This window comes from Amphibalanus amphitrite, unplaced genomic scaffold (assembly GCF_019059575.1).
Source record: "Amphibalanus amphitrite isolate SeventyFive unplaced genomic scaffold, NRLGWU_Aamphi_draft 000602F_arrow, whole genome shotgun sequence".
NCBI classification, from domain to species: domain Eukaryota; kingdom Metazoa; phylum Arthropoda; class Thecostraca; order Balanomorpha; family Balanidae; genus Amphibalanus; species Amphibalanus amphitrite.
The window spans coordinates 257,721-401,047 of NW_024882096.1; the positions used below are offsets into that span (position 1 = coordinate 257,721).

A 143,327-nucleotide genomic window follows, 5' to 3' on the forward strand; every position below is an offset into this window, starting at 1 on the left:
TGAGGATGATGAGCTGGCGGCTTTGGTTTGATGGTTTTGGAATGGCTGGTGTTTAGTGAAACCTATTGTTCGTATGAATATGGCTACTAAATAATACACCGATGGGTGAATTATAAGCGCCAGGTTTCTTTATTATTGCAGTCCTCGTTTGTAAAAAGAACTATCGACGATGGGCAACCATTGTAGACTTCGCTGGCCCTTCTCTGGCGTCGTTTGCCATTTCTTTCCCAATGTTTCCCCTGGAATTGCCTCACCCCCACGATATCTAACCCCGCTGTCACCTGCTTCTTCCAGTTACCGGGAGGGTCCCGGTAACGCACTGCGCTGCACCTACGAGGGTACGCTCAAGGATCTCCTGGTCGGCTACAAACCCAGGCAGCCCAAGCGCATCTACTACCAGCAGCTCTCGATCCGCATCAACGAGCTGGAGAACAAACGGCAGGTCAAGGTGAGTTGGAGTTCAGCGAGAGGCTGGCTAAAGGACAAAGAGATGGACTAACTACATAAATTCATTATTCAATGATAAACAGTTAAAAGTTTACGCCTACGACGTTAGCTAAGTGGGCTGGGTTTTGAGTTTGCCCGTCTTACCATTTGTCCATCTAACCGTCGTGTCCATTTCCCTCGCAGTGTATCTGGGTCGGTCCTCGTCTCAAGGAGGAGAAGGAGCTCGTGCTGTACCCGAACAAGGACGGCACGGTGGCAGACCTTCTCGAGGAGGCGGCCAAACAGGTGCAGCTCGCTGACGGCGGCTCCGGTCAGCTGCGACTCCTGGAGATCGTCGGACACAAGATAGTCAGTGTGGTGAAGGAGTTTACACATCTGGATACGCTGCCGGTCGGCTCGGCCAAGGTGGGTGCAATGGCGGGAGTTTGGGGGGCTGATGTTGAAAGCTGGTGGAAGGGGGTATATGCAGCTGTGAGGGAACGTGAAATACGTTCGAAATAAAGTCTGTTCCATACCGAGCTGAGTTTGATTTTTTGTGGCAGTTATCTGCTTCGTTCAATTCGTCTAATATACTAATATCTCAGCAACCGGACAAGCAAACGGGATGGAACCAACAACCACGTGACGATAATTTAACAGGTTGTAACGTTATGCCCCGTCGCGACGCGAAGTGAGCGGCAAAGTCGCTTGTATAATAGCTATGTGTATAGAAATCACGCCCTGCTTTGAGCGGGGCTTCGACCGCCCGAGCTTGATATGGAACAGACTATAGTAGAGTTTTAGTTATGTGCAGCGGAGGAGGCAGTGAAGGGCGCGGTGCGTTTTGGGACTAAAGGCTGACCGCTTTTGCTGCTTTTTTTTTTTACTTCCTTGGACCCTTCCCCTTGTATGGCTGGCCTCTTGGCACTACAGTCTCCCCAGTCAATTCATCGTTGACAGTCTCCCTACATATATTCTTCCTCTCTTGGTGACCTCCCCTATGAATTTCTCTTCCAACCATGTAGTTATCTCCTCGCTGTAACCATCTAGTCTTCCCTCTCCGTTTCAGGTGTACCGGGTGGAGGAGACGCCGCGAGACGAACTCAAACTGGAGGAGGACGAGCTGCTCGTGCCGTGCGCCCACTTCCAGAAGGAGATCTTCTCCACGTTCGGTGTGCCCTTCCTACTCCGAGTCAAAGACGTAAGTGGTCTGTTTTATAGTTGTTAGAGTACTGAGAGATGAAGTGATCCGACGGATGATCCTTGCTGGTTGTAATGCTGCGGTCTGCCAATTACCTGACCTGACCCTTCCGCAGGGAGAGCTGTTTTCAGCAGTCAAAGAGCGGATACAGAAGAAACTCGAGGTTCCAGACAAAGAGTTTGAAAAGTATCGGTTCGCACTAGTGTCTCAGGCGACGCACAAGTTTGTGCCAGAGGAGGCCGACTGGCACCTCGGTCTACAGGATATTCGGCCCAAGATTGGCTCAGGTGAGCACCGGTTTCCGACACTCGCATGCTTACAGTCATACCACGGATTTACTGCCCGGTTATCGGCTCAGCATAGATGGCTGACTAAAGTAGCCGCTGGGCAACAGCAATTGGGCAGCCGTTGCTGTTCACGTGAGAAAGAAACGTTGCCAAGTTTGTTTGCTGACTTTCAGTTCTTAGTCGTATGCCATATGCTCCTCTTACTTTGCACGTCTTTTAATTCGTATTCGACGCACCTTACATGAATACGTTCCAGTTGAATAAACCCTCAGCCGGTACTTTATAACAGGAACGGCTATGGCTGTTTGAACAGCTGAACCGTCGCTGCACATTTGATTTTGATGTTTGAGCCACCAACGCGTTCGGTCGACCGCCTCCTGACGCCAGGCCGGGCACAAGTCGGCGAACGTCGGCGGAATTAACCGGGCTTGGGACTGATTAAGCCAGATAGCGGGTTCTCTGCTAATGCGGTGCGGTAATCACGACAGGTACTGGCTGAATGAACAAAGCTGAACATAGCTGCGGCGTTTCGTGGCATTTCATTTTAATACGTGACTGGTTTAGTTCGTTTGGTTTATGGCTCAGCAGCTGAGCCTGAAACCAAAAACGAGCTGAAGATGAAGCGTAGCTGGCTAGCAGTCGACACTGTCTTCCTGGCGATTTGGGCAATGCCATCGATAGGTTACACTTTTGTAGGAGTTTGGATTGGCGCAAAATGACCTTAGTAACCGCAGGTTGTTTGAAAATTAGACAAACACTATAGCTGGCTAGCAGTGGACACTGCTTCCTTGGTGATTTGGGAAATACTTTCGATAGTACACTTTTTAGGATTTTGGTATGGACGCAAAATGACCTTAGTGGTCGGCGCGCCCTAAAGCCCCAATTAAGTAACTAACTTTTAGGAGTTTGGGTGAAGGGGTAGACATGGATTGAGGCACGGGTGGGGAATTGTGCTGGACTGGGGGTGCTCGAGCTCTCCCAATTCCACGCCAGCTTGGCTTTGGAGCCGCGGCCGGGCGGCGCGGGTCAAGGTCACCGCTAGGCGGCGGCGGATTTGCTGCGCCCGAGCACCCCCAGCTGGTCACAATTCTCCACCTATGGATTGAGGGTTCGTGTAGCTAGAGCCACGGGGAATGGCGAGAGCCGGCTGGTATCGGTCACTCCGGGCACTGCTGGCAGGATTGAGGATCGGAAAGCTGACCGTTCTCCAGGAGATGTAAGAATATTGTGTGAGTGCTTGCTTTGGTTTCGCGTTCTGACTTCGCTTCTCCAATTACAGGTCTTTCTGGTACAGAAACAAATGAAATACTATCAGGCACATGTTAGGCGCCTGCTACCAGTTGCTAATCGATCGTGCTTGCTGCCTGTTACCAAGACGTCGTTTTGACTGTTCTCCCCGCCATTTTCAGGCTCCTCGACTCTCTCCTGGCTGGGTCTGGAGCACATGAACAAGACGCCAAAGCGCTCCCGATACAACTACCTGGAGAAGGCCATCAAGATCTACAATTGAGCTTGAGAAGGCGGCGGAGCCGACAAACGCTAGTTGGGCGGGCCGCCAATAGGTGGCGCCACCGTGTACAGTGTTGATTGGCGGCCGGGCTCGGGCCCGTCGCCCCTGTCGAGCTGTGATTACCCCCTAGCTAGGGACGCGCGCGTGCGTCCGCAACAGCAGCGGGCCAGAGCGCTACTGAGCTGCTGAGAGAGAAAGAGCGAGTCGAGAGAGTCGAGAGAAAGAGCGCGCGAGCGAGCGATCTGAGCTGCCAAGCGGCCCGTGGCGCGTGCGGGCCGCGCACGGCCGAGTCTCACGGGCAGGGGGCGCCGCGCGGGCCGGCGCGTCAGCCGGCGCCGGCCGAGACCGTTTGTTTTTACCTCCTATTGCCCGCGGACTCTCCGCGCGCTACCTGATCGTGATCGTGTCTGCCGATAATGATTTCTCTTTGACCGCCGGCCGAGCGCCGACAGCGCCGCCACACGGCCGCCAGACGAAACGACAGTTGCTCGCAGTGCCACAGTGTGGCGCTGGCCGAGTCCCTTGCGATTTGAGTTCATTCCAACAAATTCTGAGGCAGCCGAGGTTGAAAAGTAAAACACCAAGTGCTATGTTTTAATAATAAATTATGACAAATGAATGGTATTTTGTGTTTATCGTCGTGACCTGGTGATGCAGGGGGTGCTGAATACCTTAGCAGTTGGCAGTCTCAGGGCCTGAAAACTATGATCTTTTTCGGAGTCGTACTCACTTATGCTAGTGAGTTAACTGTTTCATTTCACCGCAATATCAGAACTCAGAAAGTGGCTTATACTGCCACGAGTAGTTACTGCTAGATATTCAGATTGAATTAACCAATCCGTGTACCCAAAAATCCGCTCCAATCATAGTTGCGGCACTCGGCCGCCAGGGGCGCTGTCACGCGAACGGCCTTGACCGCTCGCGTGTCAGCGGCAGTTCGGTCCCGTTATTGATAGCTTGGGAGCGCCTGTCGCCTGGAGCTCTGAACGTTGATTTAGACGATCGTGTTGCTCCGTGTCGGTAACGTGTTGGGTGTATTATCACGCGCACTTATTGAAGGGGGTGAGGGTCGGATAAATAGGTATCCGTAAAAGAGGCGGATATCTATGGAAAGTCAGTACCCCCATAATTTTTACAATTTTCATGGCGTTGCATGCCCTGAGCCCAACGACATTTGAACCGCGACATCTTCCTAAAGGTCATTGCTGGCCAGAATACCAGACACTTCTGCGGTAACAATTGAATGCCTTGACCGATTAAATGAGTAGATTTGACCAGCCCACGATTTTAAGTATTCACTGCTGAAAATGTAATTTTGGGTACTTGGCCTAGCTCTGACCTGTGCCTGGGCACATTTGATCCAAAAATCGAAAGTAGGTATCTCGTGGCGAGCTTCGTATTGCGACGTAGCTCCCGTCTCTGTGACCGTTGGTTAAAAAGTTACCAGCTGAGGGCTTTTATGCTCCCCCCCCCCCCCAAGCTGGGTGGCTGGCGAGGGACTTCAGCGGGTCCCGTAGCTCAGTTGGTAGAGCGTTGGACTCCGCGTGGTGAGAGCACGCGTTCCCGTTTACAACAGTCCGGGTTCGAAGCGCGACGGGCGCTTGACATTTATGGGCCTCCTGACAGGTATGGTTGCGGTTGGTGGCAGGCCGTAGCCAGGCGAAGTCAGTGAGGGGACCGGCCGTGTGCGGCTATGTGCGCACGTTAAACTTTGGACTCTAAATTCTGCCATAGAACCGGAATTGCGCGATCGGAGGGTAGAAGGCAGGTTCAACGCAACAAGCTTCGTTTAGTGGGTGCTCTGTCCTTGTGAATCCTTCCTTTCAAAATGTTCGGACTTCGGACTAAAGCTATTAAAAAGAAAAAATGCAGGGATATCTCTCATAAACAGCCTGGGGCCAGTGAAGGGTATAATGACTATGTACTGGCCGGCAGGGTCAGTCAGTATAGGAACGTACGGTATTTAGCCGGCTTGTCAGGTGTTCTGACGGTCAAAGAAATCAGGGAGTGGAAGAACGGCCAGAAAGGCGAGTAGTGGGCAACGACTCAAAACTGTGTGGTCGGTTCTCTGCTCGATGCGGTGATCTCACTCCATTCTTCATGAGTGTCAGTGGACCAACGTCTATTCAAGCAGCAGCCGGGTACGTTTCTACTTCTCGCTCTGCTGTCTGATGGCTGTTTCTCTCCGCACTGCGATGAATCGGGCGGAATGTACTAGTGCTATGCTCTTCATAAAATTTAGCTGCTCGTGACTAGGGAGACAGGCTATGAAATAGTCTTGAAAAGTATCGAATGATGTCGGAGAAATTGTGAGGTTCCGATCGATTGTTTGGCGCTGTGATGGTAAAAAGAAAATAACTATAAAAACTGAAATTAGGATACGGGGCTCACACATACAAGCGGCACATCAAAACATCGTTTAGCACGGCATTGTGTATTTAGTATTGCTCAAAGGATCGAATCAGCAACACTTTTCGGTCGAATCTGAAGACATTCCAAAGATCTCATTTCAGCAGATCAGCTGACTGTAAATTTCCTGATGCCGTTGTTGCCGCGCAGCTCTCCGCCTGGGTCGGTCGACTCCGATGTTCAGTCCTGCCTGTGGTGTGTCTGCCCGGTGAAACGAAGAGCCGGAACCAGCCGCTCCTCTATCCCCGGCGCGCGCTGTAGTAGCGCACGTTGGCGCGACGGAAACCGCCGCCGAAAGCGCCGCCCCGGCCGCCGCCGCGGTAGTAATTATCGTCGTAACCGTCGTAACCGTCGAAACCGTCGTAACCGTCGAAACTGTCGTATCCGTCGTTACCGAAGGCCTGGCTGACGCCGACGCAGACGGCGATTACGACGCCCAGCAGGAGGAAGGCGGAGAGCTGTGGGGCAGAGAGAGAGGGGAGGGTTAGAGGGGGTAGCGAGAGGCAGGGTGAGGTCAGGGGACTGAAATACAGGGTGTCGGGTTGGGGGCTGGGGGGGGGGGGCAGGCCAATCAAGGGTGTTGGTCAGGGGACTGAGTAAGAGGGAGATCGGTCAGAGGGGTGCTTAGGTGAGGGGACGGTCAGTCACGGGCTCTCAAGGAGCAGAAATGTAGACTAGACAGAGCTGGGGGACTGAGGGGAGAAGAGGGAGGTTCGGGGGTCGATCAAGAGGGTGGATAGGTCAGTCAAAGATATTGGTTAGGGAACTGAAATATAAAGCCGTCAGATATGTTTGGACGTAGACTGACTGGAGGTCAACTCACAGGGGGGGAGGAGGTGGGAGGGCAGAAAAGCCCGACTGAGGTCAACCGATATGGCAAAATGTTAAGGCTGATATGTAATTATTTAACGGATATTCCCGTTTAATTTCGAGCCCCTCCAACTCCAGCAGTTGTCGATTGACGACAACCATGCATGATTGCATGAGTCATGAAGTTGCGAGACACTGTTGAGAACCAAACGGTAATTGTAGGGAACAAACGGTTCCGAGCGACTATTGTTGCATGACAATAGTTGTAAAGGATCACGCGATGTTGGTAAACGATCACGATATGGACCTTTTCAGGCTTTGCCCTTGGCTCGGTTGCCATGCTGATTGACTGCGCCGATCTTCTGATTATTGCTCGATCATTTTATGCTTAGATTATAGGAAAAAGCCAAAATCGTGTCCATGGCGGTGGGCTAAGATGACAGCAACAATCAGTGGTCTAGTCGATGTTTTCTTTACGGGCTCTAAGGGTAAAAGACTGAGAAAAGGTTTTTGAAATGCCTTTTTGCCCGAATCTTCCCACCGACAATGCACCGAACGGGTCGGATGGAGGGCACCAGACCCGGTATTCCCACTAACACCGTACCTAAGTGATGGGAATAATTACGACGGACTGTTGGAATGATTCTAAATCTGTTCAAAATGCCGCAGTTGAGCTCAACAAATTAATGTTAACACAGTGCAAGTTTAGGTTTTAGGCATCTGAGATTGTCTAGTTGTAGCGCTAGCAGGTCTGACAATTATTAGCGAGTGGTGAATGACGAACTTAACGAACCCTGAACTTTGGAACAAGTCCGGATTTTTCGGAAGGATGTTTTGGATCAACAAAAAAAGCATACGTTGCTGCGTAGCTGTGCCTAAGAATTAATAAATGAGACGTGCAAATGGTATCCCATATGTCGAAACAGCTCTAGCACAATGAATGGACACCGTATAAGTTAAACCTTAACTTCATACAATAATTATTCGGTATAACTTACCAGCTTCATGATGGTTGTTGTATGTCGGAGCCAGCCGAGGACAATGTCCTATGGTGGCTGATACCCGACTTTATACCCTCTCTGACCCTGCTCGGATCGTCAGCTTTGCGGAAAGAGCCGCCAACCGCACAAAAACAAGGAAATAGGAAACAGAAACACTTTAACCAGGCATGACAGCGATGAATGATGAATGCCCTTTTTAAGAGCGTTTTTACATTGTTTAATTGAGGCATGAACATAATTGCAGATGACTAAGCGGCATTGAATTAAATGTATTATTGCTACGGGCCAGTCTTGTAATGCATGATAAGCATCTGTTCATTTCACGTGCGCGAGGGCTTATTCTATTAGCCCGCACTCGGGTGAGGGAGCAAGAGGGTGCAAACGTCTAATATTTTATCGGCAATATTTAGAAATGACCGTGTTACCATGCGTCTCTTCCACGCACGTACATAAAGCTACAGCCCTAGGTCACTTGAGGTCAGGTCACCTGTTCGCGTTAAGTAACCTTTTACGTAAACAGGCTTAGCTTCACCGACTGATCGGCTGTTTTGAAGCTTACAAATAATTTGGAGTCATTTGGTGTTTGAAACGTATTTCTTGGATTTGTTTATATAGGTAACAGAAATTCAGATCGGTTTTGAAATCTTCCCTATCTGTATCATTGAAATAATTTATAACTTGAAGTCTACAAGCATTATCGTAGATGCCAGTTTTCTGATGATGAAATGGTAGCTTGATGATGATGATAAAATGGGGCGATGGAATATCGTGTCATGCCACAGTGTTCTAAATCGCAACAGTGATCTGATCGTGATCTTCATCGCGATTCGCGATCGTATCGCGTTGAGTCGGGCCGGGGGGGGGGGGTAGGGGAAGGGCGCTCCTCCAACCGGTTCCCTAGTCAAAGAGCGACAGACAAGTGGTATACAATTGTAGAATCCGCTTAACCCGCGCCCTGGTGTGGGTCTGAGCCACCTTCGCCCTGGTGGGGGGGGGCCAAAATGACCCCCCCCCCGTCTAACTCGAAAACGAAGAGGGCTAGGAAGACGCGGAAAAAAGCAAACGAAAGCCCATAACAAGTACGTTCGAAAGTATTTCGGTCATTTTTTCGCTAAGGTCAATATTGAGGTCGCTAGAGGTCATCATAGGTCAAATTTCAGTGTTTTCGGTGTTGCCGGACATATTCCGCTGTAGCTCGGAAACTAGAAGAGCTAGAGAGCCGCGGAAAAAAGCAATCGATAGCTCTTTTCAAGCTCTTTCGCCAAGGTTCGTCAGATTTGACCTCAGCTCAACGGTTTGGCCTACAGAGGTCATGCAAGGTCAACTTGGCAAATTTCGTTGAAAATGTTTTTAACTATAGCATGCATTCACGAGAAAATAGAGAAACGATTCATGCACCATCGTGCTTGGCTCGTCGAGACGCGTCGAATGATATATAGTTTGACCTCGAAAGGTCATTTTGAAAATTTGACCTCAGGTCAAGGTCATGACCTTACCGAAATAGGTCATGCTGCATATCATTCGATCCGCATTGACGAGACAAACACGATAAACGTCGAACGGAGTCTCTATCTCTATTCAATAACAAGTAAGTGCAGAAAAACCGCTGGTGACCTCTGGTGACCAGGGAGATGACCTAGCGTGACCTCAGCGAGGTCACAAGCAAATGGTTTCACATGGGCTGTGATTTGCTGACCCAAGACACTTCAATAACGAAATATAGGAACAATCACGCCCGATTTAGCTGAAAAACAACTACTTTTCGATTCTCCCATTGACTTATAATGGGGAGCAGCGATGACCTGACCTGACCTTAGGTCACATTTATAAAAAATCCGAGATAGCCATTTTGTAGAGCTGGGTGACATCTTCAAGTACTGTAAATTTTACATCGATCGGATAAAAGCTGTGCCTTTGAGAGAGCTTTGAACTTTTTTAGAGGTGGTGTCAGTTTTGGTGACCTTGTGACCTGACCTGACCTGACCCGAACCCCCAAAAAAAGGACATGATGTAAAAATGTTGAATAAACAGCTATACAAAGTTTCAGGGCGCTAACTCAAGTGGTTTCTGAGTTATCGCTGAAAAACCACAGGGGGGGGCCAAAATGGCCCCCCCCCCCCACCAGGGCGAAGGTTAACTCGCCCCTGCTTGGGAGTATTTGAACACCCCCCCGCACACCCTATCATACATCAATTCTAAACATGTTGTAAAAATTTCAGACCAAGCTCATTGAAGGTCAGGTCACCAGGTCACTTGAAGTTCCTCACTTCATAAAAAGTGTCAATGTCTGTCATGGCTACACTGAGTGACCGATCGCTTTGAAACTTAAGCGATTGCTAAAAGCAATAGTATGTACAAAATGTATATCTCAGAATTTTGATATCGATGACCTAAGGTCAGGTCAGTATTGCGACCTCCCCTTTATAAGTCAATGGGGGAAAATTGAAATGCGCCTCTTTTGGACGATAGACATTATAAACACTCCCAAACACTGAATTACAAGTGGTTTAGACACACTGAACACGAAAATGGTATCTGTGACCCCAGACCCCTGTTTATGCCCTTCAGGTCATCTCAGGTCACGAATGGTATCTATCTAATCTAATCTAACCGTTTTTCGTGAATAACTTTTGATAGAGGCATGCTGGAACGACGAAAACGCTTTGAATGTGTTCAGCTCGGCGATACGGATCGACTGATATACAGCATGACCCTTTCCGGTCAGGTCATGACCTTGACCTGAGGTCAAATTTTCAAGTTAACCTTTCAAGGTTAAATTATAGTTTTTTATGCGTCTTGGCGGGATGAACACGCTACCGGAAAAAGTAAGCTCGTGCAAGGCTTGAGTCAAAAGTTATTACAGAAAAACTGTTTTTAAAAAATCGGCTTTTTTGGCAGTTTTTGTCCCCTGCAGGCAAAACCGTTGACGCTAAGTCAAATCTGAGAGAATTATTCAGAAAGGGCGTTAATAGGGCTATCGAATACGTTTTTCCTCGGCGCTTTAGCTCTATTGGTTCCCGAGTTATGCGCTGGCTTCTGGGAAATTGTCGACATTTGACCTGAAATTGGTGAAATTTTGCCTTCAATGACCTCTGATGACCTGTCCTTTGACCTGACCAAAAAAGTGACTGGAGGGATTTCGTCACTATTTTTTGCGTTCTTTCGAAGGCCGCGCATCGCTACGTGACCCAAGGGCCGAGTTAGAGGGGGTGTTAAACACCCGTCCCCCCAGCAGGGGGTGGAAATCCAGGACCCCCAGCGGGGCGCAGGTTAGTAAGTCCACATTGGCGACATGGCGTTTTGGATGTATTAAAGTGACCATCCCACCTTAACCCGGCAGTTGCCGGGGTATTTCGCCACCCACCGTTTGCTGGGGGGGGGGGGGGGGCGTTAAACGCCCCCAGCCGATAACTCGAGGACCAATAGGCACAGCGAAACGCACGAGGCGGCAAACGAAAGAACGCGACGAGACGCTTCAGATGAGTGCTTTAAAGTTGAATTTTGAGGTCACAGGTCGGGTCAAAGTCAGGTCAAACACCTGAAATCGGGCTTTCAGTAGCAGGAACTTCAGGACTTCGCAATGGGTGCCTCTCGTCATAAACTCTGTCAAAACGGTGCACAATCCATCCATCCAAGAACTGCAAGAATGTCAGCTCGATGTAGGGGTCAGTCAAGCATAGGTCAGGGTCAAGGTCAGGTCAACCGGTAGGCACATATCCCCGAAAATCAAAACTGATATTCGCAGCCTGTGACACATGCTTTATGGGTAGTTTGGGGCGTAGAACACGATGGTGACATTCATTTTATCATATATGTACGTGTTTGGCTAAAAAAAAGTTCAATTTAAGAAATGATGTATCATGGTCGTGAAGTAGTCGCGAGAAATTGCCAAGGTTCAGTTAAAGATTTTGGAAAATGCGGAACGATAATCAATAATCGAAGATAGCCATTTGATTGTTCATGGTATTGGCAGTCTAATGGCGTTTACGGCATGTCTGTATGTCTATTTTGTGATTTTATATGATTTTTTGAACATATGCCGTTTTTGGTCGAAAACTTAGAAATCATAACGTCACTAAAACCCCCGATATCTCAAAAATTTTCTGACCGGTTTTTTGAAACTTTGCCACAATAAACTTCAATCAATTCCCTAAAGGTACCCAAAATTTGGCGCGCCTGCGGCGCGCCGTTTTTATGCTATGGCCCGGTGAAAAAAGTGGGGGCGTTTAACGCCCCCCCCCCCCAGTAACTCGCGGGGTAACATTAGTTTTGAGTTGCGATAGCCAAAATGGGGTCCTTGGCTTGCACTTACCGGTTTGAGCACTCACAAGATCGAAAAATGCCTCAAATCGAAAATATCTAATTTCAAAAATGCAGCACTTTGATTCAGAGGGGCTAATGCATTATAATGTCCCCTTTTAATGTGTGACGTCAGCATTAGCGTCGCCACGGGGGGGCAAGCGGGGCAGCTTGCCCCCCCAACCTCGGACCGGGCACCCCCTGAGATCGATACAGATCCGATGAGATTTTGGAGTCGGGGAAAATGGGGGTACCTTTCTGAGAATGCCTGTGAGGTCAGACTCTGTTGGAGCGTGCTGTTTAAACCAAAGTCAGAGTCGCAGTCGCCAAAATCTTCAAGACTCCGACTCCAGACTCGGAAATGTCAATGCCATGATTCATGCCATGTTCCTAGTTGGTTCTTTATTACATTTTGTAGCTGATTTTCATAAGTTTTGGAGTGCTGACACATAATTTTCGTTCAAAGCGTGACACGAAATCTTCGGGGCCTTTCTCAACTCTCGTCAAATGTCTGCGACAGGCACAAGTACCGTTCAAGTGCCGCAGGGCTCATGAGCCTGCTTTTCACACAGGATTCTAGGGCCCAAACCGGCCTCTGAGAGTCCCACTGGTGTCCATGTTCTCTAGAGGGCCCTATACAGGGATCTTTGCGGACATTATACATACGTAGACCTCTGAAGGGCCACACGAATCTTTGAGGATGCCTTCGAAAATTTCTGAAAACATCAACTGGCCTATGATAGTTCAGCCGAACTTTTGAGGCGACAGACTTTACTAACCCCAACCCGGCATCTGAGGGGTCACAACTCACGTGTCCCTCTGAGGGCCGCAACACATGTTTCTTATGTCCCTACCAACGTAGGGTCCTTAACCCTCGCGGGCCCGGGGGGGGGGCGTTTTTCGCCCCCCCTGGCGAATATTTGCGATAGCTCCCGAACGCTTAGGGATAGGAAAGCGAAACTTTCAGTACCTTTTCTCCCATCAATTTGGCATCTTCTGAAGTAAAAAATTTGGACCTAGCCCCCTTGATGACGTCACAAGGTCCATTTTTCTAGAACCCTGCACGGCAAACTTCGGCGTCACAGACGCAAACTTCAAATAGCTGCTAAAAATAGAGTTTTAGAGATAAAGACAAACTACGAGCACGGTTGTGTAGCGTTTGACCTAGAGAAAAATAGAAAAATAGTTTTGGTGACCTGAGGTCAGAGGTCAGGTCAACGACCCCGAAATGTAATTTTAGTTTTTCGCAAATAACTTCGGCAAAAATGGTCCTAGAGCTACGGCAATGGTACCATCGCATTCGCCTTGTCAAGCCGCGTCGAATGATATATATTTTGTTCGGAAAAGGTCAAGTTTTATGTTGACCTCATGTGACCTCGAATGACCTCTGGTTGACCTTGACACATGAAAGGTCGTTTATGATGGATTTGTACCCGCTGATCACGAATCTGGCATCTATTTTCCTCTAAGCCTTCATTTAGAGCTTCCGGATGGCAAAATTGTCTTATTTATTATTACTAACTTGAATTAGTGAAATAGCCTCTAGCAGGGATACTCTTCAGTGACCTTGACCTTTGAGCAGCCTTGTATCGTAAGAGGAACCACAAATAGGGAACTGATAAGCCTCAAAACATTTCAAAATATCTTGAAAGTTAGCACGCAAGATGTGCGAAAAAGTGCCAAGTTTGAGGTCAATTTTGAGCGTGACCTTGACCTTGACCTTTAATTTTGAGCACATTTTCGGAATCCTCAGATTCTCTTCTTTCGTTTGACACCCGATTTTGCCGGTTTGATGCCGCCTGCCGTCCTCTAGAAGGCTTACTTTGAGATCACTACACATGTGCCGGTTTTTGCCTTTGACCTTGACCTCTGACCTTGAAAATTGACCTGAGGTCAAAAATTTTAGGTGCTTTAGAATCGTCTCGTAAGGACCTTTCGTTTGGTATCGCTTTTATTTCCGTAGCTCCCTTATTTACGGAGTTAGACAGGGGGGGCGAAAAACGCCCCCCCCCCCGGGCTGCGGTGGTTGGGATTACCCCCCGGGCCCGGCCGGGTTAAGGATTCGACACAGACCCCGACGGTTCACACTGTTATTCGAGGGCTCCAGGCTCACCCTGGGCCTAGTCTCTTAGCGCCCGCCGCCCACACTGGCTTCTGAAAGCCCGTGTGCCCTAAAGGGCTTTCCGGGCCCACCTTAGGCTCGGAAAGCCCTAAAGCACCACATACACGTAAATATTTGGGGTGACCCACGCCGATCTCCGGGATCCTAAGCAGGCTTCTGAGAGTCCACACTGACCCTGAGTGGCCTGAAATGGCCTGGAAGTCGCAATCCTATCTCTAAGGGATCCCTTGCCGCTATGCCGTGCGTAACTTTTGGTTCCGTTAAATATTTTCGGTCGCGTTTGCAGCGCTTCCCTTCACTCGAAAAACCAGAAACTTTTTGTTCACACTCGAGTGAACAAAACACTTCTTCTCACTGCAGCAAGGATGAATGATGTACTTCCGATTCACACTTCCGACATTCTCTCTCAGTCTCCGCCGAATGCCCAATTCTTAGCTACAATCGGCGGCTGGGATAAGCCCTATGCATTTCACGTAAAACCTCGGCATGCATGCGTGAATGGAGGTTTTAGCGAGGTGATCCGATTCAAATGGAGCGTTTTTCACCTTCTTCTGGGTAATGATCATGAGCGACGAGAGTCTGCACAGGGGCCCTCTGCAGTGCGTCGGCAATCGCAGCCACTATAATTCTAACAGTCGTTTTTGTCCAGAAATTTCAATTTTTTTTTGTAAAAAAATACATGCTATAGCTAGACGGAAAACTTTGTCACCATCGGATTCCTCGCACCATTGCGCGTCGAATGATATGTAAAACGAGTGAGTAACGGCTGGGGAAAGGCAAGATTTAACACAAAACTTGATTTTGCCCCCCCAACCGAAAATGTCTGGCGACGCCTATGGACGTCAGCGCAGATCTAACGATTTTAAATATTTTACTAAAACGTTTGGAAGCACACGGTGGTATATGCTGCTTTGCGCGCAACAAGTGCCGCACTTTCAAATAAAGTCGCTAGGAGCAGCGGAGATCCCAAAAAGTAAACAAAAGAAGTCTAATATCTTGGAAACCGGCGAATATTTTTCGATGAAAGTTTGGCAAATATTCGTTTTCGCTCTTTCTGAACCAAGCGACATTACTTTCATGCCAATTTATTAACTTTTTGAAGGTGGGAGGGTCCCTTTAAGCACATTTGATGCAGATTGGCCTCGGGTGCAGAGTTGGTGCAGATTTGTTGAAATTAGATGCATTCGCCAGATAGCCCGTCGTGAAAACGGCTGATATTTGTTGAATACATATACAATTGATTTATCGATCGGTTTAGCGGCAGCGCCTCATTGGTCCATGATAAACGCTCACTGTTGTCAGCTCGACCTCTTATGAGATCAGTGACAGTATCACTGGAGTCAGCTCAAGCGAGACTATTGGGTCAGACCAGACGTAACCCATGTCCGAACTCCGAAGTGCTCGAATTGGATTGCATCACATTCTTTGCGGATTCCTTTTTTGCTACGGGCACATTAGTTGAACATTTTCAAAAAGGTCATTTGCACTTTTTCTGCGATATTGTATTCGAGAATTGGAATTTTTAATTATGCTTAATGCTTATATAAAGTCCAATCAACTAACTGGGTGTTGTACCTATTTTTATAAAGCGACTTTTGGTGGGCGTGCTACGAGGGGAAAATCGACCATCCGTGCACGGCTGGGGTTGTGCATGGGCTATTAGCGTTAAGGTTGCTACGTGAGTCCGGGCGGAGCTATAGTTCGGTGTTTTGGCATTGGCTGGCCTCGACCCCTGGCCCCTTCCTGGGCTCTTCTGAAAGACGCCCTAGAAAGAACAGAGGGAGACAAAAAAAAACAAAAAAAAAATTGCTGCGCGCACTCCGTCGCTCGGCGTCCTAACGGAAAAGGCCGCTTGGGCAGCGTTGCCTAGAGTCCAAACATAAGTCGTATGTCGGACATACTTACGTGCAGTTGTGGTAGCCGTTGTGGTTCCAGTGCCTGCGCCCACGCTGTGAGTTGCTAAAATACATGCATGGTAGAAATCAACGCTGTTACAATATATCACCCACGATCTAACATCTATTTATCTGCGCCTGTCGTGTTTGCGCGACATCTGGTGGCACTATGCGACCTGTAGTTCTCCCCGGCGCACCTAGGTGGCACGGCCCGTTCCGTGTTGAGGCACGACCTGGCGCTGGCGGAGGTGGGAGGTGACTAGGGCGCAACTTCCCGCTAATATAATTTGCACGGTTCCATCGTGAAATGACCATTGTTACTGAGCTGGCGTCATTTTTGACGGCAACCTCCGATCTGATGTCTGACACAGATAAAGTCAGTGGCGGATCCAGGGGGGGGGGGGGGGGCAGAATGGGCATTTGCCCCCCAAGCGGCATAATTTTAACATTACGCCTATGGACGATGCATGGAAAGAATCGATAAATTGTTATGGTTTGCCCCCCCCCCAAAAAAAAACTCTGAGCTGGATCCGCCTCTGGATAAAGTGGCTTTAAATAACCAAGCGTACGAATGACCATGTAGTTACGGAGCGAGCGAAGCGAGCGTAGTCTTTCCTTAGACGGAAATTTCTGAGTATGAGCGGCCGGCCGGCCGTGGTCACGCTTTTGCGAGGCTTATATCTCAGCAACCACTTGACCGATTTACATGCGGTAATTTTTGTAGGGTAGCTTCATTCCTTCTACCAAGTATTGCACTATTCCCGATGCATGTGGCCGTGGGTGACCCCTTATGCACGTGCCACGTGCAAAACCAAGAGGTGTCACTTTTGTAATTGTTGCAATATCTCGGTAACTACTGGGCCGATTGCGCTGAGAGTTGGCATGTAGGTAGGCACCCACTAGGCAATGCATATCCATGTGCCAGAGTTGGGGTGCTGCTGCACGTGCGCACGTGCAGGGGTCGTTTCCAGATCTCGAGAACGGCTGGACCGATTGCGCTCAAATTTGGTACACGGTTACGGAGCAGTTAGTAGGGTGCCGTGCACAAGTCAGTTGGGACCCATTTTGCACGTGCGCACGTGCAGGGTGCCGCTTCCAGATCTCGAGAACGGCTGGGCCGATTGTGCTCAAATTTGGCACATCGCTAGAGACCGGTTAGTAAGGTGCCGTGCACAAGTCAGTTGGAGGTACCCCTTGCAATTTCGCACGTGCAAGGCCCACCCTCTCGCTCGCTCCGTTAGTCGCCACAAAAGGCGTTATACTGGTTGTATGTAGTGTGTAATATGAGTTTTATGACTGATGATGATGCTAATTACTTGGGGGGGGGAGGGGCGGAGAGTTTTATAATTAATTTTGAATTTAACATCCTTATGAGTTAAAAAAAATTAAAAGCTGCCTAGCATTAATATTACTTAAATAGCGTTGCTGCTTTTTTTATTGAGCGAGCGAAGCGAGCGTAGTCTTCCCTTAGATTAACGGAAATTTCTGAGTATGAGCGGCCGGCCGGCCTGCCGGCCGGCCGTGGTCACGCTTTTGCGAGGCTTATATCTCAGCAACCACTTGACCAATTTACACGCGGTAATTTTTGTAGGGTAGCTTCATTCCTTCTACCATGTATTGGACTATTCCCGATGCATGTGGGTGACCCCTTATGCACGTGCCACGTGCAAAACGAAGAGGTGTCACTTTTGTAATTGTTGCAATATCTCCGTAACTACTTGGCCGATTGCGCTGAAAGTTGGCATGTAGGTAGGCACCCACTAGGCAATGCATATCCATGTGCCAGAGTTGGGGTGCTGCTGCACGTGCGCACGTGCAGGGGTCGATTCCAGATCTCGAGAACGGCTGGACCGATGGCGCTTAAATTTGGTACATGGTTAGGGACCGGTTAGAAGGGTGCCGTGCAAAAGTCAGTTGGGACCCATTTTGCACGTGCGCACGTGCAGGGTGCCGCTTCCAGATCTCGAGAACGGCTGGGCCGATTGTGCTCAAATTCGGCACATCGCTAGAGACCGGTTAGTAGGGTGCCGTGCAAAAGTCAACTGGAGGTACCCCCTCGAAATTTCGCAAGTGCAAGGCTCACCCTCTCGCTCGCTCCGTTAGTCGCCCCAAAAGGCGTTATACTGGTACGTATTTGAAGGGAAGTAAATAGTCCCCACAACGTATTTTAGTCGTGTTTACTAATGCTTAGGATAAAATTTTGAAATAAATGCAAACAATGCCTACAATTGTTTTGGCCTAAGAATGTAAAAACCACGAATGCTGAATATAGAAGTAACATTTTTTGTCTCCTCGCTCCTTCCCTTGTAAATAAAAACAAATTGATTTCCCGAGACTTTAGCAATGAGTTTTTGACCCTCGGGTCAAATAGGGTATCGACTTGTTTTACGCAGCTCGCAGTCCAACACTCTTGCGCTTAAGTAGCGCTAAAACTTGCTTCCATTATTTCTGGCCGTCATTTAAAAAGGAAAAGAATGTCCTCGTTTGCATCTGCCAATTGAATTTAAGATATACGTCATTCCAATTTGATGATGCCATCTTCATGACTTTAGAAGATGTTATGCAAACGAGGGTGAGGAAAAATGGCTCTCCGGTTAGCTGTTGTTGTTGCTGGATTAGGGCGCATAGCCTGACGAAGTCACCACTAAACTGCGAGTTTAGCAGCAAACGGCGATTGATTTCCTTCGATACAACGGCGGGGTACACCACCATGTGTAACTGAAAGTGACTGGGGTGACTGACACCTCTGCTTATATACTGATACATGTGCCGGTGGCTGCGCGCTCGCATTTCTGCGTCCAAACTGGAAGGGAAAACATCCTCCATTTGAATTTCTTGATAATCGATTGCAAAGCATTGTGGCAATGTATTTCCTCGCATCATTAATGAATGTTAAATTCTTTTTGTTTTGCTCAGATCTTAAAAAAGATTGTGAAAGCCATCCGGCATACATGCACTGCACTGCAGTTGTTGCAAAATCACTCCAAAGTGTTTTACGTCTATCTAACAACATTGATACTAATTAATTCCTACGAAGTTAAACAATGAGCGGGACACGTCGTGTGCCTGTTTGGCTGACCTTTCCGGGTGGGGGTCAGGGCCCATCTTGTCAGCTGATGTTTGACAATGGTTTGATGACTCAGAGAGCGTCACCAGCTCAGGTGGGCGTACCAAGAGGGGAAAATCGACCCACCGTGCACGGTTGGGGCTGTCATGGGCTATTGTTATGAAGCTGTGGCCATTTTTGACGGCAACTGTTTTCTGGTTAGATCCATTTGTACCAGAAGTCATTATTGTTTGCAAAATAGTGCATATTGCATATGGCTTTTATATTTGAAAGTCGTAAAATGTAAACGATATTTATTGCTATTGAATAGGCAATGATAATTGATAAGCACACTGAAGCTGTCAGGAAAATGCGATTATTATTGGCAAATATGATTTAGTTATCTAGAACATATGGTCAAAGGAGAAATTTTATATTTCTTCCAATAAATCAAATATTCCCGATCGGACGTTCAGGAAGGCCAAAGTCTGTGCTTTCTGGGCTCTTCGGAACGCGGACTAGATGTCACTTTGTCTTTCTACCATTGAATTTTACATTATAAGCTCGTCGACTAGTAGAAGATATGTAAAAGATCACTAACGTTAAAAATGTAAATTTGGTTAAATATTAGGTACAATAACAGAAGTCCGTCAGTCGCTAGCTGAATTTAAAGGTAACGTCAAGAAAAGTACGCAAAAAATAAACTGTTTAATGATAATGGAGTGATGTTTGAACTTTGAATACATTTTCATTTTAACATCTTTTGTCATTTTCTTCTATTATGTTTACTGTATGTTCAACTATCTTGCACAAATTTGCGTTGTGCAATGATTGACTTTTGTGTCTCCTATCACATCAAAATTGTTTGCAAGAAATTTTCTTTACAAAAGCAGACGTCGCACATGAGCGAGTAGTGAGACGTACTACTTATATATCTATGTGACATTAACGCAAATATCAAAATTGTATTGCATTCGCCTATTTAAAGTTATTTATCGGTTTCACTAATGGTTGTCGGCGAATTCAGCGTCTTTTCCATTTCAATCATTTTGTCGTTAATCATAAATGAAGGACATGGGTCGTCGGTTACATATGATGTGTATGACTTTGATTTGCGGGAAAATAATTGTAGAGTTCCTCGTTTCCGACGAAGAAAGCCAATCCGTCGTGACCAGGTAGATCCGGTAGAGACCTTTTTGGCCGGTGTTTCCCAATAATTATATAAGGTAGGTTGATGTCATTTCTCGCTAACTGTTTACGTTTTACGAACACTCTCGAGTACTACTATGATAACGGTGAAAGTATTTTGCGTCACACGCGCAGTGGAAGGGTTGCGAGTACTACGCCCAGTGGAAGGGGGGGAAGGCGAATGTCGCCCCCCCTAAGATCTCAGCTCCCACTGGAGCTAGAAAGACGAAATTTAGAGGGTAGGTGAAGGCCCTGGGGAACTCTGTTGTGTATGAATTTCATGACCCTAGGTCAATATCTTCAAGGTCAAATGAGGTCAAATGTGGTCAAATCTGCCTTATGAGCGACTTTTTTGCGTTTACACGCCGATAACTCAAAAAGTTACCGGCCGATTTTCTTTTTTCTTTCACTATACGAAAGAACATACATTTGTGAGTATGTATAGTTAATTTCTAGTTAATCCAACAATAAATATGGCAGCTAGAAGCCTGCTAAGGGTAAGATGTCGCCGGCTGAAGCGGGATCGGCCGACGCGGGAAACGCGGCAATCACAATTTTGTGTTTACACACTCATAACTCAAGTTGTTACTGGCCGTTTTTCAAAATTCTTTGACCATGAGGTTGCCTGTACATTTCTTAGTCTTCTCACAAAATTTGACGCGAATCGAATATAATCAGCGGTAAGGGGAGCGATGTAAAGACGGAACTGTCCCGCCCCGGCACAGTCTACAATTCAGGCGGCGCGTAACGGCTAGCGCCGGCCGCCGCGCCGCCGCGCCGCCGCGGCGGCAGGATGTTTGACTTTACACCACTATTACAAGAAAAGTTGTGACCCGATTTTCTTATTTCTTGCACGAGAAGATCCGCAGCTCAATTTTGGGCAGGTAGCCAAAATTTCACATTAATATCATGTTTGCGGCGCGAGTTATTGGCGAAAAACAGGAGGGGTGGGCGGAATCCGCCCCCCCCCCCCTTCCACTGCGCGTGTTAACCCGGCGGCCGCTGGGCCTCCGCGCCACCCGCCGGCCGCTGGGGGGGGGGGGCATAAAGTTGCCCCCCCCTTTACTTCTGCGACGATATCGTCGCAACGCGAAGAGATAGAGAAGCGAAACTTTGCACACATCTTCCTGAATACCTAGCCGAGGTTGTGTCCAAATTTGGTGTCGATCCCATTTGAAATGACGTCACAGTGACGTCATAAGTGAAATTATAGATTTGCGACTCTCATATTCCTCACGATACATCACATATATGGGACCGAATATAAAGGGCCGATTATTGGTCAGAAACTAGATGGAAGTGTAGTAAGATGTTTTAGGATGACAGCAGGTGCTGTCTAGTTCATTTACAGTCGAGTTTCATGCTCAGCGTCACCAGAAACGGTCCATATCGGAAAACGACAAAACTTTATGACGTCACTGTGACGTCATCTTAGGTGCTACAACCACCAAACTTTCCTCAAACATTGCCTAGGTATTCATTTGAAGCTATGCCAAGTTTTACGTTCGTAGCTCATCAGGTTTCGGAGATATTTCACAAAACGTAAAGGGGGGGGCAACTTTATGCCCCCCCCCAGCGGCTCGTCGGTTAAAGGAAGGGTGCCACCTTTTGGACACAACGCAGTTTTTACAAGATTAGCCTCACATGAACCTAAAAACCGGCTTCACTTACCTATGCTCGAGACGGTCAGCATTGAATCCGCACGTGAAGTTATCATTTGCGAGTTTTGCTGCCAGCATTCGGGCAGGCAAAAATCTTCAGCACTATTTCCTCGTCGTGTTAAGGGTATTTTATAAAACATGAAATCAGCAAAGGTATGTATAAAAGTTATACTTTTGAAGCATGCTTTATCATTTTGAAAGGGTATATTTTTTCTTTATGGTATACACTTAAGTTTTAAAATTTTAATTGGGAAGTTTTTCTAGTAAGTTGCATGAAGGGTGAAGGGTTCCATAGATCTCTTAAGCATTGTAAAGGAAAAACCTTTACTCGACTTATTTGATGTTCTTTAACTGTTGGCAAATATGGCCAACAGTTACCTACTTGGTTACCTACAACTTAGTTCAAATCATGTTATCTTCTTCCTTTTTATTTGTTCATCTTTTTGTCTCAGTTGTGCCATCAATGCAAATGGCAGAATGATATGTTGCCATGACAACAGGATATGCCAGCCGTCCTAGCTGCCACATCAAACGACCTTGACTTGTAGTGGTGATATAAACAACGATCTTTTTTTTGGCCAATGTATTAAATGCAATGTTTCGGTTTTTTGTATATTGTGGACGCGCTAACCACGTCTAAAAATTCAAATAAGTAAAATAGATTCATAGAACAAAAATTTCGGAAGGTGGCACCCTTCCTTTAAATGCATATGCAATCGAATATGTTTGGCATTGTCGACTACGTACGACTAGTCTTCCTATAATATGTACATATCCTTTCATAGTATCAATAGTATGTATAACAGTGTCAGAAAAGTGGCCGGTTTCTCAATTTTTTTGAACTTGGAAGATTTGTTCTGTGAGATTTTTCACTGCTAATAATCACTTTTTTTTTGTTCCGTCACTGACTAAATATCAACTGCAACTGGGCATCACAGGACTGAAAGGGAAACTTACTAAAGAAACATGTTAATTGAAAATTTGACATTGTGCTTTGTTCTGTTTTCAGATCTCCAAAGCAGCAAACAAGCATCCCGCAAGTACTAATGAAACAGATAAGAAGCAGTTGCTCCACAATTTCACCATGCAATCATCATAATTGAATCAGTTAAAATGTCAGTCATTCATTACTTTCCAAAGTTGAAGTGCTTACAAGATAGAAGTATTGACAAACCATGTCAAACTATCCAGCAAGTTTTAAAACAAGCGTGAAGGAATGAATCCAGTATACGTGCCTTGAATGTATGCTATTGAGTGTGTTTGTGAAATAAATAAATGTTTCCATTCCATCACATTTCTCACCTGGTTTGTCTACGAATGAGAATCAGATGTTTACGAAAGAGAATCAGCCCGTGACAGGATGATACCTACCATCCAATTCAACCATGATCACCTGCATGTCACGTGCACGGAATGAGGTTAGATGCTTTTTACGATAAATCAATATTATCACGAACAATCACCCATACCAATACCTACGACTTGAATGGCAAGTCCTCAGTCTCAGCCTCACCACAATGTCTTTGCACAATGCACAATCCACACCACGTTTATGGATACACTGCCATTCCTTTTGCGTATTCTTTCATCAAATCAGTAACTACCGATTTCCTGCTTTCTCGTCCACTATTGGGCAGAAAACGATTTTTATGCAGGAAACACTGATATAAAAAAAAACATTACTTTTGACCGTGATGCGCATTATTTGTCGAATTTCCCAAAAGACGGTCGCTTTCGCCCATTCAGTGAGGCTGCCATATCCTCATAACGGCATTTATCCGTCGCCGCCCTCGCGCTTGCAAAAAACATTGTCACAGTGTGTAACGGGGCTGTATTTTGTCCGTTTTTTGGAGAGGTGGAACAGCCCAGTACGGAGAGCACACAGCATTAGCACCGCCTAAAGCAAGATAAACGAACAAGGCACAGGAGGCGTTGGGGTGGCGGCGGGCGAACAACGACTTTTTTGCTGGCTCTGCGTCGCCTGTCGCTGCGTCAACTGCGGTTGCGGCGGCGCCGCCGCGCCGGCTCAGCCGCCGCAGGTTGACAAGCGCTTAAGTTGGCGACGACCGATAAAAGTCTTTATACGCTGTTGGCGCATAAATTGCCATTTATCCGTCGCCGCCCTCGCGCTTGCAAAAAACATTGTCACAGTGTGTAACGGGGCTGTATTTTGTCCGTTTTTTGGAGAGGTGGAACAGCCCAACCACCCCACCGAACCGCGAGGCGCGCGACGGGGAGAGGTAGTAACGTGACGGTACACGCCGCGGAGGGCAGGTACGACGGCCCCGCGGCCGGCACTCGGGGTAGCCGCCGTGTCGGGGCCGACGCGGCCTGCTGTTAAATACACGAGTGTGGGGCACAGCCGGGCGAAAAAAAAAACACGCACCCGACGTGGGCATCGGAACAACGAAGCGAACCGGCTCACAAGCCGAAGTGATACGAAACACAACGAGACACGTCCACCACACAGCATGATTGAGTGAGTGCTAACGGCGCCCGTGCGCTGCGATATGCCTTAAACTATGCAACGAACAATTGGGAGACCGCGCCGCGCGACCGCGATAGGCGGTAGAGATGATGGCACATGGTGCAGAGGGCAGGCACGACGGCCCCGCGGCCGGCACTCAGGGTAGCCGCCGTGTCGGGGCCGACGCGGCTGGTGTCTGGAATTGGATTGTACACGAGCCCGGGGCACAGCCGGACAGAGAGGTACGCTCACGCGACTAGGGTCGCATACCATCAGATGGAGCGGGTATGTACACATCGCGGCATAACATAACATGACATCACATAACCTGAAATGCGACGATACACATCCACCACATCGTACACCTGAATTGAGTGAGCACGAACGGCGCCCGTGCGCCGCGATATGACGTGAACGACGCACACCACCGTGATGAAATGAGGGGCGCAGAGTTAGCGGCACGTCATCATCATCATCATCATCATAACCAAGTTTATTAAACAAAAAATACGGGCTGAACTTGTACAAAATATAAGACAGGCGCAAAGGCAAAAGCTTAACTCAAAGCGCCTTGTCTGAATGTCATACATAAACAAATGTAAACACGTAGAACGGTCCGCGCGGCCCCGCGGCCGGCGCCCATTAGGGCAGCCGCCGTATCGGGGACGCCAGCCGGAAGGACGTACGGTTCGCCAACGAGCCCGTTCGCTGCCGTGCGGTAGCCCGCGGCCGGGCCCCCAGGGGGCCCGCCGTGTCGGGGCCGCACGGGCGGGGAACCGTCGCCCGGCCCAGGGCAGAGACGAGCAGGTGAGACCGCGGCCGGCCGCCCCCAGGCGGCGCCGTGTCGGCCCACCTGTCGCCGCGCAGGCGGCCGGGGTTCGCAGTCCGGGCTGGGCGACGTCAGTGCGAACTTGAGCCGAGCTGCAGCAGGGACCCACACCGGCGGAGGTACCGCCGCAAGGCAGATGAAGACCAGCGCCAATGACGCGACGCCGAGCGCCCGCGGCCGGGACCATATTCTGTCCCGCCGTGTCGGGGCTCGCCACCCGTGATGAGGCATCGAACTTTTGGATTGATGGTGTAAGAGCAAGTATTGCAGATCCGTACGTCTCCTGCCAGGAGAGCCCACGGCCAGCGGATACACCGGCTCCGCCGAGTAGTGAGCTCCGCGTAAGACACGCTGAGAGTAAAAGCTGGCGACACCAAGCGCGCGCGGCCGGGACCAATTCCGACGCGCCGCGGCGGGGCCCGCGACCCGTGATGCGGTATCGAACGTCTGGATGAATTGTGCGACAGCAAAGCTCGCAGGTTGCTCGCGTCATACCACGAGAACCCACGGCCGGAAGACACCACGATCCTAAGACGTCATGAGAGTACTGACTGAGCACCCGCGGCCGGGACCGTGCCATCCCGCCGTGTCGGGGCCCGCAGACCGTGATAGGATGTCGTATATGAGCCGCGCGCCAGGTGGAGCAGTGAGACAGTTTGATGCCGGAGTCGGGCCAGCCGGAGTGATGCCGGAGTTGGGATGCCGGAGTATCACCTAGCGGGAGCCGGAAGAGACGATCACAATCGTGTAACGCGACTCCAAGGCATGTCATGGCAGGCCTGTACTGGGCACCAGGGTACGCTCCGAGCGTTACAAACATTCTGAGAGTGAGACAGAAATCCTCTACCATCATCGCGGAATAAACCAATTAACAAGAAACAAGGAGCTCAAAACAGAACTGATTGGTCAAGTGTCACATAAAAAGCGGGCGATTTAGATGAGGATGTCAGTAAGCGACCGCGGAGGGGGAGCTGTTAGTATTGCCTACGACGCTCAGCGACGATGAAACCGTGCCATCCAAATTATTGGATGGCAACCGAGTCGCCCACAGAAAGAGGAATCGGCTGGAAAGAACGACGGTGTCGTGTCGCGGTATGGAAGTCAAAGAGGTGGTGTGGCGATCAGAGAGGAGGTAGGTAGCGGGGCCAGCGTAGGCACAGTGTGCATCTCCGGCAGCGGCAGCTGCTCCGTAGGGGGCGGCAACGGCAGCGGTAGCATGACACGATGAGGTAGCGCTTGTCGCTGCATCGCAATGTCCGCCATCCAGCAGCACCCGCCGACCTCCTCGTGGACCAGGTGACGCCGGCTGTTTACCCGCGCGCTGAGCACCGTTTGGGTAGGCACCGTCTCCGTAGTGGGAGGCGGCTGAGGCAATTGCCGAAGCTGCGCCCCGCTCCGTGCAGCAGTACCCCGCAACCAGCCCCGTCCGCGAAGTGTGACCAAGCGCGGCGGGGCCGGCCTGAGCCCGCCGTCGACGCAGACCGGTAGAGGGTTTCTCGGCATGCCCGATGTGCCATGAAACAAAGGTAAACATAAACGTCAGTGAAGACAAATGCATGATACACAGCGATAGGTATTCCCCGCGGTGCCATCATCGCCGCCAGGGGCACTAGCGAAGGAAATACTTTGAGAAATGCAGTGAGGGCGGTACGACACTAGGAACTCGTGGGAGCATCGTAAACCGACATACTATGCCAAAAGCAGAGTGAATAAAAGCACATTATCATGTGAGGTGGACAGATGCAGGGTGGTCATTTGGAATAGATGTAAAGGCAATTGGAAACATCAGCGCTGTTGGAAGCGAACAGGGTAAAAGCAAAACCAAACGCACCCATCGAACCACACGGTGTGACATTGTATCTGTATCGCAGTCAGTCCTCAGCGTCAAAAGCCGGCTAAGAGGAGATGCCCAAAGTATACACCTTCGCGGACCGCCGACCAGCTGAGCTGGATCATGCTCACGGGCCACACCAAAGACAGTAACGCGCACGGCGGAAGCGGCAGCCAGAAACAGTTGTTATATCGTACCAACGATAGGGGCCGGACCGACCACCCACGGCGTGATACTTATGAGCTAGCTGACCGCAGCCCCGCCGGTACAAGCTGTTAGGAAGCCTTTACGCAAGAAGCCGATCGTGGTGTGAGAGAAGCTGACCGAGCTCGACCGGCAACACCTATTAGTGAATATGTGTCCGGAATTCGTAACTCGCCGCTAGAATTATTTTCGGTCGCAGTAAAGTTGACAATGTCTCCAACTTGCGAACAAAACTCGGGTGGTTGTCCCCGCGCGGTATGTCCGAATTCCACACCCTTGTCCTCACATAGGTACAAGGTCCTACAGCGCCGAGAACCCGAGCAACTAGCAATCCTGTTCGTCGCTAATAGCGCTATCCCCGCGAGAGACAATCCAGGCAAGCTCACCTCCTCCATCTTCCCCGTCCGCGGCTGGAAACGGGCAAGCGGCGGTTCGGCTATCGCGCTGCAGCTCTGCTGAACAGCCTGCCACCTCACCTGTCGCAGCTGCCTCCCGCCGTGAGTGAATGTGCAAATGTTCTGAATGCTTAGATAAGCAACCGCGGATATGGATTCTGAGCAGTAATCGCCACGCACGTTGTATGTGGATCGCTCTGAAATGTAAATACGATGCAATACAAACAATACAATATCATCCGCACTGTATGGGCTTATCGCTGCCAACCGGCAGAGACGAGCTCACCGCTGCTCCGCCGTGATGTCGATTATCTCACCAGGACGGTAGACTCCATTGGAATGAATCTGTTCAGCTGCATGTAGACGAATGAAGAAATAAAGAGTGAACACGCACGGTTGCGGGACCCGAACATACGCAACCCGCCCCGGAAACTCGAAGGCGAGACCAAACCCCGCCATTCCGGAAGATATCAGGGCGGGAACAGCCTCCGCCATACCGGGAATATACCAGGGTGGGAACAGCCTCCACCATTCCGGGAATAGACCAGAGCGGGAACATTCTCCGCCATTCCGGGAAAATACCACGGCGGGGGGGCCACCTCCGCCAGTCCGGAAATATACCGCGGCGGGAACAGCCTCCGCCATTCCGGGAATATACCGCGGCGGGAACAGCCTCCGCCAAGCCGGGAATATACCGCGGCGGGAACAGCCTCCGCCTATCCGGGAATATACCACGGCTGGCACAGCCTCCGCCATTCCGGGAATATACCGCGGCGGGAACAGCCTCCGCCAATCCGGGAATATACCAGGGCGGGAACAACTTCCGCCATTCCGGGAATATATCAGGGCGGGAACAGCCTCCGCCATTCCGGGAAGAAACCACGGCGGGGACAGCCTCCGCCATACCGGGAATACACCAGGGCGGGAACAACTTCCGCCATTCCGGGAATATATCAGGGCGGGAACAGCCTCCGCCATCTTGGAAATATACCGTGGAGGGAACAGCCTCCGCCATGCCGGGAATAGACCAGAGCGGGAACATCCTCCGCCATCCTGGAAAAATATCACGGCGGGGGCCACCTCCGCCGGTCCGGAAATATAACACTGCTGGCACACCCTCCGTCATTCCGGGAATATACCAGGTTAGGAGCAACCTCCGCCATTCAGGAAATATATCACGGCAGGAGATATCTCCGCCATTCCAGGAACTTACCGGATCGGGTACAGCCACCACCATAAGACAATAAAGTCTTACAACACACGCAAGTTTGCGGCGAGATATCGACGCATCCAGCGTGCAACGCCGGGCCGCCCAGAAAGCAAAGCTATCGCCCCCCAACAGCAGCATGCTGAAACGAAAATGAAGAAAAGGCAAGGAGGGACGTAACCAACGGCATGTGGACGGAACGGAGCAGTGCCGTACCCGTTACTAGTCCGGGAACGTACGGCTAAACCCGGTAACTGCCATAATGAGAGTCGGTGCCAAACTCTTGGATGCCGGCCACCAATAAGCCGCAGAGGCGCCTGCAGGTACAACATCCGCAAGCCCGGCGGGTATAACGTCAGCCAGTTCGGCGGGCACAACGTCCACCAGCCCCCGTGAGTCCACCCACCTCCGGTGACAGCAGGAAAATCATCTGCAGGCTTAAATAAAGAACACGTCGCGGGGGCTATGGCGGGTATGATGTCCGCCGGTAATTGGCCGGGAACAACTGCTGTTGGTATGGGCAGAAAGAGAGAAAGGAAGAACGTTTCTCGCCCCTCACGGTAATAACGTAATACACACCCTTACCCCATCCAAGCGAAATACGCAAGCGATCCTGTACCGGGAATCGAACCCGTGTCGCCCGGGTGAGAAGCGAGCGCTCTACACTTGAGCCACGACGCCCATACGATCCGTCCTTCCGGGGCGGGATGACGCTCTGCGACAACACTGGGTAGGGGAGGGGAGCGAAACAAAGAAGGGGGGACGCGGCCCTACCCAGGCCCGGGCCTGGGTCAGAGCAGCGTGCCTCGCATGTCATACACCGAAATGGGGGCAAAATGGAACTCGACGAGTATGCATGAACGGCCGGTGGCGACCGACGCCGTAGAGCGGTAAAATGGCGACAAAAAGCACGCAACCAGGGCCCAGGCGATGGTAAACCGAGACAACGCGTCTAGGTCTATACTGCCATCAGCAGAGAGTATGTCCCAGATATCGGAACGTAATCACCCACCTGGATGCCAGCAATGTTTCACAAGGCGTGCTGCCGCAGTGAGACTCCAGTAGAAGACATAAGACCAATAACTACAGCGAACAACGACTTTTTTGCTGGCTCTGCGTCGCCTGTCGCTGCGTCAACTGCGGTTGCGGCGGCGCCGCCGCGCCGGCTCAGCCGCCGCAGGTTGACAAGCGCTTAAGTTGGCGACGACCGATAAAAGTCTTTATACGCTGTTGGCGCATAAATTGCCATTTCAATGGCAGTGCATTTCTCAGTTTACCATATTCTTGTTCCGTGACACGGAACAAAAGTAAGGGTAGAATAAAGGTTGAAGTAGGCTTGCAATCGGTTCAAGTTAGGTATGGCATCATAGATTGTTCAATTCTGATTGTTTCTATGTCAAATTTTTATATTTTTATGGACGTTTTCATATAGTTTTATTGAAACGCCGTCACCATGTTTCGTCACGGAACAACTCACTTAATTTGGAACGTTTAAGCAATCTCGACTTGTATTTATAAAAAATTGGGTACCGTTAGAATCGTTGAGAGACGGCGCTTTTCATAGCATAAAATTATTGCCCAGTTGATGCCGATTGCAGGTATAATACCGACATATGCTGATATCACTTTTACATGAAGTAATGTTTGTCTAGGGCATAAAATCCCTTTGCTTATAAGTATATTATTTGAAATAAAGCAGCCAGATTGAGGTCGAATATTCATTTATTTTAGAGTCTTTTTAAATATGATATGCTATTCTGAAGTTTTCATCAATTTGAATCATTTTTATCAAATTGAAAACCAGTAAAGAGGAAATCCCTTTCCTCTAATTTCCCTCGCCGAGTCATCCTCCGCGCCATTTCTCAAGGCTCGAGGTGCGAGGCGTCCGTTTCAGTTTGGGCAAGCGCGTGGGCAATTATCTATTATTGATTATAATCATTTGTGGCATGGTTTTTGGGGGTTGTCTTGCACAAGACCTTTTTTCTTTAAGTGCTGGCATGTTTTTGTGTCTTTGTGGTTCGTTATTTGTTGGTTATTTGCTTCAAGCTGGATTGCGTCAAATTTGTCAAACTTGCATTAGATAGGTATAGGTAGGTACAAGGCCATTTATACTGATAATATCTAGGTAGGTAGGTACCAGTCCACGTGGCTATGTTTTGATTTTGCTTAAAGGTATTTCAAATAGTATTTCAATATACTTAGCAGTTTTTGTTTCATGTGAAAATGTGTCATTTGAAAAGCATATTCTGGATGTTGTGTATATTTTTATACCCCATTCATTTTTCTCACTGCATTCACAATTTTAAGAATAATTTGTATATTTTCCATTATGAATGATTTTGAGCATCAGTGGTCATCCATTACCTGCATGTCCAGATTTGCTAACTAATTATAAATAAGTCTAACACTTGGGCTGTAAGGCCACAACCTGCTATGTTCCTTGAACCTTTATTTTATATGTAGAAGCTGCTGTTTCTGACTGAGACTCTGGCAAATATCTTGTATACTTAAAGCATACCTAGAACAATACGCATGGCCCTACAGTGCCTTACTTTATGATTTTTGTTCCGTGAGCAGCTAAACATTTTGTTCCGCGAACTTAGATCCCCAAACCACTTTTCTGACACTGATGTATAATGTATATTGTATATGCTTCTTACATAATCAAGTGCGTTGTATTCCAGAATTGCCTTTTCTATTCTAGAACTTCTAACTGCTTTAGCTGGCAGATGCCTTGTCCTTAAGGTCACATAAGGCCGTTTATTATTGCTGTCTTTGGAAAGAAATCATGTGCAAAAACCAACGGCGGATGACTCCTAAGAAAGTTCATTTTATACATATATGTGGATTGTGGAATACTTATTTTACTAGGAGAGGAATTAGTTGTTATCCCTATCCCTGTTGTTCCCGGGAAAACTATTTTTAAATTATGTTATTTTTAAATCCATTTGTTGTAGATGAACGTCTGTTGATCTGTTTTATCATGTTTTGACATGATATTTGAATTTTATGCTAAGCAATATCCTTACTGTTTTCTATTCATCAATTTAAAGTTTAAACAACACACTAAATCAGTTTTCATGGAGGGGTGACCGACCCTTGTGGTTCTCATCATTTTTGTTGATTGAGAAGCTCGATTCTAGGGAAACGGTGGCAAATTTCTGACATCGGAGTTCCTTGAACAAAACCTGCCCTCTATTATTTTACATCCAAACTCATTACATGTGACATTGTCACTTCACCTTTCGAGATGAGGTGTTCATAAAACACGCCTCACCATAGGTGGGTTTTGGAATCAACTTTAAAGTTGACCTTTGGTGAATATAATGACCTGACCTAAATTGTCAAGGTAAATCTCAATATCAGTCCCCTCATTTCTAGAGGTCGGCTCTATGGAGCTACATGCGTGCGTTTTTTATATCAGATCTTATCTGACACGACACCGCCATGACCTCTGCTGGTGTCATATTTTACTCAAATGCACGTTACAGGGTTCGTAAATAAGAAGTTACACGTATTTTTATAATGATCTGATGACACGTGATCCTGATCTGAGTATATAGATAAATATGATGCCAAATAGACATGGCAAAAACAGCATTAACATTTTCCGCGAATGTCCCGCAATTCACTTGTCTGTGTACCTTTTGACATAAAATCCCAGATGACACATTTGCTCGGTGTCAGGCCAACTATTTCTTTTGCTGTCTGATGATGTCAAAAAAGTTAGCCGATTTGTAGAAACAGTTTATTTTCAAAGATTACTGATGATATGGTGATCATTAAAGGGACCCTCCCACCTTCAAAAAAGTTAATGAATTGGCATGAAAGTGATGTCGCTCGGTTCAGGAAGAGCAAAAACGAATATCTACCAAATTTCATCGAAAAATATTCACCGGTTTTCAAGATATTAGACTTTTACTTTTGTTTACTTTTTGGGATCTCCGCTGTTCCTAGCGACTTTATTTGAAAGTGCGGCATTTGTTGCGCGCAAAGCAGCATATACCACCGCGTGCTACAAAACGTTTTAGTCAATCATTTAACGGACGTTCGAAAGCCTGATGACGTCATCAGATTCCCGTAATGGTTAAGAGATAGGGACCACGCTGGTCCCACCCTGCAAGCAAAGGGAAGAAATTTCTTGAACACCATAAAGCTGGGGGGGTTGCGACCAGGATAAATGGTGGTTTCTGAGCCTGGCCGCAAACTTGGCTATCTCAACTCAAAACTAATGTTAAGGTGGGAGGGTCCCTTTAAAGTACATGGTAACCATCTTTTGTTAGGTGCATCTCATCTACATAGATTACATAGATACGATTGATGCATCAGTTGATACGGCAAGCTGAAAAACTGCGCTTACCGATCAATGGAATGCTATGAATTGGCCCAGCATTGTCTTGCTGCGTTATGCTTAGGCGAGCACAATAGCCCAGAGCGGGTAAATTGTATAGCTCGTTAGTAGAACTTCCACCACGGTGTCTTAAAACGACAGCACCTGCAGTGTCTAAAAAGGACAGCACCTGCTAGCTGCTACGTATATTGACAAACATCGTTCGTGCTATAGATTATTACATCGTCCCTCTGTGTGGTGCAAAGTATATTTGTATGTTCGGTGCATCCGCTCAGCCGCGCTAGTCGGTATATTTCTACGTTGGATGGTGTCTTCTGGCATCTCAGTCGTCTATCAAGAGCCGCTGTCTCCCCTCCGCCGCCGGCAAAGCCTCTCTTGTTGGTGCCTCCCTCCTTCCATGGACGGGGTCGGGCTCAGTGCTTGGCAGGAGCAGCGTACCAGTCGTCGTAACTATAGCCGTCGTCGTAACCGTAATCGTAAGCGGAAGTTACGCCCACGAAGATGGCGACCAGCACCGCCATCAGCATCGCAGAGATCTGGGGAGGAAACGATTAAAGATCAGAGATACGTGCTCTGGGGAGTTGCAGATCAAAGATCAAAGAGATCTGGGGAACAAGTGATCATAGACCAACAAATCTGGAGAGCCAGAGATCGGAGATCAGGGATCTGGAGAGTTGGAGATCGGAGATCAGAGATATTTGGAGTTGAAGATCGGAAATCAGCTCTGGGGACGAAGACACCATATATCACAGAACTGGGGATCTAGAGATTAAAGATGTGGGATCGGGTCTATAGCATTCAGCCTTTGAATTAACGCCATAGGTAAGCAACGGTAAGGTAGGTATATCGAACATTTCAACTATTAATTTGCCAATTTAATTTCACAGCAAAAGGCACGGAGGCGATTTGTATCACAATCATGAATCAGCAATCACAGTTACAATATGAAAACATTTTGTGTGTGTGTGTGTACGCCAAGGAACTTTCCCCAATTTACCTTACCCGGCGGAAGCAACAAACAATGGATTGAAACAATTTTTTATCAAAAGCAAATCGGCAACATTCAACCCATGACACAAAAAGATAATTGCTGCTCGCTAACAGTCGGCACCGAACATAATTGCTTATTGTTTCGCGTGTTACTAGCCGAAACTTACCGAATACTCCATCGTGTTTAGTTGGTGACTGCTCGCAGTATAATAGCGAGCGACTCAGTGCTAACATCGTTTTATACCTTCTTTCCTGCTACGCCCTAATTGGTTATCCGCTAAGAAAGTCCGTCGGCATAACATTACCGCGAAGAGGAAAACTGAAAGTACGTCAACAGTAAACATCGTCCTACACGCAAAAGCATGGCATGACTGATTCATCGTAGCATTTAAGTGCGTAGGTTTTATGATTAACTTGTACGTCGTGGCGTGGTAGGATTTTACAGATGTCATTTGTAGGTAAACAATGATATGACATCACACTCGTGTGCGCAGCTTTGTTTCAAGTCGTCAGTTAGTGGCAATTAGCTCATTTACCGAGCCTGGAATGGATGCTTTCCCCATAAACACTACTATTTTTACTTAACGTCCAGCTGACTGCATCGCATATTTACATACTCGTATTATCTATATAAACTATCATGTGATAACGATGAGAAAAATTTCATGCCACTAGATCAGCTGAAGAGAAAATGGAAGAGGGGGGGGGGGGAGGCGGGGGCGAATCAACAATTATTTTGTTTAAGCGCCCTACTCTCGCGCAAACGTTGTAATTTTGTGGGTATTCCTTCGATAGCTAAATGGTTTCGCAGTTCTCGAATTTCACATTGCCTCGTCTATGCAAAGAAGAGAGAGAGAGAAAGAGAGAGAGAGAGAGAGAGAGAGAGAGAGAGAGAGAGAGAGAGAAGAGAGAGAGAGAGGGAGGGAGGGAGGGAGAGAGAAGAGAGAGAGAGAGAGAGAGAGAGAGAGAGAGAGAGAGAGAGAGAGAGAGAGAGAGAGAGAGAGAGAGAGAGAGAGAGAGAGAGAGAGAGAGAGAGAGACGCGACGATTGCGTGATGAGAGGCTGCCAGGACCGACGCACAAAGATTTCTTTCTGTAACCGTGGGTCTTTCCCTGCAAGACCCGTTGTACGTGGTCTGTTGAACAATAGCATGTTTATGCTCGAACTTGTTGGCATTACCAAGAAGTGTGTTCCATAGCAGATGTATTATGAATTGAGTTACTACTTCCTTTGTATGCCTTGTTGCGTGCGCTCCCAAAGTTTCATGCGCGATTTTATAACGCTGTTGCGATATATTTCAACAAATCTTATCATTCTATGGGGCTGCCATCGGGACTGTGTGGTATATTCCCAACACCCAAAAAACATGTCTTTTCAGTAAAGTACACGCACGTAATACTTTACCGTCTTCCTAATATGATTGTTGAAACAATGAAGCATCAAACCGGGCTTATGCGTGGATTTTACCGCAATGAACGCAGTGAGTTGTTGAAATTTTGTGACATTGCATGTTTCGCAATTATCTGCAAGGAAAACACAACCAAAGAGCATCATCAAATCCAACGGCGTAGCGCCTTCTCCGCATCTTAGTACAGCTTCCAGGCGACGCATTCCTCGCCTTTTCCTCGTCAATTCTCGACTATTTGCGTATATTTTCTGTTAGGAAAATCGTCGCAATGCGTCTGTGTCAGTATATAACGTAGAGAGATGGTCGAGTGAGCAGTTAATTGTTTCAGAGCTACTGCCGTTGAAGCATCATGAATTTCTCGGTGAGTGTCACTGGCCGTGACCGTGATCAGCGCCCATCTAGGCGATTTGTCCTGTGCCTCTGAGACGTCTGTTCAGTGTAGAAATAAGGTCTCTCCATTGCTTAGATAAGAGCTCAGGTCTTCCGAGCCCCGAGCGGTTTTGTCCAATATCCCTGAGGCCTATGGGGTTTGTCAAGTATCTCATATAACTCTTTGCAATATTTTTGAGGGGGAAGACCCCTCACAGACTTGCGCTTATAATGGCGGACCCAATGGTGTAGGTACCGACACCGTACCGCTTATTGATGCACAGTATCCTATGTGACGGCCTGACGGGTAATGTCTCTTTACCATATATTGATGCTCCGTGTGTCCCTTCACCGTACACTGACGGTCCCCGTGCCTCTCTCCGGTCAGCTCCGCACCGATGCGCGGTACTTTCAAGAGAGCCCGTACCGTGTCCCGTTTGGTATACAGTGACGCACCATATACTGTTACTGACACCCCCGTGCCCCCCTCCGCGGTCAGATCTACGCCCTGCTGGTGGTGCTGGTGATCGCCGTCTGTGTCGGCGTCAGCTCCGTCTCGGCCGACTACGGAGACGACGGATACTACGGCGGATACGGATACGGAAGATATTACGGACGGGGATACCGGAGGAGCTACTATCGCCGCGGACGCTACTACGGATAAGCGGCCGTATTACGGATGAGGACCCGTATCGATGGGATTGTTCTACAGTCTACACTGAGGTGTCTCCGAGCACATGAAACTCTGGGAAGAGACCCTGGCATTCAGTTGTCACCAGCGACCACCGTGCAATAATATCAGAGCACAGTGTGCAGTGTGTGATTGGAAACATGGCAACGGCATGCAATACCTTCCCGCCACGGGTTTCAGAGTTAATACGGCGCGGAGTTTCAGCAGTGTGTCATTGGCGAGCCTGAGCTGTATATTTATATGAATATATTTTAACCGGAAGCTGTAGCGTTTGTGTATGCCACTGAGCTTAGATGCAGATTGCAGATGGTTGATGGTGTCGCGTATAGCGCAGCTAATTACCTACTTCTTCGAGACGTAGGATGATTACGAGCGAGCGAGCGCAGCGAGCGAAGCGAAGTCTTTTCAATATAACGGAAAAATCTCAGTATGAGCGGCCCGGCCCGGCCCGGCCTGTAACGCTTTTGAGAGGCTTATATCTCAGCAACCGCTGGACCGAATGGCCTGCGGTCTTTTTTGCTGGATAGCCCCATCCCTTCTACCTCGTAATTGACTACTTTTGATGCATCTCAGTGACCGCCGTGGCACGTGCCACGTGAAAAGTCTGTTCATTTTCAAGCAGTTTTGCAAAAGTAATGATTTTGAGAGGCCCATATCTCAGCAGCGGCTTGAGCGATTGTCTTGCGGTCATTTTTATAGGGTAGCTGCATCCCTTCTACCAAAGGTCGGATACTCTTCATTTATGTGAGTGACCCCCCAGTGCACGTGCAAAATACAACAATAAGAGGTGCCAAATTTGTTCCCATTTCAGTAACTCGGTAATTACTTGGGCGACTTCGCTGAAACTTGGCATACAGGTAGGCACCCACCAGGCAATGCATTCCCATGTGTTGCGGTTAGGGTGCTACTGCACGTGCGCACGTGCAGGGGGCGTTTCCAGCTCTCGAGAACGGCTGGGCCGATTGCGCTCAAATTTGGTACATGGTTGGGGACCGGTTAGTAGGGTGCCATGCAAAAGTCATTTTGGACCCCGTTTGCACGTGCGCACGTGCAGGATGCCGCTTCCAGATCTCAGGAACGTCTGGGCCGATTGCGTTGAAATTTGGTACACCGCTAGCGACCGGTTAGAAGGGTGCTTTGCACAAGCCCGTTGGAAGTACCCTCTCGCCCTTCCGCACGTGCAAGGTTCACTATCTCGCTCGCTCGTTCTTCGCCCAAAAGGCGTTTTAGTAACATTAACGTTTTAGTAACTTAGCAACATTATTCGAGACAAGATTCGAGAGGCAAAGTCAACAAAGGCAACTGGCAAAGTTACCAGCCATTAGCTATTTATCAAGGTTGACAAACGATAAGGCTAAAGTCTTATTTTGAATCGATGAATACCACTATTAGTAAAGTAATATTGAATACCACTACCTTTTCTGCAGAAGCTGCACTTTTCCTCGAAAATATTGGTCGTTGGTTTGATACGTCATTTACGACATGATACGACACTGGTTTGATACGATTTACGCTCATTACCGGGGCTGGTGAATTTTTCAACAACCCACAAGAACCCGTAACGTCCCAATTGGAGAACACATGATGTTTATGTAAGCATATGCGACTGTAGTACGTAAATTGTTCCAAAATACGCTAAACGGCTAAAGCGCTCCAATTTACCCAAAGATCGGACTCTCGCGGAAAATATTCCGTATTAAGCAAGGCTTTTAAAACTACGAGATAAAAAATGCAAGCCAGCTAAACAAAAAAAAAACAACAGATTATTAGCAGATCAAGGAATATGACTTACACTCGACGTCACTTATTGGTGAAAAGGCTTGCAGAAAACTAATATTCTTACACTTGCATGTCAGAAAAATAGATATGAGACTATGGCATTTTTCAGTCAGATCCGTTCCGGTTCTTGAAATTTCTACGATAGATACAAATGCACATTGCGATGATTTTATACGGGATATTTACAAAAAAAAATATTGAGTCTACGAGATATCTACTACTTAAAAGTCCCACCTGCCTTATGCGGTGAGGGCTAATATGTGTCAAGTATAATCACACATAGTTAAGCTTTGGAACAGTTGCGTCAACTGAAACCTCAAAGTTGTTGAACAGATAAGTATTATATGAAATATATTTTTACATTCACACTATTATTGGGTCGCCAAGGCCATTTTATTTTCAGACCCGTTTGACCCGGTCGGGCCCGAGGGCAATCCCAAACACCGCAGCCCGAGAGTGGGCGTCCCCCGCCCCCTCCCGTCTTACTCCGTAAATAAGGGAGCTGTACCAAACGAAAGGTCGTTACGTTTTCGTATACTAAATTCCAAGATGTTTTGAAATGTGTTTAAGCTTATCAGGCCCTATTTGCGGTTCATCTTACGATGCAAGGCTGCTCCAAGGCCAAGGTCACGGAAGAGTATCCTTGCTAGAGGCTGTTCCACTTATTCAGGTCAGTGTCATAAAAGTTAAGACAATTGTGCCATCCTGAGGCTCTAAATGAATGCTAAGAACAAAACGGATGCCATATTCGTGATCAGCAAGTCAAGTCAAGCATATAGGCGACCTTTCATGTGTCCAGGTCAACGAAAGATCCTTCGAGGTCACATGAGGTCAACATAAAACTTGGCCTTTTCCAAACAAAATATATGTTATTCGACGCGACGTGACAAGACAAATGCGTTGGTACCAGTGTCGTAGCTCTAGGACCATTTCTGTGGAAGCTATTTGCGAAAAAGTAAAATCCCGACTCGGGTTCATTGATCTGACCTTTGACCTCAGGTCACCAAAATTATTTTTGGTATTTTCCCTTGGTCAAATGCTACACAACCGTGCCGCCAGTAATTTGTCTTTATCTCTAAAACTCCATTTTTGGCATCTATTTGAAGTTCACGTCTGTGACGCCGAAGTTTGCCGTGCTGGGGTCTAGAAAAATCGACCCTGTGACGTCACCAAGGGGGCTAGGTCCAAACTTTTTACTCCAGAAGATGTTAAATTGATGAGGGAAAAGGTAGGTACTGAAATTTTAGCGCTTCTATCCCAAGTGTTCGGAAGCTATCGCAAATATTCGCCAAGGGGGGCGAGAAACGCCCAGGCCCGCGAGGGTTAACTCGTGAGCTGCAGTTCTTTCCAAATGGCTAATTATCACCGTTTTCCATTCTGTAGCACCTTACATACGCTAGCAAACCACAGTGATAGTTTTTCCAGTTTATTTGGTCAGGTGGTCGAGCGTTTCACGGCACCAAAAAAATGCCTTATCGTTCGATATAGCACGCTCTGAGTTCGCTCCCGGTGGTGTGGGAGTCAGTGACAGCCATGGAGTGTCCAGTGGGCAGCCTGAGTGGGTCGACATCAGTCCAGCTGAGGTCGGCGTCTATCCCCTGCGGCGGTAGTAGCTGCGGCGGTAGCTGCGACGGTATCCGCGGTACCCGCCGTAGTACCCGTCGTCTCCGTAGTCGGCCGAGACGGAGCTGACGCCGACACAGACGGCGATCACCAGCACCACCAGCAGGGCGTAGATCTGACCGAGGAGGGGGGGGGGGGGTGTCAGTATACGGTACGGGGCGTCATTGTATACCAAACGGGACACGGTACAGCCGCTCTTGAAAGTACCGCGCATCGGTGCGATGGATCCATCCAGCCTTACCGAGGAGAGGCTGCTAAATTTGAGAGCCAGTTGACCTCCTCAGTCCTCATCCATCCTCCCGGTCATTTTGTTCGGTTGCTCTCAATTTCAGCAGCACTTCCTCGGTCGGGCTTGGTGGATCCACCGCACCGATGCGCGGCACTTTCGAAATTGACTGTGCAGTCTCTCTTGAAAGTACCACGAATCGGTGCGGAGCTGACCGAATGGCGACACGTTAGGCGGCACGGGCGGACATCGATAGCAGCGCCTCTATCGGTCACTAGGGAAAGCTGGGCTGTAGGCGACGATATACCGGCTGAGTTGTCACACGTTGAATAGGTTTATAGCCATCCGTCTTGTGAAAAGGTTGAACTTTTGCCTTTAATATTTCTACAGGCAATTTTAGAAGTGTCTTCACATGGATTACAAAACCGTTTAGATTATTGTATTCACATCAAGCCTTCCCTATTGTTCTTGATGATGCGGGACTTATTTCTAATTAGTGTTTCTAGCTTAGTAAAAGAGCATACTGTGCAAACGATGAAAAAAGCATAAATGGAAGATTTTAAATGCAATTTTCTCTAACAATTATTGGTAAATTCTCTACATATCAAGGAAAAGGTGCATGCTATTTGATAATTTAAAGTTCTTGGGGCTAGTTGTTTTCTTCTTTTCTTACGTCGCCCCAATGGCCGCGAATACACTTGTGATAACGCCTATCGACGGGGACCGTTAGTGTACGGTAATGGCACATAAATCGTTACTAGATGGTACGGGATCCGGTACCTCACTATACGGTGCAGACCACGGTATGGGATGCGGTATGTCAGTGGACGGTACGGCACACGGTACAGAGCACCACACGGTACAAACATTGACCCTTGCTACACGACACGGCACAGGAAGCCACACGGTACAAGATGTTCATTTACAGGGTTTCCTAGCCTTAGGCACAAAAACCTTAGGGATTGACCTTAATGCCCCCCCCCAAAAAAAAAACAGCAACTTGACCTTATGTTTTGACCTTAGATATTGACCTAAGGTGTTGGCCATAGGTCTTGAGTCTTGACTTTTAAGGCCTTTACCTAAAATCTTTATCTTAGACCTTGACCTTAGGTCTTGATCTTAGGCTTTGCCCTTTGGTCTTGACCTCGGGCCTTGACCTTAGGGCTTGATCTTAGGGCTTGACCTTAAAGGTAGGACTTGATTGACTTTGAACGTAGGTTCGAGCCAAGCTGGGCAGAACACCAATAACCGCACTGTTCTCCTATACACGTTGAATCCGTTGTGTACAATGTCCGAGCGCGACTACTTACAGAGAAGTTCATGATGTGAGGATATTGAAGAGCTGCACTGGACAACTATCGCTCTGGACCCGGACCAGCCTTATATACATATGAACCGGACATTACCTGGGCAATTTCGGAGACAAAACGGACGCCCATCAGCACAATCTGCGGAAAACGTAAAACCAGTAACCGTCGGCCGGCCGGCGGCCGGTCGTAAACACAGGGAGGGTGCCACGGCGTTCGGCGAAATTGGACGGAATCGATCGGTGAATGGCAGTGTGAAAACAGAAGAGGCAATTGGGATGGGCTACGGTTGGGCGTTAATGTTACTGCATTCTGCGGCAGTGAATATTCTTTCCACAGAGACAAATGCCATTCTCAAGTCTTTTTTATATGAAGGAATCTAAGAATGCTTAGAAGGATGATCATACAGCTACATTCCGTTCTGATGAAGGTCATGCTTAGGTGTTTCCTAATGACAGTCGCGCCTGCTATTAACCCGCGCCCCGTAGGGGGGGGGGGCCGAAACGGCCCCCCCCCCTGTCCTTTTCGGTCGATATCTCCTAAACGGCTGGAGATATCGCCACCAAACTTTCAGGACCCCTCCGGGCATCAATTTTACACATTGTGACCAAAAATTTTTCCAGAGGCTATGATAGGTTGGCCACAAATGACGTCAGAGTGACGTCATGTTCTGTCATTTTCGACCGAAAAAAGACCTTCGCGAGAAGACCTGTCAGGACTACAGCTTTGAAGATACAGAAAAATGATCAAGACATAAAAGGTGTAGAATTGACAGGGCTACAAAACTGCTATCTCGGATTTTTGAAATTTTTGAGTTTTGACCCCCAAAAATCAAAAAAGCATTTTTTTGGATATATTCGCTAAAAAATCCAAAAAGTTTTTTGAGTTTCGAAAAACCGGAATATATGTGATAGTGCCTACCGTCTTCTATCTACATACCAAATTTCAGATCGATACCTCGTTTTTTGGCCAAGTTATAGCGAAAAAACTGTTCAAAATTGATGACGTCAAATTTTCAAACTCAATTTTTGGCAATTCTAGAACTCGTAGAGCAAAACGAAGACCACCATTAGACTCCCCGTGACGAGCTGCATCGAATCGGTACCCATTTTATGCAAAAATATCAACTTTGAAATTTGACCTAATTTGACCTGACCTTGACCTGACCTTCACAAAAACGTGACCTAGTCTGGCCCCAAGGGCTGCCTAACCCACATAATCGCATTTGTCATGTAAAATGGACCATAAAACATGTATCACACGACACATTCATATTGTGACCCCCGGTGACCTGACCTCGCTGTGACCTGACCTGGTATCAGTGACCTCAGATAGCAAAGTATGTGTTTGACGAACAATGTACCATCGATGGTTTTCAATAAATTACCAATTTACTCGCTTTCACAGCACATTTCTTGAATTGCCTGTGAACGGTGAAAATCTGACCTTTGACCTGACCTGTGACGTCATCGGTTTGACCTAGGTCAATGAGATTTGGTCACAAGGTAGTTCCCGGGTGGGGCTATCGAACGCCGTTTGAATTTTGAAAATCGGCCGGTAACTTTCCGAGATCTTAGGGGGGGGGGCCGAAACGGCCCCCCCCCCCCCCTACGGGTGGTAGGGTCCGCCGGTAGCCCTACGGGGCGCGGGTTAACTACTTAGTTTAGTTTATGGCAAAAGTTGCACTCATAGTTGCACACCGCACGGCGTTCATGTTTTTCTTAAATTTAAATGTGTCTGCCATAAGCCATTAGTTTGTCTTATTTGCAAAAAGCCTCCTATTTCGCTCGTACCAACAGTTTTTTCCTTGTCATTTGACTGAGAACCAACCGGTTAGATCGGACCTTATTGAAAAGTTAATTCAATGAATTCCACAGGAATGAATTATCTCAGGAACACTATAACATGATACAAATAATTAGTCATTTATTAAGGAATGACATGGTTATTATAGAAAGCAGAGAACATATGGCCTAATGCACAAACATACTCTTGCAGCTTCGTTGTAAAAAGATAAAATTAAATAAAGTATACCTATATAACATATAAGTATTATATCCTGTGAAGGTTTTCTTCTAGTGAACCGAAGCAGGAATAGTGAAGAGTGAATTCTGGATAATTTATAGTGTACAAATTAATTATGTTCAATGTCCTAGCCAGTATGAACGGATTTATTTGTCCGCGCTGAATATTTAACCAACAAAAGTCGGGCCCATTTCGTCTTATTGTCGTCAGTTCCCGCTGGGCGCCCATTGTTGAGCGCCAAAATATCGCATTCATTTTGTATCATTTACTGCGACTGGAGCCACTTTCCTAAGTCCACAGAACGGGGAAGGTGAAAAGAACACTAGTTCTGCCTTGGACAGACCCACTCCATTGTCGCATCTTTCAGGCAAAGCTGAATACTACATCGATAAGCAATGTTTCCGATCTACCACCTTCCTTGTTTAATAGCGCCCATCGAATCGTAAACCAGTCAACCACAGAGCAGAACCCTGCCGGTGTAAGTGGCTTGGACTGGAGCCGTCGGTGCTAAATTTTGTTCTTGTTTTATCCAAATAGATAAATAAATAATTGCATTACTCCATTTAAGAACTAGCTAACTAGAGAGAACTAGAGATAGGCCCACCTTCATGCTAGTATACTAGGAAACCTTCGACATTAATTTGCTAAATGTACGTCTTTGCTGTTGAAATTAATATTGGTATTACGAAATTCGTCACAACATTCAAGAAAAATAACAATGAATCTCTACCATGCAAAAATGTAATGAAAAGCGTCATACATGCTAGCGATATTAACCTAGTGATGAGCATTTTCACCGGCGAAAAAGATGGCATCAAATGGGACTTTGGGAGGCGATTCCGCGTTACAGGGTGAGGATATGGGAAAATGGACTGGAAATCTGTGGTGAGGGCGGGCACCTCTTACGAAAACCGGCAAGTGAAAAAAAGGTGACAGTCTACCTTTAAGGAGCCACAAATGTTAGTCCTCTGGCTGGGAGCTAGCGATGTTGAATTTCGTTCTTATTTGCTTCGAAAATTAATTTCATGCTCAATTGAATCATCATTCGACGAGCATTCCGTTCTCCATTATTGGCTGGCGAGGAGCTACTCTCCTCTGTCAGTGACCAGTGTGAGGTCAAGTGAGCCTCTGTCAGGTCGTGTCCTTGGGGTCAGCCACAGCTGATAGGATCGCCGTCTAAACATTACCTCTCATGTGCACGGAGAGTATGTTTGGTTTCTGTCAAAAAGAAAGAATGAGAAATATAGCACACATCGACCGATATTTGGTGAAGAAAGCGTAGGTAGACGCATGAGACCTTTGGAACTGTGTAGGTTCTTATCATAAATCGCGCTATGTACGAATAGATGAAGCTATTACCGAGGTAGCATATTTTCGGTTACCGAGCCATCGGCTATCGACTGACATCCCTCCCCACACGAAATCCGGAGGGTGACATAAAGCCGGACACAGGGTCGCGGGGCGTTGACCTACGGCCTGATTTTTCTCAGAAACAGCGCATGCGCAACACTAGCAAACTGTCGCACATGGCATCCCAAGAACATTCGCCTCATTTACGTCATGAGGCGAATGTTCTTGGGATGCCATGTGCGACAGTTTGCTAGTGTTGCGCATGCGCTGTTTCTGAGAAAAATCCGCTTCGTTTTGCTTCCATTCGCTTTCGTTCTCGCCGCCTTTTCCAAGTGTATACATATATGTGTGTAAGCTCGCTGTTCTCGACAGGGATCCCTCTTAAAGGTTGAGGCCCACTCGAGACACAGCCACAAACACACATACACATTAGCGATATAACGTAACGTAATATAACGTAATTAAAGAAAGGGCTTTTTTACTGTGTACTTTGGCTGGAAGCACAGGTTTTTGCCCTCTTGGTTAGGCACCAGGTTTTTTCTAGTTAGGACTTTTCCTGGTAAAGTTCACCCCACAACAACACACACCAAACAACAGCACACAAATCAGCAGCAAGTCACAGCAGCAAGTTCTATGTAAGTAACCAAATTTATTGTCTCGCCCATCAGGCACCTTTCGGCCTTCCCTTTGCCTTGCAACCCACCGGACGCCACATGAGCCGGTTTAACGTAGTCTTTTGCCTTTCTCTTAGTTCTTGGGCCGGAATCAAATAGCCGGCATTAACGTAACGTAAACGAAAGACCTGGCCAATTGCCAGCTAGTAACTTTCCCCTTCCCCCGGCTATAGCCACTTGGCTTGCCGGGAGGACAAAAAAAAAAAAAAAAAAAATTACGTCATTGCTTGTCAGAGCGCCGCCACGTGTCCAACTCTTGACACCCGTGAACTTCAGATTTCTGCCGACAACGTCCTATAAAAGACACATGTTTTTACAGCTCGACACTAAGATACGAGTGTTTGTCGTTTGACATGCAGACTGAAGATTGGAGAAAAAAGCTAAAACAGGCAAACCATGTCCCGTGTGGTTCAGTTGGTAGTTCTTCTTATGTCTGTTGTGTACTGCCATGCGGCGCTTGGATTCGGAGAGGCCATAATTCATCCAGGTAATACGATACCTTGACTTTGCAAATGGTCAATGGTCATTAAGTACCAAAAAATATTTGTCTCTAAATAAGATACCTGATAGGCATCTCTGATGCCACGATATCTGAATCTGTGAATTCTTATAGATAACGTCACTTTACATTCGTCAAAGCGTTACTTCTTCCCTTTCTCAGGTCACGAAAATGAATGCTACATTTCCGCGCTGTCCCAGCCGTATTTGAAGGAAGGAGGAAAGGATTATCCGAAGAGCATGTGTGGAGAGTATACTTGTTTCAGACTGGGCGACGGCAAGCTGTACTATCAGTTTGCATAGGCGTCGCCAGAGATTTTCATACTTTTGTGTTAACCCTCGCATGTGTAGGGGGGGGGGTCGGATGGACCCCACCCTCCATGGTTTTTCGCGAATAACTCGCGTAAAAAAAGGCCGATCGCGACGAAACTTTCAGTACTCTTACATTGATTAATTTTACACCTACCCTGAAAATTTCATGACCCTGATCCAAATGACCTTTGACCTGTGACCTCTTTTCCGAGACCATGTTTCGCCGGAATCGCGATTCTGCGTATGTCGGCTCGCATTAGCCGCGCGTTTAAAAGCTTTTCGTGGTTTCAAACGTTCAAACATGTGATGTGATGTTGCTTCCATGCATTAGGGTGGGTGTCAAGGTCACCTGAAGGTCAGGTCAGGTCATTGACCTTTGGTGACCTCGGGTGACCTCGGTTCACTTTTTCGAGCTGTACATGTTTCTAGGCTAGTTTTTGGAGCTGAATTCGAATTTAGCAACCATTTGAACATTTACGAAGTAGTTTTGGTGCCTTCGTAACATGTTACGAAGCTGTCAGAGGCGGTTGACACTTACTACGAATACCCGTCACGACGCCTACTGGTTGACCTGACCTGACCTGACCCGACCTGGTCTAAATGCTTAAAGACATCATCTGTGATCAAAACTAACACGATATTCGTGATCAGCACCCCGAAAAACCCCTTAACAGCCACACTTTACGACTTTCTAACAGGTCCCGATTTTCCCGACTTTGGGTCATTGACCTGACCTGGAAGGTCAACCAATGACCTAGGACCTTAAAATTGGGTATCATCGGCTTCCTCTCGTCACGGGCAACACGCTCGTTTTTTCCGCGAAGCTCTAGCTCGATCAGGGGCCAAACGGCGAGGGGGGGGGTCCAACCGACCCCCCCCCCCCCTACACATTAGAAGCTGGCAAACGCCGCACACATGCGAGGGTTAAATCTTGCCTTTCCCCAGTCGTTACTCACTCGTTTTACATATCATTCGACGCGGAATGGTGCGAGGAATCCGATGGTGACACAGGTTTCCTTCTAGCTATGACATGTATTTTTTTACGAAAAAAATTCGAAATTTTGAAATTTCATGACAAAAACGACTGGTAGAATTATTACGAGCGAGCGAGCGCAGCGAGCGAAGTGAGTCTTTTCAATATAACGGAAAAATCTCAGTATGAGCGGCCCGGCCCGGCCCGGCCCGGCCTGTAACGCTTTTGAGAGGCTTATATCTCAGCAACCGCTGGACCGATTGGCCTGCGGTCTTTTTTGTTGGGTAGCCCCATCCCTTCTACCCCGTAATTGACTACTTTTGATACATCTCAGTGACCGTCGTGGCACGTGCCACGTGAAAAGTCAAGGGTGTTCAAGCTGTTTTGCAAAAGTAGTGATTTTGAGAGGCTCATATCTCAGCAGCCGCTTGGGCGATTGACTTGCGGTAATTTTTGTAGGGTAGCAGCATCCCTTCTACCCAAAATAGGATACTCTCGATGCATGTGGGTCACCCCCAGTGCACGTGCAAAATACAACAATAAGAGGTGTCAAATTTGTTCCCATTTCAGTAACTCGGTAATTACTGGGGCGATTTCGCTGAAACTTGGCATACAGGTAGGCACCCACCAGGCAATGCATTCCCATGTGTTGCGGTTAGGGTGCTACTGCACGTGCGCACGTGCAGGGGGCGTTTCCAGATCTCAAGAGCGGCTGGGCCGATTGCGCTCAAATTTGGTACACGGTTGGGGACCAGTTAGTAGGGTGCCGTGCAAAAGTCATTTTGGACCCCGTTTGCACGTGCGCACGTGCAGAATGCCGCTTCCAGATCTCAGGAACGGCTGGGCCGATTGCGTTCAAATTTGGCACACCGCTAGCGACCGGTTAGAAGGGTGCTTAGCGCAAGCCCGTTGGAAGCACTCTCTCGCCCTTCCGCACGTGCAGGGCTCACTATCTCGCTCGCTCGTTCTTCGCCCAAAAGGCGTTTTACTGGTAGTATATAGTGGCTGCGATTTCCGACGTACTGCAGAGGGCCCCTGTGCAGACGCTCGACGCTCATGATCATTACCCAGAAAAAGGTGAAAAACGCTCCATTTAATCGAATCACCCTGCTAAAACCTCTATTCACGCATGCATGCAGAGGTTTTACGTGAAATGCATGGGACTTATCCCAGCCGCCGATCGTAGCTAAGTTGGGCATTCAGCGGAGAGTGAGTGTCGGAAGTGTGAATCGGAAGTAATTCATCTTTGCTCCAGTGAGAGGAAGTGTTTTGTTCACTCGAGTGTGAACAAAAGTTTCTCGTTTTTTTTGCGAACAAAAACCGTTAAACGGAACCAAAAGTTACGCACGGCATAGCGGCAAGGCATCCCTTAGAGATAGGTTTCGGACTTCCAGGCCATTTCAGGCCACTCAGGGTCAGTGCCGACTCTCAGAAGCATGCTTAGGATCCCTGAGATCGGCGTGGGTCACCTCAAATATTTACGTGTACATGGTGCTTTAGGGCTTTCCGAGCCCACGGTGGGGCCCTCAGAAGCCACTGTGGGCGGCGGGCGCTAAGAGACTAGGCCCAGGGTGAGCCTGGAGCCCTCGGATAACAGTGTGAACCCTCGGGGTCTGTGTCAAATCCCTAAGGACCCTACGCAGGGACATAATAAACATGTGTTGCGGACCTCAGAGGGACACGTGAGCTGTGACCCCTCAGATGCCGGCTTGGGGTTAGCAAAGTCTGTCGCCTCAAAAGTTTGGCTGAACTATCAGGGTAAGGTTCTCAGAAATGTTCGAAGGCTCAAAGATCCCTGTATGGGCCCTCAGAGAACATGGACACCAGTGGGACTTTCAGAGGCCGGCTTGGGCCCTCTGTAAGTTTCTTTAGGGCTCAGTGGAACTCCTTAGGAGCCATTGTTTAAAGCAAGCTCATGAGCCCTGCGACACTTGTACGGTACTTAAGCCTGTCGCAGACAATTGACGAGAGTTGAGAAAGGCCCCGAAGATTTCGTTTCACGCTTTGAACGAAAATTGTGTCAGCACTCCAAAACTTATGAAAATCAGCTGTAAAATGTAATAAAGAACGAACTAGGAACATGGAATGAATCACAGCATTGACATATCCGAGTCTGGACTCGGAGTCTTGAAGATTTTGGCGACTGCGAGCCAGACTCTGGTTTGAACTGCACGCTCCAACCGAGTCTGACCTCACAGGCATTCTCAGAAAGGTACCCCCATTTTTTTCCGACTCCAAAATCTTATCGGATCTGTATCGATCTCAGGGGGTGCCCGGTCCGAGGTTGGGGGGGGGGCAAGCTGCCCCGCTTGCCCCCCCCCCCGTGGCGACGCTAATGTCAGTTTGAATCGTTAGTATTCTGGTCTTACCTCGCTATGAACACAAGGCTTAAAAACTGTGAAGTAATTAAAGACCAATGAAATGAAGAATCTTATTAATTTTCTTAATTGCATCTAGTATTTCACATGACTGCCAGGGAAACATCACTCTTTTAATATGTTGCAAACAACAATGACGTTGATCAATTGAAATAGAAAGTGTATCTACATATTTAACGACTTTATAATGGAAAGCATTACTTGATATTACAAGCGGAACTGATTATGTAAGCATAGAAATTACAAAGTTGCTGACTTTTTCGATCGTTTCAGGTGTGGCAGTATCGACTGCCCGAACGGTAGCACCGTGAACGCCTCAGCTATCTTTCCCGGCTGCTGTCCGCAATGCTCGTAGTGCCAAACGAAACTGAAACTTGGAACGTCTTTGTGAAGAGAAAGAATGGCATGTCGACGTCCAAGTATCCTTTCTCCTTTCTTGCAAGTCTCCCACCTCCTTTCTTGGCCATCTTATAATCTCGGTTGTGAGAACATGTGACATAGTGCGACATCTATGTATGCCCAATGAGTCTTCTTCAGATTGGATGAAGGACAGTTGAGCTATAGCATCATGTTGTAGGGGGCGAAGCGACATCTAGATCTGGACCTCAGCCTGGTGACTTCTATAGTCAGGCCTCAAACCTGCATTGCGCTGTATCTGCCTCAAGATGTCGCTACGGTGGTGTGCAATGTGCAATGTGTCTGTTGAGAAATATATCTGGAAGTGGAAAGACACGTAGCCATATCATTATCCATTGCAACTTTGCGCGTTGTTGTAACTAGAAATGCATTAAAAAAAAAAACACAGTATCCGAAACAGTAAACAGGCTTACGACGGGCACCTACATAGCACGTAACTCAGCCAACACTCATTTAGTTTGTTAAGTTAATTTTTAAGTTTTCTATTCTAAAAAAAACGTCATATTTTCATCGATTTCGGGCGCTGCAGTGTGAGGTAGCCATATCATGCAGTGTGAGGTAGCCACTTGCCCCAAATGCCCCTCCGTGTGGATCCGCCAGTGCCAATACCTGTCCAGTTCCCATGGGACAGCTCTGTCTGCAGATGATAGCACTAACCTGATACAGTGCCTAGCTCAGGGCAAGGAAATCGTACTTTTCAGACAGTGGCCGGTTGCCGGACGGATCGAGATCTGTCACGATGAAGTCTTCATTGCTTTTTACTGCATTTTTGGCTCTTATTTCTGGTAAGTCAATTAGCTACCGGATGAAAGGAAAGTAAAGTAAAAAATGATTCAGAACCCAGCCTAGCATCGATTATTGCTAGATGAAACTTTAAACAACGCAGTACAACTCAAGTGCCTATATCATAATGATGGCTTTGCTTTACATCGTCGAGTGGAAACTCCTAAGCACTTGCGCCTTCTTGCTTGTAGTTTGAGAAGGCTTTATAATAGTTAGGTAGCCGTTGTATTATTAACTATGTGAACACTACTAGTCTGAACGCACTTTTGCAGACAAGAGGCCAGTTTTTACTGACAGTAAAATCACCGGCTGCCGGTATTTTCAGTTCTTAAGTCTAAACAATGGAAACCACACCGAAAAATAACTGATGATATGAAAACATTCAGCTATAATGGCATAGATTTAGCTACCATTTTTCACATCAGCGGCTATTTCTTTTGCGCGGGTAGTGGAATTCAGGGATGCCATGCCGAGACTGGAAGCCAAAAAAAAAATAATAACCGCAGCCGGCGATATTTCTGCTGATAAAACTGCTGCTCTATAGGGAAATATGCGATGGATATTAGGCGTTTTCACAACGGCCATCTGGTACACATTTGGTGCAGATTTGGTGCAGATTGGGTGCAGATTAGGTCAAATTAGGTTCATTGTGTTTCTTTAAAGTTGTTAGTATAGGTTACACAGATTATAACCATCTGTGTAACCCATACTAACAACTTTTAAGAAACACAATGACCTGATTTTTTTTCTTTCAAATTACCAGACCTTATTTTCAATAAGACCACAGAAGTAAACTCATGATATGCAGATATTTCTTGTAAAAGAGATTTGATGCAGATTTGGTCAAATTAGGTGCATTCGCCAGATGGTCAGTCGTGAAAACGGCTGGTGCCGATGGCTGACCGTACCCTATGTTCTATCGTGTTGATAGGAGCTCACTCGACTGACTGGGTTCAGTACGAAAATAGTTTGTACACGGCCGGCTCCGGAAATGTCACCTGGTCGGACGCACGCGCTGCCTGTCGCAAGCTACACCCCCGGGCTGACCTGATCACCATACACTAGTGATGTCAATTACAGAAAATCGGAATACCGATACCAAACCAAATACCAACCAAAACCATGGGGAAATACCGAAACCAAACCAACTTGGGAACATGAGAGAAATACCAACTTTTTACCGATTTCTTAGCCTGTTATACATTAGTGATGATTCATGATACCGACAAAATACCAAACACATTAGGATTGAAATACCAAATACCAAGTTGGTATCGGTTTGGTATCGGTATACCAAAAAATTGGTATCCGATTGACATCTCTACCATACACAGCTAGTAAGTGTGGGCGGATCGAGACGGGTATTTTTTACACAGGGGGAGAGTCAACTGACAATTCGTGAACGATTATAGCTCGGCTAGCCGACGCCAATCGACCGATAGACCAAACACATGGTCGATACTTCTATTCAGTCAACAGCTTTTGAGAGCGATACTGCGCAATCTAAGCGATTTGATTTGCGCAACCAATATGAAACAATTTGAAAGTCATGGTAGTTGGTAATATATATTACTGAACGGCTCTGGGAAAGAAAAATGGAAACCGAGGTCTTTAAAAAATTGTAGGCACGAGGCGTAGCCGAGTGCCGGAGATTTTTTGAAGACCGAGGCATACCGAGGTTTCCATTTTTCTTCCCAGAGCAAGTTCAGTAAATACATTCATGCCCGGGGCTGGGAAAATTTAATGGTGTCACCGAGATTTTTAATTGAAAGTACCGAGGGCCGGTAGGCCCGAGGTACTTTCGATAATACGAGGTGACACCGGTGACACCATTAAATTCTCCCAGCTCAGGGCAGGAAGCTATTTCCCATACATGCCTAACATATGTATATGGAGCGTTGCAAATGTCACGGAATATATAGTCTACGACATGGAATGGACAAAACGAATTTTTCCTGTAACTGCTGAGTTTTTGGCTATCTGACAATTTTAGGTGTTCTGCTGTGGCTTTGGCACTTCCGTGCTGATGAACGAGATGAGTTATATCAAATTAAATACTTTTGTTTAATAAAGTTAAGCGTTCCTTTGAGCATAGTTAACGTTGTATCAGTGAAAAGAAATAACCTCATGCTCATTAATATCGAAATTAAAATTGTTAATCAAAAATACATTTTCGTGAATGTCACTTCGGTCGGTGACATTCACGACACGGAGGATACGAAACACTGCTTAGCTTTCCCATCAATTCTGCCATAGACCTCTGTATACATGGACTGGACACAGAAAATCCGGCCATGACCACAACGGCCCTAAAAGTAAATGCTTATAACTCGAGAGTCAGTTCACCCACGACATTCATTTTTTCACCGCCGCATAGCCCCATTCATTGAAAATGATGGGGATCATCCGCCGAACCGATGCGGTGTAACGGGGGAGCACCAGCACGTGGCGCGTGAGAGATGTTTATGAAAATGGCGTGACAGTATCTCGGGAACGGCTGGACCGAATGAGTCCAGATTTGGCACACAGCTAGGTATAACACACCTGCCAATAACGCATGTCCCAATTTTGAGGTGCCGATGCACGTGCGCACGTGCACACCCCTTTTTTGTATCTCAGAAACTACTCGTCCGATTTCGCTCAAATTTTGTATACAGGCAACAGCCTAACAACCATTGCTGGTTCACACCTCAAGCAAGGGGTGCGGCTGCACGTGCGCACGTGCACACCCCTTGTTCTTATCTTGGAAACTAGCCGCCCGATTTAGCTGAAACTTTGTATCTGCCTCCCTAAGAGCCAAGCTAAACGTTCCTGATACTCATCGCAAGCTTGAATTGCCGCTGCACGTGCGCACGCGCCACGCGCGCACCCCAATTCGTGGCTCGGAAACTAGCGGTTCCGTTTTGTTTTGCTGAGATCTTCTACGCAGCAATGTACCTACTCCATAACCACTGGCGACTTATACATTTGCGTATCTTAGAAACTTATTTCCCAACGGGACTGAACTTCTGCATTTTCAGGTGCGGCTGCACGTGCGCACGTGCACACCCCTTGTTTATATCCTGGAAAGTATCCGCCCGATTAAGCTGGAATTTTGTCTATATCTCCCCAAGAGCAAAGCTAACTGTTTCTGATTCTCGTCACAAGCTCGAAGTGCCGTTGCACGTGCGCACGCGCCACGCGCGCACCCCTAATTGATATCTCGGAAACTAGCAGTTCCGTTTTGCTGAGATCTTCTACGCAGCAATGTACTCCATAGCTTAACCACTAGCGACTCATACACCTGGTATCCTAGAAATTTGCTTTCGAACGGGACTGAACTTCTGTATAAAGATGAAGTTAATTGGCAGTAAAAGCACATGCATTGTAAAACATATGTATTGCAGATCAGACTGAGCACACTTATACATAGCTGATAGTTCTTCAGCACCGAAAAAACATCCAGCTCATAAACCAGTGGGTACCCACTCATCGGTCAGCTGCACGATGTAGCATTTTTACATGACAAACAGCAAAGCAAACAACAGAACTAACAACAATGCAGGATTCACTTGCGGACGCTTTATCAGTTAGCTGTGATTTTTTTTTTCGAGAAAACTGGCTCACTGTTGAACCGCCCAATCCCGGGAAGAGCTGTTGGGTACTTGTTCGGGTGGAAGAGGTGCCGTTTTCCCCAATCAGTCACCCATGAAGACAGGGCACTCGAAAAAGATGTGCTAGAGAGTATATGCTTTCCCGCGTCACACGGCTCACCGACCCGCCAATGGTCGAGCACTTATTGCACTTCTCGAAAAGGTTCCTTGAAATCCGCTGTAATAATAGCAAGAGCCCAACAGTGGCTATGCACAACAATGTAATGGCTTACACAGAGCTGTTGGATGTCCGCGGATAAGTGCTGGTGCATGTCATAGTCTTCCACCACCGGTGGCGGTAGGATGAAAATGGGAAGAAGGATGGAGTGGGATGGCATTCCATTCATATGGCGCTGACGGCTACTGAGCTCTTGGTTGCTAAACTGGATCATCATGCAGTGACCCTTGTGCCGTCTGGGTGTTCGTCAAAATGATGACAGAAAAGTACACGCGGTAGCGTTTAGCCGATACACGGCCCTTGTGGGCCATGGCCGGTGGCCAAGGCCGCCACCACATCGTCGCATTGGATGTCGTGGGTCGCGCCGATTATGTTTCCCAGCGCACGGAGCCGGGGACGTATGTACAAGCACGGACACTCCAGCAGCACGTGCGCCGGGGTGTCCGCTGGTTCACCGCAGACCAGGCAGCGGCCCGCTGGACACTCTTTGTCTTCGCATTGGGCGCACTCGGTCGTTGATCTTCGTCCAATCCGTTGGAGTTACTGTTCTGATCGTCTCCAGTGACCCGACCGGAGCTGGCGGATATCAACAGCCTCCTACCTGGTGGCGGCTCGTCCCGGGGCGGGGGCGCGGTCCCCCATGATGACGGTGCGATGCCAGCCAGCTGGCCAGTCCGCCTGCCACCTCTTCTTGGTGGACCGCGCAACGACCTGCGTGAGGGTGGCGGACGTCAACCGGGGTCATCTGCTGGGACAGCCCGACCGCTTCCTTGGCCAGGGCGTCCGCCCTCTGGTTGTCGGCGAGTCCACAGTGGGCTGGGGCCCATGGCAGCTGTATTGTGCTGCCGTCAGCCGTCAGGCGCTACACTTGGGCCGCAGCGCCTTCAGCCAGGAGCTGCCTCGACTCAAAGGCGTCAGCAGTTGCTCGATCGGCGGAGCGACTCGGCCTCGCCGGCCTACCGGGCACTGCGGCCGATCTTGTCGCTCCTTTTCTATCAGTCTCCCAAATGGGCCACTCTTTTAGAGAGCGTGCGCCGTACAACTCGGTGAGGACCTTGGCCGGCAGGATAGTTTGCTGGGCGGCGACCGGAGCCGGCTCGATCCCTGCTACTACGGCCTGTGCGGGGCTATGCAGCGGTCAGCTGACAGTCGCACACAGCTACCGCTGGAGCAGCCAGATGGCGGAGAGCGGGATCGTTAGGACAGCGGCTGCGTGCTCCAGTGTTCCGTCCACGCATCCTGATGAACGACGCTGTAGGCAATGATTCTCCACATCCGGTCAGCCTGTGGAGCTGCATCGTGGGCTACACCCGGGAGCAAAGGCTGTATCAGCCTCACTGTGCCAAATAGTGCTTAAGGTCACTGTACTCTTCAGCAAGCACCGAACACTGCTGATCAATTTTCCCTCCTACATCATGTCGGCGACTGCTGCTGCTCCTGGAGTTGGCATTTCGATGATGTGCTATCCCTGGGGCATTGTTCGTTGGCGGTTCGTTGACTATCTCTGTAAGTGGCGTCACTGAAAGAAATAGAGAAAAAAGTATGTCGGTCACACTTTATAGGTCGGATAATGTGTGCTTGACGGTAATCTTTTACTTTTAAGAACAAGCGGCCCTCGCCAAGCATGGTCCACAAAGTCATTACTATAGCATGACAAGAGTAAATGTGTTTGTCAAAGTAAGGTTTCTGATAGATTTATGTATTGCAAAACTGCCTTTACACAGTGATACTTGATATTAACCTACGTCCTACAAGCACACCTGCATTGAGAGGCAAACGACTTAAAAGTAATAATGAATGTAAATGCGTCAAGATTGCTATTTTACAGTTTGATCAATGACACTCACAAATAGATTGATTCGAATTCGATGACATTAATTATCTTGTCTGCGAGCATGCCTTCCAACCATGGCAGGCAGTGCAGTAACTAATCTGGTTTATTGAACACCGACTTTGGCGAGCAAACATACCAGAGAAAAAGCAGCAAAGACAAATAACAATGAAGCAAGTTATAAAGCATTACTCACGCTTGGAAGGATCTGGCTAAGGGTGGATGGAACCACAGTGTATAGATGTAACGATGCGTCAATCAGAAACGTTTGCTTGCTCTTCCCGTGGGATCTTGTAGGTAAATGGTCTTCTTCAAAATGCAGCTAAAAAACGAACAATTGTTCAACAAATAACTTTCTACTTGTGACATATCATAACGTATCAGTTTGTATGCACACCGACACCAATTATTCAACCGAAACTAATGATAAGTCCTCAATATGAAACACTTAAAAGTGAAACTTAAATATACAATTCCAGTTGTATGCCTATTTTATGACAAAACACGTAGGTCTGGGAATAATGCTAATGATACTTTACAGAAAGTCACGTGCTCTTTTCCGTCGCCGTCATTAAGACGAATTCATTTAAGACGGTCCGTCATGAGCGTTGCACTTTTATCCCCTTTCAGAGCAATAAAACCGATTTAACGTTTCTTCTCTAAATACTGTTTTTTAGAACAAGTATCCTAGAATACAACAGTATAGGAAATTAGCTCAAATGCTCACCAACTACCGGATATTTATCCGCATACAATTACAACGATCAGAATCTGCTGGATTACACGATCAACAGTTTTAAGTTGTTTGTTGTTATTTTTAGTTATGATATCAACTATTCAGGTGTGAATAAGCGGTAGTTGTGGGGACCATGATTGTATTCAAAGTTTCAACGAAATGGGACTGTTTATTTCCGAGATATAATGGAGGGGTGCGCACGTGCGCACGTGCAGCGGCACCTCAACATTGAGACGAACACCAGCAATGGTTATAAGACACTTGGGTATATGCAAAATTTCAGCTAAATCGGGTGGCTAGTTTCCAAGATAAGAACAAGGGGTGTGCACGTGCGCACGTGCAGCCGCACCCCTTGCTTGAGGTGTGAACCAGCAATGGTTGTTAGGCTGTTGCCTGTATACAAAATTTGAGCGAAATCGGACGAGTAGTTTCTGAGATACAAAAAAGGGGTGTGCACGTGCGCACGTGCATCGGCACCTCAAAATTGGGACATGCGTTATTGGCAGGTGTGTTATACCTAGCTGTGTGCCAAATCTGGACTCATTCGGTCCAGCCGTTCCCGAGATACTGTCACGCCATTTTCATAAACATCTCTCACGCGCCACGTGCTGGTGCTCCCCCGTTACACCGCATCGGTTCGGCGGATGATCCCCATCATTTTCAATGAATGGGGCTATGCGGCGGTGAAAAAATGAATGTCGTGGGTGAACTGACTCGAGTTATAAGCATTTACTTTTAGGGCCGTTGTGGTCATGGCCGGATTTTCTGTGTCCAGTCCATGTATACAGAGGTCTATGATTCTGCATATTAATCCACCGACGAAGTGACATTCACAAAAATATATTCTGGATTAACATTTTTAATTTCGATATTAATGAGCATGAATTTATTTCTTTTCACTCTTATAAATTAAATTACTATGATAAAACTCAAAAACCATGTATGGATGTATGTGAGTCTGTCTCTGTTGGCGGGTTATTGCTCCGAAACTGTGCGAACTGCGCCGGTGAAATTTTCAAAGTCAAAAGCCTGCAAAAATTGGTTGTAATAAAATTTGGAGCGCGCACGACGCTCGGTTTCCACAGTTGGAGGAGCATCTTTTGCTGCATTCGGCTTGCATTCGGGTAGGTGCTTTCATCACCAGTGCTTTCATCGCCGGGCTACCAGACGCCGTTAGCAGCACAATTCGGGCCGACACGCGCGCAGAAGGCATGGATCTGGCCAGCATCCTGGCGCGGGCAGTGTTGAGTGACGAACGTGTTCTCGGCAGCAGCGGGTGTGAGACGCCAAGACACCGGCGGGTCGGTCAGACCAGCGGGTCGCCACGGTCCACGGCGGACCGGGCACGGCGTTATTAGACCTGCAGCAAGACCGGTCACCTCGCCAGGAGCTGCATAAACGTCGAGGAAACAGCGTCAGCGCGAGCGCCGTCTCCCAGTCAGTAGCTCGCGCACTTCCGGTCGTGATATTTACACGGAGAGCACTGTTCTTGTGGTGTGGTCGGCCTATCACTTATCTCCTCCGTGGCCGGATGACTGCGGCCGGCGGCGGCGTGGCTGAAGCGGCGAGTGAATGATCTGAAGAAAGGCTGGGATGACACCACAGATGATGTCGAGCTGTGTGCGCAGGCCAGCTACTTCACCGAGCGTGTGACCCGTGCCGGCCCAGCGCGCTGGCCGTGAAGACTGACGGGCTGTCCTCTGGCGTCCTCCGTGCATGGTGACGACACTGCGATGCAGTACCTGGACTCTGGAGGGAGAACCGAAACACCAATCAGTCCTCCAGAGTGTGCCGTCGGTTACTGCTTAGAATAAGTGGTTGAAAAAAAAAACACCGACGAATGTTGTGCTGACATGATAGTCAACAGAGAGGAACGGAATGGCGATTCTACTGCCGCGGCCCGCGACATTTTTCTTCCGCTAGATGGCAGGAAGAGCGAGCGTCTGAAGTTATGCTGTACCGTAAAGCTTCAGAGATCGAGAAGCTCCGCCAGCAGTGCGGAAAATGGCTCCAGATATGGAGCTGTTGAAGGAGCTGCCATTCGTAGTTCCGAATCTAACGGCTTTCAAAATGCAGGGCATGCTTCGGCCCTGTCTTTCACCTACCAGTGAAATGTGCGCGCTCTTGCTCGACAGCGTCAGCTGGTACCGCGGTCGCCGCATCGACGGGTCTGGCTGGCCCCTCGCCGGCATCAGGGGCGACAGGAAAACCACCGTCACTCGCCAGTGTCGGGGCAAGCTGGTGTGCCTGCACCGAACCTGACAAAGGCAAAGCACGTGTCTGCATGATGGGTAACGAGTAGCGAGTGCCATGTACCAATTTCCACCTGGGCCGAGCTCCATATTAAACCCGCTATTAAGTTCAGAAACAATAAACAGCACTTCGACAACGCTGTCCGTTTTTCTTCACCTCTTGTAACAAAATCAATTCCAGCTAAACGAAAAAAAAAAACGCTTCACGGAGCAGCGATTCCCGTACAACGCAATTTAGCGTGAGCATCTATCTGCCAAACTGCACGATCATTTCAATGAACAACTTACCGGCCCCTGTCGGTGTCGTGGTTACTTCCATGTAGGCGACAGCAGCCAGTGGCTGGTCCAGGGGGCTGGCGTCTCTGGCTATAACTGGGGCAGAAGAAGCAGCAGCTCCAGAAGCAGCAGCTCCACTGGCGAAGGATACCATCAGCCGGTTGTCCTTCGCTTTTGCGGTGCCGGCCGGGCTGGGTCGTAGGCAGCCACGGATGCAGACTTCTCGGTAAAGTAATCTTGGCCTTCTCCGGTGTCTAGACAGTTGCGATTTTGATATCGCCTTTTGGCAGTAGCCGCAGCGAGCCGCGCTGGGCCACATCACTTTTTAAGCTCACAAATTCGCGATAAAAACGCCAATCCGCAAACTCATTCATAATCCTAATCAAGTTGAAGTTGAAGTTAAAGCTATCCATGGAAAGAGGCCTCTTGCAAAGGTCCTGTGACTTCCATTCCTTGCTTTCACTTTTACTTTCTCTCCACGATATTCCTTCGTTTGGATGTGTTCAACTTTGTGGCTGATTTTGACGATGCATCAGGCAAGCTAATTCATTGCTTGAACTGAGATGTGGCCCAAAGCTGGTCGATTTCTTTCTTAAATTCGCTAAGGGTTGGAGCAGTAGCCACTCTTTCTGGAAGAGCATTCCAGTCATTTAAAGCCCTCAGTGTCACAAGGTTGCGTCTTTCTCTGGTTGCAGCTTTTTCCTTGTATATTCGAAGACTGTGAATCACAATAAAAAGTACAAAAGAAATCAAATGAATGAGAAGATTAACGGTAAATCGCCGTTACCAGTACTAAATAAACCGTCGATTCTACCCTTGAATCACTACTGCACAAGAATGTCGAATTTTGTTTAGGTTGTCGAGTTTTGTTCGTGGTTTTGCGAAAAAGATTTGATTTTCTAGCGCGAGAACACTGTGTGCGTTGATCATACGGGCGCCTCCTTGCTTACTTTCGAGTTGCACGTTTAACGTGGTTAAATCGCGATCTGTCCATTCCATGTCGTAGACTATATATTCCGTGCAAATGTTATGGAGAAAACCAAAACGCCCCAATTTCAACCTTGTTGAGTCTTTCGTGGCTAATGGCTATGGTTTGTTGCGAAATAGCGTCAAAGTTTGAGTTTTATATGGTGATGCTTCACTTTATTCATGACAAATAATAAAATCCTTGCATCAAACACAATTTAGATAGGTATATCATAAGCCAATCAAATAAAATGGACGATAGATAAAATGAAGTTATAAGGAGCAGAGTGATGCTCTTCAACTTAATGATGTGACGTCATTCATAATGACGTCATATATTTGAGAGGTGCAGGAAAACGTTGAGGGGTGCAGGAAAACGTTGAAAGGTGCAGGAAAACATATTTTCCTGCATGTCTCGGACAGGGGCGCGGGAACTACTTTCCGACTGGGGGGGGGGGGGGGGCACACCATAATAGAGATTAACCTAGGGTACCCCCAAATCTAGTTTTCTCACCGGTTTTAGGCCACTTATTTTTCACCCCTCGGCTTTTTCAACAAAAAAAGAAAACATTTGCAAAAAAAGTGTGGTATTCCGTCTCAAAGCTGTGGGGGCACCGCCCCCACGGGGGGGGGCAAGCTGCCCCCACTGCCCCCCCCCCCCCCCGGCTCCCGCGCCTACTCGGAAACCAATCAGCATTGACTTCTTGTATGTTTCAAAAGTGCAGTATAATGCACGTGCCATTTTAATGCCTGGCTTTCTCGATTTAAACGTGCAATGTTGTATGTATGGGAAAGATATTTCCCATACGTCGTTTAATATCTATTCAGAAACTCACAATTTAATTATTGAAATCACCTTTTTTAAGATTTTTATCAAAAAATTACCAGAACTGTAGGTCATCAACCCGTGCCGGAAAACAGTGCAGGAAAGATCACGTGCAAATGTTTACCGCACGGCTAGGATAATGCTAAAGGGATGTCTCGGCGTATGGGAAACAGTGGGTACTGGGTACATTCTGTCACTCTCCTTGTTGTAAATAGTGTAGACGACATCTAGCGGCAGGCATTGAATTAGCTTGGGAGACATCTAGCGGCAGGCATTGAATTAGCATTCATTCGAGTTCGTGTCGTGGGGCGGTGCGGTCGCCGGTCACGACCAAGGTCACGACAGTGTCGAGGCCTTGGTGTCGAGCATTCTTTCGTCGTTGGTTTTCGTCGGTCCCTCGGGACGAGCTGAGCAATAACGCACCTATCGTTCGTCGTTATCTGTATTGGACGTCAAACCCAATACACTCGGGAAGTCGAAATTATGTGTGAAGTTGAAGTGGCGGTGGTTGTGCGCCGGTGATGTTCCGCAGAAAATATAAGCACACGTAGTGAAGCAAGCTGAGTGAGCCGGTCGTTTCGTTACATTGGAAAGGACTCTCCCTTCTGGGAGAGTCCTCCCAGCCTTTGAAGTCAACAGAACTTCAAACACAAGGTCACTGCCGCTATAAGTTTGTGTTAACGTACACTACAACATATGGATATCGACCGCGAACTAACTAACATGATAGGTACACAGACGGTTCAGGTCTAAACGCCAAGTAATCCGACTACAGGCGGCTAATACGTGAAATTATACACTAGTGACACTCTACCTCCAAGAGCGACAATGTATCTCAAACGCTAACCTTCAACGAAACACGTCTTAAGTGCCATTCAGCACGAGTTCTCGCAGGCGAGGCAGACAACACAATACGCAAGTCCAACTAGAGTACCTGCTTAGCCTGTGGGCGCTACATTTGACCCGAACGAGTACTGATCTCAAGCAAACCAAATTTGGTTCTACCTACACTCACGGACTTTACTCCAAGCCCGATATAAACAAAGGAACCACCACAGTCACAGGCGACACCGGACCAAACACAGAATGGACACATATACGTCACCACCGCATTTAGTAAATGCTGAAGACAGTGATCGGTCCCGCCCTGCTGCCAGTATCACTGCACCTCCAAATCGTGGAGGCGTTGGATAGGACGAGTTTTCAGCCCTGAGGAGGTCCGCACCTCGACTGATCTCACTCGCCCGTCCCTCCCCATGTGAAGCTTCGTCACTACTCCGTGAACCCACCTCATCCTGGGCACCTTGTCTTCCCGAAGCAGGACAAGCGATCCGACTGCTAACCTGCCCCGAGTCCGGAACTTACCGACAACTGGCGGCAGTGAGCGGAGATATTCTGACGACCAGACCGACCAGAACTTGTTGAGCCGCTTCTCACGCACACGAGCTCTCTCTGATAGCTCTCTGGGATTCACAGAACCCGGGTCTTCCAAGACCCGTGTGGGAAAACCCGTCCCTCTGCCAGTCAGGAAGTGAGAGGGCGTCAGGGGTGGTGCTGCTTCGAGCCCGTCACCGACGAAGGTTAAAGGGCGAGAGTTTATGCAGCACTCTATCTCGAAAAGGACTGTTTCAAGCTCTGTCCGTGAGAGACACCGTGTCCCAAGTGTCTTACGGAGTCCTGACTTCACGGATCGCACGAGGCGTTCCCACCACCCGCCCCACCACGGCGAGTGAGGTGTGATAAATCTCCACTCCGGAGCCAGGTGTCCAAAGAAACGCTGCAGCTGTGCGTCAGCCCCCTTGAAAGTCGGCGCGTTGTCCGAGTAAACGACTCTGGGAACACCGCGCCTCGCCGAGAATCGTCTCAGCGCCATCATAAACTCTACCAATGACAAAGCCTCAGTCATTTCAAGGTGTACCGCGCGTGTGACAGCACACGTAAACAAACACACATAAAACTTTTTGCGCGGGAAATCGACACTGAAAATCGGCCCAGCGAAATCCACCCCAGTAACTGTGAATGGCGGCGACTCGGTCACTCTACAGTCCGGCAAGGGAGCCGCCTCCTCATTACACGGCTGCGAATCGTGCCGCTGGCACGACACACAGCCACGTTTCACACGTTTTGCGAGGCAGCGCAGACCCAATATAAAATAGGCCCCTCTGAGCGTGGCTACCATCGTGTTCACACCAGCATGACTCAGTAGGAGGTGTTGTTCTCTGACCAAAAGCTCGGACAAGTGGCCTCTGGGTAACAACACTGGGTACTTCTCCTCGTACTGTAGGTCAGAAATTTGTAGCCTACTGCCCATTCTCAGCAGACCATCGTCACCCACGAAGGGGGCCAATCGGAAAATGCTGGAGCCCTTTGACACTTTCTTACCCGTCTCCAGAGCGGTCCACTCCTCGTGAAACTCGCTCCGCTGCTCCTGACGCAGCAGCTCGCGCTTGGCCTCAGCCAACTCGATGGAGGACAACTCATGACGCCTGGACCTCTGCTGAGGGCAGCGACAGTTTTCAATGAAGCGACGCACCCATGCTACGACTCGCACCGCCTTTGAAAACTTTCCCCAGCGCTCTACCGGAAAGACGCGCTCAGGTTGAGTCACAAACAAACTAACATTGCTGATTTCCTCAGACTCTTTCAACATTTCTCCCCTGACAAAATCAGATGAAACGAGATCTCTGTCCGGCGAAGATTCACCGGAGGGCAACAGCGCCTCGCCGACACAGCGCGCGCCTCCCGCGCCGCCGGCGCTGTCACACGCCGCGGTCTCCCGAGGAGACTCGGCCGGACCCGGAGCCGATACCAGAACGGCCTCGTCGACCGGAGTCTCGCTCACCTTCGACTCGATCTGTCGTGGGGGGTGACCCGCGGTCTCCGACAGCCAGGCAGGCCCCACCAGCCACACATCAGACGCTAGCAGCTGCTCCGCCGATACGCCTCGAGTCGTCAGGTCTGACGGATTGTACTCCCCTGGCACGAACTCCCAGTCAGCAGGGCTGGTCAAACTGTGAATCTCGATCACTCGGTTACGCACGAACTGCTTCCATCTTTGGGGATCACCTCGTATCCACCCAAGGGCGACCATGGAATCAGTCCAGCACTTACAAACTGTGCTGTCTGGCAGACACAGAGCGCGGCGGACATGAGTCACCAGTCGAGCGGCGAGAAGGCTGCCTAACAGCTCTAATCTCGGCAGACTCACTGTCTTCACCGGCGCCACTCTGCCCTTCGCCATCACCAGTGTGACACTGTGCGAGCCATCTGACAGCGGGGAACGGAGGTACACTGTAGCACCGTACCCACTCGGGGAGGCGTCGCCGAAAGCATGTAGCTCCGCCCCCGCCTCTGCGCCACTCCAGCCCTCGACTGAGTAGGAGCGAGGGACTTTGAACTGCTTTAGCGTCTCCAGACCATCTAACCATCTGGTGAAGACTGAGTGACTTTCAGCGGGCAACAACTCATCCCACTGCAGCCCCTGCTGCCACAATGTTTGGAATAGGCACTTAGCCACCATGGTGAATGGAGTTAGAAACCCCAGAGGGTCGAAAAGTCTGGCCATAAAGCTCAATACTACACGTTTGGTCGGCACGACATCGTCAGGAATCGAAACACCTTCGAACATGAACACGTCCTCCTTCGGAATCCAACTTAGCCCCAGCACTTTGATGCTCTGGCCTTCCCCACCAGACACAGCATTGTCGAACAGCAGAGTGCTGTTTGACCTGCATTTGGCCAGACACATGCCAGCATCAGCCACGACAGACTGAGCCTCCGAAAGGAGACTACGGGCTTCCTCCTCAGAGTCCGCCCCTGACAGAAAGTCATCGACATAGAAGTTAGACTGCATCTCGGTCACCGCACGTGACGCGTCATACCTGGCGAGGTGATGACGGAGGGTCGCGTTCAGAAGAAAGGGACTGCTGCACGTCCCGAAGCTGACCCTGGTCACTCTCATCACCCGTTCTCTGCCGCCGCAGAGCCAGATGAAGCGATGCACGTCTCGATCTTCTCTCCGAAGTCCAATCTGGAGAAAGGCTTTGACGATATCCGCTGTCACGGCATAACGCCAGCGCCGAAACCTTAGTAGGACATCGACCAGGTTAGGCATCAAACAGGGACCCACCTCCAAGCAGTCATTTAGACTGACACCGTTCGGACCACACACGGAAGCGTCAAACACGGGGCGGACCTTCGTGGTTTCACTGCTCTCCTTCACCACCGGATGGTGAGGGAGATAGAATGTGGGGTGAGAGACCACAATCTCCTTACTCGGGACCTCCTCGATCATCCCCGACTCCTCCAATTCACTCAGCACAGCATCATATTTAGAGCGAAGGTCGGGATCTCTATCAAGTTTTCGAGTCAAACTCCTGAGGCGGCACCTCGCGACCGGAATGTTACTCTGAGTGCTCAGGGGCATGGTCACCCTGCTTCCAAGGCAGTGCGACCTCATACCTGCCATCGCTGAAGCTGACTGAGGACTCGAAATCCTCCAACACCTTCGAACTGGCCGGCTCCTCATCAGAACGGATGCCGACGCCTTCCAGACTCCATAGGTTACGGACGGCGTCCTCGTGCAGATCACCAAGAGTCAGCAACTGACACGATGTACTGCCTGCAGCATAGAGTCCAGAGGAGGTCACGCCAGACACGATCCAACCCAGTGAGGTCTTCTGGGCTACTAGTGACCCTTCTGAACATCGAATGAAGCCCTGCTGTACAAGACTCCAGTACACGTCAAGACCGACCAATATATCCACAGACATCTCGCGGTTCTCACTGTAGCTGTCAGCCAACTCAACCCCTACGAAAGAGGCAAGGGCTGTGCGAGGGACTCTGGGTCGCTGCAGGGGGGGAACAGATCACTGGTACTTCCACAGCAGTCAACAAACACTCCACAGGTTTGGACAAGTTGGCTCCACTCACACGGAGCCCCCTCACAGCCCTCTCACAAGTGGATTTTCCCCCACCAAAGGCTGCATACGAGACAGACTCAGAGCCGAGCCATGTAGCGCCCACCTTTTTCACCAACTCTTCCGACACATAAGTTCTGTCTGACCCTGTGTCGAACAACAAAGTCGCTAGGACTGAGCCATGCGCTCCATGTACCAAAACTCGAGCAGTGGGGAGCACAACACATTGATCATCACCACTGTTACACGACAGAGACACACGAGTCTCTGAAACCTTAGGACTAGTAGAGCTTGACACACCAGGGGGCTCTGCTACCCTCCCCTGACTAGTCTTCCCCTTCGAAAAACAACACAGCTTGTGGTGGCCACCGCCACACAGCTCACACTTTGACTGGCACTCCCTCGCCCGGTGTGACCCGGACAAGCAGCGAAAACATGCCCCAGACTGCTTAATCAAGTCGTGTCTCTGTGAAACTGAGAGCTTGAGGAGCTCATGACACTCCACTGACCTGTGTGCCTTTCCACAAAATATACATACCCCTGATGATGCAGTCAGAGCGGCTCCAGATGGAGTCCGCGCCTGTCTCACACAGTCCCTGAGAGGCTGGTTCCTCCCAGCCGGTCGAACATCCTTGTGAGGCTGGCTCCTGCCAGCTGCTCGGACGTCCCGGGCCGGCTGAGTTGTTCCCAGCAGCTTGGTGAATGCTCCGGACCTTTCCCTCCTCTCAACTTCTGCTGCCAGGAAGTCCATCAGTGCATTGAGGTCCGCTTCTTTGCCTGGGCCAAGACAGGCCCACTCCATCCTCAAGTCAGGGTTCAGTTTACTGAGGATCATAGGAACCAAGAAAATGCCGTACTTATCACCAGTGACCTCAAGGGCTGACAGGCTACGCACATGGATCAGGACATTGTCAATGAGGGAGCGAAGGGACTGGGATGTTGAAGACAGAGGACCAGTGATAGCTAGGAGCTGCTGAACATGATTGAAGATTATCACTTCAGGCTTCCCAAACCTCTTTGACAATAAATCGCATGCTACTTGATAGTTCGCTGATGTGAGCGACAGACCAGCAACACATCTTGCCGCCTCACCTTGCAAGCATGACTGTAGGTACTCAAACTTGACCACGTCTGGCAACTCTCGTTCACCAACAGCTGCACCGAATCTCTCCCAGAAGGGAATCCATTTAAGTACATCCCCATCAAAGCTAGGGAGATCTAGTCTCGGGAGCTGAGGGCTCAAAGCTGACACAGATGCTGAGCTTACAGCTTCAGGCACGTTACCTTGTCTGCCATCAGAGACAGCAGCAGCTACCATCTTGTCAGCTCTTTCAATGGCTTCTGTCACTTCATCTCTGAACAATCCAGCCTTGATTATATCTTCCAGCATGTCATCTTCAGATTCGAACAGAACTTCCAACTCCAACTGGATGCTGTCCAGTTCCTCCAATCTGCTCTTAAGTTCACTGCGAACAGTCTGTATCCTTGTAACATCAACATCCCGTTCACAGTCATCCAGAACCTTAGAGAGCTTGTTCTTTGTTCGGCTTACCCAGGCCTTGGCAGCTACTCGTCTCTTCTTCGCTTTCTCAAGATCTGCCATATCTCAAGACAAATGAAAACAAATTGAAATGCACACTCGAATAGCACACTGAGTAAATCAATCCCGGTCTTGTCCCGGGTTTCGGCACCAATGTAACGAAACGACCGGCTCACTCAGCTTGCTTCACTACGTGTGCTTATATTTTCTGCGGAACATCACCGGCGCACAACCACCGCCACTTCAACTTCACACATAATTTCGACTTCCCGAGTGTATTGGGTTTGACGTCCAATACAGATAACGACGAACGATAGGTGCGTTATTGCTCAGCTCGTCCCGAGGGACCGACGAAAACCAACGACGAAAGAATGCTCGACACCAAGGCCTCGACACTGTCGTGACCTTGGTCGTGACCGGCGACCGCACCGCCCCACGACACGAACTCGAATGAATGCTAATTCAATGCCTGCCGCTAGATGTCTCCCAAGCTAATTCAATGCCTGCCGCTAGATGTCGTCTACACTATTTACAACACTCCTTTTACCTAAACGTGACTCCGGGAACTGTTTACGTCCACCGCGCCTGCCCAGACTGCTTCCGCTTTGTTCACTGTTTTGTTCGCTGTTTGCAGCGGCGAGCTAGACTTCGTGGCCGGCATGTTTGGTGAAGACATCTGGATTGGGTTCAATGACATTGAGACAGAGGATCGCTACGTCTGAGCCAACGGAGCGGCGGTCGACTTCACGGTAGGTCAGAGGCTATGTATCAGGTCAGAGGCTATATGAAGGGTCAGGGCTAATATCCCGGCACCGCCTGGGCTATTTCCGTACCCACGACCGCCTGAAGGAAGGGGTCGGACCCCCTCCCCCTGCTATCTCGAGAACCAATGGTCGTATCGAGCCCCGCGAGGCGGCATTCGAAAGCTCTCTACGAGGCCTTCCCAAAACGCTCCTAAGATTTTTAGGTTCGGGTTAACTTTCGGGTCAAGGTCAGGTCAAATGTCAAATTCCGGGGTTTCTGCATGATGAGGCTTACGGACCTCGGCATATATAGCTCCTGCTCGAAACTCAGCCAAATTGACCTCAAAGTCAAAGACTTCGTTTAGATACCTTATGATACGTGTCTTATTAAGCACAGGTCAAGGTCAAGGTCAGGTCACAAATGATCACTTTGAGACTATTGACAAGAGTTGTAAAATGTCTTTAGGGCTATATTTTACGCTGAATTTGATCGTAATAGGTACTTTGACTTCACATCTCAGCTACAATATCAATTAATTGGAAGTCAGTTAGGTCAGGTCAGGTCAGGTCACGGAAGGTCTCTTCCTACTACCAATTACTTTTTTAATTTTTGATATACAAATGCACTTTTCTACACCAGAATTACCACAGAAATCAAATGCTACCATTGGTTTTCACGTGCGACGCTCGGAAGTGCCTAAAACTAACGAAAATACCTATGACGTCACCATGCCATATACATGCTGAAGGTATTTCTTGCAAATAGTGGATCAAAAATCATGCTAGAAAGTTGAAATTTGCTTCACATGAGCCGTTTTCACGACGGAACTTTCGCAGAGGAACCTATTTGATACCTGAAAAGTACCTACTCTTTGGGGCCTTAACATCCCCCAAACTGAAATATGTTATGTTCAAAATAATTTTAGAAGTTTAAATCCGGGCATTCTTTGCCCTCAAATCACTTATTACGAGCGAGCGAGCGCAGCGAGCGAAGTGAGTCTTTTCAATATAACGGAAAAGTCTCAGTATGAGCGGCCCGGCCCGGCCCGGCCTGTAACGCTTTTGAGAGGCTTATATCTCAGCAACCGCTGGACCGATTGGCCTGCGGTCTTTTTTGCTGGGTAGCCCCATCCCTTTTACCCCGTAATTGACTACTTTTGATACATCTCAGTGACCGTCGTGGCACGTGCCACGTGAAAAGTCAAGGGTGTTCAAGCTGTTTTGCAAAAGTAGTGATTTTGAGAGGCCCATATCTCAGCAGCCGCTTGGGCGATTGTCTTGCGGTAATTTTTGTAGGGTAGCTGCATCCCTTCTACCAAAGGTCGGATACTCTTGATCTATGTGAGTGACCCCCACTGCACGTGCAAAATGCAAAAAGAAGAGGTGCCAAATTTGTTCCCATTTCAATAACTCGGTAATTACTGCAGGGCGATTTCGCTGAAACTTGGCATACAGGTAGACACCCACCAGGCAATGCATTTCCATGTGTTGCGGTTAGGGTGCTACTGCACGTGCGCACGTGCAGGGGGCGCTCCCAGATCTCGAGAACGGCTGGGCCGATTGCGCTCAAATTTGGTACACGGTTGGGGACCAGTTAGTAGGGTGCCGTGCAAAAGTCAGTTTGGACCCCGCTTGCACGTGCGCACGTGCAGAATGCCGCTTCCAGATCTCAGGAACGGCTGGGCCGATTGCGTTCAAATTTTGCACACCGCTAGCGACCGGTTAGAAGGGTGCTTTGCACAAGCCCGTTGGAAGTACCCTCTCGCCCTTGCGCACGTGCAGGGCTCACTATCTCGCTCGCTCGTTCTTCGCCCAAAAGGCGTTTTACTGGTTAAAATATGGCAAATTTTTCAGTTACATTTCATATAAGAAAAACACATAAAACAATGAAACAAAAATGTAAAAAGTAAAACTACGGCGGATAACTACCTTCAGGTATCTAATTCCGACCAACAAGCACTTCAGTAGGATATGACGTCATACAAGAATGGTGTTGAAGGCCGTTTGCAGTCCCGGCCGGTAGGTCACGTGAACGCCGGGGACCTCGGGTCACGCGGCGGCCGGGAGTGGGACGCGGGACGTGGTCGCGGGCGGACGCGCGGGGCATCATGCTTTGCTTTGCTTGCTTTGTCAACTTAATATAACTTACGATCGCATACGAGTGAAACCCAAACACTGCTCAGTGCCCTTAGAAATTGAGTTTTGGAAAGCTCAAGTCCCTATAGCTCCTCAGGTCGGCAACAGTTGAAGCCTCATCTGAACCCATCTGAAAAAAGCGAGGGTAAGGAACCTTGTGTTGCTTTTTCTTTTACCGTCATAATTATCTCAGATCATCATAATTTTGGGTTGCCACATTGTATGGCTCACTACATTCGTGTAAAACTTGGGTGAAGGCTGGTGACTCAAAGAAAGGTGAAGATATTTCTTTCAGTGCCTAATCCGTGAAATATCCCGGTTTTACAAATCTACACTTTTTATTTTCTCCACGATACATTTGTTAAAATTGTTAAAATTTAATCTACAATTGTTAAAATCGGGGCTTTGGTTTTATGTAAACTAGATCATAAAGTTTACTGTAGTTTTGAGTAAAACCTGGCGGATGAAGAAAATAGTGATTTTGCTGATTTGCGGAAATTTGTTGCTTTCCAAATCAAGTTACTTATACCTATATTTCATTCAAAATTAGGAGGCATTATTACTGTTTTTTCTTGTAACATGAACTGAGTTTGGGTACAGTGCTCCGGAAACGTTGTGGAACTTTAAGCTAGCTAGAGCAGTTTCCATAAAAATTGTTTAGATAGTTGACATGGCTTGTTGACAACTGTTTTGCTGTTTCTAAAAAAGTGAAAAATATTTTCCTGCGTTAAGCAGACAAGGCATGTTATTCTCATAAGCTATCGAATGTGTGTGTGTGTGTGTGTTTTTTTTAAAGCTGTCAATTGTAACTTCAGTTACTTCACTTTAGAACATATTGCCCAGAATGCGTCACTGATCATGAGCTGGTAGTTATATCATATCATATATAGCAAATACATAAATGAGAATAGTGTGTCATGAATTTTTGTGCATGTTTCTGGAGCATCTGTAATTACATCAAAGGCTCGGCTCAAGAGAGAGTGTCCTGCCGACCAGCTTATGCCCAACCCTTTCTGTCCGCAGAACGTCTTCCGTCGCCTGCGACTCCCGCACGCCGTTTGCGCCCCGGCCGTCCGTACCGGTCTTCGCGCTGCGAGCCGCGCTGCTGGAGTTCGCGGAGGCGTCGTGGAGCTCCCATCGGGACGGCGTGTGATGCCCGCGTCGAGCTTATAAGCCGTGAGCTTCGATTGGCGGCTCACGCGGTCACCAGCTGTATGTACACTGTACAGCCTCGGCCCCGACGACCTCGCTAATGGCCGAGACCGGCATACCCCCGGCATGGGTCCGCTGTCCACGGTTCGTCGGAAGGTCATCTCAGGCTCAAAAGAAACGGTATATACCATTCGAAAGCTGACGGTGAGCTGAATCCAAAAATGTAATTTTTATCAAAATCGATCGATGGCCTTTTTTGAAAATTGCGTTTTTGTTAAAACTTTATAATTTTTATTCAACGGGCTGTCCCGGACATTCTTGAAAACATAAACATGTATTTTTGAGTTCCAGTGAAAGCTGAAAGCCAAAAGAACAATATTTAGCGAAACAATATTTCCAAGCATTAATATGCGTCTCCCACAGCCGACAATAAGGCGCAATCTCACAGCTCAGTGTCACGATGGACCAAAGTCGGCCACACAGAAACGTGAAATGGCACTTATCGACTCGCAGACCCGGCGCTCTCAGCCCGCCTGACCGGCCACGGTAAGGAGGTTCGGCTGTCGTTCTACTAAACGGGCGTCATATTTGTTAGTTTAACGATTCAAGTCGGTACTTGAGTTATTCAGGATACATGAGCAGAAGATTCATTGCTCTGTCATCTTCACATCATGCATTAATTTGCATTTGTTCATGTCTACTTTGCTCAATCGAACCTGGTATCATGCCCATATAAGGAAAATTGGCCGCGCTGAAATGTCAGAGGTTGCACCGCCCTCAGCTCGGGTGGAGTGGGGGTAGCGCCCGGTGGGGCAGGGTAACCTTTGACCGGTCGCACGGCCGAGCAGCTGTCACAAGTACAGCCTCTGACAGTGATACCCCGCTCACTTCCCCTGCGCGGGCACTGAGCGCAGCTGGATGGAACAAAACATGTATAAGAAAAATGTAAATTAAAATATGCTGTAAATCAAGCAGAACAATGAATTTTCTTTACAGGTATCCTGATTAACTTTAATAGCGATGTGGACAATTAAACTGATAAATATGACATTTATTTAGTAGAACGAGAGCCGAACGTTCTTTCCGTGGCTGGTCAGGCGGGCCGAGAGCGCCGGGTCTGCGCGTCGATAAGGATCATTTCGCGCTTCTGTGTGGCTGACTTTGGTCCATCGTGACACTGAGCTTTGTGATTGCGCCTTATTGTTGGCTGTGGGAGACGCATATTAATGTTAGGAATTATTGCTTCGCTAAATATCGTTCTTTTGGCGTTCAGCTTTCACTGGAACTCGAAAAAACATGTTTATGTTTTCAAGAATGCCCGGGACAGCCGGTTAAATAAAAAATTATAAAGCTTTTTTTTTTACAAAAACGCAATTTTCAAAAAAGGCCATCGATCGATTTTGAAAATTACGTTTTTGGATTCAGCTCACCGTCAGCTTTTGAATGGTATATACCGTTTATTTTGAGCCTGAGATGACCTTCCGACGAACCGTGTGTCCGGCGCAGCGCTGGCCGCCCGCATGTTACGTTTGGTTTGGCTGTATCGCTGCCCAGCGGGAGCGCGCTCCACGCTGCGGTAGAGGTACACGTTGCGACCCGACTGAGGACCGCAACCGGATGGTGAGACGTCGGCCTCTGCGCCCTGGCCGGGGCAGGCGTGACCGACGTCACAGTGGAGGAACGCCCAAACAAGACCAGCCCACCGTCGGTGCAGCATGGAAATATCATGTTCTGCCTGGACGTCGGACCCGGCGGCCGCAGAGCACCTGCACACGTGCGGAGAGGGGCGCTGGAGGCTACTCTGGAGCTTCTGCCATCCCGCGGCGCGGCTGCTGGCAACACCTGACAACGGCGGCAACGGAGGCGGTTGGGAATAGCTGCAGCAATGGTGATGGCGGTGATGGCGACATGGTGGTTTGGGACTTCATCTCAGCGCGGCCGCCGCCCAGCGCCGCTGCGCCCGGCTGCTCAGCCACCCACCGGATGGCGGGGTGGCCCTTACTTCCCTCACGCCCGTTCGGTCTGCGGCCACGTTCTGGGGTGGCGGTCGCGGGGTTAGTGGCGTTGGACTTCGTCCTTTATCCAGACTGCACCGTACCATCTGAACGGATGGATCTGCCAAGAAAGATGACATCCAAGGCGGCTATGAGGCGATCACAAAGCTTCACCAAGAGCTTCTCCTTCATGGGCCGGCCGGCCGTTAACCCTCGCCCGCACATGGGGGGGGGTGGTTACCACCCCCCAGGCAGTCTTTCTGCTCTGCACTCAACATTTTTGGAGCTAGAAGGCTGATTTTTCGTATAGCTGCTCGTCTATCCTTTCTTGATGTCCACTGAAAATTTCAAGAGTCTGTGATTTTTGGTTTCGGAGATATCCTTGTTTTCAGGTCATGTCATGACCCAAATGGCCAATTCTCAACATCTTGCGTTTGCCATGGGCCTTGTGAGCTTTTTGTAGCGGGGCTCGGCTGCAAGATAATTATTTGTTTGTTTGATTTGCGAGGCTGGTCAGTCACGGCGGACACATAGACTGCTACACTGATGGAGTGGGCAATGGGGTTAAGTTGGAATGCAAAAAAAAAAAGGATTTCTGACAAGGTTACCCTGATAAATCTCTCTTCCCGATCAAAGGATTACAATAAACAAAAGTACATTACATTACAAACTTCCATTAACTGCACAGAGGGCGCCTCCCACTGGATAACCATTCATGCTCACATTCACACCATGCACGCTTTCCTTTCATACAAATTAAAACACCAGGTCGCTAAACTGGCCCCTCCCTGTTTACCTAACCTCCCCCAGTGGTGTACAGTAGCCGTTCGTAAGCATGCGTCAAAACCTTTGTCCTTGACCATTATACATGATCTCTGGAAATTTCCTTCTTAGAATTTACGTCCGTTGCTTGATAAAGTATTATTCCCATTCGACTACTATAGTTCTCTCTTAACTTAAAGCTCGCCCCTAAAAGAAATACAACCTTTCCCAAAATACTCGTTAACTCCAACCGGCTTTACTCATCTTGCGATTTCCGTTTACAATTAACCAATATGGCTCAATCATCATAGATAATACCGATCGAGTGACAATAACATACACGTCATACCTTGCCGGATCTTGGCCCTCCCCTCTTTCTGATATCTACGGCAGCGGAGGCCTAAAATCCTAACATTAACGCCGCGGTCACATGCCGGAGCAGAACCGGCATGTTAGGACCAAACTTGCACGCCGCCGGTGGTGCGGCCGTGCCCTGCCTATCCCCCGGGTCACAGATCCGTCAGTTAGGCTCCGCAGGTAGCGCTATACCGGGGTTTCCGTGATGGACAGAACCTAACTTTTGTCGAAGTGAGATTTTAATAGCAGGCCGGATTCTCCTGCATTGAGAGAGGGGACTTCCTCCGATCCTCCTTTTGAATCACTTCGGGTGGCCGAAACTCCGACGATTCACCTACCTCGTCCCCGTGGCTTCCACCAACGACAAACCACGGCTGTGGGGTATACCTCCTCCCACGCCCCCCGGGTCCCTTCACCGCCCGTGGCCTAGGAACAGCCGACCTTTCTGCCACTGCCCCGCATCTGGCCTGAGGGAGTGTACTGTACTGTGCGCCATTCTGGAGCGACTCCCCCTTCCAGGTTCTTGAGACAAATATGAATACACCTTTCTGATGTTCTAGTCTCCCCCCCCCCCCTCGGGACGCCACCCGAGCTCTTACAACCGAGTCACCCTTCCTTTAACTGCCGTCGCAGACCCTACACAAGAAAATAAACCACCGCGTGTCCATAGCTACCTGACTAACTGCGACAGGGCCAATGCCGACTTACAGCAGTCACATGACACGAACGCGTGGTTGTAAAATGTTACCTGGCCGGCACCGGAACTCAAGCCGGTCTCCTTCCCTGCGCCACCCCGGCGCAATAAAATCCTTCCTTGACCTCCCTGAATACCTTCCCGCGCTTTCCTGCGCTATCCGTGCACAATATTTTCAGCGTGACCAGGTCCTAACCAAATCCGTTCTCGTGATCTGCTGGTGAAAGGGCTCCTGCGGTGGACCCGTTCGGCAGAATACGCCGGGTATAACCTAACTTTTTGATACCGGAGTGGGGAGTTAAAGGCGGGTGGAATGCTTCCTGCCTGAGGGGTATACCGATCCATGCCGATCGACCCTCGCTTTAGAACCACTCCGGCGGCCGAAATGTTGACGAACGGGTGAACAATCCCGTACGGTGGCTCTCTCCGCGACAATCCACGTTCGTGAGACGCTGTGCCCTCACGCAATACCGGGGAAAACTCACACCCGAATCGAACATTCATGCATGAGAACCTCCCGTAATCGAGCAACACTTTCTGTGTCCCTCTGAACTGGTCATTGGAGAGATATAAGATCTGAAAGGCACCGTTCTGGCACCTCCCCAAAGCCAGGTGGTGCGACGGCCTGTACACTCATCGTGAATGCTCCGTCACACCCCACCGGTTTCCCGCCTGAGTGATCAGGACTTATAAATCATATGGGTCTTAGCCGTGACCGAGACACGGCTATTTATTTTGCCCGGCTTACACCGTAGAAACATCCAGAGGGGTATTTGACGAGCCAGATCATTCAAACGTCAGAGCATGTTGTTTGAGTCACTTGGGTCGTCGTCACTGTCTACTGAAGTGATGTTGAACCTTGGCCCGAAATACGTTTGCCTCGAAATGACTCAGAGTAAAACGCGTACAAAATAATCAAGTAAACAAAATTATCTATATCTAACTACCTTCGGACGGAGAACCTACGAAACAAGTCCACAGAGCCGATCTCCTTAGTGTCCAGCACACAATAACCAAATTTACTACTTCCTCGTCTCATACACCTGAATTGTAACCGTAACTCCCCGACCTCCTCTTGGCCCAGAAACCTAACGTCCTGACCTCCCGGTGGCCTTACTCGTACCCGACCTGTACCCCCCATTAGTCTGACCTTCCTACCCTTTTACTATCTTGGCTCTCTATAACCTTCTCTGTGAACTGTAATCTCGTTCTGACTCGATACCAACTTAAACGAGCACTGAAATACATTTACCATAGTTTAGACATTCAATAGCTTAATTTAAACTCTCCTCCCCACTCCCATCTCTCATCAGTGAAGTAGTCTCGTCGGTGGGCTTATCACACACAGGGGTGTCACATGCATAGACAGCCTCGCAGCCCCTAAACATTACGCCAACCAATGTATCCCATATCTGTATCCTTTATCCTATACTTAGCTCGTAATCCCTCCTAGAGTATCCCATCCTTTAAAAAAACATAAAAAAAACATAAAAAAACAAAACTACGACCATGTTCGCCCTTAACATACTGAAATTACCACTGCTGCCGACACAGAATCTAAGAAAGCAGGGCCCTACGCGCATCGGTCGCCGAACCGGGTTTCGAACTGTAATCAATGACGTCATCAAAGGGTCGGAATGAGACTTTTACTGTTCTCAGAAGCGCGCGCGTATGAATGGTGCACCCTGCCCCGGCATGTCGAGAGTCCTGTGTCAATGACGTCACTCATCGATGGTCACGGCAAGAGTAGTTCCGATGACGTCATCAAAGGTTCCAAACGAGTCCTTTTCCTACTCTCCAATGTAAATGCATATGAATGGCACGATTAGCCCGACGTACCGAGGGCTCCGGGCCTATGACGTCACTCATCTGAGGGCACTGTTGGCATTAGGCCCATGACGTCACGAGGGTGATCGACGTGAGTTCCTTGGTCAGCATGAATAGTGGGCGCGGTCCGGGAGAGCACGCGTGGGCCGGGGCTATAGCACCCGTCAAGTGCACAATTGGAGCGGCCTGCATAGCCCCGGAGGGCACCGATCGACAAAATCTCCTTTCACATTGCCTGAGGGCAGATGTCACGCCCCTGACAGCGATCGGCCAGCTCTGCAGTGAGCTTTGCAGCCCTTTACTGGGATAGAACCAGTAGCTGCCCATAACGCACCACCGCCGCCCCTCTAAGACGGGCCCTGCCCCCCGCTGGCAGTTAATCCCCTTTAATGACCACTCGCTGGGGTCGGGCGGCTGCCTTCTGCTTGAGAATGGCGCGGGGCGCCATGCCCGTCTGTATAGGGTGGCCCTCTGGACCGTCTCCAGGAAGGAGTGATGCTCTTTTACGCCACGGGGTGGCGCGCAGAGCATATTTGGCGACGATCGGTGACGTGCGTCACCCGGGCCATAGTGACGTCACTCAGGGGTGACCGTCACGCTGGACCACCTGTCAACTCGGTCGGCCAGCTCGGCAGCGAACTCGGCAGCGGGCTAACTGGACTGGAGTCACTAGCCGTCCATACAGCACGGCCGTCCGCTGCTCCCCTCTTGGGGTCTCCCCGACCAGACGGCGGTGTACCCTGTCCCGGCGCCGGTCGGCTGGTATGCGTTAATGACCCTGACGCCGCCGTGAACCGAGCGGACGGTGAGGATTATCGGCGCGGGCGCCGGCCCGGCGCGGTTTCTGCTCGACTGCGGGGACCGCTTCCGTCTACCGCGGCGACATGCTATTATGAGTGCGGCGCGCTGGACACCTATCGTACTGATCGTTTACAATCGTGATTCCTCTCGTGTTATGTAAACAATCGACACCACTCGCAATGAAGGGACCTTTCCGGGCAAAATGAATGGGAAGTCGAAAGATAAAGGAGAGAGAGATAGAGAGAGAGAGAGAGAGAGAGAGGAGAGAGAGAGAGAGGGTGGAGAAGAGAGAGGGGGAGAGAGGGAGAGAGGAGAGAGAGGAGAGAGAAAGAGAGAGAGAAAGAGAGAGAGAGAGAGAGAGCGAGAGAGAGAGAGAGAGAGAGAGAGAGAGAGAGAGAGAGAGAGAGAGAGAGGAGAGAGAGAGAGAGAGAGAGAGAGACGAGGGAAGTGGATGATGTGAGCGGTTTTAGGGAAGGGCTAATGCAGGGAAGGGGAGCCAGACAACCAGACATTCATGTACGGTCGCCATACACACCGACCGATATTTTGACAAATCCACGGACCGACAATCTAACCCATTTGACAGAAGCACGTGCAGACAATTGGACCGACAAACCGACGGGGTGGCTAGCGAGACAGGTCGACTCTCTCACCGACTGGATGACGTGCAATCTGACGAATAAACAGACGAAAGGGGCTGGCAGACCGACATGATTGTCCGACCGACAGTCTAAACCACCGGCAGACTGATCGACGGACTGATCGACCGTCGGACTAGCAAACAGCCAGATAGACAGACAGCCAGGCAGACAGGCAGACAAACAAACAGACCGGCAGACCGACAGACTGACAGACTGACAGGCCAGACCGACAGACAGATGGGCTGACAGAGAGACAGACAGACAGACAGACAGACAGACAGACAGACAGACAGATAGACAGACAGACAGACAGACAGACAGACAGACAGACAGACAGACAGACAGACAGACAGACAGACAGACAGACGACTTATCGATCGACTGGACGAGGACCACAGGTTGGAAGGTGGCGGTGTCGATTATTTATACACATACTTGAATGCACTGTGAAATGGATCAACTTTAGTGTCCGTTAAATGCTAGATGACTTGAATGATCCTCGGGTTTAACCGGATTATCCAGACGATTCTCAACTAATATAATGCCCTAATTAACAACTAACTGCATTGATCTCCTCCTTTACAAACAATGTTCAACCGTTCTTTGACAGCGTAACTAATTGCTTGTCACTGACCTAGCACGGCCCCGACACGCTCCCGACGCGCGCCCGGCCGTCCGTCCCGCTCCGACTCGCTAATCCGCTGGCGGCTCCGCCCGGGCCGTTTGACCCCTCCCCGTGCGGCAGACCGTCCCCTGCATTCTCTCCGAGAGCCCAGCTGACCGGTGCCGCTCGGCCGCGGGGCGAGTGATGGCACGCGACCGTTCCTATCCTTTCCCTGGATAATCCTATAACTTGATCACAAGGACAGCTAATGATATAAATGTGAAGCGTACTACTGCATTTTGACGTGTCGTAAGGAACCTGAACGCAAAGCAATTCTGTAAGTCGATCGAGGCGATATCGAGCTATTCATGAATTATAAGAACAAGTCGGATTGCTTCCCATCAAAGGCTCTACTTTACTTTGGAGACCGAACCATAATAACAGTTAAAATTTAACCATAAGCACGTCCATTTCACTTACATTACTCCATACGACGAAATGACACGGCAAAATACAAAGCACAGAGTGATGGGGCACGAACGGGCATTTCAAATAATGACCTTACACGTTTTACCTGAACCTAGCTGATCATATAATACGACTGTTAGCCACCTGTTTCTAAACCGAAATTAACCCGAGTTATCCAAAATGAGGGTCGTTAAGTGACAATAATGGACTGACGATAATTCGCAACGAGGTATAAATTAACTGGAACCCGGACAAAATAAACAGAACAAAAAAAAAAAAATCATTTAAATGCTGGGAAACTTAGCTACGGAACCATCATCACTGAACTATACGTCACCAGTGATCAGCCGACCGGCCGGCCAGTTCAGCCGTGTCGCTAGCACAGACGTTGATGTGAGACAAATCATTTGCGCCGCCGGAATCCTCGTGATTAGTGGACCCATCATGTGTCCCGTTGATACCCACACCATATTCCCCCAGTCTTGTCACCTGCAAGGCCCACTGAAGTGTCCCGGCCCCACCATAAGCGTGTTTAAACTCCCCGATCGCTCCCCATTTGCGATCTCATTACCCAATTAACTCTGAAAGAATCGTTCCACTATTCCCGGTTTTATTCACAAAGGCGAAGAGATCAAATTAGCCAAAGACTTTACACCGACCAATTCTAAAGAGAAATTGATATCAAATTTAAGATAACAGCGCTAATATCCTATTTCCCTAAGAGCTGGTGGTACAAATGGCAAGCCAAAGTAACAAACTGCAATCGAACTCGGAGGCCGGACGATAGGCCAGTCAGATAATTAACACGCGCAGGCAGAGAGCATTCTTCCCCCCCCCCCTCAGAGATTAACCCGGGGAGCACCTCTCATGAGCGGAGCAGAGCCCGACCACGACGCCACGCCACAGTGCCAGGTGTCAGGGCACGCCTCCCCTGTGACCCTGCTAATGACCCCATCAATTATCCCCACACACCACACTCACATACACCCACACCTATTCTACTGTCCCCTCTAATCAGATCCATCAGTAACCAATAAGGCCGGATTAATCACCTCAGGGAGAGAGAGAGACCAGGGCGGCAAACAGGGCACATGGTAAGGAAAAGATGGGCTGAGCAGACTTGTGCCACCAGTGCTAACCTTTTGGTGCTGGGTGCCAATTTTGATACAATGGCTGGCTGGGTGGCGCTGAGCTGACCGTTGAATGACGAGAGATTGAGACGAGCAGACGAGGCGTGGTACCGGCGCAGACTGTGAATGTGACCGGCAAGCAGGTCTTGGCTTCCGTGCAGGGACTTACTTGTTTACTGGCGTCAGCCCTCTGGGTCGTCGAGCCGGCGGCGGGAAGCTGGCCATGACCGGAGAGATAGAGATGAAGGCAGGCGCCAGACGGTGCCGACCCGTCCACCTCTCGCGTCACTTCCGACTGGGCTGTGCTCCACTGTCTCTGTCTGTCCTTGTTGTCCTGAGGCCCCTCCTCTCTCTTTTCTGCCCTTTTTGTATCCCTCTCGCCGCCTCCTCGGGCCATCCTCTGAATCCTCAACTTCGCTCCGCCCCTTTTCTGTCGATATCGGTTGTATTTCTTGCCAAAAAGGTTCATGTTTCCATCAGTTTGACCCTGGATTTGAGCTCTGAATCGTCCAACTTTTGTAGCGTGCCCTCCGGCGGGCCGTAGTCATGGTGATATTTTGTCTTCGATGGTGCTCCTCCTATTTCGAATTTCCCTTGCTCTGATAGGTGGGAACTCATAAGCTCCCACCCCTTCCCACGAAAATGTAACCTCAGGGCCAGCTGCCATGGTGTCGTGGCTCCGCCCACATTTCCATCTTCCATTCGAGCCTCAGACGCACCCCTGATGCCGGTCGCTGAGGATGGGGAGAGGCGGTCCAGCTGCATATGGGTCACCGTATAATGGTGCTCCACGTCCCGGAATTCGGCGAAGTCCTTGATCAATTCCGAGCTGCCTGAAATAGCAATATTTTTCTTCCTTTAGCTCCCCCTCTCCCCCGATGTCCGCCCTGCCAGACGTGCCCTCCACGCCGATAGTGATGGCAGGCTGACGCCGGCCGTCTGGTGGGGGGGGGGGAGAGGTGTGGGAGCCGAGAGATGACCCATTTCGCACGGCGGCCGGTGCCGAAAACAGCTGCGCCCTGCTTGCCCGGTGACGGTTCCTGGTGTTATGCTCCTGCCACTGCGTGCCTTCCAGGTGATCGCGTGTTTTTTAATGGCACGCGTGTCCGGGTCAACTGAAGCCGACGCCGGCCGTCTGGTGGGGTTTGGGGAAGGGGATCGAAAGGCGACCCCTTTCCCAGGGAGAGCTTTGCCAACGCAGGTGTGCCCTGGCATTATGTTCCTGCCGCTGCGTGATTTCCAGGCGGTCCCGTGTCTCTGATGGGGCGCAGGTTTGGGCCAGTGGCATGCCATTTCGTCTGTTCAGCTTCGAAAATAGATGTGTTTGCTTCAAAACTGCCCTTGTGTTCCGTGTCAGGGGCGCAGCTGCAGCGATTTAATCGAACGTGGCGCTGCCATGTGCTACCCTTTCAGAATACTCTTGTGTTGAGTCCGGTCAGAATTTTCCCATGGTCGTCGGACGGTCATCAGTGGCATTGCCAGTTATTTTTGGATGTCAGCTGCCGTGAGAGAGCCGGGCCTGGACAGATGCTGATCCTCTGTGCACTGTGTGCGCGTCGTGCGGCGCACGCAGGTGGCTGGAGTCGGCCGCCGGACGACCGATGATCCTGTTTATGAAAAGGGTCGGGCGCCAGACGGCATGGCCGGCCGCTCACGCTTCGGAGATTAGAGTGGGAGCAGTGGCCCGCTCCCCTTCCATGGCCTAAATAGTTGTGTCTTTGCAGCTGCCCTCCTTTGCGCCTGGCCCCGTCCCCGGCTGAAATTGTTGGTCGGAGAGGAGCCGTCCTCGCTGCTAGTGTATATCTTGGTTTGGCCATCTTTGGGTTGGTGTGCCGCGGCCGGAAGCCGGTGTCCGCTTGGAAAATGAACGCTTCAGCGTTACATTTTCATGACCATTTTCTTTGAGTCGCGCCCCCGCGACTCGGGGTCGGTGCTTGCTTTTCGGTAGAAAGAGTCCTTTTACGAAACGATTGCTTCGATAAGGGATGGGAAGGATAAGGATTGCACCCTGCTGCTTGGCCCCTCGTACCCTTCCTGTGTATCTGGCCCTTACTAGTCACTGATGACCCTGCAAACATACAACATTTACCTAACACCTAACACGCATTCAAAGTGTTTCCAATTTTGCAATGATAAGTGTCCAGAACCTACACGATGCAATTAACCTACCGGCATACTCGCACAATATAAGCAGCACAATTACATATGCATTACACTTGTAGCATATTTACATTTACAAGAGGTCTCTCGGGCGCGTCACTCGGCCGTTCGCTCTCTGCCAGCCTTGCGGACTAGCTGAGGTACTAGGCCTGACGCATTGTCCGGATTCCGATGATCTCGCGGGCACGGGCTGTTTAGGCTCGAGCCCTTTGCGGTAGACGGCCCCCGCCTCGTGTAGCCGGGAGGGCCAGATGAGGCAAGTGGATGCTGCCCCGGCAGCTGCCACGGCCCGCTCTACTGCTGGTCCGTCGCCTGCTGTCGTCGGTGTGGGCGGCAGCGCCTGCGGCACGTTCCCCCACGAGACGAGGGAGCGCCTCGGCAGCCATCCTCGCCAGCTTTACCTCCAGCCCGTCGCCTGCCGTTGTCGGTATAGGCGGCAGCGCCGGCGGGCGCGGCCGCTAGCGAGACGAGCAAACGCCTCGGCAGCCAACCTCGCCAGCACCGCCTCCATCCTCCTGGAAGCCGGCTCCTTCTGTAAATAAAAGAGCGGGGAGGGCAGGCAGAAGACCTTTCGGCGATGATGACGACGCGGCCCTCCGTCGCGCCCTCCTTTCTCAGACAGCTTTGCCTCGGCCGTGATCTGCTCCCAGTTGTCGTCCTCTTCTCGGGATCTTCCTCTCACCAGCTCGTAATCCGCTCCAGTCTTTCCCGTTCCATTTTCCTCTACTTCTGGTAACTCCGCCTCTTGTGATTCCTCTCCTCCGCTAGCTGCTCCACCGCTCCAGTTCTCTGGTCCTGTTCCCTCCGCTCCAAACCGCCATTCGTTCTGACACCGCTACCAAGTCTGCCTTTTTGATTCCGACCACCCTTCAACATCTTCCAGGATGATTTTTTTTTTCTCAGTACTACAACATCTTCATATATGCCCCAGCCAGCAACTGCCACAATAATACCGTCGCATCCAGTAACGTAAAGCCGCCCTCAACCCATAAACTACCAAAACGTCTTCTTTTGTAATTTAGGTCAGCTTTCAACATCTTTAATAGATAAACGAATGCTCAAACCTTCAACATCTTCATACCCCCAGCCAGCCAGTAAAGCAATACGGTTATTGCCCATATCAAACATTTGCCATTAACATTTAATTTTAGCCGCCCCTGTGTTCATACAGCTGCAAAGCCTCCTTTCTGGTTCGGGTTAACTTTCAACATCTTCCTTGATAAACCAATGCTCAGACCTTCAACATCTTCAAATCTCCAGGAGCCTCTCGCCAACCGTACGCCGCAGGAACCACCGGACACACCTGTCACGTGAAAAGTCTCCTGGAAAATCCGTTCTTGCAAATTTCGGTGAAACAACTTTTTCGGTTCGGCTATGCATGTCAGCCCACCGACTTCATGCCCCAGGACATGACCACGCCCCACGTTGGGCGCCAAATTTCTTGTAGCGGGGCTCGGCTGCAAGATAATTATTTGTTTGTTTGATTTGCGAGGCTGGTCAGTCACTGGCGGACACATAGACTGCTACACTGATGGAGTGGGCAATGGGGTTAAGTTGGAATGCAAAAAAAAAAAGGATTTCTGACAAGGTTACCCTGATAAATCTCTCTTCCCGATCAAAGGATTACAATAAACAAAAGTACATTACATTACAAACTTCCATTAACTGCACAGAGGGGCGCCTCCCACTGGATATAACCATTCATGCTCACATTCACACCATCATGCACGCTTTCCTTTCATACAAATTAAAACACCAGGTCGCTAAACTGGCCCCTCCCTGTTTACCTAACCTCCCCCAGTGGTGTACAGTAGCCGTTCGTAAGCATGCGTCAAAACCTTTGTCCTTGACCATTATACATGATCTCTGGAAATTTCCTTCTTAGAATTTACGTCCGTTGCTTGATAAAATGTATTATTCCCATTCGACTACTATAGTTCTCTCTTAACTTAAAGCTCGCCCCTAAAAGAAATACAACCTTTCCCAAAATACTCGTTAACTCCAACCGGCTTTACTCATCTTGCGATTTCCGTTTACAATTAACCAATATGGCTCAATCATCATAGATAATACCGATCGAGTGACAATAACATACACGTCATACCTTGCCGGATCTTGGCCCTCCCCTCTTTCTGATATCTACGGCAGCGGAGGCCTAAAATCCTAACATTAACGCCGCGGTCACATGCCGGAGCAGAACCGGCATGTGATGGACCAAACTTGCACGCCGCCGGTGGTGCGGCCGTGCCCTGCCTATCCCCCGGGTCACAGATCCGTCAGTTAGGCTCCGCAGGTAGCGCTATACCGGGGTTTCCGTGATGGACAGAACCTAACTTTTGTCGAAGTGAGATTTTAATAGCAGGCCGGATTCTCCCTGCATTGAGAGAGGGGACTTCCTCCGATCCTCCTTTTGAATCACTTCGGGTGGCCGAAACTCCGACGATTCACCTACCTCGTCCCCGTGGCTTCCACCAACGACAAACCACGGCTGTGGGGTATACCTCCTCCCACGCCCCCCGGGTCCCTTCACCGCCCGTGGCCTAGGAACAGCCGACCTTTCTGCCACTGCCCCGCATCTGGCCTGAGGGAGTGTACTGTGCGCCATTCTGGAGCGACTCCCCCTTCCAGGTTCTTGAGACAAATATGAATACACCTTTCTGATGTTCTAGTCTCCCCCCCCCCCCTCGGGACGCCACCCGAGCTCTTACAACCTTAGAGTCACCCTTCCTTTAACTGCCGTCGCAGACCCTACACAAGAAAATAAACCACCGCGTGTCCATAGCTACCTGACTAACTGCGACAGGGCCAATGCCGACTTACAGCAGTCACATGACACGAACGCGTGGTTGTAAAATGTTACCTGGCCGGCACCGGAACTCAAGCCGGTCTACTTCCCTGCGCCACCCCGGCGCAATAAATCCTTCCTTCCTTGACCTCCCTGAATACCTTCCCGCGCTTTCCTGCGCTATCCGTGCACAATAATTTTCAGCGTGACCAGGTCCTAACCAAATCCGTTCTCGTGATCTGCTGGTGAAAGGGCTCCTGCGGTGGACCCCGTTCGGCAGAATACGCCGGGTATAACCTAACTTTTTGATACCGGAGTGGGGAGTTAAAGGCGGGTGGAATGCTTCCTGCCTGAGGGGTATACCGATCCATGCCGATCGACCCTCGCTTTAGAACCACTCCGGCGGCCGAAATGTTGACGAACGGGTGAACAATCCCGTACGGTGGCTCTCTCCGCGACAATCCACGTTCGTGAGACGCTGTGCCCTCACGCAATACCGGGGAAAACTCACACCCTGAATCGAACATTCATGCATGAGAACCTCCCGTAATCGAGCAACACTTTCTGTGTCCCTCTGAACTGGTCATTGGAGAGATATAAGATCTGAAAGGCACCGTTCTGGCACCTCCCCAAAGCCAGGTGGTGCGACGGCCTGTACACTCATCGTGAATGCTCCGTCACACCCCACCGGTTTCCCGCCTGAGTGATCAGGACTTATAAATCATATGGGTCTTAGCCGTGACCGAGACACGGCTATTTATTTTGCCCGGCTTACACCGTAGAAACATCCAGAGGGGTATTTGACGAGCCAGATCATTCAAACGTCAGAGCATGTTGTTTGAGTCACTTGGGTCGTCGTCACTGTCTACTGAAGTGATGTTGAACCTTGGCCCGAAATACGTTTGCCTCGAAATGACTCAGAGTAAAACGCGTACAAAATAATCAAGTAAACAAAATTATCTATATCTAACTACCTTCGGACGGAGAACCTACGAAACAAGTCCACAGAGCCGATCTCCTTAGTGTCCAGCACACAATAACCAAATTTACTACTTCCTCGTCTCATACACCTGAATTGTAACCGTAACTCCCCGACCTCCTCTTGGCCCAGAAACCTAACGTCCTGACCTCCCGGTGGCCTTACTCGTACCCGACCTGTACCCCCCATTAGTCTGACCTTCCTACCCTTTTACTATCTTGGCTCTCTATAACCTTCCCTGTGAACTGTAATCTCGTTCTGACTCGATACCAACTTAAACGAGCACTGAAATACATTTACCATAGTTTAGACATTCAATAGCTTAATTTAAACTCTCCTCCCCACTCCCATCTCTCATCAGTGAAGTAGTCTCGTCGGTGGGCTTATCACACACAGGGGTGTCACATGCATAGACAGCCTCGCAGCCCCTAAACATTACGCCAACCAATGTATCCCATATCTGTATCCTTTATCCTATACTTAGCTCGTAATCCCTCCTAGAGTATCCCATCCTTTAAAAAAACATAAAAAAAACATAAAAAAACAAAACTACGACCATGTTCGCCCTTAACATACTGAAATTACCACTGCTGCCGACACAGAATCTAAGAAAGCAGGGCCCTACGCGCATCGGTCGCCGAACCGGGTTTCGAACTGTAATCAATGACGTCATCAAAGGGTCGGAATGAGACTTTTACTGTTCTCAGAAGCGCGCGCGTATGAATGGTGCACCCTGCCCCGGCATGTCGAGAGTCCTGTGTCAATGACGTCACTCATCGATGGTCACGGCAAGAGTAGTTCCGATGACGTCATCAAAGGTTCCAAACGAGTCCTTTTCCTACTCTCCAATGTAAATGCATATGAATGGCACGATTAGCCCGACGTACCGAGGGCTCCGGGCCTATGACGTCACTCATCTGAGGGCACTGTTGGCATTAGGCCCATGACGTCACGAGGGTGATCGACGTGAGTTCCTTGGTCAGCATGAATAGTGGGCGCGGTCCGGGAGAGCACGCGTGGGCCGGGGCTATAGCACCCGTCAAGTGCACAATTGGAGCGGCCTGCATAGCCCCGGAGGGCACCGATCGACAAAATCTCCTTTCACATTGCCTGAGGGCAGATGTCACGCCCCTGACAGCGATCGGCCAGCTCTGCAGTGAGCTTTGCAGCCCTTTACTGGGATAGAACCAGTAGCTGCCCATAACGCACCACCGCCGCCCCTCTAAGACGGGCCCTGCCCCCCGCTGGCAGTTAATCCCCTTTAACCCGGCAGTTGCTGGGGTATTTCGCCACCCACCGTTTGCTGGGGGGGGGCGTTAAACGCCCCCAGCCGATAACTCGAGAACCAATAGGCGCAGCGAAACGCACGAGGCGGCAAACGAAAGAGCGCGATGAGACGCTTCAGATGAGTACTTTAAAGTTGAATTTTGAGGTCACAGGTCGGGTCAAGGTCAGGTCAAACACCTGAAATCGGGCTTTCAGTAGCATGGACTTCAGGACTTCGCAATGGGCGCCTCTCGCCATAAACTCTGTCAAAACGGTGCACAATCCATCTTATAAGGCCTACAAGAGTGTCAGCTCCATGTAGGGGTCAGTCAAGCATAGGTCAGGGTCAAGGTCAGGTCAACCGGGTAGGCACATATCCCCGAAAATCAAAACTGATATTGGCAGCCTGTGACACATGTTTTATGGGTAATTTGGGGCGTAGAACACGATGGTGACATTCATTTTATCATATGTGTACGTGTTTGGCTCAAAAAGTTCAATTTAAGAAATTCATGTATCATGGTCGTGAAGTAGTCACGAAAAATTGCCAAGATTCAGTTCAAGATTATGGAAAATGCGGAACGATAATCAATAATCGAAGATATCCATTTGATTGACCATGGTATTGGCAGTCTAATGGCCTTTACGGCATGTCTGTATGTCTATTCTGTGATTTTATATGATTTTTTGAACATATGCCGTTTTTGGTCGAAAACTCAGAAATCATGACGTCACTAAAACCTCGATATCTCAAAAACTTTCCGACCGATTTTTTTGAAACTTTGTCACAATAAACTTCAATCAATTCTCTACAGGTACCCAAAATATGGCGCGCCTGCGGCGCGCCGTTTTTATGCTATGGCCCGGCGAAAAAAAGTGGGGGCGTTTAACGCCCCCCCCCAGCAACTCGCGGGTTAATGACCACTCGCTGGGGTCGGGCGGCTGCCTTCTGCTTGAGAATGGCGCGGGGCGCCATGCCCGTCTGTATAGGGTGGCCCTCTGGACCGTCTCCAGGAAGGAGTGATGCTCTTTTACGCCACGGGGTGGCGCGCAGAGCATATTTGGCGACGATCGGTGACGTGCGTCACCCGGGCCATAGTGACGTCACTCAGGGGTGACCGTCACGCTGGACCACCTGTCAACTCGGTCGGCCAGCTCGGCAGCGAACTCGGCAGCGGGCTAACTGGACTGGAGTCACTAGCCGTCCATACAGCACGGCCGTCCGCTGCTCCCCTCTTGGGGTCTCCCCGACCAGACGGCGGTGTACCCTGTCCCGGCGCCGGTCGGCTGGTATGCGTTAATGACCCTGACGCCGCCGTGAACCGAGCGGACGGTGAGGATTATCGGCGCGGGCGCCGGCCCGGCGCGGTTTCTGCTCGACTGCGGGGACCGCTTCCGTCTACCGCGGCGACATGCTATTATGAGTGCGGCGCGCTGGACACCTATCGTACTGATCGTTTACAATCGTGATTCCTCTCGTGTTATGTAAACAATCGACACCACTCGCAATGAAGGGACCTTTCCGGGCAAAATGAATGGGAAGTCGAAAGATAAAGGAGAGAGAGATAGAGAGAGAGAGAGAGAGAGAGAGAGAGAGAGAGAGGGGGGAAGAGAGAGAGAGGGGGAGAGAGAGGGAGAGAGAAAGAGAGAGAGAAAGAGAGAGAGAGAGAGAGAGAGCGAGAGAGAGAGAGAGAGAGAGAGAGAGAGAGAGAGAGAGAGAGAGAGAGAGAGAGAGAGAGAGAGAGAGAGAGACGAGGGAAGTGGATGATGTGAGCGGTTTTAGGGAAGGGCTAAATGCAGGGAAGGGGAGCCAGACAACCAGACATTCATGTACGGTCGCCATACACACCGACCGATATTTTGACAAATCCACGGACCGACAATCTAACCCATTTGACAGAAGCACGTGCAGACAATTGGACCGACAAACCGACGGGGTGGCTAGCGAGACAGGTCGACTCTCTCACCGACTGGATGACGTGCAATCTGACGAATAAACAGACGAAAGGGGCTGGCAGACCGACATGATTGTCCGACCGACAGTCTAAACCACCGGCAGACTGATCGACGGACTGATCGACCGTCGGACTAGCAAACAGCCAGATAGACAGACAGCCAGGCAGACAGGCAGACAAACAAACAGACCGGCAGACCGACAGACTGACAGACTGACAGGCCAGACCGACAGACAGATGGGCTGACAGAGAGACAGACAGACAGACAGACAGACAGACAGACAGACAGACAGATAGACAGACAGACAGACAGACAGACAGACAGACAGACAGACAGACAGACAGACAGACAGACAGACAGACAGACAGACAGACAGACGACTTATCGATCGACTGGACGAGGACCACAGGTTGGAAGGTGGCGGTGTCGATTATTTATACACATACTTGAATGCACTGTGAAATGGATCAACTTTAGTGTCCATTAAATGCTAGATGACTTGAATGATCCTCGGGTTTAACCGGATTATCCAGACGATTCTCAACTAATATAATGCCCTAATTAACAACTAACTGCATTGATCTCCTCCTTTACAAACAATGTTCAACCGTTCTTTGACAGCGTAACTAATTGCTTGTCACTGACCTAGCACGGCCCCGACACGCTCCCGACGCGCGCCCGGCCGTCCGTCCCGCTCCGACTCGCTAATCCGCTGGCGGCTCCGCCCGGGCCGTTTGACCCCTCCCCGTGCGGCAGACCGTCCCCTGCATTCTCTCCGAGAGCCCAGCTGACCGGTGCCGCTCGGCCGCGGGGCGAGTGATGGCACGCGACCGTTCCTATCCTTTCCCTGGATAATCCTATAACTTGATCACAAGGACAGCTAATGATATAAATGTGAAGCGTACTACTGCATTTTGACGTGTCGTAAGGAACCTGAACGCAAAGCAATTCTGTAAGTCGATCGAGGCGATATCGAGCTATTCATGAATTATAAGAACAAGTCGGATTGCTTCCCATCAAAGGCTCTACTTTACTTTGGAGACCGAACCATAATAACAGTTAAAATTTAACCATAAGCACGTCCATTTCACTTACATTACTCCATACGACGAAATGACACGGCAAAATACAAAGCACAGAGTGATGGGGCACGAACGGGCATTTCAAATAATGACCTTACACGTTTTACCTGAACCTAGCTGATCATATAATACGACTGTTAGCCACCTGTTTCTAAACCGAAATTAACCCGAGTTATCCAAAATGAGGGTCGTTAAGTGACAATAATGGACTGACGATAATTCGCAACGAGGTATAAATTAACTGGAACCCGGACAAAATAAACAGAACAAAAAAAAAAAAAAATCATTTAAATGCTGGGAAACTTAGCTACGGAACCATCATCACTGAACTATACGTCACCAGTGATCAGCCGACCGGCCGGCCAGTTCAGCCGTGTCGCTAGCACAGACGTTGATGTGAGACAAATCATTTGCGCCGCCGGAATCCTCGTGATTAGTGGACCCATCATGTGTCCCGTTGATACCCACACCATATTCCCCCAGTCTTGTCACCTGCAAGGCCCACTGAAGTGTCCCGGCCCCACCATAAGCGTGTTTAAACTCCCCGATCGCTCCCCATTTGCGATCTCATTACCCAATTAACTCTGAAAGAATCGTTCCACTATTCCCGGTTTTATTCACAAAGGCGAAGAGATCAAATTAGCCAAAGACTTTACACCGACCAATTCTAAAGAGAAATTGATATCAAATTTAAGATAACAGCGCTAATATCCTATTTCCCTAAGAGCTGGTGGTACAAATGGCAAGCCAAAGTAACAAACTGCAATCGAACTCGGAGGCCGGACGATAGGCCAGTCAGATAATTAACACGCGCAGGCAGAGAGCATTCTTCCCCCCCCCTCAGAGATTAACCCGGGGAGCACCTCTCATGAGCGGAGCAGAGCCCGACCACGACGCCACGCCACAGTGCCAGGTGTCAGGGCACGCCTCCCCTGTGACCCTGCTAATGACCCCATCAATTATCCCCACACACCACACTCACATACACCCACACCTATTCTACTGTCCCCTCTAATCAGATCCATCAGTAACCAATAAGGCCGGATTAATCACCTCAGGGAGAGAGAGAGACCAGGGCGGCAAACAGGGCACATGGTAAGGAAAAGATGGGCTGAGCAGACTTGTGCCACCAGTGCTAACCTTTTGGTGCTGGGTGCCAATTTTGATACAATGGCTGGCTGGGTGGCGCTGAGCTGACCGTTGAATGACGAGAGATTGAGACGAGCAGACGAGGCGTGGTACCGGCGCAGACTGTGAATGTGACCGGCAAGCAGGTCTTGGCTTCCGTGCAGGGACTTACTTGTTTACTGGCGTCAGCCCTCTGGGTCGTCGAGCCGGCGGCGGGAAGCTGGCCATGACCGGAGAGATAGAGATGAAGGCAGGCGCCAGACGGTGCCGACCCGTCCACCTCTCGCGTCACTTCCGACTGGGCTGTGCTCCACTGTCTCTGTCTGTCCTTGTTGTCCTGAGGCCCCTCCTCTCTCTTTTCTGCCCTTTTTGTATCCCTCTCGCCGCCTCCTCGGGCCATCCTCTGAATCCTCAACTTCGCTCCGCCCCTTTTCTGTCGATATCGGTTGTATTTCTTGCCAAAAAGGTTCATGTTTCCATCAGTTTGACCCTGGATTTGAGCTCTGAATCGTCCAACTTTTGTAGCGTGCCCTCCGGCGGGCCGTAGTCATGGTGATATTTTGTCTTCGATGGTGCTCCTCCTATTTCGAATTTCCCTTGCTCTGATAGGTGGGAACTCATAAGCTCCCACCCCTTCCCACGAAAATGTAACCTCAGGGCCAGCTGCCATGGTGTCGTGGCTCCGCCCACATTTCCATCTTCCATTCGAGCCTCAGACGCACCCCTGATGCCGGTCGCTGAGGATGGGGAGAGGCGGTCCAGCTGCATATGGGTCACCGTATAATGGTGCTCCACGTCCCGGAATTCGGCGAAGTCCTTGATCAATTCCGAGCTGCCTGAAATAGCAATATTTTTCTTCCTTTAGCTCCCCCTCTCCCCCGATGTCCGCCCTGCCAGACGTGCCCTCCACGCCGATAGTGATGGCAGGCTGACGCCGGCCGTCTGGTGGGGGGGGGGGGGAGAGGTGTGGGAGCCGAGAGATGACCCATTTCGCACGGCGGCCGGTGCCGAAAACAGCTGCGCCCTGCTTGCCCGGTGACGGTTCCTGGTGTTATGCTCCTGCCACTGCGTGCCTTCCAGGTGATCGCGTGTTTTTTAATGGCACGCGTGTCCGGGTCAACTGAAGCCGACGCCGGCCGTCTGGTGGGGTTTGGGGAAGGGGATCGAAAGGCGACCCCTTTCCCAGGGAGAGCTTTGCCAACGCAGGTGTGCCCTGGCATTATGTTCCTGCCGCTGCGTGATTTCCAGGCGGTCCCGTGTCTCTGATGGGGCGCAGGTTTGGGCCAGTGGCATGCCATTTCGTCTGTTCAGCTTCGAAAATAGATGTGTTTGCTTCAAAACTGCCCTTGTGTTCCGTGTCAGGGGCGCAGCTGCAGCGATTTAATCGAACGTGGCGCTGCCATGTGCTACCCTTTCAGAATACTCTTGTGTTGAGTCCGGTCAGAATTTTCCCATGGTCGTCGGACGGTCATCAGTGGCATTGCCAGTTATTTTTGGATGTCAGCTGCCGTGAGAGAGCCGGGCCTGGACAGATGCTGATCCTCTGTGCACTGTGTGCGCGTCGTGCGGCGCACGCAGGTGGCTGGAGTCGGCCGCCGGACGACCGATGATCCTGTTTATGAAAAGGGTCGGGCGCCAGACGGCATGGCCGGCCGCTCACGCTTCGGAGATTAGAGTGGGAGCAGTGGCCCGCTCCCCTTCCATGGCCTAAATAGTTGTGTCTTTGCAGCTGCCCTCCTTTGCGCCTGGCCCCGTCCCCGGCTGAAATTGTTGGTCGGAGAGGAGCCGTCCTCGCTGCTAGTGTATATCTTGGTTTGGCCATCTTTGGGTTGGTGTGCCGCGGCCGGAAGCCGGTGTCCGCTTGGAAAATGAACGCTTCAGCGTTACATTTTGACACCCTGATTTCGGCCTTTTTTGCCAGTCTTACCTCCCACCTATCATGGAACATGTTGTTCGACGATGTACAGGGGTCAAGGTCAGGGCCAAGGTCAACCTAGGTCATCTAAGATAATTGCGTTTTAGGCAAGCTGAATTTACTTTTTGTGAAGTTTTTTGACTGCATTTTTGGTAAAAGCTTCTCAGATCATGATTTCATGTGATATGGACCCAAAAACAATCGGTACACACATCAGTATACACACAGACACACACAGACATACAAACACATATAATTGACCTTGACCTAACTTGACCTGAAATGACCTCAGCAGCAAAATTCTGGTCGGATAGTGTGACAAAGGGGTTCTAGCTGGCTTGGCACCGGAAAACAGCATCGTCATCGGTATTTGATAAGCAGCGCACTTGATATCCAACGGTGACCCAAAACAGCAACATTTTTTAGTTTGACCTGACCTGGAAGGTCAATGACTGACCTGAGAAGGTAAAACTGGGTATCATTGGATTCGTCTCTTCCCAAAGAATCTTTTTGGTCTCTGCTAAGCTCTATCTCCAACAGGAACGAAATGGCGCGGGGGGGGGGGTGGCAACCCCCCCCCCCCATGTGCGTTCTAGGATGGGAAAATGGCATGTGCGGGCGAGGGTAGTGGCAACACCGGCTGCCGAGTGCCAACAGCTTCGTGCGCTGGCGCCGACGCGTTGTGAGCCGCGCTGCTGACGCCCAAGCTGCGATATCAACCATCTATGAATAAGTGGCAGCGGTGGCGGCTTGTCACTTGTCAACGTGCCTTTGCAGATGTTGTGAATAGCCCACGTTTGAATCGCATGGTTGGCAACACCACGCAAGCTAAAGTGGGCTTCCTTGATGAACCTACTTTTTAAGCATTGTAGCCTTTGTAATTTTGGATGTTTTGCTGTAGGTATTATTTTCATAGGCACTCACGTGCTTTGAATCGCGCAATGCAATTGAACCATGGTAAAGACAATGATAAATGAACTGAGAGCTGACATGCCCCATGCTTTGTGTGTGTGTGTGTGTGTGTTTTTTTTTTTTTTTTGGCGAGTCGATAAAAGTGGTTTTGGACACTGGATGAGTTTTTAGGGGTGTGGTGAGGGGGGGGGTGTAATTCCACAGACCTTTTGTCAGATTCACTAATGCAGTACGTCTGTGCGGTATTTAGTTATCGGAGCATTCTTTGAAAGTCGTGAATAGGGCCACTGAGTACCTATAGCCGTGATATTCCCCCACAAAAACTTCTTTTAAATAACCGGGGATAGGTATGTATGAGCAGATACATACATATAGATACATGAGCAGAGTAAATGCTATTACGAACGCCTATCACAATGCTGAGCGAATAGGAAAATCCATAGATGCATAATTATGCCGCGTTATGGGTGCTCGGGCGCAGCCAATCCAACGTTACCCCAGCGGTGACCTTGACCCGCATCGTCTGTCTCGGCTCCAAAGCCAAACCGGCGTGGAATTGGGAGTGCTCGAGCACTCATGGTCCAGCGCAATTCTCCAGCTAAACCCATTCCTGATACACATTTGCTTGCTCATAGTCATGTAACCCCGGTAAATTCACCCAACTTTCATATTGGTTGCTCCATAGACAGATGGCCACAGAGATCAACTTAAAAGGCCATTGTTTGCTGCATTCATTAAATGGAGATCAAGATCCGTGATAGGCCACAAGTCGCGTGACATCATACGTGTAACAACCAATGACGTCGGCCTGCAAAACCCAATGGAAGCGGCTAGCATCGTGCAATAAAACAGGGCGCTGCTTTCTAAATGTCTGTCGTGCGCCATAAATGAATATATTCTTTGTAGCGTGGCAACTCAGTATTTTTTGTACTAGTATTTAATAATTTCATATTTTTATACTTGTCCTTACGCTTTATGTTGATATTAGTGATAAATCCTTAGATAAAGTAAATCAATGTGATATTTAATAGAAAAATAGCAAACTAACGCACCATTCATTCGAAAGCTGGGAAAGAACTACTAAAATTCCTGAGGAACCAAAGGATCAAACAGGTATCAAATAGATGCCTGCTATTCCGTCGTGAAAACGGCCATGATGTACTTGTGGATCTCTTCAACATATATTCCGGTTTTTTTTAAGCTTTTAAAATTTTGAAGTTATGATCAATTGTTAAAAAATTAAAGTTTTTTGAAATTTTAGGGGCCCAAAACACAATTTATGAAATGTCTGAGATATTCATTTTAAAGACCTTTCAAAACTGCATGTTTTGTTTTGTTTTTATTTTCGTTTTGCTTCAACCCTCGATTTTTGGAATTTTTTTTCTAACATTTACCATTTTTTTACGAAAAATGTCATGTAGTTACGTCAGTAAAATGGCTATATCTCAAATATATTTTTTAAATGCAAAAATTACAAAATGCGTAAAATTGATTAGAGAGAAGGTATAAGGCGTTTCAAGCAATATCTTTAACGGTTCATGAGTTATTCAAGAAAAACGGAGGGGGGTTCGGGTCCGACCCTTTTACGCGGTCGCGGGATATATCTGGTCAAAGGCTTTATGTCATGTTAGAGGCTTTATATAAGTCAGGTCAAAGGCTATGTCGGGTTTCAGTGACTGACCATGAGTAGATGGGCGACGTAATGAGCAACCACAGTTTTCAATGTCAGAGTTTCAGCGAAAGAAAAAAATAAAAGCCACAAATCCAGTGATGTCTATCTATGAACACATATTTCGAAGACATACCATTCGAAGGTAGATAAGTGCAGCAATCAATACACTTTTGTGGGTTTTAGCGCTTCCCGGCCTCTAGTCTTTAGACGTGAGAAGTGAAAGCCTCGTTTTGGGCGGATCTTTTTAAGCTAAACTGAACTGAATTTTAAACATTCCAACTGAAAGACATCTTCTTCAAATCATAACCTGAACTGGTACCTTATTATTTAGGCACCTAGGTAGGTACTGGAATCGAAAACATCAACACTCTTCCTTTTTTTCAGGTGTGGGCGGAACGCGTCGACAACACAGCGAGAAACTGCGTGCATATGGACTCGGGATACTCCGGCGCATGGGTTGAGGACCCCTGCTCTTACTCTCTCACTTTTGCTTGCAAAATAGAGCTTTAGGACACTGGCTCTGTAACAGATGAAGCAGTGGCTGCGGTGTTACATTCGGACGGCTTCATTGGGGAGCGACCCGTTTTCCAAGGATATTTGTACCGTCCTTCATGGATTCCATATGCAAGTGGTGGTTCAAATAGATTCCTAGCATTGTAATTACTCAGATGCTTTTTTGCGTTTGACCAGCATTGACTGAAAGGGTTGGGACGTTTATCACATTTGCCTGACGATTGTTAATCGAACAAATGTCAATTTTAACTAATTTTGTGACACAACAACGCTCCACTTTCTGCCGAAAAGTGACTAAGCTGCCCCTCAGCCTCAGGCACGTAGCCAGAATTTTGCTCAGGGAGGGGGGGGGCACAAGTCGCGGCCTAGTGTCGTACCACCCCCAAAAAAGGAAAACTCCTCGGATTTGGCCCATTTTTGGGGGGTGGCGCAGCTGTTTTTTTGCCATTAAGGGGGCCATGGCCCCCGTGCCCTCCCACCTTGATTACGCCACTGCTCAGCCTTCGGTTTCGGGCGAAATGTTTAAACAGGGACCTCGGTCTTGGACTTGAAATCCCGTCACCGCGTTCTACTAGGGTTGACTATTAACCCGGCAGTTGCTGTGGTATTTCGCCACCTACCGTTTGCTGGGGGGGGGGGGGGCGTTAAAGGGACAGTATCACCATTTTGATGAAATTTGACATTGCATAGGCCCCACCTTTCTGGTCCGGGAACTGAAGACCGATCCTCGAAGCTCCACACCGTTATCCCGCTATCGCCGCTCAAAGTACGAAAGGTGTACCACACTTTGAATCGTGCTTCACTATCTTCACTGTTTAAATGTTTGCGCCGTTTTGAATTGACCGCCAGTAATAAAACTTTTACCCTGGTCATTTCATCAAATTTTATAAAGCCAAAACGTTTTTCGCACTTATTCATCACCGTTAAGTTCATTAAATAGTCTTAGGCAATTTCCGCTGTTTCCTTCGGATTCTAGCGGCTCAACAAAGGAATTCCTCCAGCTTGAATCACAATATCCCTCCAATGTATGACGTTTATCACGTGATTGTCACGTGATATTTTCTCCCATTGTCAATTGTCACGTCCAATTGTCACTCCCTCCAATTGTCACGTTATATTTTTATATGCAATACCTAAGGCTACCTCTCCCTAAGGACAACTCAATCAGAAGAACGACCGCGTAAGCGTAGCGTCAATAATGTATTAGCTGCGCCAGTTCTGTAGTAATTTTGCATGCTTCCAAACTGGCGGCCATGCTTGTATAGTGGTGGTTCGCTCATGAAAATGAATCATGAAAATGAAATGTGGTTGCAATATTTTTCTCCGAGTTCGGTCCTCAAACTATGTTTTTCTGATTCAGAAAAATAAGAAATCTTAGTAAAAAAAAAATCAGCTCCATACATGGATTTTTTTTCGATGATACTGTCCCTTTAAACACGCCCCAAGCCGATAACTCGAGAACGAATAGACGCAGCGAAACGCACGAGGCGGCAAACGAAAGAACGCGACGAGACGCTTCAGATGAGTACTTTAAAGTTGAATTTTGAGGTCACAGGTCGGGTCAAGGTCAGCTCAAACACCTGAAATCGGGCTTTCAGTAGCATGGACTTCAGGACTTCGCAATGGGCGCCTCTCGTCATAAACTCTGTCAAAACGGTGCACAATCCATCATTTAAGGTCTACAAGAGTGTCAGCTCCATGTAGGGGTCAGTCAAGCATAGGTCAGGGTCAGGCGCGGATACAAGGGGGGGGGCCATGGGGGCCATGGCCCCCCCCCCTTGGCCGATTTTTTTTTTCAAAAATGAAATAAAAAGTTAAAAAGTTAAAAAGCTGAAAAGGGGGCCTCCTGAAAATAAAGTGGCCGAAATCCGATGAGTTTTTTTTAACCTACCCACTTAGTTATTTCTTAGGAGACTAGCTGAGAAGACTTCTTTGTTAGAAGATTGGTAAAGCTTTTCATAACTTGGAGGTCTCTTATACTCACAGAGATGACCACTTTTACAGGGCCTCCTAACCTGCACAGAGGGCCTCCAAGCCTGCACAGATGTTGAGATGTTGCCTGAACAGCTAGATAAGCTCAATAGACGCAGTTTTTTTTTGGGGGGGGCAACAAGTGGGAAGATGGGGCCTCCAACAGGTGGGATTATGGGGGGCCTCCTGGTTTCTAATGGCCCCTCCCTTGGAGATTTTCTGGATCCGCCCCTGGTCAGGGTCAAGGTCAGGTCAACCGGGTAGGCACATGTCCCCGAAAATCAAAACTGATGTTCGCAGCCTGTGACACATGTTTTATGGGTAATTTGGGGCGTAGAAAACGATGGTGACATTCATTTTGTCATGTGTGTACGTGTTTGGCTCAAAAAGTTCAATTTAAGAAATGCATGCATCATGGTCGTGAAGTAGTCACGAGAAATTGCCAAGGTTCAGTTCAAGATTTTGGAAAATGCGGAACGATAATCAATAATCGAAGATAGCCATTTGATTGTTAAAGGTATTGGCAGTCTAATGGCGTTTACGGCATGTCTGTATGTCTATTTTGTGATTTTATATGATTTTTTTAACATATGCCGTTTTTGGTCGAAAACTCAGAAATCATGACGTCACTAAAACCTCGATATCTCAAAAATTTTCCGACCGATTTTTTTGAAGCTTTTTCACAATAAACTCAAATCAATTCTTTACAGGTAGGTACCCAAAATTTGGCGCGCCTGCGGCGCGCCGTTTTTATGCTATGGCCCGGCGAAAAAAGTGGGGGCGCTTAACGCCCCCCCCCCCCCCAGCAACTCGCGGGTTAAGTAACGGAAGTGCCCTCAGCAAAGATAGGTTTTTGCACGTGCACGCATTTTTTAATGTCATCACATACACCGATTTTATTATTTCCACTGGTGAAAACCGGATGTCGTTAGCTACATTCTTCTCTGAGCTGTCATCGTTTTTCCACGAGACCACGAGACCACCTAAACCTGTGGCGCAGCATAAAAAAGGAGCCAGGCAATGGCCAAAACCGCGCGCCAGCGCGCAGCGTGGCGCGAGGTCATCGGAGCTCAGCTTGTGGTAGGAAAAAGGCCTGCCGAGATCGAGACATTTCTTTTGAAAGTGTGTGGGGCGACTGCAGCCTCCCTACAGACGATATGTCGGTGGTGTCATCGATTTCAAAGGGGAGGGGGCGAACATCGCGGACAGGCAGCGTTCGGGGGCATTCAAGAGAGTACACACTGCGCATGCGCGAGACCAAGGGGGAAAATGATCTTGGGTGATAGGCGCTTAGGCATTTAGGCATACGCGATATGGCAATGAAATATGAGCTAATTGAGCTTGTGAGATGTGACAATGAGCTACTGAGCTGTGAGCTCTGATGACCTCTGCCGCGCGGTTTTGGCCATTGCCCGGCTCCCTTTTTATGCTGCTCCACAGGTTTAGGTGACCTCTTGGAAAAACGGTGATGACTCAGAGCAGAATGTAGCTAACGACATCTGGTTTTCACTGCAGTGGAAAGAAACAAGATCGGTGTACGTGATCACTGATCAAACTAAAAAATTGCGTGCACGTGCAAAAACATGTCATTGCTGACTGCTGACTGCTGAGGGCTCTTTCATTACTTAATAGTCAACCCTATAGTATTATGAATAGCATCCATGGTATGATACAATATACAATATAAATCCGTGTATAATACCATGGATGATATAGTATTATCTCATCCATGATAATACCGTATAGTCCCAAATAATATTTCAACCGGCCGAAGTACAGGTGAAGCGAATTCATCTTCTTTCTTTTGACCCACTGGTCACTCACAACCTCTAGCAGCTTTTCAGTGGTAAAACAAGAATGTGACCGCTTCAATTAAAACAATAATACACGGGCGGAATAGTCGCCCCAATCCTCGTAAGTAGTACTACCGAATTGTACCCGGAACATGCAAATGGGTGTAAAAAAGCCAAGCTAACATCGCCGGAACATTGCAGGTGTGTGCTAGGCTAGTCCGGTTCGCGCACGCGATTAGCCCCGTCCGTACCGGTTAGGGCCAGTTCGGTGCGGCCCTCAGTCAGGACACCTTTGCCGCGCTGAATCGGGCTGGCGCACGGTGGCACCTGACGTATGATTAACTGGATTAAATTGAAGCGACTTTCTGCCCTGCGTTTACCCTATTCAATATTCGTTGCAGCTGGTCCTTTTATGCTCCACCACGCATTACCTTTGGTTGTAGATTCGAAACGGTTTGCGCCAGGAAGTTGTAATTTAGTGACATGTCCGACAAGTCTTAGCAGAATTGGAATGTCTTTGGTTACTAGACAGTCGTTTGAGTGAAATTGAACAACTTCGACAGTCATGGCTATGTAGGTGTATTATGGTATATTTATTTACATTTTATGAAAAGCAGGTAACAATTGCACAAATGTTGCCTTTCTGAGCTGTCGCATCAATTTCAAGAATGGACTTGCCAATGAATTTCTGTGACCGACACCAAGTTCCACCGTGCGTTCCGCTCAGCAATGACTCAGTGCTGCCGCCTGTTTCCTGTACCTGTCCTGTTTGCCCCCCTTCTACCCCACGTCAAGGGGGGGGGGCGGTCCACCGCCGATCCCTACAAGGATTCGCGTGACTTCGGGCCGACGATGTACGATACGGTACGACGAACAGCCGCGGTCACCGCGAGGTCGTCTTGGTCAGTGAGCGAACGCTGCTGGACGTCAGTGTCTGGCACGATGGCGCCCAGGCAGCTGTTGATGTCCCTGCTGCTGGGGGTGCTGCTGCTGGAGGGCTTGACGTCAGCTACGGCACAAGGTAGGTTGGAAAATGGCGTGGGAACCGCTTGGGATTACATGTTTTGATGGGGCAGCCGATAGGAATGTCAGGTAGGTCACACCTAGAAGTAGATACCTAGGCAGGTAGAGTAGCGATATAGGCTGCTTTTGGGATGGATTAATTTCACAAAAGGCGTCTTTTGGGATGGCAGAGTTTCATAAAAGGGGTAAACTACGACTAGTGCACTCTTCCATTTATTTGGCTGCAATTTACGCTCAATCAGGTTTATAAAGAAATTGCGGACGCTTCCATTTGATGTTGTGGGCTACCGTGTAATATCGGACGGGATTTCATTTAGGTATGATCGCCGGTCCTCTCCCCGGTCCCGCAGTGCCTCCAGGTGAGCTGCACTGCAGTAAGGGCGGAGCGTGGTGTCCAACTGGGGAAACGTGCGGAGGGCCCGTCTGCGGCCCCGGGCCACGCTGCTGCAATGAGGCCGTCGATTTTCTGCTCCAGAAACGTGAGGGAGATGACACGGGGCTAGCTGACTATCGTTACTTATCCCTTGACGAGCGTTGTGCTGTGTTTTGTCACACACCTTTTCATGAACCTAGAGACAATTTCTTCGTTATCATTGTCATAATAACTGTTGAAATGATTGGAAATTCGTATTAACATTTTTGCGGTGCAATTTTAACGTGGTCTTACCAACTATTTTTTTCCAATTCGCAGCAATAACTCCTGAGACGTCGTCTTCGCTGCCTGTCGACGTCCTGATTCCGCCTTCAGAAGAAACGCCGCCGGAGCCTCCCCTCAGCCCTTCAACCGAGTCTCCAGCTTCCCCTTCCACCACCCCACCAGGAGACGCGGTGATTGGGGATCCCCTGGACTCCCAGTCGAGACCCAGTCGTCGCCGGCGACCCGAGTCATCCCCCGACTCTCGCCCCAGCTCCCCCTCCCCCGATCGTCCGTCGAGACCCTCTCGTCGCCGAAGGCCGGAGTCGGGACCGGAGGCACCCACTGACCCCTCGGAGGGGGGTCAGTCGCGACCGGGCCGCCGCCGGAGGCCCTCTTCAGGACGTCCGGGCCCCTCGGGACCGTCCGAGCCGGAACAGCAGTCTTCTCGTGGCCGAAGGCGGTGCCGACCCGGAACGAAATGTCCCGGCAAGTAGATCTTAGCAAGATGGTTAACTCTAGTAACTTAGTAAAACTTAGTGGAGAATTAAAACATGTAAAACTTTATAAAAAGGGAATGGTGAGTCCCATTTTCAACATCCGCAGGGCACTACACAGCATTAAATGATATGGCCAAACCTAGATGTTGACAAAATTATTAGTTCATATAATATCTAGCGAAAAAAAAACTAGAGTTAAGGCTGTAATAATGAATGATTCACCTACTTTCACAGACAACTTCCCTTGCGAACAGGGCGGCTCGGCCTGTCCCTCGGGTCAGACCTGCGGAGGCGAGTGCGGTCCCAACACCTGCTGCAGGCGCCGTAAGTGGGGCCATAACTGCTGCTCACGTCTTGTGTGAAACGAAACAAGTGAATTGTGGGCTTATTCTAGAAGTAGATAATCAACATAGTAAATAAACTTCCCCAAACCTTTGTTATAGATTACTTATTTTCTACTGTGGGTCAGTTTATTGAGCTCTACTTAATTGTTGTGCCGCTAAGGCTGTCGATGTTGTAACACCACGACTGACTCTCTCTCTCTCTCTCTCTCTCTCTCTCTCTCTCTCTCTCTCTCTCTCTCTCTCTCTCTCTCTCTCTCTCTCTCTCTCTCTCTCTCTCCATCTCCTTCTCTCCTTCCTCCCTCTTCCCAGGTTCTTCTCAGTGCGGTGAGGGCGGTGATGTCTGCCCCAGCGGGTTCACCTGCGGCCCATGTCCTCTGCCGGGAGGGGCCTGCTGCTGTGAGTATTTGGAAGAAATTGTGTCCCTTTGCTCTAAAAAAAGAGCCTGAAGGTATGAATCGACCAGTGTCAGCACACAAGGACTGTCGAAAAAGAATTGCGTTCCATTTTAGAAAATAAAAAATAACGATAATTGATAATGGCATTCCGTCAGAACCAATAGAGTCCCTTCCTCAGGTGATAAGGACGGACCCTGATTAGTACTACCGATTATGATCCATGAAGATTGCTGAATATGTGATTTGTTCGCTTTTTTTTACTCCGGATGATCGACCCATTTACATATCACATTCATGATCGTGCCTATAGGCCCCTGTAGGTCTATAGGCCTACTTGTCACTGCCCCTACCTCCGTCTGCCGGTAACTGAGGGTCTGTAACAGATCGTCCATCTGTCCGTCTATAACTGCCCACTCTCTCCGTCTGTAACTCTCTACCATTCTCTCCCCCCCCCCCCCCACGTCTGTTCACAGTCCCCAGCTGTGACCGTCCGGACGCCTACATAGCCGAGCCGTGCGGAGTGGAGGGTATCTGTCTGCCCTGTGAGGCCGCCAGCGAGCGACTCTGCTGTCGGCGTCAACCCAACACCTTAGGTGGGTGCCGAGGACGTGATGTTCGTTAGCTAGAAACCACAAATGAAGGTCTCACGGGACCACTTCATGTTAGAAAGGTCCATTGTACGGTGACTTACGACTAACAGCCGGACTGACCAAAGTTGATGAAGACTTGACTTGCGTGCACTTTGTAGTTGCCTAACGTTCCTTTTGGGGCACGAAAGAGATATCACTTAGAACTTTTCTTATTTTTCTTCTGATGTTCTTCTTTTGCCACCTAATTTTGCTCGGTGACGATGTCCCTCTGTCTGTTTTTCAGAGGACTGCCGTCGCCACTGTCGCCGTGAGAGGGGCAAGGAGTGCTACCTGTTTGGGTGTCCCAAGGGAGCGGGCTGGTGCTGCCGTAACCCCACCCCGCTGTAGGGAGAGGACGGCCGCTGATATCCGTATGAAGGACCCCAGAACGGGAATGATACGACGTGGCTACGCATCTACCGCGACTTCATTCTCCATCTCCTCTTCCTGACACACCCACACTTCGGGTTGTTCTTGCGCCCATCGCGACTTTACTTCATAACTTACATAATCTGACTATGCATTCGCCGTTATTTGAACTGGCACCTATCGTTGCATGACCCCAACCGTGACCCGACACCCGCCTATCATGACCTGACCCCCCCCCCCCCCGGCCCGCGAGGTGAACTTCATCATTTCATTCCTGTTTTATTCCAGACGAGTTTCCGCGAAAAGCGGCCGATCCTCGAGTCCTTTCTCGTCTGGCAATGCATTATCATTGTTTGTTATCATGGAATGTACTGATGTAATACATGCTGGTCAAATACATTTGAATGAAAACTATGTTCTAAAAATCGTCCAAACGTCTAGTTCGTTCTATGCATAAGACACTGTGTGCGAGCTTTTTCTGGTCATGTCGATCATCATAACCAACATTACGATCTTGGCATTCTGCTAAGTACCCGATCAATCGTAGTTTCAGCTTGTTCTCGTAGTTTCGAGTCCTCATACGCTTTAGGACAGCCCATGGGCATAGAAGGTCACTTCAAAAGCAATTTATCCTCCCATTTGACGCTGCTGTGGCGGGGAAACCCGTCTTGTACAAACACACAATGATGCACTTGGTCTAGTGACAGTAATGACTGGCAAATCGTCCATCAGAGCTGGTGTCCCCACGGGGTGCTACTTCAAACGAGGCTCCTCACTCAGTTCGATTTTATCGGCTGTCGCTGGCTCGGCATCGGTTATGTTCACTACTCAGTGCAGCGTTGCACATGGGGTGAGGCACTGGTGCCTGGTGACGCTACTGGTCAGTAGCGTGCATACATAGCTGGCTCCAAGCAACCACTGGCTCGCACCAGTTCCCTGTCGTTCAAGGCGAATTTCTCGCCACTCCGAACACCGAAGTCTCTTCCAAAATGTCTATTGGACATCGCCAAAACTGAGATCAGCTTGGGAAGTCATGAAGCGTCTAGACAATCTAATCTCAGTGGGTGAGAGATGGTCGGAAGAGACACCCTTCTCCAGCGGGTCATTCGGAGAGCTGCGTGTGGCTGCATTCCACGATCCTCCATACGTATCGATGGAGAAAATGGCAAATGGCAGCTACGCCTACAGCGGGTACTTGTACGACATCTGGAAGCTGCTTGCCGGGAACCTCAACCTTCAATACCGGATGGTGGAGCCGGAGGGATGGGGATACGGCAACCGCCATCCCAACGGCACCTGGTCTGGCATGGTTGGCGAGCTGTTTTATGGCAGGGCCGACGTGGCGCTGACCTGGCTCCTCGACCGACCGGACCGCAGCTCTGTCGTTGACTACATTCACATTGCCATCGAGGAGAATTACGACGCCTTTCACATTGTTGGAGGGACTGAAGATGTTCCTCAAACTGCTGCACAGATGGTGGGATCGTTACTGAGGCCGCTACACGCCCACGTATGGTGGGCAGTGTTCGGTGTGCTGCTTGTCCTCTCTGTGGCGCTTCGAGTCGTCATTTACTTCAATCAGGGCTATGGAGAAAGGAGCCAGACTGCGACCGAGATGTCACTCGGCTCTTGCCTGTTCTACAACTACATGTCTCTAGTTGGACAGAGCTGGGCCATCGTACCAACCTCATCATCAGCCAGGATCGTGACCATCATCAGCTGGATGATCAACATCATCATCGTCAACAGCTTCACGGCCAACCTGATCTCGGATCTCGCCGTGGTATCCGTGCATCGTCCGATCAATAGTCTTCGTGAGTTCACCGAGCAGCCAGGCTGGAAGCTGGCTATGCAACCTGGGTACGGTGTCGTCAACGACTGGCAGACAAGCCCCGATCAGTACGAGAGAGAAATCTACCGAAGGATAACGAGTCACGACGGCGTCATTGATTTGGGTGATGCTCAGTCGTTTTGGCTTACGACCCAGCCGAAGGTGATGACTTTTATTGATATAAAACAACTGAAGTTGAAGGTTGGAGACGCCGCCTGTTCCCTTGTGCCACTACTGAACCAGCCGGCCAAGCTCACCCCCAACTACTTTGTGATCGCTAAGGGTCAGCCAGCACTGAGGAGACTCATGTATGCCGAACTTCTGAGGATCTCAGAGCTGGGTCTGATGAGTCACCTAAAGCTCAACAGATTCAGCCGCATCGAGAACATGTGCACTTCTTCATCGGACACCAAGGCCATGTCTTTGGGGAACACCTTGGCCTCCATCGCACTGGTTCCTCTGGGAGTGGCCCTCGGCCTCGCAATCGCCGTACTGGAGAATCTCTGGGCCAGGGCAGTCACTAAACGACCTGTCACCGGGGCAGCCGACAGACAGCACTTTATAGTCATGAAACTGGTGTCATGAAGGTTTCCTAGGCCGGGAGCTGTAGTAGGCCGTTTAACTAAACGTTCCATTCTAGGCACGAGGATGTTGTAACGTCGTATATCTTTCGACAGCAGTAGGCTGCATTGGTTGTTACGTCATCTTCTTTGTGAGAAAGTTCCCGTTCCTGCCTGATAGTCTGTGAGAGATGTACATCTGTTAGGATATGGTCAATTGTGTCATTCGTCTAAATATAGTCACCGTGACACTGCAAAACAGCACTTCTTCGAAGGGTCACGAAATCAGTTTCGAGACTACACAGAATAGTTGATGAATATCAAATGACATGCGATAGGAGCACTGAACAAGTATATTGAATGTGTAATGTCAGCAATTGTATATTTTTCATTGAGGTCGTAATTAAGAAGATTGTAGTTAACTGCGCATGTTAAACTGCGTAGTTAAGCTCAATGTTAGTTTCACCAATGAGTCATTTGTAACGGACTCATTTGTTAGTGACCGGGCATCGGTACACTGCCTCAGTGAGGATAGCCTGGCGGCTACACGAGTGCGTGCTTGTCCTACTGTATGCACCTGTCGAGTATCATATATGCCACCATAGTTCTCTAATATAGGAATATCCCTCCTCTCTTCTGATATAGAGCCATCATAGCAAAATTGAGCTTGAAGAACTCGAAAGCTCATAAGACGGATCTCATCATTGAAGACCATGGCATGAGTATGATGATAGTGCCGTCAGTATAAACTTGAACACCAGATAGAGGTATAACTGTAGAAGATGATGGCTTCCATTGCCATCACCAGAGTTATGTAGGATAATCTATACTGACTGATCGATTGCCTGCTATGATCGATGGCTAAGCATCTAAGCATCTCCCATGTTCGACCTTCCTCCCTTTGTCAGGGCGCGCGGCGCGTCTATTAGTAAAGTAATCTTGGGCACGCCTGTCCATTAGGCGTCCACCAGTACCATTTGACGTGCGTCCAGTAGCTACTTCGCAACAACAGCTGCAGGGACTGCACAGCCAACGAGTCAACAATGAGCAGCACTCAGCAGAGACTAAGTGTATATCGATGGCTAGTCGTGGCACACCGTCATATGTCTTAAAGGTAGTGTGCCAGCTTTCCTGGACCGTATGGAGTTAATGGCCCAGATAAGGAGAACCGGATTTTTAGAACTTATCCATACCTTCAAAACTCATGGAAACGTCTTAAATTCTTCAAATTTTGAGTACCCCAGTGCGAAATTCGCCCCGACGGGTTGTCGGTCGTACCCCAACCACATTTCACACCACTATGAACAATAAATGCACACACTGAAATCGCTATTACAGATATGCTCATCCAATCAAGTTTCGATAAACCCGTTCATCATCATCTCCTGCGGTTTCGAACACGCCTGTTAGGTGGTGCGGTAGACCGCGCCCAAAGCCAGGGCCCCGGTAACGTGAGGTAGCCGAGTCGGGGCAGCGTGCGCGCTGACCCAAGCCGGGGCCGCGCGTCCTCCCGGTGTCATGTGATAGCCCGGGGCTGCCCGCGGGGATGCGGTAGACCGCGCCCAAAGCTGCGGCCCTGGCTTGGGTCAGCGCACGCTGCCCCGACTCGGCTACCCCACGTTTACCGGGGCCCTGGCTTTGGGCGCGGCTTCTGCTCATACTTTGTGGTGCGGTGGTGGTGCGTCGGGCCGCGCGCTCTGACTTCGGCCAAGAAAAATGCGTCAGCTGATCATTGTCATTTCTGCCACTTGCGTGTGGTGAAATGGTACGTGCCCTAATCCACGAAGAAGAAGAAGTGTGGTGAAATGGGGTCATAACTTAACCCTCGCCGGACCTATTGGTTTTCTACATACGCGCCGGCCGAGGGGGGGGGGGGCGGGTACGACCCCCCCTCGCCGTTTCGCCCCTGGTGGAGCTAGCGCGTCGCGGAAAAAACGAGCGTGTGCGCCGTTACGAGACGCAGAGATTGGTACCCGATTTTAAGGTCCTAGGTCAACCGGTGACCTCTGAGGTCAGGTCAAGTGCCCCAAGGTACGGTTCAGTTTTTGTTGAATAACTTCGCTAAAAACGGTCGCAGAGCGCCGATTTTGGCAGCATCGTGTTCGTCTCGCTCAGGCGCGTCGAATGATGTACTTTTTGTCCGGGTCAGGTCAACTTGGGGTGTTGACCTCAGGTCAAGGTCAGGTCAGCACCCCCAGGTCACGAAGTTGGTCGAAAGAGGTCATGTCGCATATCATTCGATTCGGCAGGTCTTCCTGAGTCCATTGGTGGCTTTCCCAACTCGCTAGCTAAATTTGATCGAGAGTTATTGACGAAAAACTAATATGACCTTGATGACGTCATAAATGACGTCACGCAAGGTCAACATTGCAAAAGTGACGCATCTAACCTTGCAAGGAGTGCATCAAATCACGATTCTGTGTGCTTGAGATAGTTGGAGATCGTTCCCGGCGCCAGAATAGCAGTTTTCATTTTTCCCCATTGACTTATAATGGTTAGGTCACGAAAATGACCTGACCTCATATGACCTTTAGGAAAAATCCGAGATATACAAGTTGTGGGACTCATAATGGATACTAGATCCTGCAAGTTTCATTTCCCTGTGAGATCTCCTCTGGCAGTGAGGGCGTTGCGAAGTTGCGACATCTGAAGACCGTGCAGAGGTTCACTTATGACGTCATAGGTCAGTGACCTGACCTGACCCAAAAATGCGGTTGGTGTCAAAAGATCCGGCTTGGATCAAAGGTCAGGTATGCCAAGTTTCAGCTCTCTATCGCCAGCGTGTTCGGAGCTATCGCGAAAAAACCCTATGGGGGGGGGGCGGCACCCGCCCCCCCCCCCCTCGGCCGGCGAGGGTTAAGAGACGGCTTTTTCATATCAATTATTTTACATAAAATCATATTTCAAACCATAAATAATGTTCGACAGCCAAATAAAAGAAACAATACCAATACAGGCTTACAGTTTACGGCTCGACATTGTGCTGTCTACGATTAGACAGCTGATAACTCATTCCCGTACGTCGTAACTCTATAATGACCTTTGCTTATTGTCACATGTGCGCCGCATTCGCGATTGTTGCCGACGCCCGTTTGCAGGCCAGCCCACTACAGTTGTTATACATATCGAAAAACCGATAAACTTTTAGGCGAAAAAGGCACTATTCCAGGCCCATTTTTGATTTTTTTTTGCGATATTAGATAAAAACAGAAGCTTCTTATCCTAGGAAAAATAAAATGGGAAATCTTTCAAAGGTGGCACACTACCTTTAAAATGGGTCATCACTGCATTCAATGCTGCTGCAGCTTTACATAAAGGTCACTTTGCTTACAGTCATCGGCAATTTGCTACGGTGGTTTTTCAAATGACACTCGCTGCATGGTATTCTACAGTGGCGGCAGAACACCTTCAATTGGGGGGGGGGGAGGGGGGCACTGCTGACTTGGTCCCATTATTTCTATGGAACGCCCATAGGGCTATTGTTAAAATGCCAAAATCAAAGGGGAACACGGTGCCCCGGTGTCCCCCCCCCCCCCGTTCCGCCGCCTATGATGTTCTATCATGATTATGTCTTCACGGATAATTCTCAAATCACGCTCGCCGAAATTAAGCTTTAATTAGTAAGGGAATTTGGATCCGCTGAAATACTCAGGCATTTTCTATCCGTCATTTGCCAAAATCACACTCTAACGACTGACCCGTCTGCAAAGGTCTAACATTTACTTGACCTCTCGAGTTGAATTGTAATAGTGGATGCTAACGTTTGCAGCTGAAAAGATGCTATCGATCCATCTGAAACTTCAAACCGCAAAGACAACGGTCACCGACGGTGACATTTTGCAACCCCACTAGCTCATACGAAAGCAAGTTCAACAATTCTGCTTCCGAAAGGTTTAATCCGCAACGACGAAAAATTAACCGTTATATGAATGTCTGAGCAGCTTGAAGTCGAGCTCCACCTGATTCATTTAGTCTTGTCGATCTGATTTAATGAGACTGGCGATTGGCTGAGGCCTGAGCGACAGTGACGCCACCACTGATAAAGCTGCTGATTGAGGGAACATCGAGACAGTTGGACGTTAGAAGGGGTCTCATGGACGACTGGAGTGGCTCCGTGGACGGCTGGAGCGGCTCCTTGGACGGCTAAAGCAACTCCGCTCTCTGGGCGACTGGCATGGTCATCAGTCGGGAGGAACTGTCAACAAACGGCTGGGACTGTCGTCAAACAGCTAGAGCTGTCATCAAACGATTGGAGCTGTTCTCAACTAGCCAAACCTATCATCAAAGCGACTGGAACTGTGACGGATTCCGAGCAGTTGTAATTCTTCTTGTACAAGTGAAGAAGTGAGTCGGATAACTGGTGCGACTCTTGAACGGCTGGAATGAAACATTGACTAGGAAGTTGGACTTCCTGCACTGGACGACCGTCAGAGGCACTGCGATGCTCTGGTTCCTATTGTTCGCTCTGCCCGCGTTGGCCGAGCCCGCCCCGCTGGCAGACCTTCTAACCCTAATATCACGCCGCGCACAGCCCTGCCAGGTGGTTTTCGCCACCGAAAGGCACGTGCTTCCCGTCGAAACAGCAACGTCAGTCGACTGGTCGGCGCCTCTTGTGCATCTGGATGTGACGGAAACTGATGGCAGTCTGTCCCGACTGATGGGCGTGCGTCGTGAATGTCTGCTCTTCGTGCTAGCCTGTGTGAGGCTGGAAACCTGTGGCGCCTTCTTGGAGCGTTATGCCGATACCTTTAGCAGACAAGCACGCTTCGTGGAACTTACTGAGGAGAATGCGACATTCGCGGCAGCGGCGCTGCGTCGGCCTCCGCGAAGTCAGCTCCAGCACTTGGTTGTGGTGGCTACGTCGTTCTCAGCCCCACCGACTGCAGTGCCGGTTCTTTCTCACAGATTCTTCGTCCGCGGAGAGGGCATCACAGCAGGAGTGGTGGCGCACTTCGCGGCGTCCCGACTGTGGCCAGACGAGGAGCTGTTCCCAGACAAATTGTCCGACCTGGGTGGACGCAGATTAAAGGCTGTAACTTTTCACTATCCACCTAAGAACATGTTGTTGAAGGCCGCCGATGGATCCACGATACACGACGGCCTCGAAAGTCGACTAGTGCTCGCCTTCGCGTCAGTGCTCAACTTCGTGGTGAACTTCAGCACTCCCTCCGACGGTGGCATGTGGGGAGGCCGGGCAGCCGACGGCACGTGGAATGGCCTTCTTGGCGACCTGCACCACGACCGCGCTGACATCGGCATGGCTAACCTCTTCCGCTCTGCCGACAAACTTCGCGGTATCGACATGACAGTACCATACATGACGGACTACGCTTGTTTCTTGGCGGCCGTCCCGGAGCCACCGCCTCACTACCTGGCACTGGTGAGGCCCCTCAGCTGGCGCGCCTGGATCGCCACGATTTTCGCTTTCGTCGCCTCTGTTCCCGTGCTGTGGGCGCTGTCTGGTACCGCAGATCGTCGCTTTAAGAGCTTCACCTACACTGCGTTCTACGGGTTCGGTGTGCTGATGCAGGAAGCCATGGAGGCTGTACCGAGGCTTCGGAGAGCGCAGCTGTTCCTAGGCCAGTTCTGGGTGCTGGCGATGGTAGTGGCATATGCATACCGGGCTAACTTGGTGGCGTACCTGTCGGCGCCAGCACCGGCAGTACCTCTGGACACCACGCATCAGCTCCTTGCAAGCGGACTGACTTGGGGGGTTCGCGCAGGCGGTGGATGGGAAGCCTGGTTCCAAGACTCTCCCGATCCAGTGGCACGCCGTCTCGCCGACGGGATGCAGTTCGTCAGGAGCTTCTCCGAGGGCGTAGAACGTTCACGACGGTCCCGCTTCGCCTTCATCAACTCGAAGCAATCGCTACAGTATCTGGTGGTGACAGACTTCACTGACTCACGTGGCATCGAGTCCATGCACGTATCCCGCGAGTGCTACATCCCTTTCAGCGTAGCGCTTGGTCTACCCAAATACTCTCCGCTCACCGGTAAACTAAACCAGATGATCCAACGTGCCATCCAGGCCGGTCTCGTGGACAAGATGTTTGACGATGTCCTCGCAGGTGTACAACGTCGCCAAGGTTGTCGCGCGGCGGAGAGTCAGGGGCACACTGACGCGCTCTCACTCAATCTATCACATATGCAAGCACCACTTAGTCTTCTGGTACTCGGTCTTATTGCCTCCAGTGTCGCATTCATGGTTGAGCTGCTCTTGGGTCGACTAAGACCAGTACGCGGCTGCAAGGAGAAGACCATGTGGGCTACCCCCGTCGCTACATCTCTTCCACCGCTGAGGCGAGATGTTGGTTCAAAAAATGGGATCAAGGATACAAGAAGAAGTTTGAGTTCGCAACCCTCCACTAGCCAAGGCAACTCGTGTGACGGGGACACAAAGACGGAAAATACTACTCTCTGAAGACTGATCGATCAGATGCGTAAAAGACATTGACACTTGAGTTATCTTTATTTTCGAACCTCCACAGGGCTTTAATGTGCCTGCGTTATATTTTACATAACATTTTGAGGCGACAGGTAGTGCCAGTCTGCGGACCAGTCCCATCACGAAGTTTCTTCACTTTTCTTCTGTATTTGGTGTTGCGTGATTCCCTCACATTGCGAGCGTGCCTAAAACGTAGAAAATATGACGGGAAATTGTCATTGTCCTTCACATTTTTGAGTGGAGTCACCCTCACCCTACAGTTGTATAACCATGAAACGAACGCAGTCACGAACGTACTACCTATTTTGCATCAAGAAGTACCTAACGTTTACATTTGTTGTTGAGTGATGCTAATTCATTCGATTGTTTGCAGGAAAGAGCCGACCTTTTGTTGACCATAGTTTCAATGCAGGGTACTGTTCACAGGTCCGGCTGGACCTTTAACCCTATCACTGGTGGGCTTTCTAGACTACGTTAACTGGTGGAGGGAGGGGGGCAATTGGCCCCCTTGATATCTCGAAAACTAAATGTCCGATCTTTATGGGACAAACGTCATTCGATCGCTCTCATCGTGAACTCTCAGATTGACTATAAAAAGCCCAAAAATGGGGGTCCTGGAAGCAAAATTTTTCGAAAAATTGCGTTTTACACCTCATCACTAATAATGTTATAAGTTATAACTTCTTTCTTTTTGACCGATTTTGATGAAACTTTAGGGGAACCTTCTTCATGAACTTCTTCATTTATATTTTTATATTTTCCTTTATTTTTATATTTATTATTCTTCATTTATATTTTCCGGTATTTTGGATATTTCAAAAATCATAGGCGGATTCAGGTAAGCTAGCTTGGGATGATGTTTTGAGTTTTTGTCATGGTATGTCATGTGTCATATGACATGCTGTGTCATATATCATGTAAAATATGCAATGTGAGCACAAAATACATGTTTTCGTTGAGCATAGGTGGATTCAGGCACGCTAAGACGGGGGCAGTACATTAACATTACCCCCCCCCCCCCCTTTCTCGGGCACCTAAATCCGCCTGTTCCAATATTTTCATTGTAAAATGACGTCACATAGTCTTTAGGTGCATACATATGACGGGAGGTGCCACTGATCACCAGTACAAACCTAAGCAAGTCGCTGCTTAGCGGCAAATGTCGGAACTGTCAAAGCTGGGCCAAAACTACCCCCGAGAAACTCGTCCTGGAGACGCCTCTCTGCATGCTAGAAACTCAAAAATTTTGCACAATGTGCCCAATGAATAGCGAGGAAAAGTCACCAAATTTCGAGCCCCTAGCTTAAGTGGTTTTCCGTTGAGAGCAAAAAAAAAAAACTACAGGTGGGGACCGATTCGCCCCCCCCCCCCCCAACCACCACCGCCAGTAATAGGGTTAACGACCTAAAGTGACTTTTAGTGAACTGACTACACAACCAGCAGCGGGGATGGAGACTTGATGGAGAAAGGTATTTGTTGTTTCGCTATTCAGGGCCCGCCCTTACAAGATCGCAGTGCAAGACTGCAACGAATACCGCATTGACTGTTCACTAATATGGCAATGAAAGGCACGACCAGTAACCTCTTACGACAGTGCCAGCGCACTTTCCTTTGACGAACGCGACACAAGGGAAACCATCAATCCATTGCACTGTCTCAGTCCATCGGCGTGGAAGCTAAATGATGATTCTTGTTCTATCAGCTCTAAAGCGGTAAAGTAGCATCGGTGTTTTACCATTAATCAGCTAGCAATGGTGCGTTGGGTGTGCTGATAGTGATGACCGTTGGAATAAAGTGTGATCCATGGAGTTGAATCGATCGCTCTGTCATTTGAGTCAAACTCTGTCATGGCGCAAAATGAGGGTATGCCAAGCAGTGACGGAATAAAATGTACTTTGTGCGCTGAGGTCACTGGCTATGACCTGGCGACCTGACTCGGATATTTTGCAATATACGGAAGTGCACGTCAGTTCTGTTACGACCTTCAGCGGCCAGAGACGCGATATATTAATTTACGACTGATTAGTCCCGATGGCAGCTGATGAGTGTCTTTGAGACTCGGCTACCGACGTCAATTAGAATAGAGCCGTCCTAAAATGGTCATATCAGGCAGAGAACGAAACAGCCGGTAGAAAGTTCATCTATGTTATGCCTATTCTTCTAGGAAACCAGTAAAAGGTTAAGTAATGCAATAACTTGAAAGCAAAGAGTCTGATTGCATGCCTACGTTTAAGAAGACGTATAGACTTTTCGATGAATAATCAAACTGCAATAAGTTACTTCGGCGTAGAGCCGATGTCAAAGGGTACGAGATATCAGTGAAGGCTAGTGGGATCAGTGAATATGATATGCGGTACTGACTACTGATGGCAAAATGGGCCGGAGGCCAAGAGAGTCGCTGGCGGGCTGCTTAGAACTTGTTGATAGGATGGATACACATGCATCGAGTCTGACTATCTTTAAATTGGTGTTGCATGTATGTAATTAACTGAAAAAGTTGGATATTTTTGCGGTTTTGCTCTTATACCTGTCTGATTTCCTACCTGTCTGGTTATTTAAATGCCTGGTTATTTAAATGTTGTGAACTCCAGCCTTTCTAACGGAGTAGTACCGCAGGACTGGAAACACGCTCTGGTTACCCCAATTCCGAAAGGAACGAGGGCTACCGAGCCGTCCGACACGCGTCCCATCTCCATCCTGCCTGCGATTATGAAATTAGTTGAACGTGTCGTGCAAAAACAGTTGGTCTCTTATCTCGAAGAAAATTTCCTTCTCTCGGACGCCCAACACGGTTATAGAAAACAACGTTCAACGGAAACCGCGCTTCACGTCTTTACTGATCATGCTCTTCAGGCAATGGACAATGGTAACATTTGTATCTTGGTACTACTAGACCTCTCAAAATGTTGATGTTGTTCCTCATGTTACACTTCTCGACAAATTGTCTGTGTACGGTATTGAAACCACATGGTTCCGTGCCTATTTGGCTCACCACTCGCAGCAGGTCCAAGTGAGGTGCGCGGACGGTTCGACACTGCTGTCGGACAGCAAGGCTAACGCGATTGGCGTATACCAAGGCGGCGCCCTGAGTTGTCTCATGTACATGCTGTACTCAAACGATCTGTGTCTGTGTGTTCCCGATGACGTCACGGTAGTCCAGTATGCTGATGACACCCAGCTGATGGTTACTGGCAAGAAGAGCGACTTGAATCTGTTGACCGCGCGTATGGAGGATGCACTGGGTCGAATGTATCAGTGGTTCTGCCACAATGGAATGAGACTTAACCCTCGCCCGCACATGCCATTTTCCCATCCTAGAACGCACATGGGGGGGGGGGGTGGTTGCCACACACCCCCCCCGCGCCATTTCGTTCCTGTTGGAGATAGAGCTTAGCGGTAAAGACCAAAAAGATTCTTTGGGAAGAGACAAATCCAATGATACCCAGTTTTACCTTCTCAGGTCAGTCATTGACCTTCCAGGTCAGGTCAAACTAAAAAATGTTGCTGTTTTGGGTCACCGTTGGATATCAAGTGCGCTGCTTATCAAATACCAATGACGATGCTGTTTTCTGGTGCCAAGCCAGCTAGAACCTCTTTGTCACACTACCCGACCAGAATTTTGCTGCTGAGGTCATTTCAGGTCAAGTTAGGTCAAGGTCAATTATATGTGTTTGTATGTCTGTGTGTGTCTGTGCGTATACTGATGTGTGCACCGATTGTTTTTGGGTCCATATTACACGAAATCATGATCTGAGAAGCTTTTACCAAAAATGCAGTCAAAAAACTTCACAAAAAGTAAATTCGGCTTGCCTAAAACGCAATTATCTTAGATGACCTAGGTTGACCTTGACCCTGACCTTGACCCCTGTACATCGTCGAACAACATGTTCCATGATAGGTGGGAGGTAAGACTGGCAAAAAAGGCCGAAATCAGGGTGTCAAAAGCTCACAAGGCCCATGGCAAACGCAAGATGTTGAGAATTGGCCATTTGGGTCATGACATGACCTGAGAAACAAGGTCATATCTCCGAAACCAAAAATCACAGAAACTTGAAATTTTCAGTGGACATCAAGAAAGGATAGAGGAGCAGCTATACGAAAAATCAGCCTTCTAGTTCTAAACATGTTGAGTGCAGAGCAGAAAGACTACCTGGGGGGGGGGGTGGCAACCCCCCCCCCCCCATGTGCGGGCGAGGGTTAATGCTGCGAAAACACAGATGCTTGTGATCGGTACCCCAGCGATGCTTCGCAATTTGCCGCCTGTCACGCTGACTTTCTGCTCTACCACCATTACAGAGTCAGAAACTGTTAAAAATCTAGGAGTGACGATCGACCGTCACCTCAGCTTTGTGTCCCATGTAGACGGTGTGGCGCGGAAATGTACCGGGATGCTGACAGCGCTACTGCACGCTCGTCACGTTATACCGCGGTCAGCACTGAAGCCGATAGTTGAAGCCCTGGTTGTATCTGTGCTGCGGTACTGTCTGTCGGTGTACGGCTCGTGTGGTGAGGTGCAGTTAGGACGGCTGCAAAAAGTTATAAACTTTTGTGCACGCGTTGTGTCCGGTCGGCGACGACGTGATAGCGTGGCGGCTGTCATCAAGCAGCTGAAGTGGTTGACTGCCAGGGATTTGGTAACATACCACACAGTGAGTGCTGTCGAGTGTATCTTTGTGTCGGAGCAGCCGGAGTACCTCAAAGGTACGCTGGGGCAGCGGGCTAGCCAGCGGCACCGGCACAACACTAGGCAGGCCAGCTACCTCACCCTCCCCTTCATTCGAACGGAGTCGGGAAGACGTAGATTGTGCTACCGAGGTGTGACTCGTATGAACGAACTTGGAGTAGAACCAGGGACATTGTCGTACCGGGCGAACATCCGAAAGGTGCTGCTGTCTAAGCAACAGACATGAGCAATAGCATGTATGGGTGCGTGTGTGGGAATTATGCGTGCTGCACACTGTTCCTCGTTTTGTATCACATTATCATGACGTGGACATGTGAAAAGCCTCACTATTGAGAGGACCTTGTCTGAATATATCTGTAATCTGTAATCTGTAATCTGTAATCTACGCCACATCACCTAATTATAAGATATCGCAAGTCGTTAACGATCTGCGATTGCTTTTGCGATTAGTTTGTGCAATAAATACGACAATGCAATGCATAACGCAGGTATGTGTCAATCTGGTATTTTGTTTCGTTGTTACCCTCTTCATCGCTTCATGTTCAGGTTTTTGGTCTCACTGACTAAGTTCGCAATCTTAATGGCTCAGATTGTGCCTTTACCACGTAGACAGTCGCGTCAGGCGGTTAAGGACATATGTGACCGGAGGGCGAAGTAATGAAGTATATAAAGGCCACCACCTTTCCTGTCGGGGACCGGTATTCGAGCCCGGAATGGGGATGCGTGTGGACGTAGATGTCTTTCTGTATCATTGCGTCAGACGCAATGCGTCTTTAGTTTATGTGCACATACTGGTTCATACCAAACATAACCGCCTCCTAACAAGAACACAAGTTACTTACGCGATTAGCTCAGCACGTTTTATGGCTCCCGGCGTGGCGATCCTCGACCACCTTATCATTCCATTCTAACTCATAAATGTTACGCTTGTTTGACTGACCTGCCTATATCTGACGTACATACGCTGGGCCGGGGCAGCCTTATTCTGCAAACTTTTTCCTGGCACGAAGTGACATTTCTTAGCACTGTCGTAAACGCAAGCGTTTACCCTGAAGACGCATTCCGCTTGATTGTTCTACTTCTTTGTCACGCCACTTAGTTGAATTTGTTGGAGTTGTGGGAAGATGGGATTGCAGCCAGCAAAAGTTGAAGTTAATACATCATATACGGTAAAGCAAGTGTAAAATATTTTGCAGTGGTCGAATTACAACATCAAATGCGATCCGTTTTGAATTTATTGATACGAGCGCACATTTGTCGGCCTTTCCGGTAAACTAAAAATGATATTCAATAGCACTAGGAATTACGTTTGAGGTGGACCCTGATATTGATCATTGTAAGCACCATTATTTCACCTAAGCTTTGTATATATACATTTTGCTCATCGCAAATGGATAATCGGCCCAGACAGTCGATTCTAAGTTGGCAGGCCAAGTCAGAAATGAATCAACCACCCTCTACCAACATAAACGAAGAATAAATGGAAAAGAAAGAACTGGGGACCTGCGGTTTAGCCAACTGTTGACTACTGGCGTATTCAGAGTGGGCATTCTTAGTAAAATTGCTCTTTTTTGCTCTACTTGCTTATGGTTAGCATCTAATACACAACAGTTTATGTTCACTGTTTATGTTCACAGTATTGTATACTGTTTTGTTCACTGTTTATGTTCAGTCTCTCACCCACGACTGTTTATGTTCACTGTTCATGTTCACTGTTTTGTTGACCCTGTCACGTTCGGCTGCCGCGGCTTGTTTTTGACTTTTCACTTTCAATAATGGTTGACCAGTGCTTGGCGGGTCGGTGCCGGTCCGACGAGTGCCGCGCTGACCCCTACACCTACCCTTCACAGTCCTTCAGCTTGCGCACACACAATCACACATTCTACTGTCCTTCAGCTGTACAGAACAACACACAAATCCTGACATCCCCAGAACACACACCTTACACTGCAATGACATCCTTAGCACATCCTTCTCAACACATCACAATTAAACAATGGGAGTTGTTTGCACTATGCCTCATAACAAAACTACTTCTAATCATCAGCGGTATCGAGACAAATCCAGGACCAAACATCAAACAATTAAATTTATGTCACGTGAACATCAACAGTACGCCATCAAAAATAGACGAATTGTCGGCTTTTGTCAACCACAACAGCATCGACATTTTAATGACAAGTGAAACAAAACTAGACAACTCCGTGCATCCTAGTCTTTATGAATTACCCGATTTTCACACGCCTTACCTGCACAATAGAAATAGAGACGGTGGTGGAACGGCGATATATGTGCGGGCAAACCTGGCTGTCAAGAGACTAGCAAATTTAGAGCTAGAAGAGGAGGACTGGGTCTGGGCAAAGGTTTCACTGAACGGAACATCCATAGTAGTTTGTAGTGTATATCTTCCACCAGGTCTCTCAGCCGAAAGACTGGACGAATTCAATTGTAGGTTCATCGAAAGTGTTTCTCTTGCCAACTCGCTTTCACCACTAGCAATATTTATACTCGGGGACTTTAACACTGGAAATATATTTTTAGAAAACAGTAGCCATTTAATCCGTCACAGTGGAATCACCTCTTTTGATACTAAGTTTAGTCACACACTAGATACGCTAGAACTCACTCAACTTATCTCATCACCAACAAGACGCACAGAAACAGTCGCAAACCTGAGAGACCTAGCAATAACCAACAACAAAGATATCGTTACAAGCTCTGGGATTCTGTCCTCATTTGGCAACATGGACCACTTCCCCATTTACCTGTCAACTAGCCTCACATCATCCACTTCACCTACACAATCTAGGACGATCTGGGACTACAGCAAACTCGACGCAGACAAATTGACCAGACTCATACAGACCACAGACTGGGACGAGTTACTTAACAATGACATAGACACCGCCACCGAAAAATTCACACAAGCAATCTTGGAAGCCGCCCGTGAGACAATTCCTACAAAAATTATTCACGTTAAACCCGGCGATAAACCCTGGATAACAAGACATTTGAAACATCACATGAAAAAACGAGACAAACTTTTTAAAATCGCAAAAGGAACGAACTCGAGCTGTGACTGGGAAGCCTGGCGACTTCAGAGAAATTTTGTTACCAAACTGAATAAAGACTGCAAAGATATACACACCAAACGACAAGTGAATCAGCTCCTCACACAAAAACACAATCCACACCAGTACCACAAAATTCTTAAACAAGCTATTCGACCAAGGCCATGCACACAAATACCTCCACTAGAGACACACAATGGACAAGTAGCGACAGATGATGGCGAAAAAGCCACCATCCTTAATAGACACTTTGTCGCACAGACACAACTACACAACACACCTACGCTTCCACCTCCAAACACGAGAACCAGGCCTGTACCCGAACTAAACGAAATAACCGTAACCGAACAAGAGGTACTGTCAGCATTAAATTCTCTCGACCCACACAAATCTACTGGCCCTGATCAACTCCCCACGAAAATATTAAAAATGATAGCAATTCTCATAGCAGAACCATTAGCAAAATTATTTAATATGTCTCTCAGAACTTCAAAATTTCCTAATCTTTGGAAGGAAGCCAATGTCACACCAATTTTCAAACGTAAAGGATCGGCAGCTGACCCACAGAACTACAGACCCATTAGCCTTCTATGTTGCTGCTCTAAAATTTTAGAAAAAAATCATATTCAAACATATTTACGACCACCTCATCGAAAATTCGCTTCTTTCTGACAATCAAAGCGGGTACAGGCCTCACCACAGCACGCAACTACAACTAGCCTACATGACTGACAGCCTCTACAAATCACTGGACAAAGGACAAGACTTTACTGCTGTTTACTTAGACGTGACAAAATATTTCGACAAGATTTGGCATAAAGGTCTCCTGTTCAAGTGCGAAAACGACTTCTCTATCACTGGCTCTCTTCTCGACTGGCTGAAATCATACCTAACTGACCGAAGACAGAAAGTAAGAATAGGGAACCCATACTCAACGACAATGACTTTAAACTCCGGATGCCCGCAAGGCTCAATTTTAGGTCCACTTCTTGCCCTCCTGTACCTTGACGGACTCCCTGGACAACTGAAAAACACCGCCCTATTTTACGCTGACGACATATCATTATACGCATCATACACACCCGACAACATGACACAAGCACAACTTTCACTTCAAGAAGACCTTAACACAATTGAGCAGTACGCACAGCAATGGGCCATTACTTTTAGTTCATCAAAAACCATAACTCAGACATTCAGCACAAGAAATAACTATACTTCACCTCAACTTCAATTCAATGGGCAACTAATATCAAAAACGGACACTCACAAGCATCTGGGATTAACTCTATCAGAAGACCTGCGTTTCAAGACCCACGTTACCACAATCATTCAAAAAATAAACATCGCCCTCAGCCCCCTCTACCCAATTGCGAAATTCCTTCCACGACAGACACTAAGCACCATATACAAAACCTACGTGCGACCATACTTCGACTATTGTGACTGCATTTACGACGGACACATCACTGCACACGACGAATTAAGACTGGAAAGACTACAAAACAGATCCGCTAGACTCGTGACGAACACACTACATCGGACATCCACAGACAAACTTAGAGACGAACTCGGCTGGGACAGTTTGAAGACGAGACGAAAAATCCACAGGCTTTTTCTATACAAAAAGATCATAGACAATACACCTCGCATACCAAACTACATTACAAACATGATCCCAGAGGAGAGAGGGCGCACGGCAGGACGAAATCTCAGAAATCAAAACCACCACACAGTCCCGCGAACCACAAAATCCTGCTACCAGAGATCCTTTATTCCCAAAACATCCCTGCACTGGAACCAATTGCCTACGCACATACGAAACTGCCAAGAGATGAAAAAATTCAAACAAAGCATTAAACTAGTACTCGGCACACCACAGCCCCCACACTACAACGCACTAGGAACTAAGGTTGGGAACACTTTGCACACACAAATCAGACTGGGGATGTCCAAGTTAAACGCACACCAGTACTCTATACAAAAAGTAACAAGCCCCGAGTGCGCCTGTGGCTACACACAAGAAAACACAAAACACTTCATCCTTCACTGCCCACACTACGCACTGACGAGGTCCACACTATTTGCACAAGTATCCACACACCTCAACATTGATTTCAACAACCAATCAGACACCATGAAATTAGACACACTTCTACACGGACACAACACGACAAAGCAAAACGCACCTCAGGTTCTCCTTGCCTTTCAATCCTTCCTCAAAAACACCTTCAGACTGATATAGCCCCGTCTCGGTGGACTGGCGCCGGCCCGCCATCACCGCTTATCAATGCAAACTGTCGCGGCAGCCGACCTGACTCTCCGCGGCCCTGGATTGTACCATATTCATTTATTCTGTTTACGTTACCAGGTGGTGGTGCCTCGATTTAAGCATCAGCTTTTGCACCACCACCTGGACTATTTACTTATTTCCATTTTATGTCTAATAAATGTGTTTTGTTGTTGTTGTTGTTGTTAATGGGCCGACGCTACATGGCCGGTGCAGGACATCAAGATACCACGATTTGATAACAGATAGACTTTGATGTCCCTGCGAGTTTTACGGCAGCGGAACCCTCGGGTGACCTAAAAGCCATCGGACTTCACCAGTACTTGATGAGCCCAGTTGGGGTGACGCCCCTGCATGCCTCGCACTTGTTTAACAGCAATGCGTTCCATCACCATGGAAACGACGGTGCCGCAACCACCGAAGCAGCTTGGTCTAATTCATCGGGGCATTTTTGTGAGCCTTCAGTGAGTTCAGTTCCTCCTCGGCTCGTGTTACGAGCGGCAGACGCTGCTGTTTCGGCCTCGCTCTTACTCTAGCTCTGTGGCTGATTTCGTCGACTGATAATCTCAAGATCAAGACTGTCAATCGACTCAAGATAACTCTACTTATTCCTATTCCACGGAGGCCATGAAGATGCAAACGTCTATTCGGAGGTGGAGGCGTTTCACGGTCCTACCTCTCTCGGTCATCATCTTATTCCACCTCTTCTGGAGCGCTCTTGCCGGAGTGCTGGACAACAATCCCATGGCGAGTCGATTCACAAGCAGTCCGATGTATGAGCTTCTAACGGAGTCTGAGCCAGTGCATTCTGCCGTCACCGGCTCCAGGATTCAGTGCAGCTTGCTCTGTATCCTCTGGCCGGACTGCGCGGCGGCCAACTTCCGTCCGGTGTCCTCAGGCGGTGGAAGTTGTACCCTTCTCACCACTCAGTCTGGGACACACTCCCAGGTCACGGACACCGGCGCCGTCATGCTGCGACTGCCGGGAAGCTGTCAGATGTTGAGAAACATGGGCTACCGCGCTGACGGTGTCTACAGGAACCGCGGCCTGCCTGCGGCTCTCTACTGTGACATGACGCTCAGTGAAGGAGGATGGACGCTGCTGACAACATCCGTTTCTAAGTTGGGATGGGATCTCGACAGTGTACTGCAGACGAATGAAGGGACACCGGGCATTGTCGGTGTCAACTACTCCATTCTGGGTCTTGGAGATTGGATCAAGAGCATGTGCGGGAACTGCGCAACATTCCGATACAGGTAAAGCTATATTTTTATGTCGATGTTTCTATTTTTTTTTACTTGTAGTCAATTTAGAATAACTTAAATTATAAAGCGAACTTCAGGCTATAGTTAGGTGATGATTTAAAAGTCAACGAAAAAATAAACGATCTCAGTTAGGCGTCATGTCTACACCTTAAATGTCACGCAGCCTATTGCTTGTACCTATCTTTATCTATGTTATAGAGCTCGCTTTGATTCATTGACGTTTTCTCAAAACAAACGATACGCATGCCTATGGGTATTAAAAAAAAAAATACATATAACCCCGACGCACGCCATAGCCCGTTTTGTTTGCTTCAGACTCGACGTTTACAGACTACAAACGTGCGAAAACGCATGTTCCATGTATGTGTCGTGTTGAGTGTGTTGACACGTGAGCCCTTTTCTACCCTAGACTCTAGGCTGGCGAGTCTGCGAATAGACACATAACATGCCCGATGAATTTTCAACACGCGAGCCCGTTCGTTTTTCACAGAATCGAGGCCGGTGGTCGCCAGCGCTGGGGCGGAATCTGGGAATCTCCGAGTTCTTACACCCTCACCAGCGGCTACTCCAACCAGACTGAGGGCGTGCAGTTGCTGGAAATGTTCGACACCTGGGACCCACTGGCCAGCACCACGCCCAACAACATCGTGCCGTGGGTGAACACACGTGGCGTTTTGAACGGAGATCCTCTGCTTAGTGCTTACCACTACCTCGGAGTCTGATAGCTGGTGGTGGGGTACGCTGGTGACCACTAATGGTAATGAGGGGGTGTCGCCCTGGATCTATGCGCCCGGTGCGGGGCTGGCCTATGTGCCGAGACGCTACTGGATCAGGGAATAGGGGGAATGAGGTATTATAGCCGTTTTCACGACGGCTATTTGGTGCACATTAGGTGCATATTTGATGCAGATTTGGTCAAATTAGGTTCGTTGTGTTTCTTAAAAGTTATCAGTTTGGGTTGTGCAATTGCCATATACCTGATTTTTCAAATTATTAAACGTTATTTTTATTAGAAATCATGATATAAAGATACCTAATTGTTGTAAAAGAGGTTTGGTGCATATTTGATCAAGTTTGGTGCATTCGCCAGATAACCCGTCGTGAAAACGGCTAATACGATAACGGGTAAGACGATTTGTCATGGTAAATTTTTAATTTTCAAGTGATAGAACTTTGGGCACTGGTAATGTGTGCGGGGCCGTTGTTTCAACACAAACTCGTGGGTGTGGAATGTAGTAGACAAACAACTAACAAGCTTCTTTATGAATAGATAATATCTTATGAACATAGTCCTGAGCGATGAGGGTGCAGGCAGAGTGGACTTGTTTTCTGAATTATGATTCGTAGGAGCGCCATCATGCTATACTCGTAGATTCAGTCAATTGTGCCTTATTGACCTTGTATGTCTGTATGATACATACAATACCGTATGATCAGACTGCCGCGCGGGTATACCCAATGCGTGTCCATTGCAGCTATTTAGTCTCATGTCTTATGTGGCGTGAATGTGCTGTGTCATGTGTGTGCGGTTGTGGGATTTGATTTTTAGTGCGCGTGTCTGTGGCTTTGGGCTTTGTGTAGCTATCTAGAATAAATTCGAACGGCTAACACCTGCAAAATTTTAAATTAGGTATAAGCTATGACACGGGACTCTGTAACAAAACCAACGATTTTGTAAGCCGATTCCAGTTCTTTATAATGATGAATTTTGGTGTCATTTGTCATAGAAATGGCAATCGCCGTCCTGTTGACTGGTCTTCGTGACGAAATCCCTCCGAACTAGACTATCCTTCGGAAGCCGTCGGTAGGCTAACATATGTATACCTATTAACTTATCGTTTTCTATATTCCGGCGAAGCCTTCACATTTGAAGCCTCACTAGAGTGGGACTTCTAGTATAATATACTATTTTTCCTTCTAATTCTCTTAAAATCTGGAATACACACTTTTATTCCTTATCATTTCCCCGCTAAACGGTGCCAGGGCACTGAAGCAAACAATAGATAGAAGCCGTTTTCACGACGGCCATCTGGTACACAATTGGTGCACATCTGGTACAGATTAGGTGCAGATTTGGTCAAATCAGGTTCAGTGTGTCTCTTAGTAGCTATCAGCTAGGGTTGCACTAATTGCTTATATGCCTGCTTTGTCATATTATCTGAGAGCATAATCGATTAAAACACGGAAATAAATTCATAAAATGAAGTTATTTGCTGTAAAAGAGATTAGGTGCAGATCTGGTCAAATTAGGTGCACTCGCCGGATAGCCCGTCGTGAAAACGGCTAATAACCCGCGTGAGTTGCTGGGGGGGGGGGGCGTTAAACGCCCCCACTTTTTTCGCCGGGCCATAGCATAAAAACGGCGCGCCAAACTTTGGGTACCTGTAGGGAATTGATTGAAGTTTATTGTGACAAAGTTAAAAAAAAAATCGGTCGGAAAATTTTTGAGATATCGAGGTTTTAGTGACGTCATGATTTCTGAGTTTTCGACCAAAAATGGCATATGTTCAAAAAATCATATAAAATCACAGAATAGACATACAGACATGCCGTAAACGCCATTAGACTGCCCATACCATGATCAATCAAATGGCTATCTTCGATTATTGATTATCGTTCCGCATTTTCCAAAATCTTGAACTGAATCTTGGCAATTTTTCGTGACTACTTCACGACCATGATACATGAATTTCTTAAATTGAAGTTTTTGAGCCAAACACGTACACATATGATAAAATGAATGTCACCATCGTGTTCTACGCCCCAAATTACTTATAAAACATGTGTCACAGGCTGCGAATATCAGTTTTGATTTTCGGAGATATGTGCCTACCCGGTTGACCTGACCTTGAACCTGCCTATGCTTGACTGACCCCTATATGGAGCTGACACTCTTGTAGGCCTTATAGGGTGGATTGTGCACCGTTTTGACAGAGTTTATGGCGAGAGGCGCCCATTGCGAAGTCCTGAAGTCCATGCTACTGAAAGCCCGATTTCAGGTGTTTGACCTGACCTTGACCCAGCCTGTGACCTCAAAATTCAACTTTAAAGTACTCATCTGAAGCGTCTCGTCGCGCTCTTTCGTTTGCCGCCTCGTGCGTTTCGCTGCGCCTATTGGTTCTCGAGTTATCGGCTGGGGGCGTTGGGGGCGTTTTACTTTCTGTCGGACGTGGACTGCGCGTGGATGAACTCGACCTCAGCTCCCCCACCCGACCCCATGGATGCCGGTTCCACCAGCGGAGGGGACGGGACTCGGGCCGGCTAATGTCAACATGGCCGGCGCCCGGGAGGCGACGGAGGCCCGCTGCCGCCGGCCCGCTCACCGCGGGTGTCGTGGCGGACGGCGGGCCAGACGCGCCAGGGGAGGAGGAGGGGGCTACGGCTATCAGCCGGCCGCCTCGGACGCTGGGGTTCTACCCCGCCGTGTAGAGCGTCCACAAACCCAAGTCAGGACTAACACCAAGTATGACCGGGAACAGCTGCTGGCAGTCCACAGACTGCTCTGCAGGGACGACGCGACTAGTGACGTCACCGAGAGGATCAGGCTCAGCCTACCCCCTCGTCTGTCTCACCTGATCCGCCGTACCAGAGCTCACGCACACCAATCAATCAGTGTCGTATGTGGGTCCGGCCGGCAGCACCGCGCGACGACCTGCGCACCAGAGCCCAGTCACAGAACCCTCACCCTACCGGCCCGACTCACCATCTCGGAAACCCGCCGGCTGACAAAGACAGCAAACACCGGTCTTTTGATCGGCGTTTTGAACATTCAAAGCCTGAAGCCAAAACTACTAGAACTCACCGAAGAACTAAACCGTCACGATTTCGACGCCTGCCTCCTGGCGGAGACCTGGCTGCGCCCTTCTACTCCAAATCGACTTCTCGTGATTCCCGGCTATTCTCTCAGCCGAGTCGACCGACCAGACGGCAGCGGCTACGGTGGGGTCGCCGTACTGTCAAAAACGGATATGAAAACTGTGACCATCAAACCGAGCACATCCCCGCACCCCGGCAGTCTCCTGGAAACTCGGTGGATGTTGTTCAAGCTCGAACGAAATCGCCAGTTAATTGTATGCTCTGTGTACCGGCCGCCCCGACAGACCGATGCCGCTCTGCGAGCGGACTTTTCGGACCTCGAGACGCAGTTACAGCGTGTACTAATTGATTTTCCCAAGATTCCATTTATGATCTGTGGCGATTTAAACTGTGATATGTTGAAGGAGGAGAGTTTTCGTGCGCGTGTACACCTCAGTGACTTTTTATCGAATTATTCTCTTGAGCAGCTTGTAACCGTTCCAACGTACACTTCCGGCTCGTTGCTAGACGTCTGTATGGTTAAAAATAGAGAGCTTGTGCGTGATTGCTCTGCATCCTTTTGCCACTTCAGCCCACACAAACTCCTTCGTGTGTCTATTAACGTTCCGAAACAACGCAAAAATCCTACAGTTGTTCAATCCCGCTCAATCAACCGTATAGATGTCGATGCCCTGAACTCTGACCTGATGTTTGCCGATTGGGAGGGCGTGTTTAGTGCCACGAACGTAAGTGACCAGTGGGATGCTTTCCTGACCGAATTTCTGCCGATTTTTGACGATCACGCACCTATAAAGAATATTACCATCCGTAATCCTACTGCACCACCAGTTACCCCCGCCACACTTAAAACCAGTATAACGCCTTTTGGGGCGACTAACGGAGCGAGCGAGAGGGTGGGCCTTGCACGTGCGAAATTGCGAGGGGGTACCTCCAACTGACTTGTGCACGGCACCCTACTAACTGGTCTCTAGCGATGTGCCAAATTTGGGCACAATCGGCCCAGCCGTTCTCGAGATCTGGAAGCGGCACCCTGCACGTGCGCACGTGCAAAATGGGTCCCAACTGACTTGTGCACGGCACCCTACTAACCGGTCCCTAACCGTGTACCAAATTTGAGCGCAATCGGTCCAGCCGTTCCCGAGATCTGGAAACGACCCCTGCACGTGCGCACGTGCAGCAGCACCCCAACTCTGGCACATGTATATGCAGTGCCTAGTGGGTGCCTACCTACATGCCAACTTTCAGCGCAATCGGCCAAGTAGTTACCGAGATATTGCAACAATTACAAAACTGACACCTCTTCGTTTTGCACGTGGCACGTGCATAAGGGGTCACCCACATGCATCGGGAATAGTCCAATACTTGGTAGAAGGAATGAAGCTACCCTACAAAAATTACCGCGTGTAAATCGGTCAAGTGGTTGCTGAGATATAAGCCTCGCAAAAGCGTGACCACGGCCGGCCGGCCGGCCGGCCGGCCGGCCGGCCGGCCGGCCGGCCGCTCATACTCAGAAATTTCCGTTAATCTAAGGAAAGACTACGCTCGCTTCGCTCGCTCCGTAATCATGGATCAACGTCGTACCGCGTTACAGCAGTTCGGTAGAAAGTCGGAGGTTTACAAAGACTTAAACCGAACTGTCCGGGCCGCAGTGCGACGAGACCGACGCGGCGAACTTCACAGAGAGATAAGTGGGCGGGGTCCCAACAAGGTGTGGAAAAGTATTAGGTCGGTTGTGGCTGGTAAGAAAGACGGACCTAGTGTTCAACCTGATGTATCGGCTGACGTTTTAAATTCTTTTTTCGTTTCTGTGGGTCCCCGCGTCGCTACAGAGATCCGTGACCAAAATCCAGTTGTTGAGCAAATTGGCCGTTTGCCGCGGGTCGTAACCGGTAGATTTAAGCCCAGACCTATCTCTCTCGGTGAACTCGGTCACACAGTTTTCAATATGCGCAATTCTGCCGCCTGTGCGTCTGATGGCGTCTGCATTCGCATGCTGAAAACTGCTTTCCCATCTATAGGTGACGTTATCCTTCACATCATTAACACCTGCATCTCAAGGTCCGATATCCCCTTTCATTGGAAACACTCTATAGTTCACCCCATCTTCAAGTCTGGAAACCCATCTGATCCCACTAATTTTCGACCTATCTCCTTAGTACCTGTCATTATGAAGGTGGTCGAGCGAGTCATTCACAAACAGCTCTATCGCTATCTCTCCCAAAACCATCTTCTGGCCAATACCCAGCACGGTTTCCGACCCCGGCACTCAACTGAGACAGCACTTCTGTCCGTCAGTGACCAAATCCTGGCCGCCACCGATAGGGGGGATGTCTCTATGCTATGCCTTATTGATTTAAGCAAATGTTTTGATGTCATCAACCATGAGTTATTACTCGCTAAATTGGCAATGCACGGCATAGAGACATCCTGGTTCGCCGCTTATCTCCAGGGTCACACACAGAGTGTGTCATTGAAGGACGAGTCCGGTCGCCGGGTATTATCACAACCTCTCCCCAACTCTATGGGCGTCTTTCAAGGCTCGGCACTTGGTCCCTTACTCTTCACGGTATTTTCCAATGATCTATCACTTTATTCTGAGGATGCAGCAGTCTTCCAGTACGCTGATGATACTCAATTGTTGGTGAGTGGCCCTTTAAACGACCTTAGGGGACTCATCTCGCGCTTGGAAGCGTCACTGGCGTCTCTCGACCATTGGTTCAGTGCAAATGCTCTAAAAGTAAACACTGCTAAAACTCAGCTCATGGCTTTCGGCAGTCGGCAAAATTTGAGAAGCATACCTGCTTTCACCGTTTCTTTTCGCGACACCAAACTAGTGCCATGCAAGCAGGTGGGCAACCTGGGCGTTATCTTCGACGGCACCCTGTCCTGGGACGCGCATGTGTCCGAGCTCAGTCGCCGGTGCACGGGTCTCCTAATTGGCCTCTCCCATGTCCGCCACTATCTCCCCGACGGTGTCACCAAGACACTAGTGGTGGCTCTCGTCATGTCACGGATCCAGTACTGTCTCTCCGTATTCGGTAATGGTAGCCAAAAGAACTTCGATCGCATTCAGAAAATTCTTAACTTTGCCGCTAGAGTCATTTTCGGTCGCCGTAAATTTGATCATGTCTCCCATCTCCGGGACCAACTCGGCTGGATGGCACCTAAAACAATGGCTGAATACCATACCCTTATCACGGCGCACAAGGCCATCCAGAGAGGTGAACCCGAGGAGATTGCGACCCTATTTTCCAAAAATTCCCAAACACGAGCAAGGTCTACTCGCCAAGACCACCTCTACCACTTACCGCGACCCCGACTAGAGACCGGAAAACGTAGATTCGCCTACCGTGCCGCGGCGCTCCTAAATACTCTCCCCCTCGAGCTAACGCAGTTGCCTCCAGCCAGATTTGCCCGTGCTGTAAAAAAGGAGCTTAAGCCTAGCCAGAGTAGCCATAGTAGCTAGCCTCATGACTCTTGGACTATGAAAGGCAAACGAGTCTGTGTGTATAGTTATGAACGCGGCTTCGTGCGGGTTACACCAAGTATGTGCGTGTTCGGCGTTCGCGTTGTGCATTTTCGTATCCGTAAGTGTGTGCGTTTTCTTGTATAGGTATTTCTTGTGTTATCTTCAACCAGCTCGGACTCGGAGTGTAATCGCCACGCCGATTGTGGATTGCTCTTGATCGTCAATACATACATACATACATACAAACGCCCCCCCAGCAAACGGTGGGTGGCGAAATACCCCAGCAACTGCCGGGATAATAAGCAAATGGTAAAATCCATGTTCCATGCAGTGCATTATCATGACTGTCGTGCTCTGATTATCACCTGAATTTCCGGGCAGACTCATATGACGCACTGTTCTGTTTTGACCTCTCTGTGTTGTAGGCGACCTCTTTCGACTGAGCGGTCGTAAACGAAATAACTCAAACATGCGGCTAATCATTGCGGTATGGGGCCGGCGAAAAGAATGGCCAATCCGACTCCCCGCAACACATTTTACGTAACCACCTAGCACGGGCACTGACAGCCTAGCTATCCACCAGTTATGTAGCTGCAAATTTGCAATCTACGACATGAAATTGAAGCGTCACGCCTGTGGCAATTTTCTTAAATCGTCCGGACGGCTTAATGCCTTATTCTTCGTACCCTTTCGGTCAGTCGCAATGACCCAACATTAAAAATCGACCGTCATGGTCGCCGGTTGGTGCTTTTTGATGAAGACATGTCCAGTTGTCCATCTGATTTAGCCGATGTGAACCGGTAGGTATACCTAAACCTGCTTGAAGGCAGCCAACTATATTCTAGTTATGTTGATCAATGGCCAATGCGATTAACGGATGCCAGAACCAGGCCAGGGCTGCCGTAAATTTATGTTATTTACAGGTAGGTAAGTGTTTTATGAACGAGCGCGATGCGCGAAGTGAGTCTTAAATACCTACGCCTAACGGAAAAATATCAGTAGGCCTATGAGCGACCCGGCCACACCTGTAGGTATAGGTCCGCCATTGGGATATTCAATGTCTTCTGTTACGTATTTGTGAAATGGAATTCAATAGGGGATACCTAGAAAACGCGATCTTATTAAGTGGAGGATCGGTAAGTTGAATTATGAAAAGCGAACATGACAGTTACTATTAGGTAGGTATTTCATTTTCATATCTATTCCACCGCACGCCATTGCTTTTTCATCTCATATAGAAATGTGTGTCATATGACGCTGGCCGAAACTACTGCGCCTGCGGGCTGCAAGGCCATATAACCGCGGGCTGCGGGGCGCGGACAGATTCGCGAATATGCTGTCTCGCGTCTTCACTGCCATCAATGGCCCACGGACGGTAGTTATCTATCGGTCCGAATGATCGAATCTGCTGCTAGCACACATAACGTCGTCGAATCTTCTGCCGGTAGCAGCACATTCTGGGCCGGCAATTTTCTGATCTTGCTGCCATACCTAGGCGGCGGAACGGGGAGGGCACCGGGGCACCGTGCCCCCTTTGATTTTGTCATTTTAACATTAGCCCTATGGGCGTTGCATGGAAAGAATGGGACCAAAACTCGGCAGTGCCCCCCCCCCCCTCCTTGATTGAATCTGTTCCGCCGCTACTGCTTGCTGCTGGTAGACAAACATTCGGCGATCCCGCTGCCCAGAGCGGCATATTCGGCCCGGCCGAATGCCTGACTGCCAGCAGTAGATTGCAACTTATCAATCTACTGGTAGACTGATGGTCATGATAAAAGTTGCATACGGTGATCCGATTTTTTTTTTCATTTAAACAGCCTGGTAGTCTCAGTCTCTGGTTGATGTGCGTACAGTTCCATCATATTCAAATTCACTGTTATACTGCCTTATATAATGTGACAGCAAAATAGCCGACATTACGTACACTACATTTATGACGCAAGTGTGACGACTGGTCGGTGAGAGAATAATGTTCAGTTCTGTACTATGAGCAGGAAATAGCTTAAGCTGCTCTCGAAAATAATCCACGTTATCGTGAATTTAACGTTAATTTTGATCTATTGCTGCTTCTCATTCATTTACTGATGTACAAAAAATATTTGAAGATATTGTGCCTCTATTTTTGTATCATTGAGCGACGCTTAATGTTGCTTGCGGGAAAACCTGTGCACGAAGCTCAGTCGAAGAACACGGGCATTTCAGTTAACAGTTTACGAAACGTTTTGTGTGTTCCACACGATTTACAACCCTCGCCACACCGCAATTTACTTTTTTGGTATGCAAATGATGCAATTGTTTGGTGTAAACCAAGGCTATAGTGTAAACTATAATTTAGTTAGCGTATTGCTGTTTATTTTTTATTTTTTCATCAAATCATCAATCGCTGTCATCAAATTAAGCGTGGACAATATTGAGACTAAAGAGTAACGAGTCTGCTGGCCGGTCACCATATTTTTAGAATAACTACTGAATCCCTGGGTCGTCGCAGAGTTGATTTATGATAAAAGTACTGTCATCATCACTTTCAAATAAGAACATAAGTCATAACTGGTGCAGATATTTTTCTGCCTTTTTATGCTGTTGTTTATAGGTATCTGTTTTCTTGTTTTGTTTTTATTTTGTAGATTCCTGCAGTTCTTTGATGGTGCTAAAGGCATGTGTATTGTGTAGCCACAATTTTTGTGGTCATCCAACAGCTGTTGTCATAGTTTGGTGTGACACCACTTCTCTCTCAGTGACCACCTGAAGCAGCCACCATGTCACTGGCTGACGAGCTGCTCGCTGACCTGGAGGAGGATCACGGGGATGATGAGCTGCAGGACAACAAAGATGCCCTGGCCACCATCAAAGAGGAGGAAAAGATGGAGACTGAGGATGCTGCAGCCACTAATGGTGGGGGAAATAGCTCATATAATAGGTGCTGCTTGTGAGCATTGTTAAGTAGATGTGATTCACAATTCCACATTTGTTGTTTCTATAATACACTTCTTCATAGCTTCATAGCTTTGCTAGCTTTGTTACATTAACTGACAACTTTATTGCTGTATACCCACATTTATCTGTTAATTGTTGCTATCCTTCAGTTGTTTGTCTGTAGTCCAATGCATGCCACATTTTTCTGTTGTTTTTGCACTGGCTCTTCCCACTTCAAATCCACTGACTGACAAAGCTCTTTCATTGCAGGACCAGCATCTGGCTCCGTCCACTCTCTGCTCAAGCTCGCCAATTCACAAAGGCTAGCAGAAATGATGGAATCAGTGGAACGCTTCTTTGCTACAGTAAGTAAACAGGAGGCGGCTGAGGTAGGGTTCCCTGCGCTGGGGTGATCCAAGCTGGTGCACAGGGAATGTAGGTAGATAATAGATGCTGCCACTGGCTGTACTTTGGCCTTTCTGGTACCAGGCTTGATGGTTTTTCATGACATAAAATGTACAGTGTTATGAGACACCAAAGCATTTGCCATTTGCATTTATGTGTGGACAATTTCATGTGTTGCACATTTCATGTGTAATGCTTTTGCATTGTTTTCAGAAGTCCTTATCTCACCAGAAATTCATGGGAGACTGCCTGTTTTTCACTAAAACCCCCCACATCCTCCTGACTACCTGTGTTCCCCTGACATGGCAGTCTCACCAACCCCAACTCTCATTTCCCTCATCTAACCATTCATTTTCCTGTTGCCAGGAGCATAAAGCCGAGGAAATGGTTGGCTTCCTGGATGCTGACCCCTACCTGCCTCCTGCCTGTCTGTCTAACTGCCCCATCCATTGACAGGAACGTAAAGCCGAGGAGATGGTTGGTCCCGTGGAGGCCGAGGCCTCCCACCCTCCTGCCTGCCTGTCTAACCCCCTTTCGGCTCTCCCTTTGACAGGAGCGTAAGGCCGAGGAGATGGTCGGTCCCGTCGAGGCGGACCCCGAGTATCGACTGATCGTCCAGGTGAACCAGATGGCCGCAGAGTTTGACACGGAGATCGGTAAGGGTCGTCGTATATGTAGACTGTAGAGGGCGAGGGCACTATGGCAGGGCTACTTTTTCTGATTGCTAGAGGGCTAGGCTGCTTTACTGATAGCCAGATGGTATCATTGGGTTGTGATGGGCCGATTGGCCGGTTGGGGACGACGGAGCAGCGGTAACTGTTTAGATACGCCGCTAGGGGCGCCACTGTCGCGGTACGCCTCCCTGCGGTACTCGGTTTGATCGGTGAGATCGGTGAGGGCCGCAGTGGGCGAGATAAGTTTACTGATTGTCGGATTGTAACGAGCAGAGATCGGTGAGAGGCTGACGAGAAGCGATATCGCATCACTAAGGGATGGTATCACTGGGGTGGGGTAGGTAGCTGGGGCACTGGAACGTTGGTCGTTGGGTAGGAGCGCTGGCAGATGGCGCTATTGCTACATTACTGGGCTAGAGGGTGTCTCTGCCGATCAACGATACCGTCCGTATGACTCGATTTCTGGTGTGTTTGACCTCTCCAGCTTCATTTATCAGCTCTGTTAGGTACCTGTCATCTGACTGAAAAAATGTCTTAATAATCGAGCTTAGCGCTTTAATAGCTTTGCATCTCTTGCCTTCGTTCATTTTTGTCTCGTTTTTTTTTTTGTAGTGTCTATCCTCTGATTTACAACTAGCGTGACAAAGCCATTGAAGCAGTTTTCGTTCACATTCTCTCTTCCCCGCAGGCATCATCCACAAGTACTGTAAGGACCTGTACGGCCGCCGATTCCCCGAACTGGACTCACTCGTGGTGGGGCCTCTCGACTACATGATGACCGCCAGAGAGCTGGCTAACGACCTGGAGCGGGTCAAAAACAACGACCAGCTGCAGCAGATCCTCACTCAGGCGACCATCATGGTGGTGTCGGTCACCGCCTCCACCACACAGGGGTTAGTAGATGCCACCGAGCCGTTCTTGTCAATCGGTGTTGATTTTCGCCGATTTATTTGTAAATTAGGATGTTTTTTACTCCTAACTATGACCCGACAAGACTAAGTCTAACATGCACCATAACAGTTTTGACCCATGATCTGACCTGACCTTCCCGCAGTGAGCCGTTGCCCGAGGCTGATCTGGCACGTCTGATGGAAGCCTGTGACCTGGCACTGGAGCTGAACCGACAAAAACTGCGCATCTACGAGTACATCGAGTCGCGGATGACGTTCATCGCTCCCAATCTGTCGTCGGTCGTCGGCGCGGCCACCGCAGCCAAACTCATGGGTGAGTACGTGCAGCAGAACTCCTACCAGTCTAGTCTTCTGCTGGCAAAGTGCCTTGCTATGATCTGCTTTCCTTTGCTTCTATTCACCGTTTATTTATGGGATTTATACTCCTGTGCTCGTAGTTGTGTAGTTTTTGTTATTGTATTGGCTTGCTGTGTATTGTTTGTTCGTCATTCACATTATTTTCACCAGTTGCCATCTACTGTCTAAACCAGTCTAGTTCCATGTCTCCCCAATTCTCTTCGTTCGCCTCACGCCCTCCGTGTGCCCCTCAGGTGCCGCCGGAGGTCTGACCGCTCTCTCCAAAATGCCCGCCTGTAACATAATGCTGGTGGGAGCCGAAAAGCGGACCCTCTCCGGATTCTCACAGGCCAACGTGCTACCACACACCGGATTTATCTACTACTCGCCGATTGTTCAGGACTTGCCGCCGGTAGGTGGGACATTCTACTACAGTTTGTGGTTGATTCTACCACATAATGCTGTGTATTTGATATTTATGCACTACGCGCCGATTGTCAAGGAAACTGCCGCCTCCCACCGAATAAGATGGTGGATTCTGATACGTGTTGTGGTAGATTTATTTACTATGCATATAGCGTGCAAGAATTATCGTCCATCGCATATGGATTATATAACTGTGGTTTGTAAAGAAGTACCTACAATGCCACATCTGCAGTGGGTCTGAGGCACTTTGTACAAATGACAGAATGTCGTGAATGAATTGCCTTTTCAAGGTGCCGGTGTTCACACTACTCACAGATCGTGAATAATTTGCTGTGGTCGATAAATTAACGGTTCAACGAGTTTCTGAACTTGTTCAGGAACAGTCAACCGTCTGTAATAACCTAACACCTGTGCTTACTTTATTGAAACCCAAACACCATTAAATCACCGCTGCCGTCTCCCCATATCGCAGGATCTGCGCCGCAAGACGGCACGCGTGGTGTCAGCCAAGGTGGCACTGGCGGCGCGGGTAGACAGCTTCCACGAGTGTCCTTCAGGCCACGTCGGCAGAGGTCTCCGGGATGAGATCGAACGGAAACTGGACAAAATGCAGGTGAGAAGCGGAAATCGAGCTGTTGCTGCTTTGAGCTGTATTGGTGGGGATGGGACGGTCGCTGCTGTGTGTATTACAGACTACAGAGGGTATTGGTAGGGTTGGATGCTGCTTCAGGGTGTATGCATTGTGTTGGGCCATAGGCCTATATAACGAGAGGCCTGCAGATAGGTATAAAGGGGTTTATGCCCTGTGGTTGCCGGGCAAAAGAGTTAAGTATGCTGCTTTGAAGCAAGAATCTCATGTTGTTGGATGTGCACCTGCATACGAATGTCTCTTCTGAACTTTTGGTCAATCCTCCTTGTAACCACGCTTAATTTGCTCTCCTCATTTCCCCGCCCCCCCCCCCTTACACACACAACCTCATCCCTGCTGAGCCATCTCTAAGACTCTTGCCACCCCACTCTCACCCCGTCCCCTCTCCCCCTTTAGGAGCCGCCGCCGGTGAAGGCCGTGAAGCCGCTGCCGGCGCCCATCGATATGCCGGGGAAGAGGCGCGGCGGCAAACGAGTGCGCAAGATGAAGGAACGCTACGCCGTCACAGAGATGAGGAAACAGGCCAACAGGATGACATTTGGAGAGGTGTGTTATGAGGGAGATGGAGGGAATGAGCGGGGAGGGAGGGGGACAAGAATGAGAGAGAATTTGGAGCGATGGGATGGGGAGACAGACATACAATAATTGAAAGACAAAGCGAAGTGTGTTGCTAGGTTCATTTGTATCGAAGTCGAGATGAGTGATGACACATTCGCATAATGACTGAAGTTAACGTTGAAATTGAAATCGACAACACAAACCGAAAAACAACGATGATTTGATCTCATTGACCAGTGTTACCAACTTACTTCATCCGCCGTTTAGCGTACACAATGCCTAGTCACATTATTATCCCTCCCATCATACCATGGATGGTGCTGACGATGACGATGACCTGGACAATTCTCCGTGTTCCAGATTGAGGACGACGCCTACCAGCAGGACCTGGGCTACACTCGCGGTAACATCGGTAAAGGTGGCACCGGGCGGATCCGAGCCGCGCAGATCGATGAAAAGACCAAGGTAGGTGTTGGAGGGGTCCATTAGGGGTGGTTTCGGGTGTCCAACTGTCTGCTTAACTGTGTACTGGATGTAGACTTTAGACTGTAGAGGATATTTAACCTTGACAATCCGTGCATTGCGGAGGGCTGTTTTACCTCGGCAGTGGTGTGTGCACGTTGCAGAGCGTTGTTGACGTCTTCCTTTCTGCTGGGACCACTGAACCTGCCCTTATCGCTATTTTCCTAGTGGGTGGGCGTGTTAATTAGTCATCTAGCGGTAGTTGTTACTTTGTGCTAGCCCTCGGCTGACTACTGAGGAATTAGTGTTGCTTGCTCGTATCTTAGCTAGAAATGTTCAAAGGACACACTCTTGTAGGGTGAAGTCGTATAAGAGTACGCACTTAGTGGATTTCTTGCTCTCATTTGTTTAATATTTGAAAGAAAGAAATCGCAAAAAGGGAATCTTAAAGTTCATTGAATTAGCCATCAACCCATGGGGCAACGATCCTTCAGCGTAAATGGAAGTGGTCTAAAACTGACATTTTCTGAACCGCTGCAGTTGCGTACTCTTACCATATGGGGTGTGCAAGAGTACGCACGCCAGGCGGGTGGAGTACGCAAGCATATAAACACACACCTATGCAGCTTGTACTGTCCAAATGCTTAACTTCAAACTCAGAAGGCATTTAAGTTAATTCTAGTATCCAAAAAGAAAAACATAAAATAAATCTTTCAAGTCTATAAATCAGGAAATAATCATGTCGTGTGTTTCTTTACAAAAATGCACAATCAAAAGGGAGAATAACTCATATTTGGAAGAATTTCGGGTACGCATCTACATCACAGTACTCCATTGATGATATACCTACAAAACAAACGTCATTGAGCGATTGATAAATAATTCTATATTTCTGTATATTCGATTTAATGTATAATTCTGCGTACTCTTACCCTCCTGAACAGTGCGTCCTCTTACCGTACATGCAATTCGCGTACAAAACAACCCCGAAACGTTGTGCAAAACTTCGCAAACAGAATATTGCACTGCACAGTATTTCCCCAGATAACCTCACAAGTTTCCCACAACAATCACGGAAATGTACCTTATCTCAGCTGCCAAGTATCAACATTATTGTACCATACCATAATAATATCTTAACGCTCGAAAATAATATTCATCGCCTTAAACTCAACAGCGTCGCCAAGCAACGCCCACGTTCCGTTGGTGACAAGCGCGCACTGGCGGCTTCATGTCACTTCATGAACTCGACAAACCCGCGTTGCTAAGCAACCGAAACAGCTGATGCGTACTCTTATCGCCCGCGTACTCTTACCCGCCCTTACCCTACACCTTATGCTTCCTATCATTGGTACCGTTTTGTTTTAAGTTGCAGCTTGATTGTTATAGCTCATGCATGTGTGCTTTTTATCGTCGCATTTCATTTTATGACTTTGAATAGTTCTGCTTCACTACTGTTTTGTGAAAAGACCATTTGCATAATAAACCCAATTGTAACGGGTTATGAGCCCTAGGGGTCGCTGCACTACTTAGGTACGTTATTTCCCTCGTTATGTTCGTAAAATAAATCGACGTCCATTTGATGTGAACCAACGTAGATTTTCTCTTCACACGCTTTCTGACCGCTGCTAGCTGTAGTATCATTTATGCTTTACCCTAGCTTAGATCGGTTTTACCAATATGCTGTAATGTATTTGTAACGTAACGTCTCGTGTCCTCTGTTATATAGGTACGAATCTCAAAAACACTACAGAAGAGCCTGCAGCGCCAACAAAACTACGGAGGAACCACCACCGTGAAGAAACAGGTGGCTGGCACGGCGTCGAGCGTGGCTTTCACTCCTCTGCAGGTTCGTATGGATTTATGAAAAAAACACTCGGCTAATGAACCCACTTATAACAAATTTATTGGTCCTACAGGCTGGACACCAAGACTGCGTCAATGCTGGACAGCTGGCCGTTCGCCTGCTCAGCTGGTCAGCGGTTTAAGTGCTTGGGCGAAGTGCCAGTTACTCCTGGTCTGGTGACTGGGCTGCCGCATCTGGTTTGGTCGCTGGATCACTCTAGGGCTCACTGGGCTATTGCTGCTCGGGTCACTGGATAACTGATAACGCGAAACTCTTCATTACGTGCCTATTTCGGTAACCGGTCCCAGGTGTTTGCCATTTGGCCTGTCGTGCCGCTTTTTATGCCTTTTCTGCGTACTTGCACTATGTCGCGGTGCTTTATTAATTGTTATCCATGCATTTTATCGTACATTTGCACAGTTTTCATTCATTCATTTATTCATTCATTCATTCATTCATTCTTTCATTCATTCATCCATCCATCCATCCATTCATGGTGCAGTTACACTATTTCGCCAATGACTAACTCAAGCCGTTAACCGTCAATTCTGATAAGCACCGTTGTAACGCTCCCCTGTCGTCTTCCCCGACACAGGGTCTGGAGATTGTGAACCCGCAGGCGGCGGAGAAGAAGGTCTCGGAGGACAACGCGCGCTACTTCTCCAGTGTGGCCGCATTCGCCAAGGTGGAACGAAGCTGAGGGAGACGACATTTGAGTCGGGTGGAGTCCACTGTTGGAATGGGCCTGCGTGGGGCCCGCCTGACACTGTACTAAGCGTTGACCTATGCCAGCGGTAGGTCAGTCTTGCCGTGTGACATTGTTCATGACGTCAGTCGTGAGCCTGTCAGTCGTGATTTTGTCAGCCTGGCACGTGCTGTGTTTACCTGGTTTATTGCAAGTCCTTCACATAAGCATTAGCCGGCCTTCCAGCTCCGAAGAACAGCAAGTCGGACCAAAAGAACCGACGCTAATAGCCGAACCTGACTGGTGCGTCGTCAAAGAGCCAATAAAACCGACAATGTCCAAGTCAGATATCTGATTTTTGGAGCCAGAAATCAGGTGTCAAGTTGTCATACTGGACAACAAGCAATCTGTCAGGTTCGTATGTCAGATGTCATGCCATGTCAGTTAATGAGTCGCCTGTGATGCTGTGCTGAACTAGCGTTGGTGTAGACACGTGGCATCCTGTTCATATCTCGCTGGAAGTTCGCTGTGACAGTCTGATACGGAACTGGGATGGACGCCGAATATGAGATCTAGGCGTGCGGACCGCTTTTCTAAA

The 143,327-nt window shown here is 48.8% G+C and overlaps 6 protein-coding genes and 2 long non-coding RNA genes across 16 annotated transcripts in view; 6 read left to right on the plus strand and 2 right to left on the minus strand.

Moving 5' to 3' along the window:
- The window catches only part of LOC122394626 (ubiquitin carboxyl-terminal hydrolase 7-like), a 21,929-nt gene extending 17,886 nt beyond the window's left edge, over positions 1-4,043 (plus strand). Inside the window, exons 18-22 of the mRNA XM_043391627.1 lie at positions 295-448; positions 631-852; positions 1,496-1,627; positions 1,743-1,914; positions 3,324-4,043. Coding sequence (XP_043247562.1) covers positions 295-448; positions 631-852; positions 1,496-1,627; positions 1,743-1,914; positions 3,324-3,424 — 781 coding nt within the window. The 3' untranslated portion in view covers positions 3,425-4,043. The remainder of the gene's footprint in view (positions 1-294; positions 449-630; positions 853-1,495; positions 1,628-1,742; positions 1,915-3,323) is intronic.
- A 29,261-nt stretch (positions 4,044-33,304) lies between these two features.
- Positions 33,305-34,371, minus strand: LOC122394628. The gene is made up of 2 exons (XR_006258903.1): positions 34,297-34,371; positions 33,305-33,675 (listed from the first exon to the last, which is right to left on the minus strand). It is a non-coding gene; the product is annotated as an uncharacterized LOC122394628 (long non-coding RNA).
- A 1,452-nt stretch (positions 34,372-35,823) lies between these two features.
- Positions 35,824-36,860, plus strand: LOC122394629. Its single transcript, XR_006258904.1, has 2 exons — positions 35,824-35,898; positions 36,406-36,860. It is a non-coding gene; the product is annotated as an uncharacterized LOC122394629 (long non-coding RNA).
- A 3,007-nt stretch (positions 36,861-39,867) lies between these two features.
- LOC122394621 lies at positions 39,868-81,909 on the minus strand. Of its 4 annotated transcripts, none has more exons than XM_043391621.1 (3): positions 59,860-60,707; positions 59,425-59,577; positions 39,868-40,114 (listed from the first exon to the last, which is right to left on the minus strand). In XM_043391621.1, the coding sequence occupies exons 2-3, from the start codon at positions 59,509-59,511 to the stop codon at positions 39,968-39,970; spliced, it is 234 nt and encodes a 77-aa protein (XP_043247556.1). In that variant the 5' UTR covers positions 59,512-59,577; positions 59,860-60,707; the 3' UTR covers positions 39,868-39,967. The 4 variants fall into 4 exon arrangements, 2 of the variants coding, with proteins under 2 accessions (XP_043247556.1, XP_043247555.1); XR_006258900.1 differs by lacking the exon at positions 39,868-40,114 and adding an exon at positions 58,349-59,068 and having other exon boundaries at positions 59,860-60,723; XR_006258899.1 differs by lacking the exons at positions 59,425-59,577; positions 59,860-60,707 and adding an exon at positions 41,536-41,648.
- A 20,243-nt stretch (positions 81,910-102,152) lies between these two features.
- Positions 102,153-105,847, plus strand: LOC122394622 (vegetative cell wall protein gp1-like). Of its 3 annotated transcripts, none has more exons than XM_043391624.1 (7): positions 102,153-102,560; positions 102,913-103,041; positions 103,254-103,685; positions 103,931-104,020; positions 104,350-104,436; positions 104,909-105,028; positions 105,309-105,847. In XM_043391624.1, exons 1-7 carry the CDS (start codon positions 102,269-102,271, stop codon positions 105,410-105,412), a joined length of 1,254 nt encoding a protein of 417 aa, XP_043247559.1. In that variant the 5' UTR covers positions 102,153-102,268; the 3' UTR covers positions 105,413-105,847. The 3 variants fall into 3 exon arrangements, with proteins under 3 accessions (XP_043247559.1, XP_043247557.1, XP_043247558.1); XM_043391622.1 differs by having other exon boundaries at positions 102,331-102,560; positions 102,913-102,921; XM_043391623.1 differs by lacking the exon at positions 102,913-103,041 and having other exon boundaries at positions 102,332-102,560.
- Positions 105,848-106,595: 748 nt separating this feature from the next.
- Positions 106,596-107,849, plus strand: LOC122394612 (glutamate receptor 2-like). Its single transcript, XM_043391601.1, has one exon. The coding sequence runs from the start codon at positions 106,596-106,598 to the stop codon at positions 107,847-107,849; it is 1,254 nt and encodes a 417-aa protein (XP_043247536.1).
- A 4,789-nt stretch (positions 107,850-112,638) lies between these two features.
- LOC122394630 (ionotropic receptor 21a-like) lies at positions 112,639-114,414 on the plus strand. The gene has a single exon (XM_043391628.1). The coding sequence runs from the start codon at positions 112,884-112,886 to the stop codon at positions 114,243-114,245; it is 1,362 nt and encodes a 453-aa protein (XP_043247563.1). The 5' UTR covers positions 112,639-112,883; the 3' UTR covers positions 114,246-114,414.
- Positions 114,415-134,826: 20,412 nt separating this feature from the next.
- The window catches only part of LOC122394620 (U4/U6 small nuclear ribonucleoprotein Prp31-like), an 8,702-nt gene continuing 201 nt past the window's right edge, over positions 134,827-143,327 (plus strand). The window contains exons 1-12 of one of the 4 annotated variants that reach the window (XM_043391616.1): positions 134,827-135,139; positions 135,600-135,756; positions 136,048-136,142; positions 136,736-136,838; positions 137,545-137,749; positions 137,911-138,080; positions 138,358-138,515; positions 139,002-139,142; positions 139,575-139,724; positions 140,097-140,201; positions 141,928-142,047; positions 142,640-143,327. The exon at positions 142,640-143,327 is cut by the window's right edge and continues 201 nt beyond it. In XM_043391616.1, coding sequence (XP_043247551.1) covers positions 135,621-135,756; positions 136,048-136,142; positions 136,736-136,838; positions 137,545-137,749; positions 137,911-138,080; positions 138,358-138,515; positions 139,002-139,142; positions 139,575-139,724; positions 140,097-140,201; positions 141,928-142,047; positions 142,640-142,744 — 1,488 coding nt within the window. In that variant the 5' untranslated portion in view covers positions 134,827-135,139; positions 135,600-135,620 and the 3' untranslated portion in view covers positions 142,745-143,327. Of the gene's footprint in view, positions 135,140-135,209; positions 135,371-135,404; positions 135,455-135,599; positions 135,757-136,047; positions 136,143-136,735; positions 136,839-137,544; positions 137,750-137,910; positions 138,081-138,357; positions 138,516-139,001; positions 139,143-139,574; positions 139,725-140,096; positions 140,202-141,927; positions 142,048-142,639 lie in introns of those variants that run through there. The other 3 variants (XM_043391617.1, XM_043391618.1, XM_043391619.1) reach the window with 3 other exon arrangements.

Excerpts from the sequence above, each read along its gene's own strand:
- LOC122394612 (XM_043391601.1), top strand. The coding sequence starts at position 106,596 with ATGGCAAATGGCAGCTACGCCTACAGCGGGTACTTGTACGACATCTGG.
- LOC122394621 (XM_043391620.1), bottom strand. The coding sequence starts at position 81,876 with ATGAACCTTTTTGGCAAGAAATACAACCGATATCGACAGAAAAGGGGC. Across the intron at positions 40,115-81,576 it reads GGGCTGACGCCAGTAAACAA|ATCTACGCCCTGCTGGTGGT; the intron begins GTAAGTCCCTGC and ends CTCCTCGGTCAG.
- LOC122394622 (XM_043391624.1), top strand. The coding sequence starts at position 102,269 with ATGACTCAGTGCTGCCGCCTGTTTCCTGTACCTGTCCTGTTTGCCCCC. Across the intron at positions 103,042-103,253 it reads CGATTTTCTGCTCCAGAAAC|CAATAACTCCTGAGACGTCG; the intron begins GTGAGGGAGATG and ends TCCAATTCGCAG. Across the intron at positions 103,686-103,930 it reads ACCCGGAACGAAATGTCCCG|ACAACTTCCCTTGCGAACAG; the intron begins GCAAGTAGATCT and ends CTACTTTCACAG.
- LOC122394630 (XM_043391628.1), top strand. The coding sequence starts at position 112,884 with ATGTTGTTGAAGGCCGCCGATGGATCCACGATACACGACGGCCTCGAA.